The 144,179-nt window shown below is 18.8% G+C and overlaps 6 protein-coding genes across 8 annotated transcripts in view; 2 read left to right on the forward strand and 4 right to left on the reverse strand.

Annotated features, from left to right (window-relative positions):
* Window positions 1-1,643: 1,643 nt before the first annotated feature.
* Window positions 1,644-62,945, reverse strand: LOC122719231 (serine/threonine-protein kinase minibrain). Of its 2 annotated transcripts, XR_006347549.1 has the most exons (9): window positions 62,771-62,945; window positions 20,912-21,177; window positions 14,098-14,266; window positions 12,663-12,830; window positions 10,167-10,453; window positions 9,953-10,099; window positions 8,891-9,323; window positions 4,469-5,009; window positions 1,644-3,946 (listed from the first exon to the last, which is right to left on the reverse strand). XR_006347549.1 is itself a non-coding variant. In XM_043944882.1 (8 exons), the coding sequence occupies exons 1-8, from the start codon at window positions 62,928-62,930 to the stop codon at window positions 4,552-4,554; spliced, it is 2,088 nt and encodes a 695-aa protein (XP_043800817.1). In that variant the 5' UTR covers window positions 62,931-62,945; the 3' UTR covers window positions 4,175-4,551. The 2 variants fall into 2 exon arrangements, 1 of the variants encoding a protein (XP_043800817.1); XM_043944882.1 differs by lacking the exon at window positions 1,644-3,946 and having other exon boundaries at window positions 4,175-5,009.
* Window positions 62,946-62,977: 32 nt separating this feature from the next.
* Window positions 62,978-82,873, reverse strand: LOC122719232. The gene is made up of 4 exons (XM_043944883.1): window positions 82,537-82,873; window positions 81,689-82,462; window positions 79,866-80,957; window positions 62,978-63,922 (listed from the first exon to the last, which is right to left on the reverse strand). The coding sequence occupies exons 2-3, from the start codon at window positions 82,264-82,266 to the stop codon at window positions 80,903-80,905; spliced, it is 633 nt and encodes a 210-aa protein (XP_043800818.1). The 5' UTR covers window positions 82,267-82,462; window positions 82,537-82,873; the 3' UTR covers window positions 62,978-63,922; window positions 79,866-80,902.
* An 11,329-nt stretch (window positions 82,874-94,202) lies between these two features.
* LOC122719269 (telomerase reverse transcriptase-like) lies at window positions 94,203-97,614 on the forward strand. The gene is made up of 10 exons (XM_043944935.1): window positions 94,203-94,436; window positions 94,509-94,699; window positions 94,868-95,454; window positions 95,522-95,853; window positions 95,920-96,107; window positions 96,186-96,430; window positions 96,530-96,723; window positions 96,802-97,029; window positions 97,125-97,375; window positions 97,481-97,614. Exons 1-10 carry the CDS (start codon window positions 94,378-94,380, stop codon window positions 97,612-97,614), a joined length of 2,409 nt encoding a protein of 802 aa, XP_043800870.1. The 5' UTR covers window positions 94,203-94,377.
* A 6,058-nt stretch (window positions 97,615-103,672) lies between these two features.
* Window positions 103,673-104,117, reverse strand: LOC122719266. Its single transcript, XM_043944932.1, has 2 exons — window positions 103,890-104,117; window positions 103,673-103,828 (listed from the first exon to the last, which is right to left on the reverse strand). The coding sequence occupies exons 1-2, from the start codon at window positions 104,115-104,117 to the stop codon at window positions 103,673-103,675; spliced, it is 384 nt and encodes a 127-aa protein (XP_043800867.1).
* A 30,699-nt stretch (window positions 104,118-134,816) lies between these two features.
* On the forward strand, window positions 134,817-137,445 carry LOC122719238 (speckle targeted PIP5K1A-regulated poly(A) polymerase-like). The gene is made up of 4 exons (XM_043944892.1): window positions 134,817-135,184; window positions 135,380-135,462; window positions 135,566-135,865; window positions 135,945-137,445. Exons 1-4 carry the CDS (start codon window positions 134,940-134,942, stop codon window positions 137,393-137,395), a joined length of 2,079 nt encoding a protein of 692 aa, XP_043800827.1. The 5' UTR covers window positions 134,817-134,939; the 3' UTR covers window positions 137,396-137,445.
* A 3,646-nt stretch (window positions 137,446-141,091) lies between these two features.
* Window positions 141,092-144,179, reverse strand: part of LOC122719243 — a 4,630-nt gene continuing 1,542 nt past the window's right edge. For both annotated transcript variants that reach the window (XM_043944900.1, XM_043944899.1), the window contains 5 exons: window positions 143,734-144,179; window positions 142,738-143,521; window positions 142,491-142,545; window positions 142,339-142,368; window positions 141,092-142,171 (listed from right to left, as the gene is read on the reverse strand). The exon at window positions 143,734-144,179 is cut by the window's right edge and continues 172 nt beyond it. In XM_043944900.1, coding sequence (XP_043800835.1) covers window positions 141,252-142,171; window positions 142,339-142,368; window positions 142,491-142,545; window positions 142,738-143,521; window positions 143,734-144,179 — 2,235 coding nt within the window. In that variant the 3' untranslated portion in view covers window positions 141,092-141,251. The remainder of the gene's footprint in view (window positions 142,172-142,338; window positions 142,369-142,490; window positions 142,546-142,737; window positions 143,522-143,733) is intronic.

A 144,179-nucleotide genomic window follows, 5' to 3' on the forward strand; every position in this document is an offset into this window, starting at 1 on the left:
AGGAATAGTAAAAATAGTAGTTGTAGAATAGTATTATTGGTAATTTAATAATAAAAAAGTCAAAGTAGTAGAAATAGTAGTGATGATGATAATAATAATAATATAATAATAATAATAATAATAATAATAATAATAGTAGGAATAGTGTTAGCAGTGGTAATAACAATAAGAGTAATGGTAATAATCATAATAAGGACAATAATTAAAATATTAATCATAATCATAATAGTAATAATAATAATAATAACAATAGAAGTAATAGCAGGATAAATAATAATAAAAATAATATTAGTAATAGTAATAATAATAGTAGTAGTAGTAGTAATAATAGCAATAATAATATAATATAATGTAATATAATATAATATAATATGAAAATGTTTACAGGATAAATACAACTTTTTCTTCATCTTGTATGGAGGCTTGTTAATTTTCATTTTAATAAATCGGTTTTTCTTAATTCAGTTTTTCTGTATTCATTCCTTATATTTTTATACCGGTTAGCATATACGATCATCAAACAAGAAATCGAAATGATTGATGTGTATTTATCATTTCTTCTCGATAGATATTCGCAATTTGCATAACGGGCATATATCAGTCGTATTATAGTATATTTTCTGAACACAATGTTTTTACACATGACGTTAGGAAACTTATGGTATTTTAATCCGGTCACAATGTGTTTCAAAGAATTTAATTTAAAAATTAAATGATTTTTAAAATGATTATTTTTATATAATATTTCTATATAATTTACATTTGAATAAAAAAATAACAAAAAGTAAGTTTTAAATTTTTGATGATTTTAATTTTTTTTAATATAAAAAAGTAAAATGATAAGTTTTTATTTCTTTTAAATAAATTTATGAAGATATATAATAATTAATAAAAGATATATAAAGACCTTTAATGATATATCAAAAACAAAGTTATATATTTCATTCATTATGATTGATATAAGAGAAATTATTTGAAACACAAATCTCGTGATCGGTTCTTATGCTATTTATGTATACAACTTTGTTGTTTGCTAATTGGCATAAATACTCTACATTTTGCGACAATTGTTGAGTGGACAAATTTCTCCAGGGTACAAAAACTATAAGAAACGTATACATTACGAATGGAAAAATATGAAAATATTTTGTAACGTATTCTCTGTGTAAAAAGTTTTTATATGAAAAATTAATTGGCGCGTTTAAAATCAATCTATTGCTATATAATATGAATTTCACTTTCTAACAAAAGATTTTTTAATTTTTTTTATTATTCGACATATATTTTTCTTTGATCAATTTCTTTTTTTTCCGAATAATCAACCACCACTCTTCCGAGTATTTTTAAGATTAATAATTAATAAAATTGTATTTAAAACATTTTCTCTTTCTTTTTTGAATGGATTTTAAATATAAATTTTATGTAATAATTATTTTGTTTGCAAGTAACTTCTAAATTTATTAATAAATGATACGATAGAATTAATCATTTTTCTATCAAAGTAACTAGAAATAATTTAAATCTTAATTTTTTATTAAAAATCAATAATTGTTAGATGAGAAAATGCTTCGATAATATATTCAAAAAAATCGTATTGTACTCAAAAGTCAATTTCTTTTTAAATTTTTCTTTGCTTCTTTTTAAAGAAAAAAAAAAAATTAAAAAAATAATGTGTTTTATAATACAATTTTTCATGCTATGATTTTATTAAAAATGAATTTTTTCTATATTAAAATATATAAATAAAAAAAAATAAAGAAGCAGGACTAATGAACACAATACGTAATATCGAAAATTCGGAAGAGGGCATGCGTGAGTTTATCACACATTTTGTCTATATTTATAGAGCGTACTGATTTTTGCCGTTCAACAAAATCATCCAAATGTCAGAATTTGTCATAAAAAATCATGATCAAATCTAACAAACAATGTTTTCTGTTTGAAAAATTATTCTCTCTTTTTTTTTTTATCTTTCATTCCCTCTCTCTCATACTCTTTTATTTTCTTTTTTCATTCTCTCTTTCTCACACTCTTTTTATAAAGTTATATAGTTATTTTATAAAGTTATGAGAAATATCATTACGGCAAATGTTTTTCATTAATAAAAATTTGAATAATTTCATGGTTGTTAGTAATTATAATTTTAGATCGAATTTACACAATTGCGTTTGTCATTTCTCATTTATTCTACTTAAAACAAAACTTCGTTATATTTTTTAAAATTAACATAACATAAGCAATGATCGTCATATATTAGGGCGAAGTAAAAATACTAATATATAAGTTTTTCATTACTCGAAAGTTTAGAAATCTATGAATTCGAACGAATGTTGTTTTGCGAGTCATTACATCTATTAGTAAATCTTCACATTGCAAATATTTAAAAAATGCAGAATTCTAAACAGCTTATCTAAAGCAATTCTCGTCAAACATTCTATTCTCATTCATAATTCGTATAATGAAAAATAAAGATAAATTAATACAAATTTGAAATTTTTTTTGAGGTACATAGCAAAACTTTTTCTCTAGAAAACAATGCGTAAAAATATTCTTAATGTTTTCACATTTTAATTGTTGAAGTCATGTAAATTATAATATTACAAATGAAAAAATTCCCCTTTTCCCCACAATAAGCGTTATTAAAAACAGAATATTAAAAATTTGATTAATCAATGCTAAAATTATGTCATCGTATGCTTCGAATAATCCAATAAAAAGCTGACATCATATTGCATACAATAAAATATTTATATTTATCATTGAATTTATATTTCATTTATATAAAATAATACAAAACGGTCAATAAAATATCATAAAATAATTTTAAAAATTAATCTGTTTTATGTATACGCACAACAAAGAATAGAAACATGCAAATTATCTCAAGAATTATTTGTTGCAATATATGTTATTAATAAGTATCGAAAATGTACATTATTCATCGTGTTTCATTCATATTATCTTACCATTATTGACACAATTTATTTATGTTTATTAATATTTCGCATTCTGGCATTGAGAAATTTATGTATTTAAGTTTTATACTCTAGAATCAAATATAAAAAAGATGCGAAAAATTTATTAGAAGAATTATTGATCGATATATAATTATCGAAACTTGAAAAAAAAAAATGCCAGAAAACGGTTATAAACTTATGCCGAAGATATATTAATATAATATAAATAACATTATAATTACCAAAGTGAAACGGCAAAAATCAATTACGACTGCCATTAGAAACATATGTATGAGTACGCGCGTATCATTTATTATAAAGTATCTAGGTTTTTGTATGATTATATCAATCTTGATCAATCTTACGTGTATACTGCCTTTTAACTTTCTTATTACTGTCTTCTGTATAAATATGTATTGTTGTTAAATCATGCAAACCTCGTTTGTTTAAAGTTCTTTATCAGTAACAAACTGACGTTTGCAACGTCCTCTTTTCTATTCATCAAAGTAAATAAAAGAGTCGAGTTTACAATGTCAGTGTCCTCCTCTTTCACACTTAAAAGCTAAATTCTAAAGCTGCACTCTTATCATTTATCTATATATATTGTACAAATAACTAGCATTTGACGCGACTGTTTGCTAGCAATTACTTGCTAAACTGTTTACATTCGTGACATTGTGTATAAAACTCTATTGGAGTATATGCTTACACTGGTAATTCTTATTTTTTCTTTTGTTAATGCATTTTTAATAATAGTAATTATCACTTTTTCGCTCTCTAGGCCACACAATTTGGGTGCCAAAATTTGTTAACGACGTTTGCACGCGACTAAAGCATTTGGAGTGTTTGCAGAATCGGGCAGGACCCGAGAGGCCAGCTGGGTTCATCCTCACTAGACCATGTTTGTCTGTCCGTGCTCATAAGCAAAATATCATAAGCTTCTGTGCCGGACGTAGTATATCCGTGCCCAATGTAAGACCAGTCGGCTTCTTAAGAGATACATAAATAAAAAAAAAACTAAGAAGGGAAAGAAAAAATAATGGAAAAAAAAAGAAGCTTCCCTTATGTTTTCCTTTGCATTCCTTCGTATATTTTTTAATTTAATTTGTTCATCTTTGTTCTTTTTTTCTTTCTTCTTTTAAAAGAGCCGCTCATATATAAAGCTTATTTTTTTTATAAACGAGCAGAGAAATTGTCAAACGACTAATTAACTTCTGTCTTTTAAATGTTTTTTTTTTTTTTTTTTTTTTTTAAGCTTTTAAATTGAAGCAATTCTTACTAATTATTATAGCATTTTTTCAACACGTTTATGCAATAATATTAATATAATTGTTTTTATTTCACAATGTTTTTTGTGGATAACAAAACGATGAAATGCAAAGCAATGCAACGGGGAAGGACTTTTCCTATTTCCCGTTCTCATTTCCCTCCTTTTTTTTTTCTTTTCATAAACAGTACAACAGGTTTTGTGGTATCATCATGAACTTTGTATATACAGTATATATAATCACCTAATATATATTTTTGACGGTACCGCTATCGTGACGACAATACGTATCGACCGTCGTCGCAGTTCTTTTTATTTCTTTTCGTTTCAGTGAATAGCAACTGGACTCTGCTGGACGCATACTCCAACCATAGGACTGTCTTCTCTTTCCGGATCTCTTTGTTTACCGGTTGAGACTGTCGACGGTTGTCTGACTATTCCGTGCGTATCAGTCGTTGAATAACTATAATTGTAAAAGTTCTGCTGCTGAATCATTGGTGAGGTCATCATCGCAGGCAGATGGGATATACCAGGGAGAATTAGGCTATTATACGATCCAAGAGAGCTTTGTATCAGGGAACTGTCTACAGATTGCATGGACATCGGCCCGGATGCAGACACCCCAGTGGCTGAAGTTGACGAATAATTTGTTGTTATGACACGTCGATTCCCTAAATGACGAGGCGATGAATCGCACTCCATAGGCTGATAGCCACCAGGGAGACTTGATATTTGCATCGGATTGCCACTGTTGTTACTTCCCTGTCCTGACATGGTTACCAGTCCTAGGACATTAAAAAAATATAATCTTAGATCGACAAACAATGTAAAATTATTTTCACACTAATGCAAAAATCATCCAATTTACTAGCTCTTACAATAGAACGTCACTATGAGAAAATTGAAATAAATAAAAAAGATTTCAAAATACTACGAAGATACATTCCAGGCACTGAATTTAATTTGATTTTATTATTATATATACTAGTTATTTATCGATATTAAAGCAATAATTAATTCTATATCTTTATCTTTGAATAATTGAAAAAATAAAAAATTTGAAATTGATTGCAATATTATTAATCTAATTATTAATATAATTATTAATAAAATATAAAATATATTTTATCAAAATTATAATTGATATAATTTAAATCGAAAGACGATTTCTAAGAGTTGTATTTTTTATGAATCTATAATATAAATCTATTATAATTTTAATTTATATAAATAAGAGTTATGTAAATATATGATAATTAGTTAAGAATAATCTTAATTAAAATTAAAAATATTATAAAATACTATATATCTATTAAAATAGACATAAAAATATGCTTTTTATATTTTAAAATAACCAATTATTGTAAAATAAATAATTGAAATAAGCAAATAACAAATAATTAATATAAATTTTAAGTAACATAATATACAAAATCTAATTATAAATTCTAAACCAGACTAACATACATATTCTGGTTTTAAAATATTATATAATAGTAAAAATAAATATAATACATAAAAATTTATTATAGTATTGTTTCAATATTTGTTTATAAATTTAAATTTCTTATGAATAAAAAATTTATTACAATTTTCGAAATTATATTTATAAATAATATAATTTATTTAATAAAGCTTAATTATATTTGAGTAAATATTTTATGATTATTAATATATGAATTATATTTTAAACATGATAAGTTTTCTTATTATTTTTTACTAATGTTATAAAATTTAAAGGATAATTTTAATAATAAATTGATAAAAACTTGTAAAATACATATATAAACATAAAATAAATCAAAAGTGATTAAATTTTGTATTTTGCATTCATTATTAAATGCGATCAATTAAAAAATAATTTTCTATATTACTCTTTAAAATCGTCTTATTCTACATTTTAAAATTCGTTTCCAAATGTTTATTTTCTTGTGCGTATAAAATTACAATTATAATTTATGATTTATCTTTCAATAAATATTCAGATATTCATCTTAAAAAAGGAATATGTAAGAGAAGAAGAAAAAATTTTAGATTAAAAAAACTAACTTTAGATTAAAAAAACTAAAACTTAAAGTGATGGATATGCAGATATGTAAATTAATGGAATATTTATAATCTTAGATTACTGAAACGATGAAATTTAATATTTCTCACATTATATAACGAAGATGCACTTCTGAACGTGCTATATGCAGGCAATTAAAGCATGCATAAAATAAATTCCAAGACAATAAAAAAATCTACAGAATAAAAACTTAAAACAGATATGCAATTCAATTACTTTTAATAGGAATATGTTCTTTGCAATGAAATAATTAATAAAAGTCATAAATTGAAATAAAATTTAATATATGTTATGCATATAATTATTATTTATTTTTGATTTCTTATAATTATGGATATAAATTATAAAGAATATATTCCCATGATACTATTTAATTTTCATTGTTTTTAAATTCTAATATATTTTATATTGACAAAGGCATTCTTAAGTAATTAGAATAATAATTTTACAATAAATATAATTTATAAGAATATACTGAATATATATCAAAATATTGAAACACGGGCCATCAATATGAATCCGTGTATCACTTAAAAGAAAAAAAATTAAAAGTACTAATTCTTTTGTTTAAGCAAGCAAGGCGTCGTATGTTACATCCGAGGTCAGGATATGATTATTAGGGACAATGTTAGTCTTTTAGCTTGTAGGATTGTTTGTTAGACAGAACTTACTTATGTTAGTAAGTAAGATTAGGGTTGGGGCCTAGGACAGGTCGTCGCCGCCCCGCGGATACGACAGTCATCGAGCCACGTATTGTCCCCCCATCATATCTACGGGCAACAACAAGTATTGTTTAGTTTGCGCAGAAAATAAAAAATATCAATCTTTTATTTATTTTATATATTATAAAATGATTTTTTCTATTATTATATAAGCTGATTAACTTGCTCTATTACAAAATAATCGTGTCATAAAATATTTTATTTTCTGCACAAATTAAAACCTGCCTAAATCTTCAATACAATGCCAAACAATTTCTTAAAAATTCACAACAAGAGTCATTGTATTTCTTTAATTCATTAATTTTTATATATAATGTTTCTAAATCATCATAAAAGCTTAAATTTGATTGAATATTAAATCATGAATTAAAAAATAAATATTTTGTTGCCTTAATTAGATTTTATATATTTTATATTAAAAAATAAAATTTAGCTGTATAAGAAAAATATTGCTATATCATCATATTATCATATAAGAAGCAAGTGAAAATAATTATTGATATTTCTGGAATTCATTTAGTTTTCTCAAATACAAGATTATAAAAAATTTCATGTATATTGAAATAATAAACCACAAAATTACAAATTTAAAAAAATAATTATGTGAGATTGCTAACTGTGTATTTATTAAAGTTGTGTACTTGTTAAGCGATACATAGCATAATTTTTGAAAATCTATCTTTTATACACACAGAGCGCTTATTTGCATAAATTTCATAATTATTATACATCTTAGATTATAAAGAATACGTGCGTTTCTTTGATAAATATTATTTTAGAAATAAAAAATATATAAGACTATTTAAAATTGATATAAAAAAAAATTAAATTATCTATCTAATATTTCTTGTGTGCTGTTAAATATATAATATATTTATATAATATAAACTGTTTTACCGAAATATTAAACCAATGTAGCACAACTTAATCAATGTTTAAAAATCTTATCTATGAAAATAAAATAATGTATTATACAGAGTGATTAAATTGAATATCTAAATTATTTCTATTACTATTAAAAATAAAAAACAATAAAAAAAAGAATTTAAATGATTTCAAGACATTTAATAAAAAATTTAATAAAAAAAAATTTATAAAGATATTTTATTTTTATCAATTATGGATAATGGATATAATATATGTATGACATACATACATATTTTAAAAGGCAAAATCATCGATTTTTTATTGAAATGAAAATGATGAAAAATTTAAAGAATTTCTATCTGAAATTTTACATTTTGGATGATATTTTAAAAATATTATCATATTATAAATAATACTATAAGAATATAAAATGTAATAAATATATATTAAATACAATATTAAATATATTTATTTAACAGATGGATAAAACTTGGTATAAATATTACTTGATCAGTTGGACAAAACCTGATTTATCACTGAATTAATAAATTATTTTTTATGGTTTAAAATCTATTAACTTCAAATAATGTTAAATAATATGAAAGAATGAATTTTATGAAATGCTATAAAAAATAAGATTGCAGAAATATATTAATGCGAAAAGCTAGTACTAGAAGAATATATTAATATAAAATTAATGTAATAATAAAAAAAAAATGTTGATGATTTTGAAAAAAATCTTCAATGTGAATTTCAGATGCACATTTTGAAATTATTTAAACTTTATTTTATAATTTTTTCTTTTAACAGTAACGGAAATAATTTAAATGTATAATTTAACGTTCGGTATAATAATACGTTCTATATATAAATTGTTCAAATTAAAATTAACAGTAATAGAAAAAATCCCAAATTAAAAAGGAGAATATTTTTATTTTGTCACGTGTGTAAAATGATCCATTAAGCAAAAAATGATGCTTTATATATTATGAAATCTTTAATAACTTACCATGATCTTGGCTCATCGATACTACTGCTGGGCTCGTGTTAGCACTATTGGCAGCAGCAATATTCGTGTTGGTCCCCTCATCGGCTGTTCGCTTAAAGAAATTGTGCTGAAGTGCATAATATGGCGTCACTCTTGTTTTCGGATCAAAATCCAGCATTCGCAGAATCAAGTCTTTAAATTTGAGGTAATCAGAAATTGAATGACCAGGTTCACCTATCCTTCTACCACCAGGGCCTCCGTTTTCGACACCTAAGATATCATGTAAGCGTCTCGTACCAGGAGGTTTGTACTTTTTACCATCCTTTGACTTTTTCAGCACATACGAGCCATCCGTGGGGACTTTGTCAAAGTATTTCCGCGCCTTGTGCGCTTGGTCCAATATATGTTTCGGTGGCATTCCTAATACTTCTACGATTTTATTCATTTGATCGACCTATAAAATAGAAAAATATATAAATAATATTTATTTTTTAATAACAACTATATAGCAATGTATTATTCAAAATGTTAATATATTCAAATCATTTTTAAAAAATTAATTCTAGAAAGCAAAACAACGATTAATATAAAAAGTCACTTAAAATTTAAATTAGTATTTATTATAATTAATTAATAATTTAAGTTTATATTAAATAAAGCGAGATGAGAACAAATATTAGATATAAAAGTTATTGTTTCTGTCTTGCTTTGCCTAACATAAACTTAATAATAATTTATAACTTAATAAATAAGCTTTAATCTTTTTACATTAACTTTGGTATTTCTTCTTTAAAATCGATTTTTTAAAAAGATTAAAAAATCCCAATATATTAATACTTTATATATATAATATAATATATATAACTTATATATATATATATATAATATATCATATTTTTTATATATATCATAAATTTGTAATTGAACATGATTTGATATATAATATTTAATTATATAATAAAATTTTGAATACATTAAATGGAATATATAATATATAAAATAAATTAATTAAAATATTAAATAATTTTATTATATTACATTATATAAAAATACAAATTTTTAATATAATTTAATATTTATTACCTCGTTGGCCCCACTGAATAAAGGTTCTCCTGTATGCATTTCAACTAAAATACATCCTAGACTCCACATGTCTATCGCAAGATCATAAGGTATTCCTAATAAGACTTCAGGAGATCGATAAAACCTGGATTGAATATACTGATATATCTGTAAATAAAATTAATAATTAGCTTCAAAATTATATTATCAATTATCAAACTATAATATTACTTACTCTTTGTCCAAGTTGACACGAACTACCAAAATCTACTATTTTTATCGCACTTCGTTTGGGATTGCACAAAAGTATGTTTTCAGGTTTCAGATCACAGTGAATGATGTTCAATTCCGGTGTAGACAGGAACAAAAGGGCAGTACACAGTTGCTGTGCAAACTTCCTTGTTAAATTCAATGACACTCCTCGAAAATTTGTATTTCTAAGTAGATCATACAGATTATATGATAACAGTTCGAATACCAGACATAAATGATTTCGCCACATAAAATGCCTTTTTAGTTTAACTGTAATTAAAAAGTTTAATTTAATTTAATACAATATTAATAATTTTACATAAATAGTATATTATATTCAAGATGATTCAAATAACTGCAATGGATTATAATTTTAAAAATTAAAAAAAATAGAAAAATGGAGAAAAATTTTATATTGTTTAGCAAGTTCCATTATCCTATTATGTAATTTTTTCAGATATATCAATATAATTAGAAGGTTTAATTATATGAATATTTTTAAATTGAATTTCATGATCTTTTAGGAATAAATATATATATGACTATATATGACTATATCAAATCATTTTTTTTATTAAATAGTTCCATTAAATAATTTTTCATTATCTATGTATTATGAAAAGATATAATAACAACATATAGTATTATTCATAAATTAATGTTTTTATTTAATATTTTTTTATTAGTTATTAATTATAATTTTTTATTAGTTTTTATTAATTATAGTTTTTATTAATTATAATTATTTCTATTATTTTCTAAACTTGATATAATTCTTTTTTTTTATTAACAAAAATCATTAAGAAGATATATTTAAGAATAAATCAATATATTTCTTGAAATTAAATGAATATTGACTGAAAATTATTTATATTATAAATATATGTAATGTAATTATGTATATAAGATCAAGAAATATAATTGTAATAAGAATATAATTGTATTAATAAATATGATAGTAATTTGATTTTCATTTCATAGTTATTTATTTAATTATCATTTTAATATTTATCTGGTTTTATAATATTCAATAGATATTTATAGATTTTAATATGCTGAAAATTTTAATATGAATTTTTAGTCTTGTTTTTTCCATAGTTTTTGAAAAAATCAATTTTAAAAGAATTTATTAGTGCTTTGTGCTTTTATAATAATATTTATTCAATTCCTGTTGATTCTGGAAATGATTCTGTAAATGATATAAATAGTTTAATTATAAATATTTAAATATGTTTAAATAATAATTAAATTTGAAAAAATACTCAAAACATCTATCTATCTATATCTATTTTTGCTAATTTTTAATATATTATAATTATTTCATAAATTAAGGATTTAGAAAAATTTCTAATCATATTACATGATAGAACTTTCTATTAAGAAAAATATCAAGACAAAACTATAAAATCATTTTTATTTCCTTTAATATAAAAGTAAAATAATTTGATAAAACATTCAATCAAACAATCAAACAATGTTACAATAATGATGATCATTTTGTCACATATGTATTGGAATCGTGATCATTATATTACTTATCATTATATATATACTATTATATACTATTATACATATATTATTATCACAACATTTTATCAAACTATTTTGCTTCTATATTGGAAACAAAAATGACTTTATAACTTTCCTTAATGTTTTTCTTAGCAGAAAATTCTCTTTTATTACATAATATAATTAAATATTTTAAAATTAGTTTACGAAATATATGAACTTATAATATGAACTTAAAATACCAGCAGAAATGAATTTGTTTTTGATATTCTTTTAACTTGATCATTTTTTAAATATATTCAGATTTTTTAAATTTATTTATTTATTCAAAAAGATCTATAAAATTATATTCTTTGTATCAAGAATAATAACTATTATTGTAAAGTATAAAAATATAAAACTTGTTAAAAATTGTTTTCAAAAACTATAGATTTTGAAAGAAAATAGTTTTTATATTAAGAACATTAAAATCTATAAGAAATGTCTATTGAAGGTTACAAAATAAGAAAAAAATAAAATTTGTTACAATGTTACTATTATTGAATATAATATATTAAAAAAATATATAATATATACTAAAAATATACTAACAAATATATAAAATAGTAACGAAATAACGTTTAAATATATATTGTAAATTTTCAAAAAATGCAAAATACTTTTAGAAATATTGAATATTCAATAATTTTAATTCATATTTCTTATATATAAAAACTAACTTATTCAAAAAAGATCTTAAACTTCTATTTAAAAAGAAATATAATTACACTTCATATTGTATTATACAATAGAATAATAAAATTTGTTAAACATTGCAAAAATTTTTTTTATACACTTTATTTTATCTTTATTTGAAATTAAGTTATAATCTATTTCAGTTATTAAATATTCATTTTATATGTACAAAAAATATTATAATGTATAATGTATTTGGTATAATAATAAAATATAATAATAATAAATAACCAACCTATATAATATTTGTTGTCGGTATCCGCCCTGTTCATCATTTCTAATAGCCTCACTTCGATTTGCGCTTGATTTAGAAAAGGTTTTTTGTTCTTGATAATTTTTATTGCCACTTGCGTTTGTTCTTCATGATCAAACGCTTTTACTACTTGGCCAAAACTACCTTTACCTATAAATATAAATACTTAATGTTTTAAATTGTGATCATTGTATCTATATTATTATTTATAAAGATATTATGTATATATATTAAAAAAATTATATTTAAGTTTTTTAATTAAATTGAATAATTAAAACTTAAATATTCATATTAAGTATATTTAAGAAGAATATTTTTATTAAAAATAATACTGGAAATAAAATAGAAGAAAACGTACCTTATTAATATAATATAAAAACAGATATTTAATAAGATAAATATTTAAAAAATGGTTAAAATCATTAATATTTAAAATTTATAATGTTATTTATTTCTATATTACAATAAAATAATTATGTAAATATTAGTTTATGTAAATAAACTTTTCCTTTTCTTTCGTCTTTTCTAAGAAGATTTTTATTTCTAAATAAATCTATACAATTTCTATATATTATTATTCTATACATATTTCTTTGAAAAAATTTTTTTCTGAATTTATCATTAAAGAGAACTGTTACATTTATAATATAAACATCAAAAGATATAATTGAATAAGAGAATCAAAAATAATCGCTTTAAAACTAACATCTTTTATTGAATTTATTTGATAATTCATAATTATTTAATATTTGATAAATTAGATAGAAGTTATAGAAAAAAAAATTGTATTACAAGTTAGAAGATAGTTACAAAATTTGAATTATTTATAACTATTTATTTTTACATTTCGAAATTTATTCAGACTTATCTTTTTTTTTATATAAATTAATTAAATACTTTCTCAATTTTAAATAAATAAATAATATTTTTTTTATTATTTTTTAAAAATTTATTATTTACTTTTTGATATATATTAAATCACTAAATATATAATATATCAAATAATATTATAGAAGATAATATTATAGAAGATTGTAATATAATATAATATGATATAATATAATATAATATAATATAATATAATATAATAATAATAATATAAAAATATTCAAAATTACATTTGTATTAATTTTGGATTACAAATATTTTTAAAATAATTTTTAAGTATTAAAAAAAAATAATAAAAATATACAATAAATATAAAAAAAAAGATAAGTCTATTTTTTCTTATATTTATCATAAATCAATTTATGGTTTATTATCAATATATGGTAATTTATATATTTATATAATTATATATTTATATAATATTTATCAATCAATAAATTAATAAAATATACGATATTTTATAAATTTAAAGAATAATTCAACAAAAATAAATAATATATAATATTTTTATTATATATAGCTTTTTTACCTATTAGCGAATCGATCTCATAACGATCGAGGAACTTTTCCCCATTTTTGATAATATAATCATGATTATCGTCATCCCAACCATCGTTGTACAATTTTCTTTCTTTTTTATGGGAACCATCTTCTCCTTGCATCTGTTGCGCCCTCCTTTTTTTCTTAGCATAATAAACCTATGAAAAAAAGAATAAATTAATAAAGCAAAAAATTACTGAAAAATACTGAAGTTTATAAGATATTGTATTACACTAAATTTTTAAGAAATTTCAAAAATATAAAAGAATTATTCTATGAAAATTTGATTATGAACAGAATCAAAACGTATTACATGTATTATTTTCATACGAATTTAAACAGTATCACATATTTAATAATGTTCAATGTATTTAAACATTATAACATAATATATGTTATAATATAATTATAACATATTTTATACATGTATTTATTTTATTCTTTAATTATATTTTATATAATATTTATTACATTAATTATATTATATAATATTTATTACATTAATATTTATTACATTATTACATTTTTCAATTTTTTCATTTAATATTACTTAATATTCAATTTTTTTAAAGATAAAATGAATATTATTATTAAAATTATATAAAATATAAAAAACTATATAAAACTATATATAATAAAATAAATATTTAATAAATTTAGAAGATAAAAATCTAATATGAGAATATAAAAATTGAAACATAATTTCAAATAAAAATAACATAAGTTATTAAAAAAATTAATTCAAAAATTAAATTCATTTTTTATTACGATTTTTATTTATTGATTTAATAGATTACGTTTAATATTTCATATTATATTGATATATATTTATGAATAGCATAAAATTTACGTTATATCATCATTATATTCAATTATATTCTATGTAAAATAAAAAGAATAATAATTATGAAATATTTTATAAAAAAAATAATATTTGGTAAATGAATTAACAAATAAATATATTAAATAAATAAATATAATAAATAAATAAATAAATATATTTAATTTATAATAAATTAAATATTATAGTATATATATATAGAAGTATATATAACATTATTATTATATAGTATACCATAATTCGAAATTTATGATATAAATGAAGTCAAGAAAATTCTATAATTCAAAATAAAATGAAAATTAACAATAATGAAATTGTATGTATATTTCATTTTCGAATAAATCAAATTTGAAAAATTTTCAAATACAAATAAAATTATGTAATTCTTAATTGAATATGAACTATTAATAGATGATTATTCTACATTTGTACAATATATTCTACATTATTTTATAAAAATAAAAAATACAGAATAAAATTTTATCTAATAAATAAAATCGTTTAAGTTTTTGTTTTTTGAGAAAATCAAAATTAATGAGTTTTTTTTAAATTCAATTTCTTTCAATTCAATTTCTTTAAAAACTAATTTTTAAATAAAAAAATATATTTTTTGTTTATTTTCATATATTATTTAAAATAACTTTCTATCTAATAATTCATTCATATCTTAGAAAGAATTAGCTAACTTTATTTGTATTTTGAAAAATTTTTACTCTTGATTTATTCGAAAATGGACTTTCTCGTTATTCTTCTTGATTTTCGTTTTATTTCGAATCATAAATTATGGATTAATCTATATAATATAACTATATTTAACAGCAATTGATTATTTAGTTTTAAATTAAATTATTATTATTTAACAGCAATTGATTATTTAGTTTTATATATAATGAAAAAAAAAGAAACAATGTACACTAATTAATTTACAATAATTTGGAATGTCTGTATATTTTTTATAATAGTATAAAATAAATTAAAAAAAAAATTTGACTCAAAAATATAATAATCTTTAATATAAAAAATGTATATTTCATAAATTTAAATTTGATTGGAAATATTTATTATTATATATTATTAATAAATTCTTATAATTTTATTATAATATACTGTAATATATTATTAATAATAAGATTCTTATAATTTTTAGAGAATTGATTCTAAATAATTTAAGTTTGCGTTAAATAAAATAAAACGCAAGTATAGTATAACAGAGACAAATCATTTTAACTGTTTCATTTTGTCTAACGTAAACTTCAATTATTTGTTTATAAATAAATAAACTTAATAAATAAACAATAATAAACTTAATAAATAAACGATATTTTTATATATTAATTTTTATATTTGTTTTGATTTTTATTTGATTTTCTAAAAATATTCTATAAATATATAAATATATTATAAAATTATATATAGGATATTACATTTAGACATAAATGATGAATTATCTCGTAAAGGAACAAAAAATATTTTTCAAAAAAATATTTCTACAAAAGTTATTTAATTAAATATTTTTCCATTCATAATATTTTTCTATTATATTAAAATGGCTTATTATATCATATCATAAAATAATCGAAATTGAGTATATTGATATATGTCAGGTATGATTGAATGTTTCGTCGTTTAAAATAGTGTAACTGTATTATTTTCTTGTGTCAGACTGATTTGAATTTATAATTTAAATTTATAATAAAAAACGTATTTAAAAAATATCGACCATATCATATGATTAGCTTCAACCTATTAATTGATAAATTGTATATTTAATCTCTAAATTTTTGAAGATTTTATATATTTTTGGAATTCCAAAAATATATAAAGTCTTCCAAAATTTGGAGATTGAAGTTAGTCAAATACAACGTGATCATTTTTTTAAATTGTTTTAATATAAAATATCAATGAGATAATAATATGAAATTATATATGAATGCTACAAGGAATATATATTTGTATAAAACATTAAATATATATATACTCATAAAATAATTTATTACGAACATAAAACTCAATTTTTATTATGTAATATAAAAGTAACATAAATATTTCATAGAATAATATATATATATATATAATAATGCAAATATAACATTGTAAATATATGCATGAATCTCATATAAAAAATTAATTCAATTGTACATTACAAACTTTAATTTCAAGATGTTTCATACTTAATATGTAATGTGATTTCTTTTATTTTATTTTACTGCTTGGAAATTTTGCTGCTTATATTTATGCTTATGAATAAAATAATGTTTCAATTCATGAAATTTTTGAATGATCACATATATAATAGTCATTTTGATAATTATATATACTGTGTGTAAAAAGTAATTATACAATAATTAATTTCAAAAACATTGTAGAATTTTATTTATTAATATAATTAAAAAAAAAAATAATTATGTATTCTTTAGTAATCTACAAAATAATTTATAAAAAGAAATTATGATATTTATATTTATTGTTAAAACAAGCATAAAATAAAGCAATATTTTAAAAATGATAAAAATATGTGCGTAATAAATATTCATATAGTTATATTTTATTAAATATATAATATTATAGTTTGAAGATTTAAAAAAGGCAAAAATTTATTCAAAATATTATAAAAAGAAGATACGAAAATACATGGGATTATTTATGAATTATGAAAATATTCCCGAGTAATAATAGTATAAAAAAAATATAAAAAATTAGTTATTTTGTGTGTTATTGAATGTAGTTATTTTACTATTTCTTCATTAGAAACTTGTAAAAAAGAACTTTAAAAATAATTGCAATAAAAATTGTTAAAATATTTAAAAATAATTTTTTCATTAAAAAATTCACTATATTATAAGTTATTTTCTTATAAGATCAAATATATCGTAGTAAAATAATTTACAAAAAATATTATATACTATACTATTATAGTATAATATTATATAGTAAATAGTACAAATAAATCAATTTAATAAAAATTGTCAATATTTACGTCGGTGAATTGCAAGATAGATTTTCTTCGAATTTTTCTTTAGAATCTATCATTATGTCAATGATGTTTAATTTTTTTTTCTATTTTTTTATTTTATTTGATATATATTTTTAATTTTTCTGTTTTTTGAATATATATCAAATTGTAACATTATTTTTATTTATAATTTATATGATTTCATAATTTATCTTGATTATAATGAAAAATATTTCTATTTTTAATGCGATTTTTTTTCTAAATATATTCAAGATATATAAATCATGAAACAATATTATAAAGTTTAATTAAAATTATTAAAAATTAAAAATTTAATTAAAAATCCTTGAAGTTTTTTATAAATGTCATTACATGTTTATTTTTCATTACTTATTTTATTTTATAAAATATTGTTTTTTTTCATATCTATAGAAACAGTAATGAAAATGGATTATTAATATATTTGTTTTAAGAATTATAAAAAAATAATATAAAATAAAATTAATAGATGATTTTCACTATTAACTATATACTGAATTCAAATGCTTTTCTTAAAATTTAAAACTTTGAATTTGAACGTAACAAAATAGAAATTGTTTATATTGTTAACTTATATATATATGAAATATATTATATATATATATATATAATATCAAATAAATTATAGCATGAATTATAATTTTAATTTCAATTACTATTTTTCATTGAAAATTATTTATTTATTTATATAAATATTAAATAAAAATTTTATATTTTAATTATAATATTATTTCATATAATATTTGAAGCAAATTTAATAAATATTTTGATAAATAATATTTATCAAAATATTTATTATTTTTAGTCTCTGAAATGTTAATAAAAATTTTCAATATTATACATAGCTATATATTATTAAATATATTAATTGCTATTATATATATTATTATTTTATTATATATATATATATATATTATTAATATATTAATTGCTGATGTAAATGTTATTAATGCAACAGTTCACACAGTAGTCGTCAATGAGTATCGAATAATGGATAATATCTAGTTATATCAATCTCATATCTAGATTGTTTCATAATCCATTTCTACAATTAAAAAGTTCTGATCAGTCATTTTCAAGAAATTAAATATATTTAAGTTATCAAATACTAAATATAACATTAAATATGAGCGAGAAGAAAAAATCAATTTGTAAATAAAAACAAATGGCGTGCAATAGTAAAAATTAATAAATGTTTTGGTAATACTTCGAATAGAAACAATTGTATTGAATAGAATTAGATTAGAATTTAAAGACGGTCCCAGTAAAGGGATCATTAATATTTACAATTTTTCATGGAAACAGCTGAAGATTTTATATATATATTTTATTATATATTTAGGAATAGCTTAAATTGAGATCGACACTACAAAACGATTATATTGGTTATGTTTTTATAGAAAAAATTTAATGTATAATATTGAAAGTTTATTATTAATATCTTAAAAAATAATAAATTATTTTTATTTCATTAAATTCATTTTTTAAATACTTTTATTTCTATATTTATTTTCTCGCTATTTATTAAATGAAATTTATTTATAGCTATATAAATATAATTATAAATATAATAAATATAAATATAATTTTTTAGAAATTATATATTCAATCATTTATATAATCAATATTCAATCATTTATATTTATATATATAATAATATATATATTTATTTATATTATATATATATTATATTTATATATATTTATATATATTTTATATATATATATTCAATCATTTATATTTTAATATTCAATTCAATATATCAACTTAATATATTATGAATAAATATAAATAAAAATTTAAGAAGAGAAAAGATAAATTAATAATTCTATAAAGAGAATAGTAATGAATATATAATTATTTTTATAAAATAAAAATGGTAATAATTTAAAATAGGAAGCTTCTTATTGATTTTAATAATTTTTTGGATTTTATGTAGAAGTTATTTTAAATAATTTCTTTGCATATAACTACCATTCAACTTTACTTTTTAATTATATTTATAAAAAAAATTGCTAGCATTATATAGAATTTTTTTTATATATCCGTAACTGCATATGTATAAGCATATAATTGCGAGTATCGAATTTATTTTTTATTAGTTTCTATTAGTTCTAAATACATAATAGTAGTAACTAAAACCTACAAAGAGTAAGCTTTGTCCATGGATTTATAATGGATTTAAAATGTTTCAAATCCAATTTCAAACTTAGATTAGATTTGATTAAGTAAATTTCACGAATCTTTAAAATAAAATATAAAACAATCTTTGGGCAAAATTATAAAGATTGAAATTATAATAATGATTAAATTAAAAATGATAAAGTTATAAACATCAAAAATGATTTTGATATTTGATGGCGTGTATATTGATATTTATAACTTTGATCATTGTAATTTTACTTTTATATAATTTTTTTATTTTACATTGTTTTATTATTTTATTTTTGCATTCTGCGGATTCGGCATTGGATTTCTGACATTTTAAATCCAACATAATTTATCAATAAATAAATTTTTGATGCTCTTTGATGATCCATTATACATTTTGCCTGCTGTATTTTTATAAAAATTTTATAAAAATAATAGATACATGATAAACAGTTATGGATTACATATGTATATGTGTATATACATTTTATATATATATATATATGTATAAAAAAATTTTTATGAATAATAATAATCTTTTTTTGCATCTCAAAAATTAAAACCGAGCGGTGATAACATGGAATAAAAAAAATTATTAAAAATTTCCTTTACCATATATTCAAAACAAAATCATTGAAAATCCCCTTATTCTGAATAATTATCAAATAAGTACACCAGAATTCAATTTATTTGAACATATTAAAAGATAAATAGTTCAAATTTGTAAAAAAAATTAAATTAAAATTTTGTTTCAATAAATGGAGTTCTATTGTATAATCAAAATAATAGATAATTTATAAAATAAAAAGAATCTTTCACCTCGTTGATGTGCTTGTAAGTTTTGATGAGATCTACACTAAGTTTCCTAAGAGGTGCTGTGGCTGGATCACGAAACCTATGGGGTATCCTGGCTTGCATGGCGTGTATATCCGCGGGGGTTTCTTGTGGGACCCCACCGGTACCGCCACCAGTACCGGTACCCCCACATACTGTGGGAGGTAATGGCTCCTCAGCTACTAGACGACCGTAAAGAGGCGCACCACCGCCTCCACCACCACCTCCACCTGCACCCGTTCTTCCGCTTACTGAAAATCAAACATTATCAAATTAAAAGAAATTATTATTATACCTGTTAATAAAAGATTTCACTTATTTGCTTTTTCAATGTATATATATATATTATTTATTCTAGATTTGATCACATTGCTTTAGTTAACAGAAAATATTTTAATCGTTTAATTTATTAATTAATTAAATAATTTTGCAAATCGTTCATTAAATGATAAATTCCAATATTTATGAATTAAATTATAATTGTATAAAAAAAAAGAATATGAAACTGATTATTGATGATTATGATTCGGATATATAAATGAAGAAAAAATATAATTATATTTTTGTTAAAAAATAGGATTAAATTTTTATAGATATATTCATTATTAATTATCTGAGTATCTCTTTCTCTTAGGATTAAATTTTGAAATTTAATTAAAATTATTAAATTTAATCTTTTAATAATTATATAATAAAAAGAGATAGAAGTTCACATATAAGTAATTTAATCACGGTATACACAATACGTATATTTAAGACGCTACGGTGCATATGATTGAGAATCCAACGAGGTCATGAAGACTGACACAGGTCGTCACGATAACCAGCACGCATTCCGTTTCATTCATGTTTCTTGATATAGACTTTCATCCATATAACATTCTCTAAAATTGTCCTAGAGAATATTTGTAAATATGCACATTCTAATCTTATTGAAGCAACTACTATTAATCCGAATTTAAAGTTATTTTTTAAAATTATATCTATTATATATAAATTATATCTTCGATTATATTATAATTTTCTTAAATTATTTTATAAAATATTTATCTAATATTAAATATAAAAAAATATAAAAATCATTAAATACAAAAAAAAATATTATTGTCAAAAATTTAATTAGTTTAATTTATATTAATTTAATAAAAATAATAAAATAATAATAATTTACATAAATATAAGAAAAATGTACAAAAACTTTAAATAATAATATTGATCAATATTTTACAATAGGGAAGATAAATATATTTTAATTCAATAATTATAATTTATGCTTATGATTTATTTAAATTTTATTATTTTAATATTTGTTTAATTTATTTATAATATTATAATTATTTTATTACAGATATCTATTTGTCAATATATTATTAAAATTTTAATTATACTTTTTTGTTTCATCTATTCAACAAATTTTAAATTATTTAATTCGATTTATATGGTATTAGTATAGTAATTTATTATATTAATAGATACAAATTTTTTAAATATATAAATAAAAATAATATTGACTTATAAAAATAATATTGAATATTTATAAACATATACATATAAATATTTTTATTGCATGTTCTATTTGCTATTTTATTGTAAAAAATTTAAAATTTTTATTGATTTTTAATTTTTTATTTTAAATTTCGCATGAAATTTTAAATAATGATTAAATTTTTTTAATCATTAACACTATGTTTACGAATATTCCTTATATATCTCAAATTAATACATATGTGTAGAAGTATATATATTACTTAGAAATTTTCGAAATTAGAAGAAAATAAATTCGGATATATATTTGTCTTGTCAATTGAGTAAAAGTCAATATAAGTATAAAAGAGAAATGTAAATTGTGAGTTTCTATAATTTTCCTTATAAAATTTGAAATACGTCAAAATGATATATCCTCTAAATTTAATGTTAAATGTGAAAAATGAATTAACTATTACGTGAATATTCGAAAAAATTTTTTTAAGAATATGAAAATAATACGAGAATATGAAAAAAAACATGATTTTATATGAAAAAAAATTTAAGAAAATACAAAATTTTTAAGCAAGGATTTTATTCTTAAAAAATGAATTTTAAAAATATGATACATATTTTGTCAGTTTTTTAATTAGATAATATATATATATATATATATATTTAATATATATTCAAAATTACATACTTAAAAATCATTCAAAGAAATATAAAAAATATAAGAAATATATTATATTTAAATATAATATTTAAAAAAGAAGAATATATCATTGTATTTTAAATTTAAAAAATTATTTAAATAAATGATTTCTTAGATAGCAATAAATATGAAAATATTATTACATAAATATTTAAGAAAAATATATATATAATAAAGAAAATAATTTATGTACATTTATATAAATAATATTTCAATATATCGTAAATATCTGCTCTTTTCTTAAAATCGTTTAAAAAATAATAATGATGATGATAATAATAATAATAATAATAATTACATTGAAAATGTTTGTATAAATAAATGTATTCAATTTAAATGTTTCTATTTAAATATTTCAAAAAATATAAAAAATATGAAAAAGTAATTCAATAGAAGATATATGTAATATATTCTATATTTTCTATTCTAATATTTATATGCTAATATTTATTAAATCTTAAGTTGATTTTGAAAAGCTATATCAAAACTAAAATATTTAATGAAATTTTATATTGTTATATATTTTTATATATCGATATTTTTTCACACATTACGCATACATTTTTTATCGAACTCCAAAATTGTTATGTAGCTGGTATTAATATGAGAATATTATAAAAACTTCGATCAAATTGTATTATATTTCAGGAATTTGTACTAAGGAAATTATACAAGGGCAAAAAAAGTTTGCTTGCTTCTTTCTCGAAAAAATAAATTATATATAAAAATTATAATCGCATGTAGAATAATTGCAATAGCAATGTTTAAAAAAAAATATTAAAAATATATATTATAATACTATATAATACTATATAAATATATAGTATAATATTAAAAATATATTTTTGAGAATGGAACAATACATTTTTTTCAATAAGTTATATGTTATATATTATTGTTTGCATTTTTTTCAATAGTTTTCATAATGAGGAGAAACGATATTTAAAAAGTCGTTTAGAATATATCCTGCTATGAAATGAAAATGTCTCATAGTAGATTGTTTTACACATATATACAATTGACTCTTTCTAGAATAACTATAATGTACAAAGTCCGATCAAGCAACCTCTTCGATATATATCGTATGTGGTATATATCGAGTAATGTCGGTAGTATGTCAACTTTAACCTTTTACACTTTGATTCATGCTAAATACATGTGTAGCTAATATTTTGAAAACAACTAGTATTTTCTATATTAGTATAATAAGAATATGCAATAAAAAATATATAGATACATTTAAAAATTCGAGTATTATTTTTACAAAGTTTTTCAGTTTCATCTTAAAATCAAATAAATATTAATAATAATTAATGATATTAAAATATCAATAATAGCAAATATTAACAGAACATGTGCCACCTAATAGTATAATTATCATTTGAATCATTTTTTTATATCTTTCATATTTTTCGGGATATTTAAATATATTTAAATCGAACACATTATAAGTAAAATAATAATAATAGAGTAATAAATAAAATTTGTTTTATTATTAAATATTAAAAATATATATTTTTATTTTACATATTTTTGCATCTTTTCAATTTTTTATATATTTCGTATATATTCAATCTTTATCGCGTTCATCATCGTTTTATTTTTGGCAGAATTTAGTGATTTAATGATTATTAATAAAAAAAAATTTAATTTAAAAATTTAAAAATATGCTGCATTTATAATATATACATATCGTATACGATATACGTATCGATATGTATACGATATGTATATATTATAAACGCATTGAACATAAATTTATAAATAAGACTAAAACTAATAAAATATAGTATTACGAAAATTTATTATAAAAAAAATTTTGAAGAATCAGCATGTTGAAGGATTATTTAAAAATTGCACACATTATTGAAATTATATATATATATATATATATATATATATCTAAAAAATCATATGATGTGAAAAGCATTTTTCTTAGTATATTTTTCTAGTATATAAATTAATTTTATCAAAAATATCAATTATAACCAATAACATAATAGTAACTTAAATTATAATAAGTAATATTAATTACAAATTATAATAAGTGATTGTGCACAATATATATTTCTTATTCATATATTTTATTTATTTCGACAAATTATATTTAAAGTAATACCTGTCATGATTTGTCAAATTAAAACATTGAATATATATATATATATATATATATATATATATATATATATATATTTCTTATATATTTTTAACTTATAGAATATTTTATAATTTCATATATATTTTTTCAAATGATTTTAATAAAAACTTTAGATATTTCATAACATATTTTTTTATTTCATTAATTTATATGTTCATATATTCATATGTTTTTATCAATTTATTTTTGAAATAGATAAAAATTGCTAAAATGACAAATCAAATATTTACATAATATCTGCGATTACATTTCGATGCATCTCATTTCCTACTCCTTGCTATTTTTATTTTTATCTTAAATTTTATATAAATATTTTTAAATTTTTCATTTACTAAAATTTTTTTTTATTTATTACTTATTATATTTAAACATATTTTTATTAAATATATATATGTATATTTTACACATATATACATATATATCTACATAAATAATGAAACATATTGCTTTTATTGCATTTAATGTCATTCAAATTTTTGACCTATCTTTGTTTTTCATTATTATAAAATATAAATAAGTTTATAATGATAATAAGAAAAATATAAATCTAATATTTATATATTTAATTTCTTCACTTTTACTAAAATATTTCTAAAAATTTGTATTATAAATATTTCTTTGTCAAAATGAAAATAATATTGAAATATAATTTTTATTTTAATTATAACAAATACAAGATAAAAAACATAAGCTTATTTCATATTTGATATTTATTTTTTATTTTTTATTTAAAATTTTTTATTATTTCATTAATATTTAAATTTTATTGTAATTATTATTGTTTTTAATAACAAATAAATAGATAATAAATGCTTATATATTATAAATTTTTCTTTTAAATATAGTCATTTTAATAAATCATTGATAATTAAGTAGATTATTATGTTAAATTAAAACAAAAAAGAAATAATAAAAAAAAAGAAATAAATATAAAGATAAATATAAACAATATAAATCATTATACAGTATACAAATTACAATGTAAATATATAAAATATAATGTGCAAAAAATCAATTTTTTTTACTTTTGCTGTTGATTTTCTTTTTGCTATTAATAATAAAATTAAAAAATATAATAAAATTAAAAATTAACTTCTTCAATAAATCTATATTTCATAAAATTCTTTTCTTTTTGTTTTATTATCTTTCAAATTTTTATTTTATAAAATTCATTTTAAAATGTGATTTCAACGTTTTTTATATTTGTTCAATTAAATAATGAAATAGTATATTATTTTCAATATTTAAATGACAAATAAATATAAAAAAAATATAAATAAAAATATAAAAAAAATATAATCTTTATAAAATATGATACTCATATGTGTTCATTGTTTAAGACAGATCTAATATTGTTACTCGCATTAGAAAAGATTATTCCAAAATTTGTCATTTTATTCTTAAAAAAGTTAGTTTAACATTCGTCAATATAAATTAATGCATAATATTACAAAAAAAGATATTTAAAAAAATTGAAGTGAATTTGAAATGCTATTAAAATTTCTCAAAGCAGCGTAATATAAAGTAAAAAAGTCTCAATACATAATTATCACTTCAATTACTTCGTAATTTTAGTAAAAAATATAGCAAATAAAAATTGAATGTTAATATTAATAAGGGAAACATGAGTAAATAATTATAGTTTTATAAGTGAATATATAGAAAATAATAAAAATCAAATTTGTTTTTTATTTAATCATTCATATATTTTATTGCATTAATCGATATGCTGATAATTTTCTATAAAAAAATATTATTACTTATATATAATTATATATAAGTAAATAAATAAGTTTTTATAAAAAATTTCCAAAGAGATCGATTAAAATAATAAAAATTCCATTGAAATAAACGAAATAAAAAATTCAATTTTTGTTCTTTATATGTTTTCCTATACATCTTATAAAAAAATTATTTATACCTGTCTACTTTTATCTAAAATATTTTTTTGATAAAAATTTAAAAAACTAAGATTATTTATGAATTATGAAATGATTTCAATTACTTCTTTATATACAAATTGTTGAAAAATAAAAAAATAAAAATTCACAGAAATAATTAAAATAATCAAAATATTTGCTAATATGTTTGAATATATATTACATATATATACACACATATACCTACAAAAAATATTTAAATGCAAATTTGAATGCAAAATTTAAATCTACAACTTAAGATATACTATTAATATATATACAATATATATATCATATATATACAAATAAATAATTTTCATATAAAATTTATTTCTGTATCATAAACGTTATATATTTTTATATAATGTTTTTATAGAAGAAAATTATTATAAATTATTTAAAAAATTTTTATCAAAATTTGATAATTTTTTATTTGTGTATCATATCAATATCATGTATAATATAAAAACATATTAATTCAGATAGTCAGATAACTTAAATATACAATAAACTTATTATAAAATAAAACAATAAATCTATCCATAAAATATTAATATATAATGAATTTTTTAGAAACTTCAATTTAAAATGATTTAAACAATGTTTTTGATTGATTTTATTAGATGCTCGATTATTTATTACAATTCTAAATGTTAAAAATCTCTACACAAGAATCAAATTAAATTCTGTTATGTGATTAATTAATTAATTAATTAAATAATTAATTACAAATGTTAAGGGAACAAGTTACTAAGTTGATCGTAAACTTTTGATAATCCTTTCAAAATATTAAAATTATTGTAGGCAGCTTATTGGCTCCATTGATTTATTTCTTCGAACGTGCTCAAATATAAAAATTATACGTTCGAAATATATATATATATATTATTGAATCAATCAGATCTAGTGATAATAAATAAATTTTTATATATGTTTTGTAATTTTAATTATTATTTATAATTCGGTTAAAAAATTTAAACAAATAACAATATTTTAACAAATAATTTTTCTACATTATATTTTCTTAAATCTATTCTTTGCATAGTCAATTATTTAAATTATTATTATTATATACCTCGTTGTCTTTTCAATTTATATTATATTTAAAGCAAAACTTAACTTTTTAATATAATTACTTAAGTAAACTTAAATTTTTTAATATAATTTTTAATGTGATTATAGATAATATATTTAATAAAATATATATTTATAAAATATATTTATAAAATATATTTTAACATAATATATTTATAGATATTATGTAGATAATATATTTATAGATAATATATTTATAAAATAACTACTGCATTTGCTGTACGTGCAAACTATTCAGTATTACGTACACATTATTATTATTAAAACTACATGAGCAAATCTATATAAATCTATATATATCTTTGATTAGTATATTTTCATAAATATAATATGCACTTAAATATTAAGCATTGCGTTGCTCTCTATTATTTATAATTCTAAAATAAATGATAATTTTTTGTAAAGGCTGAGATATATAATAAAATATGTATGAATATACATAATATATATTTAATAAAAATTAAAAGATAAATGCAAGATAATTACAATTACAAACTACATAAGAGATGAGATTTAAAAATCGAATATCGTTATCTGATTAATTATCATTTCTTATAAAATCTTGAAAAATTTCTCAACTTTTTCTCTTCCGTTGATTTTATTGATTGACACATTGACATAATTTATATTAAGTTATTTAATTTTATAATATTTCATTCTAATTTTCTAAGTTTATATTATGTATTTTAAGTGAACTGTATCAATTAAATACAGAAATAAATTAAAATTAAATAATATTAAATTAACAATATTAATAATATAACATTAATTAGTCTAATTCAAATTTAATTTAAATTATCATATTTATAATATTATAATATTATAATATATATAATGTACATACATATATAATATACATAATAACGATTAGTGTTAAGAAATTAAATATATATATATTGAAACAATTTTAAAAGCATAATTTTAACTGTATTAATATTTGAATAAATATACATTTTTTTTGTACAGTAATTTACTAAGATTTTAAATTATTATATTATAAATTATGCAGAAAATCTAGAAGTATAAAGTACATACTGATGAAAAAAAATTGTTATCCAATTTATTTTTTTAATCGATTTTACACACATTATATATACAAAGAATTAAGCAAGAATTATTATTAATATATAATATAAATAATATAATTATTATAATTATAATAATAATAATATATATAATATAATTATAATTTTAATGATAGCCAACATTAAAGCGATAATTTTAGATTTTCTTTAGAATAGTTAGTTTTTAAAGCTAAATATCCATTAAATTTATTTTAAGAATTATATTGTATAGTTATTCATCAGAGAAGATAAATAATGTATGTGTCAAAATTTACATGTACAAATTGATCGATATTTTTTTTCTATCATATCAAATAAATCCTATAATATGATTAAATAAATATAAATATATAATATATATAATGTGACTAAAGCTTTTTGAATAGAGAACATTTCATTATCTATTTACTTATTTATATGACTATATCTGAAGTGTATTTATACTTATATTATGTATATATATATATATATATATATATATTATGTTATGTTATTACTTATACATATTCTTATGTTATGTTATATTATATTATTATATATATTATATATCATATATTATTATTTATATTATATTATATCATTTATATTAAGTATCACTAATAATGCAATACGATTTAATAATTTATAACTTTATTCTATATCATTATACTTATGTATTTTTATAATTTTGATATAACAATGTGAATGATAGATCGATTTCGTTACATATTTTTGAATCATATTTTGATAAACAACATATCACGATGAAACATTTCTGGTCCATATTGATACTCAACGGTATAAAACACGAAAATATATAATACATGTAGCTACAGCTTAATAAGATTTTAATTATTGTAAATCGAAAATTTAATTTTCTTTTGTTTTTTTTTTATTCATGGGAATAAAGTTTTGTTACTTTGTATCTAATATTTACGACAATGATTTTAAAAAAAATAAATAAATAAAATTTCCTGAAATTGTAAATCAGATGTAAAATATTATGAAATCATTTAAAAGAGAAAAAATTTTTAAAAATTTATTTCGTGAACTTTTAATATTCCCAATGCAAATGATAATATTTATATAATATTGATGTAATTGATATATGAGCAATCATTAATTATATTATTATTATATATTATTATATATTATTATATATATTATTATTATATATACTAATTAAATTATATTATTAAATTGTATTATTAAATTGTAATATTATAAATCTCAATAGTTAATTCTGTTATAATACTACTGGAAGAAATAAATAAATTTGCTTTATAAATATATTGCAGAAACAGTATTGCATAGATAATTGCATCGTTAACGCATCGTTTAATGATAGATAATCTTCGATAATATACATAATATATATATTTATAGATCTATATGTCTCTTGACAAATCCATAATTATTAAATATTACATAAAATTTAAATAAATGATTTTTGACTGAAGACTTACATTTAAAAAATAAACAAAATATATAAAATTATATTTGTTTATATAAATATATCATGTAAAAAATATATATAAAATTAAAATATATATGTTATACAAATATATATTAAAATTAGTTTCATTTCATGAAATCATTTCATAAAATATTTCAATGTTTACATTTTTGCGGACAAATAAATAAATCTTTTGATTTAAATCTTATTTTTAATTTTAATAAAAGGTATCTTTTATTCTAATAAAATAAAAAATAAATAAACAATATGATACAATAATTTAAAATAGCAATAAAAAATTATAAAATCGTAAACTTATTTTATATTTAAAGTTTGATATATGAAATAGTTACAATTATTTAAAAAAAATTATAAAAAATGATATAAATTTATATACAAATTTAAATATATAGTAATTTCATATTTTAGAGAGAAAAATCTTTCCAATTTTAATTTTTTACATGTAATATATATTTTAAAAATATACTTTACTCTCAAAATATATATGTTTCATTCATATACTCTACAAAGCTATACAAATTATAAAAAAATATATTTATCGACTAAATATAAACTATAAAATATAAAATATTCCCACCATCATTACCACTGAACGTGAATTTATTTTTCTGTCTTTTAAAACACGGCGCTTCTAATGTATCAAAATAAGATTATCGCGCCTAAAAATAAAAGTTAATAAAAAAAAATAAGAAAAAAGATTGAAATAGAAAAAAAAATGTGAAATTAAAAAAAACATAAAGCAAAATATTAAATCTGTCAGAAGCGGAATAATTTCACAAAAATTATAATTTGAAAAAAAATATGTAATTATAAAAACAAAAATTATTAAAAAATAAACCTTTTAAAAATATGTAGTTGGAAAACAGATTGAAAAAAATAAAAAAAAATTAAATAAAACAAAAAGAAGAAAAAAGAAAAAATAATTTTGAAATCATTTAGCAAGGAATGAGGAAAAAGAATAACGCGCAGAACGAGACGACGCAGGATTTCTATCCTGTAGGATGACAATGTATGGAAAGAGCTCGGCCGGAGAAAGAAGATGGAAGAGTAGAGAAAACAGAGAGGATAAGAGCAGCCAGCATAGCAACAGAAAGACAGCTTCAAAACGAACAGTTGAGCGCTTCTGATGCTGTTGCCGATGGTGTTGCTCGCTCTTGCTGTTACCGTTACTGACTACGGAGCTCTGCCTATACGACGTGCAAAGAGGAAAGGAGTGGGGAAGAGGGAAACGAGAAAGTTAGTGCACGCGCGCGCGCGAATGCGCGCGAGCGCATGTGTCTCCGTCTATGTATGAATGAGATAGGGGGTGAGCACGATAGCAAAAGAGGAGAGTCGCGTATTGATCGTGTCGCACGAGGGTGGAGCAACCGCCAACCTTGCCGGTCTGTCTTCTATACCGGCGCGAGTTGTGTTGAGAGAATGAGATAGAGAATGTGAAAGGAGAGAGTAGCCCTTCGAGAACAGGGCCTCCGTCTGTATATCACACCATAGGCTATAATAGAAAGTATCAAGGACGATTGGAAAAAAGATGCTTCGTCGCCTTGAAATCAGGTGACCGCGACTTATGCTTATTCATTCTTCTTCAATGATGCTGTTTTTCAATTTGCATTTTTATATAAAAAAACGATAGACAAATAATTATTTCCCATCTGTTATTACACATCTATTACCAAAAGATTATCCTTTTTTCTTAATCTTTTTTCGAACAAATAAATTAATTGAATAATCTAGTTCTAATATTTCTTGATTTAAAAAAAACAAACTAAAATGGTGCGTGAATATATTTTGATATTTAATTTTCATTTAATTTTCAAATATAAACAATATTTGAAAATTACAATTGTATAGATTTCAAATTTTTACCTAACTTTTATACATTATAGAAGCTATGGTTTCTTACATATAGCCTATCCATCATGCAGATTTCATATAGTGTAATGTTTTGCTTATTTCGTTTCTTACATATACATATCATACATATTAGGAAACTAAATTATAAGAATATATAAAAATTAGTAGCGTTTAAAAAAATTACAATATACATAATATATGAAATCGTTTTTTGAACTAGTTTTGAAATTTTGGACATACATAAAAAATTTTGGATTCATTCAAAAAATCAATTTCAATCGATAAAATAAGAAATTGTCTAATGTTTACCAGAAAAATTAATCTTGTGTTTTATTTATGTCCATTACTCGTACATTTAAAAATTTTGATGTTGATATTTAGAAATAATTTATAGCATTTAATATTCTTAATATTTTTAAATTAATTATTTATTCAATTTATTATTTTTTAATTTTTATGTATATACTTATAATATAAATAATTGTATTTTTAAATTAAATCACAATAATTTTTCAATTTTAATTAATCATTTTTTTATATATTCATATAAAAATATATTATTCATAAAAATATATTAAATAAAAGTTTGAAAAATAATATTTTCATTAATATTCTAAAATATTAGTAAAATATAACTTAAAATGTTGCTTTTTATTTATATAATTTTTCTTTAAAATAAAAAGTATATATATTTTTTATATAAAAAATGCATGACAACAATATAATATAAAAAAATATAATTTTATATATATAGCAAACATGTATTTAAAAATGAATTTATATCGAATATAGTGTAAAGACAACATTGTTCAAATATTCAATTAAAAATTTTTTCTTTTTTATTTTATTTTATTTTCTTTTATTTTATGTTATTATTTTTATTGTGTATATATATATTATAATATCCATATTAATATTTTTTTTTATATATTTTTTATATATTTAAATATGTAAATGTTTATATTAAGTAAATTATCTAACACTTGATACTAATGTCATTTGATAATTTCATTTGATATTCATTGAAGACAAAAATTTTTAATAATCACTTAACAGAGAATTAAATTTTAAATAATTTTAATTTAAATGACATTTAATAGTTAATATCTTAATAAGATTTATTAATTTTAGACTATAAAATATTATTACATAAATTATAGTTTTTATAATTTTACGAATTATAAATTAAATCTTATTAATACAATTTAATATATTTTATAATATTATTAGTACATTTTATAAATATCTATAACAATTGATTAGTAAATAATAACTGATATCGTACGAAGCTTTCGATGTTTGTTCTTTTAGAACTAGAGGAATTTCTTCCCTTTTCTATCGATATGCGGTGCTATGATTTTAGTTATTTATAAAATATTTTTGTGCAATATGCATATCTATTCGTATATTTTTATAATGTTTATTAAAAATAACTAATCAAATATGTATTTCTTTTGAATGCAAATTCTTAAACTCTGCAAATAATATTTTAAGTATTTATTATATACAATGATATAAAAATGCATGTTATCGTAATAACATATATTATTTATGTTATAAATAAATTTTTACAACTTTACAACTATATCATTGCAATCATTGTAGAATAAATATTTGTAAAATATATTAATAATATTTGTAATATTTGTATTTTTAATTTATATTATTGTAAGAATTTATACACCAAAACTTTACAAATTACAGTTTTTCTTGTCTTTCGCGTAAATTAATAAGAAAATTTAAAATATTATTAATATTAATAACTAAATTAAAGATTTATATCAATAATTTTAAAAAAAGGATTAATTATAAAATATTAAGTTCAATTCTTTATAATTATTATTTCAGACAAATTTGTAAAATTTTATTTATTACAATTAAAAATTAATATTATTGTACAAAAAATTTATTAAAAATAATAACTTTATAAAATTTTGCTGATAGTAATAGAAAATAAGATTAAAATTTTCAATGAAAAATGCAGAAAATGATTGATAATTTCTTCTTTTATATTATTATTATTGCAATTTTTATGCTTAATATTAATAACTTTATTTAACATAATTAATATTCATAGTTGATTCTATGTTTTTTATAAACTTATATTTGATATAATATATTACAAAAAATATTTTTAATATATAACAATATACGAAATATTACCTAAATTTTTACAATAGTTTTTTCTTAAATAATTTATCGGCTGAATTTTGTAAAACTTAACATTACTTAAAGTTTGATTAATACAAGATATATAAGTATTATATAGATTAAAAACAGAAATTATGCATAACTTGTTTGCTTTTATAAATTGAAAAAAAAGTATAATAAAAAGCATTAAAGAAATATTAAGCATAAAATAAATATTAAGAAGATATAAAGAAGATATAAAAAATTTCATTTTTTTAAATGAAATTTAATATATATTTATAATTTAATATATTTCTTTTTTCTAATTTATTTTTTTAATATTTTAATATTTTATTATTTTTTTAATATTTTATTTGAAAAAAAATATTTTATGACATGTATTGCATTTGAAAATCATTAAAATCGATCATTAGGAAATAAATTATTTTAAAGAACTAATTGATAACATTTTCATTTTCTCTGGTTATTGTTAAATTGCTCTTTTAATTGATTTATACAAATTGTAAAATGTAAATATTAATTAAATATATATTTCAAGTGTGTAACCCCATAATAAAATAAAATATATTTATATTCCAAAGTCATATATAGTTATAAAGAATTCGATCACGTTCAATATTCAATGCATTTTATATAAAGGTATGTATCATATATAAAAAAAAAAAGTTTAAGTCAAAACTTATTTTTAATAAATTTTTTTCTATCTATACTTTTTTTTTACGTGATATTGTAACGAGTATTCGCTATGCATTGTATAACAAAATAATGCAGAATTTCATTGAAAAACAGGAATGCAAAATATTCATGCGAACGAATACTTTTACAATAATTATAATTTGTCAAAGAACATCATTTTTTTTAACTTTCTTTAATTTTTACCATATTTACCATATTTAATAGATTATATAATATATAATATACAAATAACAAATATATTTATACAATATATTTTATTATATATTGTTATGTATTATTATATAGTCCATTCAAATTAAATGATCAATAACACGAATATGAATGTATGAATATATGAATTATAAAATAACAGAACATCAAAATAAAAAGAATTTTTCTACAAAAACATGTTCTTAAATATTTCGTTCAAAAAAATATTATTTTCTAAAATTTTACGATTATAAAAATAAATACAAACATTAAAATAATCTAGGTTTATTTTTTTCATTGTTTTGTTTCACAAAAATCAAAACGCATTTAATCAATATTCTGTTCAAAATAATGATGTGTTAAGAATTGCACTTATCAAAAAACAAATGATTGATTATCTGCTATAATTTCTTTGTTTCAAAGATTCTCATATAAAAAGTCCAATAGCTTTAAATTATTAAATGTAATGCGTCGTTTTTTTTATTAATTGCTAATGCGCTTTTCGATAATATACAAATCTAGTCATATTTTTTTCTAACACAAAACTGCCAAGATATTTAATGATGCTTTTAGATGCCTCACTGTATTAAAAATGTTAAAGCAATTACATTTACATTTCTTAGTTAAGAAATTTAATTGTAATGAAATTATATATATGAATTTCTAAATATAATAATGATTTAATTATGATAAGTTGATATAGTTTTTAATTAAATAAAAAATTATAAAAAAAAGATGAATTATGAAATGTAAATGAATTAAATATTATGAATTATGAATTGTAAATGAAAGATGATACAAAGAATGAAAATCAATGAAATTTAATCTAACTTAATCTAATTTTATATCTTTTAATCTTATATATTTATTATATAATTTTTCTCTTTTATTATTTAGATTAAGCTATATAAGAATACAATCGCCATTAAGCGATTATACTAAAATAAAGTATATATTATATTCATAATTAAACTTTAAGATACATAATTCACGCCAAGATGAATTGTGAAAAATGCAATAAATCAATGAAATCTAATTTATAAATTATTGATTTTTCACTTTTATTATTCACATTAGATTAATAAAATATATAAGAATGAGATCACTACTAAGCTATAGATATATTAATATACTATATTATATTAATATACTATATATTAATATATATATATAGTAATATACTAATTATATATTAATATACTAATATACTTATATATTAATATACTATATTAATAAACTACATAAGAATGATATACTTAATGCAGCAATAAGTTTTATTAAAATTTTTAAAAGTATCTCGGGAGATAAAAAACAAACGGTAATATTTAGGAAAAAGTTATTTAGAATAATGATCTTAATATATTTCAAAATCAATTGAAATCAGTGAACTTTCAAATAATTATTGAATATATCTAGACTATTTTGATATTATATATAATTAAAAAAAAAAAATTTAAATTAATATCTTTTAAACAAAACGAAAGAATATGTTTGCAAACATATTTCTCGATAAAACTTTTTTAATTTTGAAATCTTAAATTCATATTTTAAATTTGATTATTTAATTCTGTATAGCATAATTTTATGTTTAACTATATCTAAATAAAACTATACAGTTTTATTAATGTGAGAAACAAAATACCGTTTTCTTCTTCAAAATTTTTGCAATATTGAATTTTCAAAAATATATTATTCAAAATTGAAGAAAATAAATATACATTTTACTCATATTAAATACATCAAAATATGTATTGCGTTCATGTTAAGATTTTTCAATCGAATCGGATTCAATATCGATGTAATGTTATGCGATAATTACATTAGCAATGAATAGTTATAAGTAATAGTTATAAGTAACTATTTGATTGATTTTTTTTGAAGTAATTTATTTTTCATTATATATAATTGAATAATCTTTAACTATATCATTTGTATTCATTTTGAAACATTCTAATATTAATAAAATTTCATTTATACATTTACGTAGCATGCGACCGCCACTTATCTTTTGTTAATATAAATATAGCAAGTAACTAATAGATATAACTAAAATAGAATAAATTAAAAAAGCTATTTCTTCAAAAAATGCTAATAAACTTATAATATCTTAATCTTTTAAATATTTCGCAGAAATCATCATATTTTTATTAATTATAAAAAGCTTCAAAAAATGGAAATAAATATAAAATAAATTAAGATTACAATATAAAATAGTTTAAAATTACAATAATTGAATTGAAATTATAATAATAGTGATATCAGCCTTAGAATTTAATATTTTTTATTATTATTTTTTATTATTGGCATTCATCATCATCCTAATTAGTCATCTAATTTAGTCATCTAAAAATTGTTTTATAATTCTGCATTTCGTTAATCCGAAGGATACATATAGAATGCTCAAATTATATAAATACATATAAATATAAATAAATATTAATTAAATAGATATTAATGTGATGATTTTTATGAATTTTTAAGAATTTGTATAAATATATATATATATATATATATATATATATATATATATATATTTAATTCTAACAATCTAATACTTACTTACTTTGTAAATTATTAATATATTAATATAATTATTAATATATATAATTATTAATATATAATATAATTTTTATAAATTATTAAATTATTTTAATATTGTAAATTATAGAAAAAACTATTTTTTGCATTGGAAAAATATTCGGATACTTTAAAAATTTATAATTAAAAATTATATATTAATTATAAATTATAATATATTAATATAAATATACATAAATTTATAATTAAAAATAATTAAAATAACAATTTTTTTTATAAATATTAAGTTTTGATCTTCTTGATTCTGTAACATATTTTAAGCAATATTTTTTATTAACATTTTTATTAACATTTATATTTTTTATTAACATATTTTTTATACTCTACATTTTATTTTTATTTTAAATAAATTTAATCATTTTTATATTTAATATTGTATTATTGTTTTTCTCATTTACTTATTCGATAATTCAATTTTTTGAATGAAGATATTCATGTAACTACATAAAATTCATTAATTTAATTTCGTAACTTAAATTTACAATATATTTGATTATACATGTGAGTTAACATATATATTTTCCAGTACAATATGGTATAATTCCAGTATGGTACAATTTATAATTTTATCTTATATTATTACTATATATTTTTATTAAAATAAAGAATCGTGAACATACAAAAAATATTTCTTTTGCAATAGAAATAAGCAAGCAATATGATAACGTAATACTTTCTATTAAAAAATAACTTTATATATTTTATAAAAATTATCAAAAAATTAATAATAAATTTAAAAATTCAAAATATATTGAATAAAAATTAATTTATTAATCCTTAAATTTTTTTAAATGAGTAAATATTTCATTGAAAAATATGTAATTTAAAAAATATTGTGCTATTTAATTCTTAAGATCTTTTAAAAAATATGTTTTCAATTTTCATTTTTGATTTCAAAAATATTTGATAAATAATTAAAAAATAAATAACTAATAATAACTAATAAATAAATACATATTATATATTTTTTTAAAAATTATCTTTCTCATATCAAAATTGGCATGTACAATTTCAATATATTAAATATTTAAAAAAATCCATTAATTTATGTATTCGAATCTATATTATATATCTTGAATTATATTTTTATTTACATGATTTTTTATTTTATTTGAAATAATTTGAGATAAAAATTTTCATTTGACAGAATAATACTCCCCTCTAGTATCAATAGTATAAAAATAAATAACATATATTTATAAAAAAATAATAATTCATAAAAAAATTTTAATATATTGAACTTTTTCTAATAATTATTAACATTAATGTATAAAAGAATGAAAAAATATATTATCCGAAATTTCATAAAAAATAAAAGAATTATAAATAAAAAATAATAGAATTTTTCAGATTATTCGAAATTATATAAATTATTAAATCTTAATTAATAAATTTAAATAATTTTATGTTAATATATAGATAATTTTATAGATTTATAAAAAATTTAGAAATTAATACTTTAAAATAAAAATATATAAAAAATATATTTATTATAATTTTTTTTTACGTATTTATCTAATATCAAATATCTAATATCAAATATCAATATAAAATGATTATACAAAACTGTTTTATTCAATTTAATGAATTTCCAATATTTCTATAAGTAATCTATAAATAATTCTATAAATAATATCATTAAATGTATTTAAATATTCTTTTTATCAAAATAATTTCTATATAGTTATGTATATTTATTACCTAAAGTAATCTAAAATAATAAAAATTATTTTACATTCCTTCACAAAATTAAATCATTAATTTTTTGAAAATTCAATAATTTGTAATTTGTAAATTTGCTGTAAGTCTAGAAAAAAATATTACGCAAATCCATCTGGATTCATTTTAAAGGATAAAATTTCTATTTTTATAAATCTGTATTAAATTCTTCCAATAGTTTTGTTATATTAGAAAATGAAATGAAAAAGTGAAATAAAATATTTTTTCTAAAATATTTTAGAAATTCGAATGATTTTAAAAATCTTTTCAAATAAAATTTTTTCAAATTTATTAAGATTTTTAGAGTCATTTGAATTTCTAAAAGTTTCAAAGAGAAAGTTTAAAATCATTGCCTTTACAATGACTCTCTAAAAAGTTTACATAATTTTTTATTATCTATTTATTGCATTTTAAATAAAATATGAGCCATCAGTTTATAATGATTTAAGACATACAATTCAAAATCATATAGGTAAACTTTTACTTATAAGTGTGTCTATATACAATTATACTATGTTAATAATACTCGTTTCAAATACACTAAACATAAATTAAATACAAACTAAATACAGACTAAGCATACATTAAACACTAATTATACACTAAACATACATTAAACACTAATTATACACTAAGCATACATTGTACACAAATACATACGACAAGTTTAACCTACTGGTGATGCACTTTAGATTATTCTAATTCTGGTGGTTTACTTTTCGTTTAAAATATGATAAAACAATAATAAAAACTCGTATAACAAGTTTTAAAAAATCATTATAAAGGATTTTTTCAAATTTGTTGTTTCAAAAAGAAATTACAAAAAATCAAAATTCGCAAAGTTATTTTAAAAAAAACCATTTTCAATTTTATATTTTATAATATAACTAAAATATATTTTTGAAAAAATCAAAGCACGCGAAAATAAAAACACTTGATCTTTAAAAATGAATCGAGATTATTATATAATATTTTTTCAAAATTACAGCAATTCTAAATTTAACAACTTTTTGTTTAAAATAATGATCTTTTAATTTTATAGAAAAAAATATATATTCCTTATTAAAATTTTCTAAAAATATATAAAAATTCTTATAAGTTGTAATTTATATTTTTTCAAGTGAAATATATATTAACGAATGTAATTATATTATTATATAACGACAATCGATAATCGACTCTTTTATAATACTTCAAAATAAATTACAAAGATTACAAATATTATTAACAAAGATGTTACTTTTGAAATAATTATTAAATGTTTTACGTTACAAAATTAAAAATTTGAAAAAGATTCATTGAGTTGTTATTTTATATGAAACAATTTTTATAAAGTGAAAATCATAGATAAATCATAAAGATTATTTTTTAATTCTTAAGCAAGGAACATAATTTTTTAGACTAACAATGAGCTGAATTGCAACACAATTAATTTTTTTTTTAATTTCACATATAATTATTTAATATAATTTAAGTAATTATTTTTAAATGATTCATTACGGTCTGTTGCATAATAAAATAGTGGAATTATTTTATAAGCTAGATATTAATTGAGTAAAATAAATGTCATCTTAAAAGACTTTAGTAAAAAGAATAAGTGTTAATATATTCATGGATAATATCTTTAGAAAATCCATTCTAAAAACTAATATGAAAAAAAAATTATATATAAAAATATTATCATTACAAACTTTATTTATTAAGTTATAAACAAATTTGAAGTTTACATTAGACGAAACGAAATAAATAAAATGAAATTTTTTTTTTTTTTTTTTCGTTACATAGTCATTGCAATATATACAGATAAAAGAATCTTAATTTATTACATAAGATAATTTATACACTTATATATTTTTATTTCCAATGCACTAAAATGCTAATATTTATATAGCTATCTTTCCCTTAAATACTTAAAATCATTAATGAATTAAAAAAAATATTAATATATTAATATTAATATATATATATATATAATAATAATAATAATAATAATAAAATATATGTGTAACTCTTACTACTATTCTTTAATTGCAAAAATTACGAAAAAAAACATTATATCTGCTTTAATTTAATTAGAAATTATTGATATTTTAACTTCAAATACATAAAAACTTTTTTAAGACTCTTTTTTTATCTTTAAATATATTGTAAGTTTTTAGAAGATTCAATAATTTTTTCAATGATTTTTTATATTTTTTTTTTATATTTTTAAATACATATATAATATATATAATAGTTTTTCTTTCAATAAATTCAACATTTGCCAATATCAGTTCTTAATAAGCAGAATATAAAATGAAGTTAGAAATTGAAGAAAACAAAAAACAAAGAGATGATGATAAAGGAATAGAGTGCCAAGTCGAAAATATACATCAGTCAGTAGCCAGACGGACAGTCTAGTTTAAAGTCTTTGAATTTTTCGAGAGTCGTTGATCAGGCATCAATCCAAAAATGGATCCCACTATATATATTATCAGCCCATTATATATATTCACTACATATAAATTCGATTTTCTCTTCTCTTGATCATTATATATTATTTTTTTGTTTTAATATTTATTTAATATTTATTAATTACTTTGTTGTAGATTTTTTGTGTCAATATTTTAATTTAACAAAATAACGAAATATTATGATATAATAAATATTTTTGCGAAGCAAACTATCATAATTTGTTATTGTATTAAACCGATAGCTCCGATTTTAATAAATCTTGAAATATGTTTTAAAGGATATTATTTTGAACAATTTTTTCTTTTATATATAACTAACAATCAATCAGTTTTCAAATTATTTACAAGAAATTTTCCATACATTGAATTATATTTATATATTCTTAATAGCATGTTCGGCAGTATATGATTTTACTATTTTTTAATTATTTATATAAATACAGTATAACAGATAAAATAATATAATTATATTTATATTCATAGCTCATAGGGGCGATTTCTTTGAAATCGAAAAATGTGAAAATAAAATATAAAATAACCCTTAAACGATTCTAATTAATTTCTCTATTCTACACACACATACGCACGCATACACATGCACGCGCGCGCGCACACACATACACACACATTATAAAGCAAATCTTATAAAAGATCGTTAAAAAATCTACAAAGTAGAATATTGTCTACAAGCTCATCTGTTATAAATAAATATATACATATAATATAAACAATTGATAAATAATAATTGCATATTGATGATATATACTATTATGAGCTCGTATAAATAGAATTCAATAATTTAATATCAACAATTTTTTATCTAATTATATAAATATATCATATAGTAAAGGAAAAAATTATTTAAAATGATACTTTTAATTAGCTTATATTCTAGCTAATTAAAAATAAGATTAATATAATTAATAATAATAAACTAATCGACTTATTTGTTTTTTATTTCCTATAATATTTATAGAAATAAGAATTATAATAAAAACTTAATTTATTTCTATGTTTTTGCCTAAATATTGTAATAAATAATAAAATTGCTGCAAAATATATAGTTTATTAATTTAAAGATAAAAGCTGACATGAAAAAAAATTATTTCAAAATAAAATTTTATATTTTTGATTAAGTAATTTTTATTAATGTTAACAATGATATAATCACTTTAAATAACTGATAAATTATTTATTATATTTGTAAAAAAAAAGTTTCATCTTCTTTATAAAAATTATATATGGTATAATTTGATGTTATTAATTTTTTTGTAAATGAACATAGGAAATTCATAAAACTTTATTTAACTTTATTTTTTTTAATTAAAAATGGAATTGCATATTTTTTAGTATATCTAAAATCTATAATATCTAAAATCTTATATTATATCTAAAATCTCTATATACTAATCATTACAAATTATTATTTTCACTAAAAACTTATTAAATCATTTAAAAATTATTAATTTAAAAGATATTTAAAGTTCTTTGTTTTATCATGGTAGACTTTTCCTTCATTGTTCTTCCTTGAACGATTTTCTATAATAGAAAGAATGTTATATTACATTATAACATATAAAAATTTGTTTTTTATTCTTTTAAAAAATTATATAATTATATAATATAGACTTTTTTTTATATTGTTAAAATTTTTCAGTAAATATTTACAAAAAGATACTATCCTTCGATCTCAATGATTTTTTATATTATTAAGATTATGAATAAAATTTGAGTGAAAGTTTTATTTGACGGTCGTTTATTAAAAAGTTATCTAATCTAATCCAAAATCAATATAACCATAAATTTTTATTTAATATTTTTATTAATTTAATTAATTTATGTTAATCTAAATGTTAATCTAAATTTAATATCAAACTCATTTAACTAAAAACATAAATTAAAAACTCATTTAATTGATAATCTTTATTACCAAAACATTAAGTTTGGACTAGTTTTCTTAATCTAATCATGAATTGTTTATAAAAATAAACTTCATTAAAACTAAAAAACCTAAATTAATTTAATCTAAATTGTTTCGAAGAAATGTTTTTATTAACTTTTTAACGAACTTTTTAACGAACAATCGTCAAATAAAATCTTTATAACATATATGTCTTATAACATCAAAATGATCTACATGTTATATATTATAATAAACAACATGAAATATGAAAAAATTAAAAAATTGAAAAATAATATTTTTTTATAAATGATAAATAATAATAAATAATAATAATAAATATTAATTTTTCGAATAAAGTATTATATTAAATTTTATATAAAATTGAGAAGAATTATAATTAAATTGTGTAACTTTAGTTTAATAAAATTAATGATAATTCTCAAAATAGACAATCAGAAATAACTTCAAATTTTGAATTAGTTATAATAATGATATAAATTAGAATTCTTATTATGTGAATATTTGTTAGTATTTTGAATATTTGTTATAATTCGAATTTCAATGAGTATCCAAATATTCAAATATTCAAATTCGAGTACTATTAGATTCAAATAGTAAGAATTTTAATATTAATATATAATTAATTATAAAATGAATTTTCAATATCCACTGTGAATTTTTTTTACTTACTTATTATTAAAGAATCCATAATGTAAAATCAAATCTCAAATCTAAACTCAAGCTCAGATGGCAATAATAAAACTCGATGATATATTGCATAATAATATCATTTGACATAATAAATATTTTTGCCTAAAAAATTTATTTTCTTAATTCTTCTATTTTGATTTCAAATAATATTAATTTTTTCCGTAAAATTAATTGATTTTCAAAAATCAATTTTTTTAAATGTATATAGTCAATATTTAAATTGATTCCTACTTTGCAAAAAATAAAATTGAAAATATTATTTTATAATTCTAATATTGTTTCTTGATCGTCTGTACATTCTATATTATTTAAATTATATTAAATTGTAAACTATGGCTCAGTACCAATGAATATGGAAGCGAAAGTATTATATTCAAATAATAGTAAATTTGAGACATTGTCTTTTGAATTTGTTCAATCGGAAATTAAATTGACGTAAACAAATTCTTATCTTTTAAATTGAAGTTTATAATTAAACATATTTTTTTCATAATTTATATACCTTATAACTATATTTCATATTTCATATTTATAATACCTTATAAATATATTTCATAATTTATCTGTACATTTATAGAATATTTTTCATTATTAATGATAATTATTAATGATACTATATTGAAAAAACGAAAATTGTGATAGAGAAATTATTAGTTTATAGAGAAAGGATGAAAAAAAAAAAAAATAAAGTTTGGAATATCAAAAAAAAAAACAGTAAATTTTCAAAATGATTCAAAATATTGGAAAGTCTTAAAATTATTAGAATAGAAATTATATCGAATAGACAGAAAAAAAAAATTTATTACATAGAATTGAACATTGTTATTTTAGTGAAACAAGAATCTGTGATAAACAAATAAAAAAAGAATTAAAATTGGCAATAGGAATTATTGGTAATGAAATAAAATAATATTTATTTAAAACTGGATTATATATGACAAAATATCTAAAAAGAAAGAAATTCAGAAAGAAATTCTTAAAAATATTTAAATTTTAACAAAGATACAATAAACCGGGATTATAATTGAATTAAATCATATTCTGGAAATACATATTTTTTTTTAGAGCAACGAATCTAAATTCGAATTACAAATATTGAACAAATAGAAACAATATGTATAAAAAAAAAAAAGCATTTAAACAAAAAATTTTTTGTTATTATTCTAACCGAACATGGTTCTATCATGGACTGTTTTAATAATAAAGAAGTTGAAGAATTATTAATTATGATTAATTATTGTGATATATTAACGTTAATAAAATACATAATAATATTATAAAAAAATTTATTCCTATAATTGAATTGAAAAATTCTAAAATAATAAGAGATATATTATTTTAACATGATAACGAAACATATTACAAAAATTATTAAAAAATTTATTAAGGAAAATAAAAAATCTCAAATAAGAAAATAAAAAATTGAAATTAATAGCAAAAGAGATATGAAATTTTTTTTAAAAAGAGATATGAAATGAAATTATATAAAAAACATTAAAAAAAATTAATATTAAATATATCATAAGAAATCATCGAAGCTAAACGTTATCAAATTTCGTATTAAATATCTTAATTGCTATAATTTAATTAACAATAATTAACAACATTATAATTTTATTTATAGATAATATCCTTTTCTAATTTCTAAGAAATGTTAATTATAAAATGTTTGTTAATTATATTATTAATTTAATATAAAATAAAATTTTTTATTATAATATTACTTTGATACATATGAAAATATTTTTATAATTTTGTTCTTTTATTTATTTTAATTGTATTTTTTTTTATCAATTTTTTATTAACATGATGAATATCAACTTAAATACTTAAATGCGATTGTATATAACATTCAAAGAAATTCCTTTCAAGTAAATTAATTCAAAAAATTAATATAATTAAATTAGAAAAATCGAAATTTTTTGAGCAATTATGTAAATCTTATAAATATGTTGATTTCTAAGAAAGTTATTTTGATAAAATCTTTTTTCTTACTAATAATGCAATACTAATAAATCAATATATTACATTTTTATTAGTTTTATTTTCTTACTATAATGTATATATTAATTTAATCTTAAAACTCTTAGAAAAAATTTACAAATCGAAAAATCTTAAATTTTAATTTTAAATTTTAATTTAAAATTAAAATTATTTTTATTCTGTAAAAACTTTTTACAAAATTATTCATATTCACATATTTATTTAGTACAATGTGTACAAATTAATTACAAAAATATCATACAAAAGAAAAAAAATTTATATATCTTTAATATTAGAAACTATAAAAATATAAATATATGTTAAAATAAAAGATATATATGAAAGATATATATGAAATATTTATCATATTAATATAAAAAATGTATATATGAAATATAATAAATATAATATAATAAGTTTGTTGAAATTAAATCCAAATGTTGTTATAAAAACAAAAATTATATTTACAACAAATATACAGTTTTTCATCATTAAAAAATCACAAAAATCAAATTCAAGTCTCATATTATATATATATATAATATATATTTTATAATATAGTTTAATTTTATAAATACATAATATTGAATGGAAAAATATATATTCCCGTTTTCTTTATAAAGTATAAATACATCCAAAAAAAAAAAAAAAAAAAAAAAAAAAAAAAAAGAAAGAAAAAAAATTTTTTCAGGATAAATTTATATATATATTCATATCACTATTGAATTGTTGAAATATGATATATTTAACCATTATATGAAATAAAAAGCTTGTTGTTATTACATATTTTTTGTAATTAACTTTTTAATAAAATAATTATTATCCTATATAATAATTACTATCTTATTTTTATTTTTTCAATATGTTAACGTTATAATAAAAAAAAAATCATAAAAAAAAACTATATATTCATATCATAATTTAAGATATTTAATAATTTTATTATAATTATCTCTTAATGATTGTTATAAATATATAATGTATATAATATATATATTAAATATAATTTATATAATATATATATGATTGTTATAAATATATAATGTAGTATAATCAAAGTTTTATTAATGTTTATATAATATATATATTTAAAAAGCATCGAATTCATTGAAATGTTTTTTATTTTCAACAATTATCAAGTTTTAATTCACTTGGCAATATATTTTTGTTTTTGATCATAAATTTTATAATAAGATACGAAAAAAATATTAGGATTTTTTTTTATTATATATTAAATAATTAATATTTAATATAAATTTAAAAAATTATTATAAGATAATTATTATCATAATTAAAAAAATTAAATTAAATTATCATAAATTAAAAAAATTATACATATGGAATTTTAATATATATGTATGCATATTCTGTTGTTTTGAACTTATCTTTTTATATATATATATATATAATATCATATATATAATAAATTTTCTATATTAATTAGTAAGCCAAAATTTTTGAATTCAAGTCATATATATAAAAGATATATTATAGTAAGTCATTGAATTTATTTTGGTATCAGCTACAAGCTTACCAAGTCTAAAATACATATAACGTTATTTGCAGAAATTAAAGTATTCTTTATTTTTAATTGAAAAAACAAATTTTTTAAAATTTTATTATAGTTTATAAATTTTATTTAGTTTTTTAGTTTGTAATTAAGACTAATAGAGATTTTTAACTTTTGTTTCAAACATTTTTTGTGACATTAGAAATGTCACAAGAATGGAGGATACTTTTAAGCTAGATATCCATTTGTTGCATACTTATATATCATATCATATTTTGATATTAATGTAGATGAATAAGTGTTATATGTATAGTGCATAATAAATGTGATACGAAAATACGTGAATACGAAAAGTGCGAGTCCACTTGTTGCGTATCTTTATATTATATCAATGTTATGATACTAATAAAAAAATGTTATATTATTATCTAAAAACACAAAATAGACCGAATTATCATTTTTTATTGGTTTTTTGGTTTTTTCTTTGATCGTTATATCAAAGAACGACGCGATTTTCTACTATATATTGATAATAAAGAAATTGTTGAAAAAGATTCGATTTTATTTATATTATTCATATACGATTAGGACACAGCAATTCTGAATTTATAAGTTTATGAATTTAAACTTTTTATATATATTTTTTTATGCGTACAACTTTCCAAATTTCAGAAATTTATTTTTTTTTAAATAATTTCTTTTCATTTAAATATTTATGAACTAATATATATTGATTCAAAGTATTTAAATATTGTTTTTAAAAAAATTCTGATTTTAATAAAAGTTTATATTAATATAGAATATAAGATATTATGCATGGAGTAATTGAGTAATTTTTTTATTAATGGAAAATCTTTTTAAGGAGATAATAATCAATTCCCAAGTTTTAGTATTTTTTCATGTTTTGAATTTAATTTTATAAATTTTTTTGTGATAGAATGATAATATTTTATAAATTTTATAAATTTAAAATATTATAAAATTTTATAAATTTTTTTGTGATAGAATGATAATAGATAAAATTCTGAAAATTTTGTAATTAAAAATTTTTTTTATTTTATTTCGTATAAAATTATTACAAAATTCATTACAATAACAAGATTATAATTGTTGCAATCGTACTTATAATAATTGCAAAAAGAAAGAAATTTTCAATATTACGAAATTGTATTTAAAAAACTATTCTGTTTAAAACAAAAATGCAATACATTAATACATTATATTAATAAAACTTTAATTATTGATTTCACTTTCTTAAAATAATATCAATAAAAAAATATTACTTTATATAATGGAAAATCTTTTTAAGGAGATAATAATAAAATATATATATAATTCATTATGTTTCATATTTAAAAAGTTTTATTAAAAATAAGAAATTAAAAATAAAGAAACTGTTTATTAAAATTTTATTAAAAGAATAAAATAGTATTCAAATATTTTTATGAGCCATTTAATGCTTTTATGAGAATTTAATGCTTTTAGTATTTTATTTCATAGAGATAGAACATATACTAAAATATACGCCGTGAAAATTTGAAATTTTTTTTTTAAATTTTTCTCTAGATGAAAAAAATAATACTACATAATTTAGTTAAGCTTATAAAATGTAAATTAGCATATTTTCTTTTTTTTTTGTTTCATTTAAACAAAACATCAAGTTTTAAAGTTATATGTATAAAAATGAAAATAAAAAATTATTGAAATTTTTTTCGTGTATCAATCAATATTAAAATAATAAATTATTGATGATATGAATGAGTTAAAGATCATCGTTATTATTGATTTTTATAAAAGTATGCTTCACAAAGAAAGAACAATTAATTTAATGTTATCAATTTTAATAGCTAATTAAATATAGTAATAAGTAATATAGAGGTCATATGAAACTTAATCTATATAAATATCTTTTTTTAAATGAAATCATATAATTCTTAATATATTAAATATAATATATTATTTAAAAAAAATATATATTAATCTAATTTCAATAAAAATTTATTTATTCAAAAGATATTTTAACGAATTTAAATTTATAAGAGATACGAAAGATGAGAGACGAAAAAAATCATCAGTCAAATATTACTTTCAAAAGAGTACTTTTCGTAGTTATAAAAAGAACTAAGATTCTATTTCTTACGACATATGTCGTATCTTCCACTTATATCCGTAAACAACGTTGATACGTAATGTATCGCGTAACGGTGATACGATATGCAGATACGCAACAAGTGGATAGCAATCTTAAGTCATGTTCCATTGCGTCGATAACCGACAAAATTGCTTGCATAGATATTACGAAAAAATTTAGCCAATCAATTTTAATTTGCTAATATGGATCTATAATATGATCTAATCATCATAATGAAGTGAAATTTTGAGAGGCTGAAGAAAGGATCTCAAATTTAATAAAATTTTAGTTTTAGATATTTATTAATTTTCAATATTAATAAAAATCTTTTGGAATTATACATTCAATGTTATATGTATATATTGTGACAATGTGTGTTAATATATAATCGCTACTTATCTTATGTTTTTCTAAACATATTGTAGTAATGACCGATAAAATAATATTATCAAATTTAAATAAATATAAACTTAATATAAAATATATATTTATAGAAAGCTTAAATATTCCTTTATTTATGGAAAATAACATGGGAAATACAATAACTGAAATTATAATAAATATAGTTGGATCATCATATTTTATCATAATATATATATTTTCATTAGCATTAGTGAACAACAACTCATCAATATGAAATGTTCAATAAAAATTTTCAATAACAATGAAATCATAATTGCTGCAATCGCACTTATAATAATTGCAAAAAGAAAGAAAGCAATTAAAAATAACGATTTCGGATATATTCCAGTTTACGAATCAAAAAAATCTATAATACAATTATTTTATAAAAATTTGATTTTAGATGTCAACATAACTCAATTTTGAATATAAATGCAATGATAAAATTTTTATAGCATGTAACATTATATGAATTTAATATTGAGTTTGAGTATTTATTAAATTTAATCAGATCAAAAATTATTAAAAATAATATAAATTTTGAAAAAACAATCTATCATAAAAACTATTAATTATAAAATATCGTTTTAATTCACATTAAATGATTTAACATTGACAATTGAAATATATAATCTGATTATTATAAATAATAAATTTCTGCTAGTTTCGGCACAATTTTTTTTTTATATTTACCAACATCAATCAGTAAATCAATACTATACTGATTAGCATTTTAAGCCATACGGCAAATTACACACGTTTATTTATTTAGCATTATCTGCAGCTTTGCCGATGTAATAAAAATAACTTTATTCTGTATAACATGTATATTCAAGATATTAATAAAGAATCTTTGATTCTAGAGGCCAAAACCAATGAAAAGTTAATATACAAAAATATCGGTCATGGATTATTTATTAAATTATAAGCAATTTAAATTCGTGTTAGATGAACAAGACAGGAATAGAGTGCAAATATTTTTGCTCTATTTCTGTATATATGAAAAATTTTCAAACAATTTATGTGTTTAATTTATTTAAAAACAAAAAAATGTTTTGTTATTTTTATATATAGAGTTTTTATATTTACATCCGATAGCTTGTAATTTGATTTCAAAGACATTCTATAAATAATATATTCATTTTAAATAATCAAAAATAAGAAAAAAATAAAAATTGTTTCAAATGAAAGTTATTATTGAATAATATAATTATAATGATAATTGTTTGATTTTAAGATAATATTGAAAAAATTCATTCTTAAATCGTGAATTCCTAATTCATTTTTATGTATTTGTTCTAATCGCAATATTAGAGCGCTATCAATTAAAAAAAAAAAAAGAAGTATAAAGAGATTATAAAAAAAAATGTAGAAAAAATATTATAGAATACGAATATATTTTTTTATATATTATATTTATATTTTATATAAATTTTATTTAGAGGTTAAATTTGTAAAATAAAAATCTCTTTAATTCATATGAAATGATTTTACAAATAAAAAATAATTTTACGAATAAAATAAAAAATTTATAAAAAATCTTTTACGGATAAAATAAAAAAAATATAAAAAAATTATTTTTATGTTTATATGTTAGTTACGAAAATAAAAATTTTATCATAATTTTTGTAAAAATGAATAATCATTACCAAATTTATAAGTCTGTATTTTTTAAATAAATTTGAAATCAAAAAAATAATGAATTAAATCTCTCCTATTTTCGTATATAATTCAATTTCAATACGATTTCAGATATCGATAAAAAAAATTGATGGTATAGGATAATATGGACAATCCAACGAAGTTTATTTAAAATAGATAGATTATAGATTCTTTAATAGTTTATTATTATATTAATTTAAAAAACTTTATTTTAAAAAAAAACTTATTTTGTATTTAAAACGTCAAAAAATATGATGAATTTTTTTTTAAATTTTTAGTCTTCTAACTTTCAAGGAAAAAATTGCAAAATAAAAACTTGATAATTTTAATTTATGATTTATGATATAGTTTATGATTTTACAACATTATAAAATTAATATTTTTAATAAGAATTTATTTAAACAAATTAATCTAAATTAAAACTAAAAGAAATAATTAGATCCAATAAAATGTTTGTAAAATTAAATTTAAAAAATAAAAATAATTATCATGGAATGATTCTTGTTGATTTTATTCACTTTTTGAATTTAATGGAGACAAAAATGAAAAACATAGAATATAATTAAAATAGAATTAATAATTTGACATTTGACAGTTTCTTTATATATATATAATCCATCCAGAAATATAACATAAAATTAATTTAATGAAAATGCTAAATGCTGTGACATCGAAAATTTTATTTACAACCTATATCTGTAACTAAAATATATTAACAATAAAATAACCATATTTATAAATTTGAAATAATTTATGAAAGAATTTAAATATTTAAATCATATATCAAATATATATATATATACCGATTACCGAAAAATTTGATCCATAATATGTATAAAATGTATAATACTAATGTTTATTTAATTTTAACGATATGTATTTTTATTATCTTAATTATAGAAAAAATGAATTTAAACTTGTTTCTTTCAAAAACATTTATACTTTATAAATATGAGCAACTTATTTAACTAATTAAATATAGTAAAATAATATTAAAAATTAAATGAAATTTGATTATTTCTTCCATGACAAAAATACTTGAATATTTAAAAAATTTATAGTAAAATAATTAAAATAACAATTTTTCATAAAAATTAAATTGGTTTTGATGTCTTTTTAATTCTATAAACATTCTATTTGAGCAATTTAAAATATTAAAAATTATAGATATTAAAAATAGATATATATAAAGATTATAAAAATATTTTTTATTAACAATATATTTTATATTTATATTTATATTTGTTTATGTTTGTTTTTGTATTTGTTTTTTTTTAGAATGAATTTATTTTTTATTAATATCTATTGTTTTTTTTATTTATTCGATCTAATTGTTTGCATGATAACCATAATGTTCATTAATTTAATAATTTAAATTTGTAATACAAACTTATCTATATAATATAGTATATACATATTTCAAAATTAAAAATCTATTTTTTTCATAAATTATAATGACATATCTCAGCTTTATAGCGAACTTGATACAATTACATGATTATTTATTCAATACAAATTGATTCAATATTGGAATAAAAATATTTTACTAAAAAAATATTATTGTTAGCAATAATTAAGCAGTGCTAACATAACAATAATTATGGCAGTCAGAAAAAAAATCTATTCTAACTTCGGTAATTTCTATCTAATGGAGATTTAGAAATGAAGATATTTTTTCTGATTTGCGAAATACAGAAAATAATAAAATTAAAATATAAAACAAAATATAAAACATATAAAACAATTTTTGAACGATTGAAACATAATTTTACAATGAAAAATATTACAATTATAGATAATAAATACGTTGATATTGTTAATGTCCAAGCTTGGATTTGAAACATTTTAAATCCATTATCTATTAAATTTTTTAATTGGTTCATTCCTTATACATTTTGGATACTGTCCGCTATAATACAATTACAGAAACAGATAATGCCATGCTTACATAATTATAGACATATAATTATATCCGTATAAACGAAATTCCATGTAATAATAGCAATCTTTTTTTGCAAATATTTCAAAAACTAAAACTGAACGATGATAACATGCAAAAAATAATTTAAACTTATTGCAGTATATCCGAAAATTATGAAAATTGGCGAGAAAACTCCATTTCTAATTTATTATTTTCATTTTAAAAATATATTAATTCATTTTCTATAAATTATAATTTGAAATATATATATTTATATTTAATTTATATTTATATTTATACATTTATATTTAATAAAAAAAATATTATATTTATAATAAATATTTATATTTAATAAGAAATTTATAAAAAAATATATTTTTGATAATTATTATATGTAAGTAAATTATTATATTAAGTAATTTTTCTATTGAAAATTTTTAATTTTGTTCAAATATTTAAATATTTCATTATTTGTTCATAAATTATAAATAGAATTTTCTCATAAGTTATAAATTCTTATTTCATCTGCATATAACCTCACATCACGAAAATTCTTTGATGTGTAAAAATTGATTATATATGATTTTTGTGAAATACCATATTCGGCTTTTTTCATATTTTGATTTCTTTATATTTAATAAAAATTAATTTTAATTTCGTCAAAAAAAATGACATTTTTTTAAAACTTTTCGGATTTATATATTATTTAACAAGTTGCTTTAATCTATTTATTTTAGAAATATTAGGGTTTTTATTAAGACTTTTTGATTTTTGAAATTTTAATTCAGTCTTAAAAAAATATTTACTCACAATTTTGATATCAATATTATGATTAATTTTAATTTTTACATTTAACATAATTTTAACATTGCTATTACTACGTATTATTCATCATACTCAAAAAAAATTTTTTTTTTTCGATTGCTTCTATTTATATATCTTGATATATAAATTTATCATTTTATATATTATAAAATGAATTCTATCAACTATATTGCTGATTTCCTAAAAAGATTTTTCTTTACATTATAAATTTATAATAATTTGTCGAAAAGAGATATTATATATTTTCTTTTCTTTCTGAAGTCATTGTTGAAATTGAACGCAAAATAATAAATGAAAATTAAAATAATGCATATTATGTATCTTATAACATCGCCCTAATATATAATAATAATTCCTCTATAATAAAATCGAAAAACAAATACATAATAATATTCATTTTTAAAAAATTCTTATTCTGTACACTCAATTTTGCGTTGATAAAATTATTTCATATTTTTGGAAACATTATTGAAAAATGAAACTGACTTATTTTTTTTATTATTCTTATTATTTTTTTTTTAAATAATCGAATTTAAAGAATAGTACAATAAAAATAAATATTTATATAAATTTAATTTAATTATTGCAATTTTTGCTATATATTATGAAACATGAATTTAATGCGAATTTAATAAATTATATAATTTTACGACTAGCTGTATATAACATATCTTTTTATGATCACAATCTCAATAAAATCAAAAATAAATATTATGTAATTGTTATATATATTTTTCGTTTTATTACAATGAAATATTGAGAAATATAAATTTTGTCATACTACGATCTTTTTTATATAGTAATACAAGTATATAAATCATATTTGTAATGGATACTGGACATATATATGTACAAACATATAAATTTAACTATTCAAACGATTATCTGAAAACTTCTATTGAATTTATATATAATAAAAATTATTATTGCATAATCAATATTATATATTGTATATGATTAGAGTCCGTTATAAGAGAAATTATCTAACAAATTAATTAACAATATGATATTTGTTCTTGTTTCTTAAAAGTTTGCACAAAATTAAAACTTCGTAAACAATTCGTAAACTATCTGCATGTTTATTATTAAGAGATTTTCAAATGTTGAAATAAAAACATTCTTAAAAACAACAATACAATCAAGCATTATACAGTTAACCGAAAATAAGCGATAATATTATCTTGATTTCTTGTTTATTTTATCGCATATCATTAAATGAAATGGATTTGTTATAACCAATCTTAAGCTTATCTCAATATGTTATTATATTATGTATAAAAAAGTATATTTCATTTTTAAAAAAATTAGCATGATCCTAAAATTTCCTACTTTTTCATTAATAAAAATATACATATTTGTATTATATTATCTCTCTCTTTCATACCAATCAATTTTTATCTATACATTTTTCTTTATATCCTTAATTCTTTTTTAAATATTCGATCACATTCAAATAAAAAAAATGTTACTCTGTACAATTTAAATATTAAATAACACTGGAAAATCTTCAGTGAATTTAATTACAATAAATTGATAATTATAAAATAAAAGATTATTAACAAAAGGTTATAAAACAAAAATTCTGTATTTTTATTTTTGATTTATTAATACCATTTCAAAGTAAAATATTTATTATATCAAAGCAGAAATTATAGAAATTATAGAAATAATTTTATGACAGATAATAAGACAAAACATGTGATATATAGCGAGATTATTATATAGATTATTATATAGACTATTATATAGCGAGATATTATTATAATAAAAAATATAATTGAATCAACTGGCATATAAATTCTTTTTTTTAATTCATATTAATTTAAATAATATTCTAAAGAATGTTTTTCTATTTATTTATGAGAAAAAATATTTTTTGATTCAATTTTACATAATATTTTAAATAATAAGATTTATAACATTAGCAATTTAGTAACTAATAATTGATTAAGATTGATATCATATAACATATTGATACTATCAATATTAATTTATAGATTTCAATCTATAAATTAATATTAATTTTAATAACATTAATATTAATGATAAATGAAAATATTCTTACAAATATCAATATTTGTTTAATGACATGAAATTATTAATATACCTATTTTATTCATTTTTAGAGAAAAAATTTTTTTATGACATTTCTTTAAATTTAACTTTGTTTTATTTTATAAATATAAAAATAATTTTATTGTGCATAAAAATAATATTGATTATGCAATAATAATTTTTAAGCATGTATAACGTATAATAAAATAATCTAAATTATATATACATTGATATTAATCATTTTTTATATCATTTTTTTATATTTATTATCAAATAAATAATTTTATATAATTTCAAATACATATCTTTGATTTCACAATATAATTTGATATATTTGATTTCATAAGATATTGCATAGATATTAATATATACATTTTTGTAAAATATTAAATAAGTTTTGATTCGATATATTGACTTGCTATTATTTTGAAAAGTATCGATATTGTAAATTAATACCAAATATCTAAAATTTTGATATAAAATTTTCACCAATGTCTTTTATTGTATATTCTGCTATTGAATTATTGGAATATCATTAGTACTATCGATATCAATCATTTATATAGTAAGTTAAAAATCATAATTTTTAGAATCTTTAGAATCTTCTAGTGTCTTGTCTAATTTTAATATTTTAATATTAATATTAATAATTTAATATTTTGATATAATTTATAATAATAAAATATCAACAGATTTCATTTTATTATTACCTCGATAATCGATTATAAAGATTCATAAGAATGTATATTCATTTCTTTTTATAAATTTACAAATTCTCAATAAACAATATATAGTGTTTGTATCATTGCTAGACAATAATTTTTTTGTAAATGATATGAAAGTGAAAAATTTGTATTCTTTAGTAATTTTGATAAATATTTACATTGAGGGAGCTATTCCGATAACCTTGATATTGACATATATCAAGGATATTCGTTTAACATTCTTTAAAAAGTTATAAATTATTAAAAATCAGATATTTTCCACGAATTTTCAAGATATTTATATGTATCTATATATTAGGAAAAAGAATATTTGTATTTATGTTGATAATATTTATATTATCCTATGATCTTAGGCAGATTATAAATCCAGATTATCGTATCAATTTACAATTAGAAATGATGAAACAGTACAGAAGACTGAAATACATCCACAGATTATCGTATTATTATAAATATATCATCATGTTGTTTTATGAATTTCTCTAAATCTAAACTAACGAATCTTATCTCAGTTAACCAATACTAAGATATTCACTTGAAAAATGTTCTTTTTTTAATGATTAATAATTTTTTAGAAAATAAACGGCTAAAAATCTCTTAAAAATTATTCAATAAAATATCCTTGACATATGTTAAGATCATCAGAGCAGTTTTTTCTTTTTTTATATTCTTATATTTTTTAATGTCTTCTTATATCTTTAATTTTTTAATTTGAATGTTAAAATTTTTTGTAAAATATATATGAAATTAAAAGTACTATATTCTATATAATAAGAAATAATTTTTAAAATAATATTATTTGTAAATATAATTTCTATAATTGTATCATTTTATATATCATTTTATATATAAATATAAATATTATATAACATAATATAATATTTATATGACTTAATATAATTTATAATATGATTAATATATTGTTATTAATATAAAATGGATTTAATTCTTATTTCCTATACAAAGAATTATTTTTTATTTCATGAATTTTTTATTGATATTCTCGTATAATAAATTTATAATAAATATCTTATAAAAAAAATTTTCGATTTGGAACATTTTTTTTATTTTTTTTTATAATTTAATAATTATTAATAAATATAGATAAAATATAACGATTTTTTAATAACTAAATTCATTTATTTGAAATAATTGATTTATATTAAATACGTTCTTTAGTAATTTAGTTAATTTTGGAGTATTATGTAACTAACTCGATATTAAGATTTTTTTCTTTAGCTTATATGTGCCATATTGTTAATACATAATTAAATATGTCTCATGAATTGGAGACAAATCTTTAAAGTGTAAATTTCTATCGATGATACGAATATTATCGGTAAATTTATATATAATATTATATGATAACAACAAATTTTACGTATATACAAGATATTGTAAAATTAAATTCTTAAATTTTAAACATTCAATTTAACCTTATTTTTAAAACATAAAGAAAACATCAATAACTAATTAATATTGCATATTTATACAATAGATCAACTTAAGAATTTTTTCATATTATTTTTTTTTAACTTAAAGTCATTTTTTTTTATTTCAATATATATAAGTTAAATCATAAAATATAATTATTTTTTATAAAACAAACTTCTATTTTACTTTTTCGAAAAATTTTTTCTGTTGATTTTTTTAACAAAATAAGTTTTATCTAAATAATTTTTTAAAATCTTTTGCACTTACTATTTATAAACACTTAATGAAAACGATATGAACAAAAAATCACTCTTTTTGGTATTTTCTTTAAAGTAAAGAAATAAATAAAATAAAAAAAAAATTTTAGTTTACAATTAGTCCAATTGTAAGAACTATTAAGCAGAATTTCATTTCATTTCTTAAAAATTAATTTATGTTCTTTATCATTTTATTTTAAATTCATTTTGTTTTCATTGTAACTCAATGAATATTTTTTCAATAAAAATATATAGATAAATAAAAAAATATTTTTTTTACATGAATTTTAATTACAACAAAAATTAATTACAACAAAACGAGTTTGATATATTTATTTTTTGCATATCAATGAGAATAAAAAGATTTATATAATAATAATAAATATAAAATCATTAATTTTTTATTTAATTTATAAATTATAAATTACGAAGAAATAAATATATGTCCATAGAAACTATATAACAATGCAAGGAAAAGATGATAAGGAAACATTACTGTTTTGAAAGAGACATTGTAAATTTCTTGATGAAAAATCTATTCAGAACGATCATTTTTTTTATTTCGTAGCAATATTCGTGCATATGCATTCATATTCAACTTAAGTCATTATTCTATCACAGTTATCTAAATATAGTATGATTGAATTCTTTCAATATTAAAAATATTAAATTTTTGTTAATTTTTCAAAATAGTTTTGAGAAATATTGTTATTACATTATAACTATTTCTTTCTTACTATATTTAAATAGGTATTTATTTAAAAACAATAATATGAATCATCCGCTATTTTTCATTTAATATTAAATTAACCATTAATTAAATTTTCCATTTATTTGTCAAGTTTATATTTTATTTATAAAAAAAATAAAAAAAATAAAAAATAACGAATAATTATTTAAAAATTATTAAAAAGGACATTATTTTCATTTTTATTTCCATAATTATTCTTTCCAAAATAATTCCAATTCTGAATATGCATTTATTATATGTTAAAAAATTCTTTTTTTGAATATTTTTTTTCATATTTTTCATTCAAAAATGCCACATAAAAAATCGTGTTGCAAATAAATATTAGTATAAATAAAATATAAAAAACAATAAACAAAATTTTATAAACAAAATAATACAAAAGAAAAATTTAATAAAATCAATTATAAATTTTTTTAATGTACCTAAATTATACTTAATTTTAACCAATTAGGCTTATAAATTACTTTGTTTATGAATCAAATATTAATAATAGAATTTATTTATTTTAAATGAAGAATGTTATCTTTCATATTATTTAAAAAATTTCAAAATATACTGTGAATTAACTATTATATATAGATTAGAAATTACAGAATTGACATATCATATGCTTTTATTTTTAAAAAAGTAGTAAAAAGATAAAAAAAAAACTAATTTGGACTCAAGAATTTATTAAAAAAAAAGAATATTACATTGATAATGATTTATATTGAGTATTTATATTGAGGATTAAAATAAATCGACAATATTAAATCTAAAGAAATAAAAATTAATGAAATAATATTAATATTTTTCTTTTTTATTATATCTTATTTTATTTCTTATTATTATTATATTATATATTATTATATTTTTTTTAATACAATTAATTTATGAAAGAGATAAAATACATTTTTTTAAAAAATGAAAAAAAAATATGTAAATATAAAATGAGATTAATGATATTACATATATTTATATATATAATATATGTAATAAAGGTCAACTATTTATATAGTTAAATAGTTGACCTTTATAATATTATTAATTAGAAGTAGAATAATTTTTTAGTTTTTTTATATCTAAACAAAAATATCCCTTTTATATCATATCTCCCATATTATGTTATATAAATGTTATGTATATGTTATATGTTATTATTATCATAAATTAAGTCATATTATACAAATTTATGTTATGTATTAAAAAAACTTGTATTGTATAAGAATCTATAGTATACATATATAAATATATAAAAAACAAAATAAGTTAATTAAGTTAGTATAAAAAAAAACTACTTAATTATTCTAATTCAGAAACTATTGTATTTTTATTTTATTTATTTTAAATACTATACTATAATATGTATAGTAGATATATATATATATATATATATATATATATATATAGAGTATATAATTTTATATGATAATATCTTCTTAAAAAAATATTTGACTAAAATAAAATATTAAGACTAAATATAATATTACTATTACTATCTTTTTAAACAAATATATTGATACTATTAAATATCAAAATATAAATCTATAAATATAAATTTATATAAATGTATAAATAATAAAATATAAATATTAAAATATAAAGTAAAATTTAAGTAAATTTAATTTCAAATGTTTATCTATATAATATATAAAATAAAATAATATATAATATAAAAATGTAAATCAAATTAATATTCCTAATAAAACTTATAAATTTTTTTATATTTATTTTTATTGCAAAATTTGAATAAATTTTAATGAAATATTTAAAAGAAATTTCAATATATAATTTAATTAAGTTAGTAATTAAATTTAGAATAATATGGAATAGAAGTTTTATTATTAAAAAATATTTATTAAAAAAAAATTAATTAATTATGATAATCTAAAAAGACATTAAAAAAATCTTTATTTTAATAAATATAGAAATGAAGTTTTTTTAAGAGAATCATATTCAATATATTTGATTATTATCCATATGATAATCATTAAATTGATATTTGTCCCAGGAAAATTCATAGATTTCGATAATAAAAAAAATAAAAAATTTTTAGTCTATACTTACGTTGTTGCTTATGCCTGGATTCCATAAGGATCATTTGTTCGTGTTTGTGCCATGCAGCATCAGTAGTGTCTGTTCCCGCCATACCCCTCGCACCTGCAGAGGGTGGTTGGACACCCCCACGGCCCCCACCGCCTCCACCCCCGCCGCTTCCATACTCCATACCAGCGGCACCCTTACTCTTCCCTCCCTCCCACCCTTTCACTTCTGCCCCCGGCAGTCTTCAGATGCTCACAACATGGGGCACGCCAGCCCTCTCAATACCGCTTCACAGCGCGCGCACTCTTTTCTTCTCTCTTTCTCTTATTCTCCGTACTTCTATTTTTCTCTTCTTTCTTCTCTTCAGCCTTTCTTTTCCAGGTGTTTTTTTTCACGATCTCTTTCTTTTTTCTTTTTTCTCTCAATCACTACACTCTCGTTTTTTCAGCTATTTTTGTCGATTCTTCTCTCTCTCTCTCTCTCTCTCTCTCTCTCTCTCTCTCTCTCTCTCTCTCTCTCTTACTTCTTTGCTTGTAAAAATTTTTATCAGTCTTTTTAAATCTAAATTAATCACTTTCTGTGAATGATATTCTTCTAGAATTGGAAGAAACACGATCGATTTTGAATGAAAGTTATAGAAAAAAAGCTCAATAATAATTCTGACACTGTATCTATTTCACTTTCATTCGCTTTTTTCCTGTTCTTTGTCAATGTTTTATCACTTTCTTCGTATATCCTTCTAAGAGAGAGAGAGAGAGAGAGAGAGAGAAAGTCCTCCGAACCTTGTTTAGTTCAAGGACTTCTAAAGGTCTTCTCACTCGTTTCTCCTCGTTTTGATGTAGATGTATCTTCTTTTCCCTCATACGAAAAATAACTCTTATTTACAGACACTGAGCTTTTTTCTTTTTCACTCTCTCTCTCTCCCTTTTTATTACACAATCTACAAATGTGTACACCTGCTTTTCAATACCCTTTTCAATTGTTTTCGTTCTTAAATTCTTTTCTGTCCTTTTAATTAACTTTATCAATTTTCAATAACAATATGTATAGTTCTCTTTTTCCGTATTCTACTGTACTGCTACTTCACTTGTTTTTTCACACAGCAAATTTCACTTTTCATTAAAATCAATCCTCATTCGATTCCACTATTAACTCCCATAATTATGATGTGAATGTCTGAAAGCAAACAATAAGCGATTACATTATTATTTAATATTTACTATTGATATTATATTATATTTAATATTTATTAATCAATTTTAAATTTATTTATTTTTTAAAAAAAGAAAAATAATCATAAATTCTTGCAATGTAATATCAAAAAACTCTTGAAACTTAAATTTTTAAGAACAAAAATTAAGATCAGTTATATTATTATTATATAATTCACATTGTGTTTTGTAAATATTTATAGTTATTTATAAATATTTATCAATGCAATATAAAATCATAATTGATTAATAGTTTTATTTTGTAATTTATTTTTTTAAAAATATTCATATCATACTATCTTTGAATGATTGATTCTAGAAATCAAACCAAACTCAAAAGTTGATATAAATTGATGCTTATTTAAGTTATAAACAACTTAAATTCGTATTAGATGACGCAAGATGAAAACAGAATGCGTAACGGAACTGCGCAGTCTCACTCTATTTCTATATTACTTGGTAAAAAATATTCAAACATCTTTAAAATGTAATAATTATTTCAAAATTGAATCAAACCATTTGAGTTTTCTTGAGAATTTAGAAGAATTAGTTTATTAGATGTAAAAAGTATGAAAAAAAATTTTAAATTTTAAAAAAATTTTAAATCTAAAAAAAATGTTTGAAAAAAGATAACGAATATTTAATATAATATAATATAATAATATTATATTATATTAATATAATATTATATCAATTTAACAATATAATTAATATTATATTATTATAATATAATGATATAATAATTTTAATATAATAATTAAATATAAAAATAATAATTTTTATATATATATATATTTTTGTTTTAAAAAAACATTAAAAATATGATCTGAAATTGATATATAGATAATAAATAAACAATAATAAAAAAATATATCAAAAAACTTTAAAAAATCATAAACAATTGCAGATATTAAAATACACTCTATATTATTTAAAATTTTATTTCTTATATAATTTATTTTTTATCAATATACATCAATACACAAATTTTTTAGTTAATAAGAATTTTATAGTTAATAAGAATTTTTAAAAGTTAATAAGATTTAAACTTATATATTTATTATATGTATTTATTATGTATTAATAAATATTATCGATTAATTATTTAATTCGTTCAATTTTCATTTAGAAGTATTATAATTTCTAAACATACTTTTTATGGCGAATATATATACTATGAATATATATATATTGTAATTGTATATAATAATATTTTCTTTTTAATATAATAATAAATAAATAATTTTTTAAAACAATATGATCATTTACAACAAAATAATTCTTTATATAAAATTTAAATTGATAAGAAGAACAGGATAAAACTATTATTAATATTATTAGATTTTGATACAATTATTACTACAATATTCCTTTCTATATTATATAATATTTCATCTAATGAAATATTCTCATATGAATATCCTTATATGACCAAAAAATAAAAAATGAATGTCATTTCTTTCGAAAATAAAATATTTTCATCAATATTCTTTTTAAATATTTTTAATATTTATATATAATGAATAAATTTTCAAAAGAATTTAAGAAATACGCTTAAACGAAATATAACAATTTTCTTCTAAAATATTCGATCAATTAAAATATGCTTTATAATGTTAATCCTCTTACTTTCAAAATATGTCATAAGTAAGTTACCGAATAAGTGTCGACGGTAAATATGTCACCTATTATTAGACATGTTGTTTCCGCATATGCGCACATAAGATATGTTATGTACAGGCTTTTAATGAAAAGAAAAATACTATAATTTAACTATGTAATATTAACTTTTCGTTAGTTTCAAAGTAAGTTTAATCTTATTCGAAATTTACAGTATTCTTTTTATATTTTATATGATTATATAGATGTAATATAATATATTATATATTATATATAATATATAATATATATAAATGTTAATATTTATATTATTATTCATTAATATTTATTATAAAAAGATTATTGATTATATTATTAAGTAATTGAAATTTTAACAATAATATTTATGCTATAGAATGTTAATTAATAATTAATTTAACTTTACTAAATAATTATACTTATAGTTTGAGATATTCGTTTAAAATATAAATATTCGTTATATATATTTGAATTGGTCCTGAAATCGCTTACAAAAATACATATTACCATTTAAAAAAATCAAAATAACTTTGAATTTTTACATTGAAATAAAACTTTTTTTTAAATTTTTAATGTAGTTAAATTATTATAATTAAATTATAATAATTATAATTTAATTATAATAAATTTAATTTTTTATAAATTATTATAATAAATTTATATATAATTATTAATATATGTATAATTATATATAATTATATATATGTATCATTATAATTTATGTATAATTAAATTGTTAATGTAGTTTGTGACCTATTCAAAAAATTTTTTATAAGAATATTGGAAGTATACCTCAAAAATCGTGAAGATAAATCTAAATTTTAAATTATTATATTGTATATATTATATATTATATTTATATATATATTATATTATATTATATATATATATTGTATATATATCTTATATATATTATATATATTATATATTATCTAGAATATAAAAAAATTATAATTCTAATTGAAGCGGCTAATCATTGAAATGAATTTTAAAAAATGTCATGAGTAGATGAATATAGAATTTATTAAATTTAATTTTTCAATTTCGAACATTTATTAGTTTCTAAAATATTAATTTTTATTATTATTATAAAAACTTTCAATATCAAACATAAAATCTGTCTATATCTGTTTGTATCTATAAGATAGTCAATGTTGCTTAACGGAAAAAAGAATTGTTTACGTTAAGCTAGATTTTTTCAAGATGAAGATCACTTATATATTTAAGCATATTTTTAGCGTAAAAACATATATCAATCACATATTTTTTGTTTCTAATTCTTATTATAATAATTCTTATATAAAAAGTTTTATAATCATAATAATATAATAATAATATAAAAGACAAAATTCAATTTATCGCTTAGCATTAAAAATAACACAATTTAAAAATATAAATTTTAAAAAAAAGACTTTTTGAAATTGACATTTTTGAAAATATTAAATAGAGATATTATTATTATATATAATTATTAATTAGTTATTATGTTTTTTTATATAATAAAAATATAATAAAAAATAAAAATATAAATAGATCTTGAATTCAATAAAAGTAAATTTCAAATTTTTTAATAATATAGTATATCAATGGCAAGTAGTAATATAATATTAAAATTTTTTTTTTAACATTTCAGAATAAATATTTAAAATTAAAATTTTATATTTTGGGTCCATTCCTATTTTTTCAGCTCGTTTATTTATTTATTAATTATTATTTATTTTTTAATTATTCAATACTTTATGCAAATTACTATTTATTTACTATTGATTTATTCATTTTATAAAAGCAAACAAATTATTTTCTCCCCAATTTCAATAATTTTTAAATATATTAGAAAACAATTTTAAACTTTTTCATATGTTTATATTTTTATTATAATTAGAAATCGGCCGTTATATTATATTAATTATATATATATATATATATATATATATATATATATCAAAATGCAACTACCATTTATTAATTATTTATATTGTATAAACACGTCATAAAGAATAATATTCAAAATATATAATGGCTCAGCTAGATATCATTAATATCTATCTATAGAAAGTTTATCTTTCTTTGAATCCGCAGAATTTGAAAAAAAATATAAAACAATTCTTAAGTGATCGAAATTACAATAACTGATATTACAATAAGATACTAATTACAAAACTGATTATGATTGTAATTTTAATCATTGTAATTTTAATCGTTTTATATATCATTTTTAATAAAATATTGTTTTACATTTTATTTTTGTATTTCACAAATTCATGGAATGCCCATTTATAAGTAAATATTAATAATATTTGTAATAATAAAATATGATAAATTTTAAAAACAAAATGTCCATGTATGGTATCCATTGAAATCAAAATATTTGAAATCAATCACAATTGATAAGAAAATAATTTCTCACTTATTATATGTAAAATTAATTATGTTTTTTGGTCTACTTGTTATACGTATTAGTTGTCTGCTATCATGATATATTTATATTAACAAAAGATAAATGGCAGTCGCCTGCTTACGCGCGCTTACATACGTTTCCACAGATATTGCACTAAATGAAGTTCTAATAATAATTCTATAAATAATTATATTTCTTTTTTTGAAAATATTTTAAAAACTAAGATTGATACCGATTATATATAAAAAAAAGTTGTTCAGAATATCTTTATTTATAATATATTTAAAAATCATCAATAAATAAAAAATTAGATAGACAAGCAGTTTAAATTATAAAAAATAATTCAAAAATTAATATATCAAAATTGATTAATGAAATAGAAAAGTATATAAAAACAAAAAAAGTAAGTGATTCCATTATCATAAGGATTATTAAATATATCACTATCAAAGGATTATCATAGATGAATTGCATGAAATAAACTCTATATATATATATATATATCAGTAAATAAAAAAATATATAATAGAAAAAAACAAAGAAAATTCGTAAGAAAGTATTTAAAAAAAATTTTTGACATTTAAACTATTATATTTATTTATAACTATTTTTTAGTTATTTTCATAAATGAATCAAAAATTTAATATTTGCATTATATAGAAAAATAAAATATGTTAAAAATCTAACGAAGATACAAAATCAAAAATGAAATTTGAAGGAAGATATTACATAGTTTGCATATCAATTTTTGATGTAAATCATCTATTTATAAATGAAAAGATGATTTAGATAGAGATATTTATATATATAATATATAATATATATAGAACGTTTCTATATATATATTCTATATATATTAAATATATTAAATGTTTAAATATATTAAAAAATAATGTAAAATACGGAAAAAATAAATCTTTTAAATAATTTTAAATTTTATGCAATGCTTTGAAAATATATATTATAAACAGTTATTTAGAATTATTTAAAAATAATATAAACTTATCGCCACAATCATTTTTTCATTTATTGTACATGTATTATGAATTGGAAAAAAAATTAAATTCTATTGTATTTCTAACACAAAACAATTGAAGACTACAAAAATGAAGACTGTAAAAATGGGAAAATATTTCAGAGAAATTAATGCAATCAATCTCATATTAAGAACAGTCGAAAATAATCGTAAATATTTTACACATTAAAATATATTTTTTTTATTAATAATAATAATATTTTTTATTTTTCATATATGATTGACATTTTTTATATATTTTTAAATATAATTTAAAAATTTTTAAATTTAATTTTTTTATTATAAATAAAATTTTTTATTTACAATCAATAAATATATGATATATATATACAAATATATACAAATACAATATAAAATATATATAATTTTGAGTGATTTAGTATATGTATTTGAAATCCAAAATACAAACACTTAAAATAAAAATATATTAATATACTTATTTTTAAAAAAAATTTTCATTTTAAATTCATTTAACAATAATTTTTTTGATAAACATTACGGTTTTGAGTGATATTTACTGTATTTGGAATCTAAAATATTATATCAAAATCTTTTATTATTTTTGCATATATTAATTATATATAATTATATAATATAATTATATTTTCAAAAAACTCCATTGACGAATTGACAACACGTGAAGGAATCATAAAGAAAAAAAGATAAACAATTTAACATTTTTAAATTTAAAATTTTAATTTTGAATAATAATTTATTAATTTTTGAGATATTAATAAAAAAACTTTCAATGCTATACATTGAAAGCTATGTATACAGATTATTAAATACTTTGAATATTGCTTTTACATCTAAATGTTATTAATACAATAACTTCACTATTGTATTAGTATTAATTGTATAAAACATGTTGTCATTAAGTATCGAATAGCCAATAATGTTTAGCTACCAGCCTTATATCTATGTAGATATCCTATTTATCAAAAATCTCAAGAAATTAAATATATTTTACCAAGAATAACATTAAATATGAATGAAAATAGAAAAAAACTTATGTGCAGATAAAAGTATTTAGTATGCAAATATAGCAATTATTATTATTTTAGGCACGCTTCGAAACAATCCCATAATATATTGGATTAAGTTACAATAGATAAAAATAAAAGCAACTTCCTTGAAGGAATTATCAATATTTATGATTTTTCATAATAGCTAAAGAATTTATATACAATATTCTATATATATATATATAAATAGAAGGTCGAGTTAGACACTTGATGATGACGACTTTTATAGATGATTGTATTAATTATGTTTGTATAGATAGAATTCAATGTATAGTACTGAAAGTTTTTCGTTAATATTTTAGAAAATAATAAATATCTCAAAATAAAATTTTATTTTTGGGGTTCATTTTCATTTTTTATTAATATAATATATAAATAGCAAATAATTAATGATTTTAAAATATTTTTTTACATCAAAATACTACATATATAAAACTTATAAACGAAAAAATAGTTAACCCATTATCTTTTTTCAATTAATTTTATTTTATAAATCATCATACATAAAAACTCTATTAATTCAATCAAAATATATATTAAGATATATATCCTAGAGAATATTTTAGAATATTTTATTTATACTACAATTAAAAAAGATGTGATTCCATGTAATATAATAACTCAAAAATGTAAAATAAAGATTTTTTATTTAAAATTCTATTTCTGAAATAAGATTTCAGAATTTAATGTGATTTTAGTAAATATTCAAGATATGAATATTTAATAATAACAAATGAACAATATAAAAATAACAATATAAAAATATAAAACGTAAAAAAAATTTTCTTATTTAAATCTTTGTTTCAGAAAATTGAATTTAAATATTAATCAAAAATTAATATATTTGATGAATTTTTAAATTCACTGAAAATATATTTAGAAATGAAAAAGATTTATTCTACATTATCAAGTTATTTATAGAATCATTCATATAAAATTACTTTTTTCTTTATCATATTATAAATATTGAACTCTACATAATAATAGATTATATTTATTAATCTTATTATTATTATTTAAAACATATAAAAGAATTATTTTTGAATGTATTATTATTAATATTTTGATAGTAATAACCAAAACTAAATAAATATATAAAATTTTAATTTAAAACAATTTATTATTTATTTCATATTTATGTAGAATAAAAAACGTTTTGTAATAGTAAAAAATAAAAATATAGTGCTATGTACAATATTTTATTTTTTCAAAAACTATAAAACTATTAATTATTATTTTGCCTGATACAAATTTCGTTTATAAAATCAGTTTTATACTGATTCATTACTCTCAATAAATATTTAAGTTTTTTTCGATTCTAATATTTATTTTATGAGATTTTAATATTAATAAAGATTTGAACATACTTTTGAATATTTAAAATTATATTTACTATTTTAGTAAAATTTAATTACTGTTCCTGCAGTATTAATCAATTAATGATAATGAAAGAGTGTTATACTTATTATTGAATTTTATTTTTGATACTCATTCTTTATTGAATATAAACAAAGAGTTTCAGCATATTATTCTAGAATTTTGAATCTAAATTTTTATATTTATGTTTTTATATTTTTATATTATTGATCTAAATTTTTATATTTTGTATAATGTATTAAAATCATCATTATTTAAAATCACAATATGACATTATTTTTTAATATATATTTTTTTAATATATATTTTATCATTTCTCACAAATTTTGTTCTAGAATTTAAAAATGACTTTGTAGATGTATTAATATAGATGTATTAAGTAGATGTATTAATAATTATATTTAATTTAATCGATATTATATAATGAAACAGATTAATTTTTTTTATGTAATATCAGAAATAATTATCTAATAAAATGCAATTAATTATACGTATACATATCTGACAAAATTATCTTTTTCTATTGATTAATGGAATTTATATATTTTTATAAAAAATACAATTTAAAAAGTTTGTTTTAAATGATGCAAAAATTAATTTTTATATTATTTAAGTTGACTATTTAATAATTATCATTATAATTTGTGTCTTAATAAGAAAGTGTTTCTCGCAACCAATAATGCAATTTATGAAATAATATATTCTGTCTTATAAGATAAAAATTTTGAATAGCTTCTTCAAAATTTAGAGAATGATTGTAATATTAATTTTGTATTTTTTGTACCATTGCTAATATCAAATTTCTTCAATTTATTACATTAAATACTTTATAATAATAAAATATTTCTCTTTAGGATATTTTTTTTAACAGTAGTATAATGTTTTTTATTAAATAAAATATAATGAATTAATTTTTTGTACGATTCTGATCATTAAAATCCACAAAAATTTCTATTTATAATTTTTAATTATTAATCCTAATTTTGAAAATATTAGTATGATAAAACTAAAACTAACTATATAAAAGAAATTTATATTAACCAAAATAATAATGATAACATAATTCATCAATGATTTTTGAAAATATATAAAACACTTTATATTTTTATATTCTGTATATAAATATGAAATAAATAATATTTGAAAAATTCTATAGTTGTATTCAGTTTTGTTTATATATATATATATATATATATATATATATATATATAATATGTAAATATTACTAAATTATCACAATAGGAAAAAAAAAATATTAAAAAATTATTTATATATTTTTGAATAATTGAATTTATTAAAATAGTTTGAATTATTTTTTAAAGTTATATGTAGTATTATAATGAAAATTTTATTAATTTATAAATAATTAAATTATTACGTATAATGTAAATGGTAGATTTAAAATAAATTTTTTTAAATTCATTAATTTGAAAATAATATATATAAAAATTTATATAAAAATGTATAAGAATTAAAATAATGAAGTTACAAAAAATGATATTCTATAAATACAATAAAAAATTCTGAATTAAATTATTGTAATTTTTAAATATATATGGATATATATTCTATTTAAACAAAGATTAAAACAATGTAAGTAATAAATTTGTATTTATTTTAAACTTTAGAAAGCACATTTATAAAAATAAAAAAAAATAATTATGAATCTTAACTAAAAATATTTAATGAATATTTATATTATAAAATTCTATTAGTAAAAAGAAAAAAAATAGTTTATAAGATAATATTATATTACTTAATTCTGATGAAGTAAGATAAATATTTAGTTTATCTAAGAATAATTAATATTTTATAAAATTGTAAATAAATATTTCTTTGTAAATTTTTTTAATTTAACAAAATATAACAACTATTTTTAACTCAATTTTTCGAATCATATAATCATTTCATTTTAAATAGCAAATATATATATATATATATATACATATATATATACATATATAAAATTGACATATATAAAAAAATATACCTATAATAATAAATTTTATAAAATAATATAATTAAATATATTAGATAAAATTTTTATGATTATTATTGCTAAATAGAATAAATTTATTTTTACACACCATCAATTAATATCAACAATTTATATTAATTTATTATTGTAACAAAATATTATTAAAGTAACAAAATATAATAAACTTTTTAAATTGAAACATTATATTTTTATATTTTATATTTAATATCTTTATCAGAATGTTAAAATATTTTATAATATAAAAGCATGTACATATTTTGATATATATTATTGTTAATATTTATTCTTTTGAAATTATTTAATTATAAAATTTTAAGTAAATTTATTTTGATTTTTCAACATTTATATATAATATAAATAATAAGAATATAATATAAATAATAAAGAAAAAACAAAAGAATTATGTTTTCAATTTATATTTATTTTCTAACTTGAAATAAAAATTATATAATTTATTTATTTTACTAAAATTATTATTTCTCTTTAATAGAAATAATATTTTAAAAGAAGCATACTTTTATATGAATGAAACATATTTTTATGAAACATATTTAACTATGCTTCTAGAAGTATAGTTATACAATTTTTTTAATGAAATAAATATTTAGAAAAAAATGCATGAATTTTCTATCTAATCATAATCTATTTAATAATTCTATCTAATAATATATCTAATATATGCATATATAAAATATCTAAATTTGTACATTAATCATAATATATATAATATTATACATAAATCTCTTTAATTATTAATCAATTTTATTTAATTTTAATTATTAATTTATTAATTAATATCTAATTTATCATCTAATTATAAAATAAATAAAACAACAACTCTAAAAAATGATAACAATATTAAATTATTATATTTTTAAATAAGTAATATTTTCTACAATATTTCATATAATTTATTATGAAAATATTTTAATATAAAGACATAATTATATATACTATGTATATAGTATAATAAATTAAATCAATTATGACAAGTATAAAAAATTATTTGCTATACATATGTTTCTTAATTGTATCATAATTTGCACTCTTCATTATGAAAAAAAAAGATATCATAATTTTACGATATACGAAGAAAAATATATTAATATATGTTTGAAAATAATAAAATAATATATATATATATATATATATATATATATAATAAATAAAATGGACAAAAAATATAATATTGTAAAAATTAATAACATAATCTTATCAAAAATTAATTTCTAAGTTTCAAAATGAAATATATACTTTTTTAAATTATTAGTATTGTCATAATTTTAACCTTTTATAATACTTAAACATTATAAATAATGTGCTTATGAGCTTATAATTAATAACAAAACATAATAACAATAATTTTTATTTAATTACATAATTATTATGAAAACAGATTTGATTTGCAAATAATTTTAATAATAGAATAAATAAATTCTTTTAATTATTTTTATAATTATAATTTAACAAATTTATTAAAATTTAATACTTTTTTAAAAACTAATTTAATTTATTGTTAAAAAAAATTTAACAGTAATTTAAAAAACTAAATTTTTTTCTAATAATTAATAATTAAATAAAAAAATTAATAATTAAATTAAATTATATATATTTATTAAATCATAAAAAATAATCATAATATCTAATTATAAATTATAATTATAATTATAAATCAGTATTATAATTTAAAATGAAAGTATAATGTAATATAATGTGTTTTAATATTAAAATAAAAATGTTGAAACATTAAAATAATAAATGTAAAATATTTTAATATTAATACTATAGTAAATAATTTTGCTTTTAATGATACATTTTTATTTTTTTTAATAATTTAAAAAAAAATTTTCTCCATTAATATTTTCTTTCAAATCAATTAAATAATTATTTTATTAGAATCTGTATTATTGCTTTCATATATGTTTTAAAATTACATTATATAAAAATATATAAATTTATATAAATTTTATATTATATATCATGTAAAATATAAATATACATATTTTTTTGTTTTATATAAAATATATTTTATATAAATATATATATAAATTAATTCAATGTTTTTTTATTATATCATTTATTAATTTTAATAAGACGAGAAAAAAAAAGTACAATTTATTCTAATCTCCAGAATACAAATATTACATATATATATATATATATATATATATATATATATATCAATTAATTTATAAGAGTAATGAACTTGAGAAAAGATGTTTATTGATAGAATGCAGCAAATTTTTCAATAATATTTTGCAAAAAAAAAAAAAAAATCACTTTTGAATTAAAAAATCTCACATGCAATTCATTTGTCTATTTGATTTTGTTTGATTATTTTCATCTTTATTTTTTATTATTATTTTTATTATTTAATTTAAAATTACTATTATAATTACTTTATAATTATTATTTTAATATAATTTAACAGATATACATTTTCAAACATTGAAAACATTGGAACAGTTTAAAAAGATCAAAAATTTCACTACATTAAAATCGTTCCATCTTCCATTTATTTTTTTTTTATCAAAGAATTCAAAAATTACTTGAAAAATGAGATCAAAAAAATCATTAAAAAGTAATTTCAAAAAATTTCAAAGAATAAATGTTGTATGATTTCTTAATAAATAAATTAATTTAAAAAGACTATTCTTAGTTATTAAAGATTTAATTCAAAATATTAAAAAAAAAGAGATTAATATTTAAATGTATAAAATGATAAAATATTATACAAGATATTATGTGAATTTATATTATATTATATTAATTATATTAATAATATATTATATTATATAAAATATATAATACAAATTTATAATTTTATTGATTAGTAATTAATTTATTAGTTAGTAAATAATTTCATAGATTAGTTTTAATGCATAACAATCATAAAAATAACATAATATTTTAACAATAATTAATCATTATATTAAAAGATTTTTATAATATACAAAATGACTTCATACATTCATATCGCAATATTCAATACCATTATCTGTTAAAATTTTTTGTTGTACTATATAATTTCATCCTTTACAATAAATATATTTAATTTATTATATAATATTTATTATATAATATATTATAATATATTTATTATATAATATATTTAATATTTTACTTATTAATAATATAAATAGATTACTTATATTAATAAACATATATATTCTGAATATAAATCATTATATTATATTATTATCAATTATATTATTAAATAATCTATTTGTGTTATATTTTAATTATTAATATTAGCTACAATTAGATATTATAATTAGATTTAATATTATAATGATTTAATATTATAATGATTTTATTAATATTATATTATTAATATTATAATGAAATATTAAAACGATTTGAATAATAAAACTTTACTACTAACTCAACTATTAATTATTTTTATTTATGATTTAAATAGGAGTAATTTTAAATTACATTATAAATATAAATTTATAATGTAAAAAAATATGTAAAATATAAGAAAAAGAATTACATTAATTATAAATATAATAATGTTCTAATTTGTATGTATATATATATATATATATATACAAGTATATATATTAATTTATTATACATGTATATATTAATCAATTTATTAATTAATTGTTTAAAAAAAAATAATAATTTTAATGAATGAAATATAATATTTCTTCATAGCTTAGATTATTAATGTATTTTATTTTTCTAACAATTCTATTAATATAAATATATATATATAATATATAATATATAAATATATATAAAGATTAAATTTAATTATACACATATATGCTTAATAAACATAATGCTTAACAAAAAAAAATAAATTATATTAATGATTATGAAAATATTATTATATATCATTTTTTTTGGATTAAAACATATTAAAAATATATTGAAAATATTTAAGAAAAAAAAATTTAATTGATAAAACTACTTATATATGTGCATTATTTATTTAAAGTTTAGATTGATATATCTTTTAATTCAATTACATAGAATTTGAATGTATTATATATATCGAAAAAATATATTAAAAAATATATATTATAATAATAATATATAATTTACATATAATAGAATTATAATTAGTACATCAAAATTTTATAAATTGTTTTTGATATATGTAATATATTATAAAAAAAATTAATAATTATATATTATTGAATATTATACAACATTTTTTTGTTCCTGAAAAAACTTTTTAGGCTAATATTGTAATTACAATTTCTTATTTAATAACTAATTTATTAATTAAAAATAAAATTATAATGATGACTAATAAATTATAACTATCATAAAAACACATTTTATAATTCTAGAATTTATAAAAAACATTAATATTACTAAATAGAAACTGATATTTAATAAATTTTGTAATTAAGATATAAATATAGCAATATATTATATTATATATATTATAATTACATATATAAAATATATAATATTATATATATTATAATTGTATAATTATTAATGTAAAAATAAAGAAAATAAATATAAAAATATAAATATAAAATTTTTAAGAATTAATATCAATTATCAAATTAATTTCAATCATAATTTACATCAATCACAAGTGATAATAAATGTTGCATTATTCATTGCATTAAACATTAAATTATTTGCATTAAACAATTCAAATATTATAGATTATACATCACATAAAAAATGAAAAGATGAAATATAATTATATAATAATTCTATATGCCATCACTAATAATAGATTTCATTACTAATAGATTTATTTAAAAATACAAAATGAGAAAACACAATATTAAATATTATATAATATAAATATAGCAATATTGTTCTCATTATAATATTTTTTTATAAGTTACAATCATATTGATTAATACTATTATTTTTACACAATTGTAAATAATATAAATTCATATTCCAAAATATTTAAAACATAAAAATATTTATTCATATTATAATAATATAATAATTGTAAAATAACAATTGAAATTAAAAAAAATATATATCACTTTTATGTCAGATCTTAATAATTTTTATTTCATAATTTCTTTTAATTTTTGAAATTTTAATTTCAAATTCATCTTACTAATTATTTTTATTTTATTTCTCTTTTTTACTAATTTAAAATTTATAAAAATTATTATATATTGTTTTTGTATTATATTTAAAAAAATATGTATGTATTATATTTTGTATTTAAAAAAATAATAATTTAAAAAATTTAAAAAAATTATTTAATATTTGTTATTTTAAAATATGATTTTTATTTAAATAAATATTTAAATTAAAAATATTAAAAATATATAAAAATTAATATTATCTTCAATATTAATATATATCTTCAATTATATAATATCTTCATATTAATATTTAAAAAGTTAAATACTTTTCTTGATAACTATTATTTTATACATTAATAATATTTACATTAAATATTATAATATAATTATTATTTTTAAATTAAATCATATTTAATACATTTCAAATATTAATATGTATAACAATATATTTGAAGCAATACATGATTTTATTTATACATATATTTCTTTATATAATATATCTAATTAAAGAATAAAATATTCTTTATTATATTTATTTGATTTCATATTTCGATTTTTAAATTTCATACAAAATTCGTTAATAATTTAAAACATTTAAATTTTATAATAATTAGATTAGATTTATTTATAAATAATAAATAATATAATAAACACAGTTTCGAATTTCAAAGCATTGATTTACAATTATATATGTATAAATGCAAATAAATATAATGTATTCATATTTTTTTCCCTTATTAACATATGTTGATAATAAAAATAATAAATATAAATTATAATTAAGAAAAAAAGACAAGATAATTAACAATGTTTGAGGTTAAGTTGTAACAATCAGTAACCTAACCTAGAATTTCATTTATTTCCTATATTTTCATATATTTTATTATGAATTATGATTATAAAATTATAAAATGATTATAAAAATTTTTAATCAAGAAAAAATAAAAAAAGAAAAAATGAATTTAAAAAAAGAATTAATAAAGATCATTATACATAAATATAAATATATTAAAAATAATGAAAGCTATTAGTCATTATTTTCAGTTCATTTATTTTCTTATGTACGATTTTCGCAATATGTAATATAATAACATTTTTATATTTTGAAAATAAAATAATAAAGTAAAAACAAAATAAATAAATTTTTTCATTTATAATTCTTTTAAACTGTTGTAGTGTAACATTAAAACAAAATATATTTCACTTCAATTACTATTTTTTCGTTTTACATTCTGTTTTCTTTTCACTTTTTTTTATCTCTAATTGGTTAAAATATATACATTGCAAGAACAAATAATTATATGTACATACATATGCGCGGGCGCGTGCGTACACATGAATGCATACACATATGCATGCACCGACACTTTTTTTAATATAAATATTATAAATTAAAATTTTGACTCACCAGGTATTTTTCATTATTAGACACTTGATTAAATACTGTCAAACACTTCACTAAATGTACAAAACACGGATATTTTTTAATAACTGTTAACTTGTCAGTATATACACTGTTTTCTAGAAATTTTAATTCCTTTTTTTCTATAACTTAACAAAATCACAATTTTTAGCACTTATTTTTTTTCAAGATTCTTGAATCGCCGTAAAAAAACGTGCTTGACACTTTTTTCTTTGGTAATCAACAAAGTGTACAATAATGAAAAAATAAACAGATCGTGATCATAAAATTAAATATTAACTATACTTATAATAAAATTCTTATTAGAGAAGACATTAAAAAATTTTCTTGGAATAAGTTCAACGTATGATTTTCACGCCCTTCAAGTGCCGACCATATTTCACACGTGGACACTTGTATCTTTTCGTGAATACGAGCGGTTAAAATGTCGGACTCCCACGCCACCACCTTCAGACAATTATACGTAACGGTTGACACTATAAAAACACCGTATTAATGACACTATATGCACAGTACACAGTATAGCACAATTATTTCAAATTATCACCGTTATAAAAGAACATCGAAAGAACGAGAAATAGCATGCGTATCACAATCACTCCGTTCATTCCTTTAACTAGTCACCTGTTACAAATAGACAGATTGACCCTTTTCCTAATTAAATTTTTATTTTTTTTTTTTTATTAGATAAATATTGTTATTGAAGTATAATACACTTCTGATACACTTCTACTGAATATTCGCATCTTTATTGCAAAAAGCATATTCTTTATAGCACAGAACACTAAAGAATAATGAACGTAAGCACGAGGAAAGATGAAAAAAGTCAATGGCTACCGTTTGTTTTCTTTCATTCGTTCGTTTGCTTGTTCGTTCAACTACGAATACGTTGAATCGGGCTTAATCGGGTCAAATCGGCTCAATTCAGGTTATGGCCATCGAGGACTCGGGCATGCTTTGCATGACGCGGCCCGACGACAGGTATATCACGTGGTTCGTCGCGTCCTTTCTCAGTCGCAACGTCACCGATATAGTTCTGTGGCGATCCTCCTACACTTGCCACCAGAGGGATTTACACTAAAAACAAAATTCTCGCAAACATTCGTTTAACTATCCTTTCTTAAAAATATATCTTCTGAATTGTCTACAAATTCTTACATCTAAGGTACGAGCATGTCCTTTTAATAGGTATTGTCAAATTTAATAGTAATCTTAGGATGGAAAACTGTATCATTTTTTTTTATTTTTCTATATTTTTAATTTTTTTTTTGTTTTGTTTTGTTTTTCTAATATTACAGTATTACAAACTCGTAATTTTAAATGAATAAGAGAATTGTGTTTTTTGCGAATCCCTCTAGTGGCAAGTGTAAAAAGAGGATCACCACAGTTTTTTTCAGTTGACTCGCTCGATACACACTAAGTCAGTGTTCAGAGCTTATCGATGACAATGAATTAAGCGCTCCAACGTGTCTCTGGATTATTGGTATGATTGAAACATACACTATAGGGTAATTCTCTTGCTACTTGTTTCAAAGACAATGCCACCGATCACATTACAGCGATAACGCAACGTTTCGATATATATAATTTGTTGGACTGATCTTTGCTGTGATATCAAAGAATGATATCGAGATAGCTCTGTGTGTGTGGGGAGGGGGGGTGGTGTGTGGGTATATATCATATATATATATATATATATATATATATATATACACATAAAAATAAAAATAAGAGTGTAATCAGCCTCACAATCTTTGAGTTAACTAGCGGGAGAATCACCCTGTAGTTAGACGTGCTGCTGCATATACCACGTCGTGTTCTGGCGCCGTCGGCGCTGCTGCTGCGGACGGAGAAGGTCGGAGTAATAAAACTGGCTGACACCCCCGCGAAAGTGCTGCAATGAACTCGTCCGGTTTGTAGGGTCAAAAGCACCGTGGCAAAATAATAACAGAACGCAGTCGCCACCACCGTCGACGTCGTATGGGTTGGAGAGACACCAGCAATCGTAATTGCCGTCACAATCGATCTTTTTTAAATAAGTTGTTGTTGTCGCTATCTTATTGCTGTTGTCGTTTCTACCGTTGCCGCCGCCGCCGCGAGAAAAACGGCGCGACGCCCCGAAGCGGCGGAAAGTTGTCAAAACAGCACAACGTCGCGTGCTACCACTGCTTCTGCTGCTGCTGCTACCACTACTACTACTACTACTGCTAATGCTGTTCCACCTTCTCCTTCTCCTTCTTCTCCTCCTCCTTCTTTTTCTTCTACTACTGTTGTTATTGCTATTGTTGCTGCTCTTGCTGGTGGTTGTTCGCGGCCGCGGGTTTTGGCGGGTTTCCACGAGCGACGAGCGCGCACACCACTGGCACACACCGCGGCCGCCGTGCATTCACCTCGTCCTCACACTTTGCGCCACTGCTGCCGTTACCGTCACTATCGCTGCTGCCACTACCACTTTTAATATTATTATTTTCGCCTTTCTTCTTAATATTGTTTTTTCTGTTTTTATTTTCGATATGTTTTTTCGACAAAACTTTATTATTTTGTGATGTCGCGATCGGTTTTTATAAGGATTTCCTCGTGCACTGAAACGAGACCAAAAATCGTTTCGCCACGCTACTTTTTGACACGTATTAAGATTACACACCCTTAAACTAACCTTATCACCTTTGAAACAAACAATTGCAAATATCGACTCACAAAATAACGTATACAAAATGTTCAACGTCCTTACACTGAACACGAAATTTGTATCCCCTAATCGCGGAGATACCGCATCACTTTCACGGGCGAACATGGAGCTCGATCCATGCCGAGTGTTTTGTAAAATGTCCGTTTGTGGCGCTTCTGATCTGTCGTCTTCTGTCTCTTAATACTTTCACCTTTTCCATGTGGTTTTTACTTGCTATTCAGGTTTACCAATATAACGTTTCTATATAACGTTCTTATATAATATTAAAATAAATATCTTAGATATATATGTATTATTTCATTTTATATCATTTTTATTAATATTAATTATATTACTAAAATTATAAAAATTCAAATTAATGTTTACTTAGTTTTATATAAATTATTGTGTAAAGTGTTATTCATAATTCATATAGTATTATAGACTAGGTTATTTTAATCTTATAATATTAGATCAATAAAAAATTTTAATTCAAATATTCTTGTCCATAAATAAATTTTAAATATATATATAAATATATAAATATATATATATTATATATATGTTTAAGTTTTAATAAATTTTTAATGTTTAAATTTTTTCTAATAAAGATTATTAATTTAAAAACATTTTAAATTAAGATTATATGAATATTATTAATATTACAATATAATATAACAAGTATTATTTATAACATTTAATATTTATGATTTATGCATATACTTATTAATAATATATAATAATAAAATCAAATTTTAGATCGATTTTTAAAAATAATTCATTATCAAATAAAAAATTTATAAAATATGAAGTCAATTCACACAAACAAGTTTTTATTTATCATATTATATATATGTAATAAAATAAAAAAATAATTGATCGATCATATAAAAAAATAAAATTATCGTATTAATAAAAAAATTTACTTTAATTGTGAATTATGAAATTTATATTAAAAATTTCTTAATATTAAAATTAAGAATTTATTGATTTATTTATTTCTTTCATATTAATATTTTTTAAATTTAAAAAAATAATTTTTTTTAAATTAATATATAATCAATATCAAATATAAATTTTTATATGTTAAATTTATTATTTTAAAATACAAATTTTTTATGATTTTAATAAATTATGCTTATAATCATATAATAAATTCTATAAATAATAGTTTATCATATTAAAAATAAATAAATATATAATAATTAATACTTAAAAATTACTTAAAAATTCATAATAATTTATATACATTTTATTTATACTGTATTTATATAAATAATGCTATATATCTAAAATATTCATCATATCAATTTTAATAAGCTAATATAAGAATTTAAGAAATGAATTTAATGATTTTTTTTAAAGAAATGTTTTATATTTATGTTTTATACCTTTAATATTATAATATATATAAAATCCTTAAACAATTTGTTATTAAATTGGCATTAAATCTCTATAATTTGAAATATGGCTACAAAATATCCATTTATGTATGTTGGCATTACGCATTTATTTTGATATCAAATCTAATATCAACTTTGCATACATCAAATTTTTATTAAATTTACATCAAAAATCTTGATATATAATCTTGATATACAACTTAATATTTTTTTAACGCCAAATACATATCTTGTCAAATCATAAATTAATGCTATATTTAACGGTAAATACAAAACAAATCTTATAATTGTAAATGGACGCCATTATAATCTTTCAATGATAAAATTAATATTATTTACTTTGATTTATAAATATTTTTTGAAATAAGTAAGATACATAAAATATTGTTTATAATTAATTATTTTTCCTATTAAAATATATAAATATAACTTCAACTTTATGTTTTTTTTCAAAATCTTTTTTTGAATAATCATTAAATTCAGAAAAAATTATGTATATTCATAGTCCAAATGATTTCCTGTTTCACATCCTTGTTGTAACTTGATGAACATGAAAAAGAAAATCAAACAAAATACATTAGTATTAATGACATATATAGTAATATAATAATATTAATTATTCAAAAAAGATATAATAATTTTTATATACCATAAATATAGAGTATGAAAATATTATTATATCAAATGCTTATGGTTAGAATATAATAAATTAGTTAGAATATAATAAATTACATTAAATAATGAATTTATTGTGCAAATAAAAAGCTTATTATTAACATATTGTACATATTATGTAACATATTCATAGATAATAATATGATAGTTATGATATAAATAAATATAATACTTATATTTTAATTTTGCTGGACATTTATTATTTTTATAATCTTATATACGTATAATCTATTATATGTTTATTTCATATATTAATATCTGTAACAATATAAATATGTAAGATTAATGTAAATATGATATTTTGAAATATATAAAAAAAATTAATGCATATAAATTCAATGTTATTAATGAAAAGCAATAACAATAATTGTATTTGTTTGAAATCAAAAAACAAAAATAGAAAAATTTTAATATCAAATCTTACATATTTTCACTATTTATTATAAGTATCTAAAAATTATTTAATGTTATATATATAACTTTAAATAGATAGATATGATATATATATATATATATATATATATATATATATAACGAAAATATTATGGAGTATATTATAAAATATATATACAGGATTTATCATTTTGTTTTATATCATTGCTATTATTGATAATAAAAAAATTTTCAGATAAAATGCATTAAAAAAAAATAAATTTTTGTTATTATTTTTTTTTGAAGTGAATGAATAGAAAATATGAAAATCATGAATTTTTTTTTTAAATAGATAAATAGATTATTTTTTATTGTATTAATTGATATCAATTTGATATTTTCTATAAAAATATTAATCCATTTATGTTCAAAAATTAATAGTTTAGGAAATATTTTAATTTGAAGTTAAAAATTAAAATTACAATTTAGTATATGAAAAACAAGGAATACATAAAGCAATATTCTATTTATGTTCTTTTTATTTTTAAAATACATTAAAATATTTTCTAAAATGCAAAAATACATGATCTTATATAAAAAAAACATTAATAAATTTTACATATTCTCTAAGCATCCATTTACAAAAAATTAAAACTCTTCCTGAAAATTAAATTCCATTTAATTAATTCCATGTGAACTTTTTGTTATGAATAATGATGAAAATTGAAATAAATATTTGATAAAAAATTTGATATATATTAATATCTCTCATATATTTTTTATAGAAAAAAAAAATTCTATAACACTTATTATAATTCTCATCTAAAAAAATAGAAGAAATATTGCACAATGCAATACAATAATACGCTTAAAGTGTATAAAATCCTATTCTGAGATATAAATTACCAATTTTAGAAAATTTGTTAATAAAAGTTAAATCTCTTATTTAAAATAATTATAATATTTTAAGTACAACAATTATCCCATTCATATATTTAATTATGTAAAATTAGACTGTTATTTATATAAAATTGGTCGTTCGCGAATCGCATGTAAGCGCACGATATTTTTATACCCTGAAACAATTTATACTTTCGCATATATTTTTCGATATAAAACAAATTTATTTTATCTCTTAATTTTTTTATTATAATTTGATATTTCTTTAAATAAAATGAAATGAAATTTAAAAATTGAAATAATTAATAACATAAATACGTATTGTGCAGTTCATTGAACTCTATTTGTTGGATAAATGATCCTTGATTGAAATAAGTTTGATATTGCCTAGCAATATGTTATATATTGAATTTCATGATTATCGAAAAGATAAAACAATTCTATTAAATTATTTTTTCTATTAAAATTTATTTCTGATATTATGTTGATGAAATGCTTATATTGAATTTACTTCTTACAATATTTCTAAATATCATTAATCATATACAAAAGATCATGCATATTAAAAGAACAGAAACTTTACTCATACAAGTTTTTGCCTTAATTATTTTTTGTCTTATTTAAAACAAAGAATAAACATTTCAAATTTGCAATTTATTATATTTGCAAAGTTTAAATATATAACAGATGGATACTGAGAAACTAATAAGTAAGTAAATATTTTAATAAAAGTTAAATTAAATAAAAATTAAATAAATATAAAAAATAAATTAAATAAATCAATATATAATTATATAAAGAAAAAAAAATTTATATATCAGTATGTATATCTAATATTAAAAATTCTCAAAATTCAATGTATTCTTGTATATAATTTTTTGTATATGGAATATTTTTAATATTCTTGCAGTTTTGAAAATTTAAATGGATAATTGTTTTTAATTATTTATTTTTGAAGAAATAAGAAATTTATCTAGAATAATTTAGAAGAATACAAGTATTTTTCATTTATTATTATATGCAAATAATAACTTCTAACAACTAAGTATAAAAATGAATATATTCAAAAGAAATTCGAAAAATTTTCCATTTTAATTTAATAATTAATTAATTATTAATTTAATAATTAATAATAATGAAATAATTTTCATCCAGAATATTAATATATTCATAAGAAATTTTTGAAAGATTAATTTTGAAGATTAAAAATTGGTCTAAATACAAAAATATCAGTTAAAGTTATGACCAATTATTATTATTTATATTAAATGAAATATTATTATTAAATGAAATTTATATTAAATGAAATAAAAGAGTGAAACTACTATATTGCATTTTGTTTCTGTTTTATTTTATTTAATTTAATTTTTATATTTTTATTATATAACTTAATAAATAAATTTTAATTGACATTTTTATATGTTAATTTTTATATATTTTGTATATTTTTTTTTTTTTTTTAGTTTTAAAATAAACTTTCCAAAAATATCCCACAAATATATTATTAATCTACATACATCTAATATCTATTATTATATATATAATTATCAGTTCTAAAACAATGATTTATATCATTAAAAAACAATCATTTACTTAAAAATTTTTATTAAAGATTTTATATTTTAAATAAAATATTAAAATATTAAGTAAAAAATCAAATGTTCCTGATAATTTAAATTAAATTTAATACATTAGCAATAAAACTTAATTTTATTGGTACTTTAGAAAAAATATCATTAAAAATATCATTAAAAAAAAAAAATCATTAAAATTGATATTTCTTTGATATTGGAGATAATTTCCAAATCAATAATAAAATTATAAAAGAAAATATTCTGATTATTAAATTTTGGAATCTAAATTTGCACTATTATTTATATTAAAATATAAATTTATAATATAAAATTATAATTGTAAAATTTATAATAGATTGACCCAAACCAAATATTAGCAAACTTATTTTAAATATATTCAAAATTTAATTATATCACCTTAATTGCAAATTTATAGATATTATGAATTTCAGCTTTAATACCAAAATGAATATATTCTTTTGATAATATATTAATTATAAGATATAGTATTATACTGAAAATATTTTAAATATCCTTTGACAAAAAAAATATTCTAAGAAAAGTAAAAAAGATATTGCTTTAAATATATATATAATAATAATATATATAAATTTATATATTATCATTATATATATTCATATATATTATATATATATTATCATTATAAAAAAAAAATTTATATGTTATTACTATCATTAATATTAAAAAAATATGCTTTATATAACCAAAGATTTTAAAATTTCTTAAAGAATTTTTTAAATTTAATTTTGTGAAAACTGTTATATTCTTTTTCTCAACATCAAAGGTTTAACAAATTTAACAATTTGAATTTATTTAGATCACACTTTTTTTGCTTTTCTTTTATATATTTTTTTTTATTCTTTTATATATTTTATTTTTTTTTTATATTTTATTTTTTTTTATATATCGTATTTGATATATTGATATATGCAAATGAAAAAAAAAAATATAGTAAACAACATGATATTTCCTTGTTTCATAAAACAAACAATCATCATAGTAATCGTTTGATAAGATGCTTTTATTTAATATATAGCTTTCATGCATTGGATTATGTATTTTTCTTGCATTTCAATCATTATAAAAAAGAATTGATACATTGTATAATAAAATTATTAATGACTACAAATATTTTTTTATATATATTTTTTCATAAGATATTTATCATTATTAATAATATAATTATAATTATATTATAATATTATAACTTATTAATAATAATATATTATATAATAATATTATAATATATTATTATTATTAATAAGTTATAATATTATAATTATATAATAATATATTATTATTATTATTATTAATAAGTTATAATATTATAATATAATTATAATTATTATAATATAATATATTATTATTATTAATAACAACATAATTAGGTTAATCTCTATGCATTTATCAGTGATATATGGATCAATAAAAAAAAAACTATATATTTAACAAAAGTATCCATATAAATATTTACTGTTACAGATTGTTTTTATAAAACAAATAAACGAATATATGTTTCAAAATATATATGAGTTCATTAATCATCATATAGCAATTCGTGATAAGAATATCTGAAAGAAAGCAAACATTAGATAGTTTTTTTTATATTTTAATATAATCAATATAATTATTATTTTAGATTAATAATAAAGAAAGCTTAAAAAAAGTTTTTTTGATTTTTGTTTTCACAAATTTGTGAAATAAAAAAATCAAAATTCTGAAATTTTCATGTGTGATGTATAATTCAATTTTCATTTCATATTCTTTTATTTCATTTTATTTTTTCAATAATTATTTTTTTCTTGATTTTAATATTGAAATTAATTCTTTTCTATTTATTGTTAAATTTTTAATAACAATATATGTTTATTAATAATAATAATGTTATGACAAATATTTTTATTTATAGTCATTATCTTTATTGAATAAGCTAAAACAAAAGATTATTAAACTTGTTCAATATAAAATAATATTATCATCGGTGCAAAGAAGAATGAACAAAAAAGTATATCTAAAAGAAATTAAAAATATTGTCGATTTTCAAGAAGTATAATGTGGAAAAGAAAAAGAAAAAGATCATATTTATGAAATAGAAATGTTTTAGAGAAGAATTAAAAGAATTAATAATGCAAATAAAACTACTAAAAATTACAATAATATATATTATTATTCATATATATATTTATATAATAATATAAATAATAAAACTACTAAATTCAACTAATGAGATTTCCTTTTTCAGAAATAGAAATTTCACTGAGATCAATAGAATTATTCTAAGGAATTGAATTCACCAATGAAATGATAAATATAAAAATCAAAGATTTATAAAGAATCAAAACAATAATTAAATACATATTGATTTTTTTTATCATATCATCATATCATCTATAACATCTTAATATTAAAAAGAATAATTTGCTAAATTAATATAATAAAATTTATAAGATTTATTGGAATATTATTGGAAACAATTAAAAGATTAAAAATTATAAAAAAATAACTTAAACTAAATGAAATTTGTACTTACATTATTTCAATTCTTTTACTTGCAGCAAAATGAATTTTTCTTTCAAAGAAATTTAAAAATAAATCAAAAAAAGACACGAACACAAAAGCCAAATTGCTCATTCATTAAATCATTGGTATTACTGCAACAAATAAAAATTTTAATTCTTCTTTAATATAATCTTGAATTCATTTTAAAAATTCATTTATTAATGATATTTTATTTAGATAATATTTTCAATATGTTGCTTTTAATTTAAATTTTTACTTGAAAAAAGCAATTCAAGATCCTGTGCGACAATTTGGGTTATATAAATAGTTTCTTTTATATAAAATAATAATTATAAGAGCAATATACAATATGAATCATTTTTTATATTCTTATATATTATTATTATTATTATTAAATTTACTGATAATGTTTTTGTATATTTCTTTTTGAAAAAAAACATGTTGAAAAAAATATGAATTATAATAAGCAGTTTTGAAAATAATATGGAATAACTTAAGAAAGTACAATTATTGGATCAAGAGAAAGAAAAAATTTTTGAAAAATATAAAAATTTAAAAATTAGCAATAATGAAAATATTTTTCTGAAAATATTTGTTTTTGACAATTATAAAAATAAAAAAAAATTAAAATTATAATGTCTCATATTGTTTTTGATTAAAATTTAAAAATTTATATTTCTTATTTTAAATTATAAAAAATTTAATATTTATTAATATCAGTTATTAATATTTCCAATTTGAAAAAAACATTTTTTCTATTTTTATAAAAAAATAATATCTTATAATATCAAATAATATCATTATATTGTAAAATCTGAAAATAACTTTTAATTTTGTTTCTTGATTGAAACTATCTAATAATAAACGCACAACAGAATTTTTCTAGCAATAAAAAATTACGAAAGATAGTTTCAATTTGTTTCAAAAACATAAATGTTTTTATTTTTGTATCAATTCAGTATTTTATTTTGTATCAACTCATTTGGAGTACTAAAAAATTTTAATTTTTTTATATCTTCTAATAGTTTTTGATAAATAAAATCAAAAAATGTTAATTTTAAATTTAAAAATCCACTGATTCAAAAATTATTTGTAGATAAAATTAGTGATTTGAAATTCATTTGGCAGGTTAGGACTAAGACACCATATTAGTTCGTCCAATGAACAGAATTATTATTTGCATATCGATGATAATTATATAGACACAATAAATCAAATTCAATTATATAAATTTGATATCATTATTAATAGAGATAATTAAAACAATTTATATTATTAAATAAATAATATCTTTGAATTACTGAGTTTATCATATAGTATAAATAGATTTCTTTCCTGAGATACAATAATTATTTCAATTATTTCAAGTTATTTTTTTTCAATACAATATAATCATATTGAATTGTTATATGTATATAATCCAAATTAATTATTATATATATGTATTCCATATCATAATCATTATATCATTATATATATTTTATTAATAAATCAGAAAAACACATATATTATAGTTTATATATCTGTTTAGTTAATTTTGATTTATCGCATCTAAATTGTTATTCTCATGTAATGACTTCTTTTATGGAATTAATTGATTACAAATCATCTAAGTAATCTGTCAAATACGCTTAAAATCACTAATTTTATATACGAATTTATTAACTAATTGGTTTAGTTTATTAACTAATTAATTATTAAGTAATTAGTTTATAACTAATCGATTTTTAAATTTAAAATTAATATTTTTGAATTTTATTCATCAAAAGATTAGAAGATACAAAAAAAAAAAATTAACAATTTTTGCTCTAAAATTAAAATTAATTTTTTTTCTTAAGATTAATCTAAAGAAAGATTGATTTGGAATTTTTATTTTAACATTTTGTAATAAAATTTGAGTTATGATCGATTTTATTTGAAATAATTAATAATCAAATTTTATTTTTTACATAATAATACAATAAAATTACGGTCAATTATTTAAGAAAATCGAATTGAAAAAAAAACGAAATGGCTGCAATTATTATTTATTTTATTTAATAATATTAAAATCGAAATTAAAATATGTGAATTTATTATACTTTATTTTATTATATTTTATTTTTTTAATTTTTTAATCCAATTCAATTTTATTGGTATGACTAAAAAATATAAATAAAAATAAAAACATAATTAAATAAAAGAATTTCTGAAAAGAGCAATATATGTTGATGCTAATCACATACCTTCGATCACATACCTATAAAAAATAATTAAACATATCTATATTTATAAATACTTATAAATGTAAAGTCAAATTGAAACAAAGTAACGGAGAAAATGTAATCAACTTGTAATTAAAATATAATTTAAAATGGTGCATGAGACATAGTACAAATAATTATTCATGACTAATAAAACATCCTCTGAATTAATTATTATATATATATGAAAAAAATATTTAATTGGTTGATTTTGATGAAAATTCTAATATCTATAAATGGATCAATACATTTATAAACATTAGAATTTCCAGATATCGACAATATATTTTTTCCTTCTAAATATATTCTACTAAATATATTCTATTTCTCTTCGATGAATTTTCGATGCTTAATTTTGATTTGGTAATTGTTGTATTACGTTACATGACATAAATCACAATATTGCCTCTATTAAAAAAGCAAACTCCTTAGAGAAATTGAGTCATTTTTAGTGATAAAACGCATAGCATGTTACGCGTGTCTGTGCGTAAACTTCTGTCTAATAATGAAAATAATGACAAAATAATCATTTATTTTCCTTTTGCGAAAATTTGCCGTAGGAGAATTGATTACAGTGATTGAAAAAATATTGTCGTCATCCAACAATTCTGAATTAAATATTAGATAAATATATATATTTCAAAGTGTCATATTTATATATACCATGTATTGCTGTATATAGAATATAATGAATAAAATCACATATACCATATATCGCTGAACAGAAGGATTGTCCTATTCCTCTATCCGCGAGATTTCTTATTAAGCACAAATTAATTATATTAATATAAAATTACAATATTAATATAAAATTATATATCTTTGAATAATTTTTGAATAATTATTATTTATATTTATATTATAATAATAATAATAATGGATATTGCAACATATTGTATGAAGAATTTCAAAAAACAACACGATATAATATTCTCCTGAATTGAAAAAATTGTATTTATTTTAAATTTTGATTCACTAAAAATATAAAATTATGTTGAAGATAATATTTTATTTTCGAAATTTGCATAAAAAATAAATATATCAAAATAATTTTATTTTTTGCATTTATTATATTTTAATAATTATGAATATATATTTTTTCTCTAAAATAAAAAAATAATTAAAAATTGAATATTATTAACATCTTAATTAAAATTTAATTTTTTTAAAATTATAATTTCTGAGATATATAAATATTTTAATATTTAGAATTATAAAAATAATGATTATATGATAATGATAAAAATAAATGAATAATTAACAAATAATAAAATAAAATATATATTTCAAACTTAATAATTAATTATTAAATTGCATTTTGTAAATAATTATACATTGTTTTAAAAATAAAAACTTCAATCATTATTTTATCATGTAACATAAGGTTTTATATTTCATATTTTATTTTTTCATCACAACAATTATTTGACCCTTGTTTATAAGTAATATATGAAGTATATTATAAGTAATATATTTTAAAAGAACAGATTTGGTGCAAGCTTTACTGCAAGATTTAATTTTTGGTGTAAGCGGTGGTATAAGTTTTTAGATTTTTAGTGGGAATTTGTTTAATTATTTTTTTGAATTTATTTGAATTAACAATATTAACAATATCAATCAAAATTTATATTAAATTTGATGACATTTTGATAATAAAATTTGCATCAAGAATTTCGAAAATCTGGCAAACATAGATTTGGTCATAGATAAGGTTCTAGATTTTTAAAATCAGATGTCACATTCTTATTTGGAGTACTAGAAAGGAAAAAATTTAAGGAGAAGATGCAATTGTTACGCTGCAAGACGCGTATGTAAGGTATGTTTTCATGCAATATGATTTTTATTATATGATATCATAATTGTGTATATATCATAATATCACATTCAATGTTATGACAAAAATTATAAGATTAATCATAAAAATTATAATTTACTATCATGTCAAAACGTATCTTATTTTATATATATATATCTCGATTGATAACATAACAGTTTCTAGTTAGCTTTTTTTTCTCTATTACTCAAATGAGAATATAACATCAGATTTTGAAAATTTAGATTCTCATCTAGCCAAAGCTGGAATTTGGCTTGTAAAAGTATTGTTTTAATCATAAAATATAAATGATGGATAATTTTACTTTGCGAAGTTTAAAAAAAGATTTTGGCACATATTTTCAACAGTTTGTATTTTTAAGTTTATTATCTTAATTATTTATATATCTTTAAATGCATTTAATTCTTTTTTTAATTAGGTATTGTTTACATCATAAAATATTAATTAAAAAAAATAAATGCAGTGCTTTTATAGTGTCTAACATTTATGATTTAAAAAAATGTATAGTTGCTGTTGATCATCTTAAATTCAATGTTAATAGAAAACTGAAGAAATTACAGACAGATGCATTATTTATAAATTCTTTAAATCCTATTTATTACATACCAAGTACAATATTTTCAAATCTTTTTTCATATTGTTTATAATATATTTAGAATATTATAAAATAAATTTTTATATTTTTATTATTTATATCAATAAATATATTAAAATATGTGTAAATTCATTATAATTATAAATTTTAAAATGTTATTAAATTTTAAATTATTATTTTAGAATTAGATGAACAATATAAGATTCAAGAAAAGACAAATAGAAATGATAAACAAGATGAACAATATAAGATAAAAAAGAAGAAAAACTTCTATAAAGAAATAACGTATCACAATATTTTTCTTAATAATTTAAACTTAAATATTTTTTTATGTAATACATCTCAAATATTACCATATTATACTAATTACAAAAGTTTTTCAATTTGTATTCTTAACATAGATAAAAAAGGACATGAAATATATGATTTTATTACAAAAGGAAATAGGAAAGATACTATTGCTATTAATTTTGAAGATTATTTTTTACTTATAGAGAAATTTCAGAATAGACATAAAAAATTTAATTATTACAGTGTTTTAAAGCATTTAATTTGTAAGCAAAAGAATAATGAAAAAACAAAATGCATATATGAAGTTAATAAAAAACAATTGAAAAATTTTTTTGATCTTATATTTGCTAAGGTAGTTCCTAAAAGATTATTTGGAAGCATAAAAAATTTAAAAAAAATAAAGAGAGCTACATTTCAATTATTGGATACACCTTGTTTTAAATATTTTAATCTAAAACCTATCATTGAAAAATTAGATGTATGTAATTGTTTTTTTAATATAATTAAGTTATATAATAAGATAAAAATACATTTATATATTTTAGATTATTAACATTATATGGTTACAAAATGTTACAAATGTAAAAACAAAATGGCTTGTTATAGCACAATTTGTAAAATGGTTTTTTACTGAATTTCTTTTCAATATATTATATACTTACTTTCATATAACAAAAGTTTCTGGAAACACTAATGAAAGATTATATATTACACGTTTTATTTGGAATAATATCCAAAAAAAGTTCATTAAAGAAGGAATACATTCAAATATATTACAACCAAATATTAAACGTAATACATGGAATCCATCAATAGGCATATATAAATTACTTTGTAAATATTCTGATGTGCGACCTATATTTAAACTTAAAAAGAAGTAAGTTATTTTATATTCTAAAAAATAATTAATTAAAAAGTTATTTTTTAATTTTTTATATATTAGATTTCGTGATGCTGGTTATTTATTTATAATATTTAAATTTTTGAAACAATTGTATGCCACAAATTATGAAGTTATTAATTTTCCGAAAAAATGGAAATCAATTGTTCAATATAAACTTAATTCAAAAACAGAAAAATTATATTTTGTATGTTGTGATGTAATAAATGCTTTTGGTTCTATCATACAGGGTATAAGTATTTTCAATTTTTAAAATTTATTATATTTATACATATATATTAAAATTTTAATTTTAAATTTTCATTTAGTTGAATTATATAACATTATACAATCACTTTGTAAGAATCTTCCAGAAAATTTAATACTTAAATATTATACAATTAAATCTGAAATATCAAAAAAAGATAATACTTATCATAAATATTTTTCTGATTTGCAACTACCTTTCCCATCTGATAAATTCTATGCAAATTCAGTTGATAATCAATGGTATCAGTTAATAAACAAAAACTGGTTATTAGAAAGTATCTCAAAATATATCTTTTATCAAAGAGTAAGAAATAAAATAAAAAAATTATTTTATGAATTATATAAATATTATTTAAAATTAATGGAACATAAAATTGATGAAACATAATATTTCAATTTATAGATAAAAATAAATAAAAATATTCATATCATAGGAAAAGGAATTGTTCAAGGTTCAATGTTATCACCTATTTTATCAGATATATATTATAATTATATATTAAATAAAGAAATGTCAACATATTTAAAAACAGGAGAAATTATAAAATATATGGATGATATTTTATATATAACTAAAAATAAAACTCTTGCAGAACAGTAAGATAATCACATGTAATTTTGTTATTAAATTCATAATGTATTGTACTTTATTAATCATTCTGTATCATGAAATAGATTTTTAGAATTAACAAAAAAAGGAATTCCTCAATACAATTGTTATTTTAAACAATCTAAAACTCAAAGTAATTTAATTTCTGACAGAAATAAAATTGTTAAAAAAAATATTATTTACATTGGTTATAAAATTAATTGTACCACATTAGAAATAGGACTTAAACGTTCAGATACAGCATTGTATCATTCAATATCATTTTTAAAACCAAGTAAATCATCTCTTCTGAAGTAAGTAATACATATTAATACTATCATAAAAAGAATATTATTATATTTATTTTTTATTTTATTTTATATAAATTTTAATTATAAATTTTTTTTAGACATCTCTCAATGCGATTAAGTAATATAGCGACTTTTAGATTATCAAAAGTTATGTTAGACCATACAATTAATTCTAAAAGGACTATAATGAGAATATTAAAAGAAGTATGTATATTACAAGCAAATCGTGCTTGTATTTTGATAAAAGATCTCTTTGATAATGTGCACAATCATATTCAAAATATACTTAAAATTATTAAAAGTACCAATGAAAAAATTACAAGATACATTATAAGAATGTTTTTGATATGTATGATATCTTAATTTTTATATAATTTTAATATATATGTAATGAATTATTGATTTATATATATATTAATATAAAATATAGTTGTAATATTAATATTTATTTCAGCACAACAAAAAACAAGTAAATTAAAAATTTACAAGTGGAATAATCAAATTCTACATATATTATGGACATCTTATAAAAAAGTTTTTATGAAAGACAACATTTTACGACAATATTTTATCACATTTTTTTCATAAAATAAATTAAATAAATAATATAAACATAATTTTTATAATTTATATCTATTTTTATACATTTTTTTAAATATTATCTTTAAATTAGGAAATACTTATTTTCATATTTATTTGAAAATTTACTTTCATATATTGAATATTATTAATACTTATTTGAAATTTTTCTTAAAAATTTTTTTTAATAATTAATTTTAATTTAAATTTATTAATTTATAATTTAAATTATAATTTAAATTAATTTTTTCTAAATCAATTATTATTTTTTCTAAATAATTCAACATAAAAAATTGAAACAAATTGTTAATACTCCAAAAAAAATATTTTATAAAATGGAAAGTGAAATATTGAAGATTGAAAATTTTATAATTTTAAATAAATAAAAGTTATTTAGTAATCATGTGATACATTGTAATCAAAAAAATTAATAAAAATTTTCTTTTTAATACAATTTTAAACTTCTGTTCATTCCTTATTATATTATAGGCTGTTGATCATGATTTTTGAGAACTTAAAATTTGTGATATAATGCTTACTGTCATTAAAATACATACATAAAATACAATAAAAAATAACAATTAAAAGATTTAAAAATAAATTTTTATTATTTAAATTTAATTCTGTATTATCTGAATGTTAGAATCTTAATGATGAAGTACTGTTTCTCAAAAATGGCAAATATTTTCAGCATGTTAATCTTTGTAATTATAAATTTAATATCTGTTGAATAAATTTATTTTATAATTAAATATTTGTTTTTTTGATTGCATTGTATTGCATTCACAATTAAAAAATGAAATGAAAATTGAATATATTTATACAGTTATAATATATATTTAAAAAATATCAGAAATATAAAAATATAATTTAATATAATTTAAATACTTAAAAATTACTTTTATTGTGATTTATAACTCTATATTATCCAATATAAATATTAGACTTAATTCTATCACTTATAATTTAATTTAAAAAGATAAAACAATTATAAATAACAATATTTATTTGTTATATATTTGTTATATAATTTTGAAATTGGTCTTTTTCTAGTCTAAAACTATGTAATCATATAAAAAATTAACAAATGGTAAAAAAAATCATGCTAAATAATGTTCAATTATTGGTAAATAAATTTTTTATTAAGAACTCATTGGAAATATTTTTAAAAAATAATTTTTAACATATGATCAGTCAAAATGAATTATAAATTAAATTATAATTTTTTACTTAATAAATCAAAATTAAATTAAAATAATAAATTAATTTATAATATATATGTTATAATCTATTGATTTCAATAAATTTACAATGTGAATTTTTTCATAAAAAATTTGATATTTACTTCTAATAGAATTCAAAATTCAAAATAGAATTTGAATTCAAAATAGAATTCAAATCCAAAAATTGAATTTAATTATAATATAATGGAAAGATAGATTTAAATTTAAAACTCTTATATAAAAAGAAAAGAATCTTAGAAATTTTTTCTTTCAAAATATATAATTACAAGAGTTTTAAAATCACAATTCAAAGTTAAAATTATATATATATTTAATTTTAAAATATAACAATGCAGATAAAAAATTGAAAAAAAATTAAATTCAATTTTTGTATAGATTTACTGGATTACAATATATTAAATGATTATTTAATATTAGTGTAGTATTAATGACTTCAATGTATGTATATTGTTTGGATTTATTAGGTTTAAGTTTATGTTCAATAATTTAAGTATTCGCTATAAATAATCAAACGAAAAAAAAAATCAAAATTTCACTTGAAAAATTTTTAATGTTAATTTATATGAATTGATATGAATTGTTTTTTAAGATATAAAAAATACTAAATCTCTTACGATATTCTGTTTTGTATCTTTATTCACGCATCTTAAGATTATAAATTTTCTTAAGATTTGTTCTATTTTTTTGATGTATTCTTTCCTTCACATATTTTTTCCTTTACATACTTTTTTTTCGTATATGTAAGTATTTATTAAGTATTTACATCGCATTATTAACGCGATGATTTTTTCTATCTCCATTCGCTTAAGATATTCAAAAGAGGAATCATTGATACACAGGATGAAATTTAGTTCATTATTGAATTTGGATGACTTCAAATTTCAAAAAAAAAAAAACGATGGAAACTTCGCAGATCGAAAAAAAATTTCTTTCGAAATTAGATTAATTATACATATATATTATATATATATATATATTATATATATATATATATATATATATATATATATATTATATATATATTATATACATTCGAGTTTTATTTTAAAGGAATCTATAATTTCTAATAAATGATTAACATTATCATTTAAAAATTATAACTTCATTTTGCCGTGCATTCTTACGAAACTTCTTACAAAATAATTTGAATCAACAGTACTAATGCACAATAGAAAACATAATAATCTTTTAAAATGTAGATATTTAGTATATTCGATTACATATATATATATTTATTAAAGAATGATTTCTTTAAATTCTTTAAAAAAATAAAACGAAAATTAAAAATTATGATTGTATTTTTCGTTTTGTTTTTTGATCATTGACAATTAAAAATTAATGAAAATATCCTTTATGTGCAAAAAAATATCTCTATATGAATAAATATATTTCAAATCTAATGACATATGAACACTAGTTTATCTCATATAAGTTATAGAAAAAAAGAAGAAAAAGAAAAAGAAAAAAATATTTAAGATTGTAAACGAATTGATATAAAATTTTTTAGAAAAAGTTATAAATTAAATATTAAATTTGTTGTTAAGGACAAAAAATCTGATTGAAGTAGCCAATTTCAATTTTTAATAACTTCAATTCAATATTTTAAGTTTCCAATTTTTTAACAATACAAGCAAATACAGTTCTCTAATTATTCCAGACTTCCAATAATAGTTATTTGAGAAATTAAAATAAAATAGTGATAGCATTTTATAAGCATTTAATAAAATTTATATATGCCAAATTTGTTGCAATTAACCATAGAAGCAATCGCATTCTATTTATAAATTAGTTTTCTTTCATCCCCTCTTAGTTACATTTTCGAAAAAAAATTATTGAAAAATGAAAAGATCTACAATAAAAATCAGAATTGAATCGCAATTAGAACTTACAGAAATTAATCAGATAATAATAGAAATTGCAAAAATCGATTAGAACTATACTTAATATTATAAAAATTTTACTTTCGCTGAAATGATTTTGATTACCTTTACAAGAATTATAAATTTTTTTTCTTAAATTAAACCATTTATTTAAAATTTTATGAATTTTTATACTATAATTTTCATATTAAGAGAATTTTTTTTTAAATAGAATAGTTTAGTTAAAAAACAGTAGTGTTGCAACGTAATAATGGAATCATAAAATCATCTAATAAATCTTGTGAATTATTTATGGATAGCAATTGCTTTCTATAACTGCAAGCAAAATAAATAATAATTTGTACAACATTTTTTTTTCTAAAGATTAATATGTTTTGAAATTTAGTCTATTTTATGACTTTACTTATGAATCGTTCATACGCAAATACATCGCGCAAAATTTCAGTTCGATCATTACTTGATGATTAATATGTAAAATCAATTTCTGCTATCCGTATATTTTTCATGATCAATTATCAATTTTCTTTCATCATTTCTTAACACGAGATTTAATAATTTATCAATTTGCATTATCTACAGTATACTCATTTTTTTATTTTCGCAAATCTTTCGTGGAATTTTGCAAGACAGAAACGAATTTTATCTGATAATAAAGCAATAGTAGATATAAAAGATATAATAAATATAAAGTTTTTACCTGTGGTAAACTCTATTTTGAATTTATATTTTTTACTAATGGTAAAATATATTTTGGTATATATTATGGTATATATTATGGTATATATTATGGTATATATATTTGGTATATATTATGGTAAATATATCTATATTTTGAATGAATTTTAATATTCATAAATTAATCAAATCGTAAATTGAAAGTCAAAATATGATGCAACAAGTAATATATTATTTCAATTTGTACTGTTCATATAATATAATATTAAATTTGCCATAAAATAGAAAATGGATATTTTCACATTTTCGATTTCTGTGATTTTTATATATATATATATACTACAAAAAAATATTTATACTATAAAAATCAATATTTTGAACAAATTTTTTTTAAATATATAATTATGATTCGACTCTTTTTTTTTATTTGTAAAAAATTATTGGTATCATACATTGAATTTTGTCTATAGCATATAAGTTTGCGTCTATAGCAGTGTACGCAGTTTGTTCACAATTCATATGCAAAATTGTAAAAAATATCTGAAATATTTTAAGAATTTCATGAATCCAGAGAATAAAATATAAAGCAATCCTTAGATTGAAATTAATACATTAACCGAATAATGATATATATTAAGCTATTGTAACTTTGATTCTCGAAAAATATTTATATTAGTTTTCGCATTATGGATTGGAAAAATTTCTGCATAATGTTTAAAATTATAATTCATAATATCCAAGCTTATATAGCTATATAATATATAATATCTAATATATAATATATATAATCTAATCATTGAACCGAAATTTTAAAAAAAGTAGAAATTGAGAAGAATTGTAAATATAAAATTTTAATTTATTAGTTATTATTCAATTTATATTTATTAGTTTCCAAAATTTTTTAATATATATTAATATTCAATATATTAATATAATATTGTAATGGTGATAGTGGACATAAGCTAATAGTTGTAGAATGAATGTTTGTAGAATGGTCTTCGATAGATAATAAATGGTATATTTTTTAAAGATAAATGGATTGTATTATGATTACATCTGCGATACGCGTGATTATAAGAGAGCAAAGTCTCTCACAATGTTACAGCAGGTAATTGTATCCGATGATCAAAGCATGTTTATAAATTATTTAATTATCGTATCCGGCAATCAGACTCTCTTTACCAGTGAAGTCTCGTATCCTTAGAAAATCTCTTTCTAGTTCAATAGAATTTCAGTTTTCCGATGGGGCACACTAATAACCAATAATATCGCAATCATTACCTGACTCGCGACACTCTCAAGTTCAAAGAAAACTCGAATTAGAATGATATTGGTTACCGTTGAATCAACCGTATCACTCTTGAAATCGGATTCCAGGCTGAAGTATATCAAAAATATACAATTATAAGTGTCGATTAAACTCTCAAAAACGACAGTCTTCTCAAATAACATCATCTCTTGTTTAAGTTTAATAAAAGCGTACGAGCGATAACAACAGAAAAGGACTTTTATGAAGAATTTCTTCAAACAAGTTGTTTATAAATTTCGCGAGCACTTATTGCTCGAGAACAATTAATGAAAATCTTTCGATATTGTATATTGAATACTATCTATATATATATAAATAATGTAAGCATCAATAATCACTTTTAATTTATTATTTCTAATAATAATAATAAATAAGAATAATTATATTATATATTAAGAATAAGAAAATAAGAATTTATTTTCGAATTATTTATAAAAAAAACTTATTATACATTGAGTTCTGTTTAGATACGCTCATAATAACAGTAATATGCGATTGTCATTTTTCAATAACAAATGATTGTATGATATTCCTATATATATGTCTATATATATATATCTTTTATTTTATTATTTCTAAACATGTATATAAAATTATAAATCTGTCTGTCAATAACCGATTATATTTAATAGATATATTATATCAGGATATAATAGATATATTATGTTCCATAAGTTTCTTTCTTTTTTTTGATACGAAATGAATATATGATATTTGTTGTTTAAAGTTTATTGCATTATATATGAATTGTTTCGCTCTATCACCTTCTTCCATCTCTCAGGAAGTTTCATTATTCTCTTTTTTCAAAATTATTGGGGTTTATTTGCAAAATATCGTATCTTTTTATTTCGCTTACGGATTGGAATCGTTTATCATAGAGAGAATTTTTTTAATAACAGGAACAAGTAATAATCGAATAGAGCAAGATTTTGGAAGTACAGAAGATGCTATAGAATGTGCTAATCAATCTGTAACAGTTTTTCTCTTATAGTCAATATAATATGCGGTTTTGCATTGTCGTGATGGCCTCGTCGGTTCGCTAATTTTGGCTGTTTTTCTGCTATGACGTCTTTTAATTTATCAAGCTGATCATTTTCCAAAATTGATGATTTCACCTTGAAAAAGGAGCTCATAGTAGACTATACTTTTCCAATCCCATCAGATGAATAAAAGAACTTTCTTCGGATGAAGTCCAGATTTCGCGACGAGTTGAAGGTCTGTTGTCCTTAAATCAAGTGCATTTTCGATGCACTTTTTGATATAAAATCCAAGTCTCATTTCAGTGATAAGTCTCTTTAAAAAAGGATCTCTTTCATGTCGCTGGAAAAAAAAACGTACGTTCATAAAGTCGATTTCCATCAATAGCTGTGGAACCCAAACTTCACATTGATTGACATATCCCATCTTGATCAGGTGATTATCTATCATTTTCTTGAAAATGTTAGTGACAACCACTATCTCTTGCACTATATCACGGATTTTCAGCGAACATGGCTTTGATAAAGTCCGTATTCATCGCTGCTGGGCGGCCGCTGTGATCTTCATCTTTAAAGTCAAAATCACCTCTAAATTTCTTAAACTAATTGTGGATGATCGTAATAGTTTACGGGATAGCACCACTCCCATAAACAGTACAAATCTTGTCTACAGTATCATTTGCACTATTACCTTTTTTAAAGCAATAAAGCATAATATGCTGCAAATGTTTTCTTTGGCTATTCATATTGAACGGTGTAGAAAAAAGTTTTAAAAGAGACTGTGTCAATGAAACATATTTTAAAAGAGCTCTGGGATGACTGAAACCGATGCCATAAACGGCTAATAGATAAATTTGCATGTTCGTATAAAAATAACCAATTAAAGTCATTCCTAGTGTAGTAAAAAAATTTATGGGACACCTAATATATAACATTATACTACTAATTAAAAGATTGTTATGATTTTTATGAATTTTAAAATTCACAAAATTTTATTAAGATATATATATATATATATATATTTATTAAGATATATATATATATATATTGATTGTAATTAAATTTGTGATATCATAAAGTATTAAAAAAAAAAATAGCATTAATGTGAAGTGAAATAAAGAAAAAAAAAATTATAACTGAAATTACAATATTTAATATATGATTCAGAAAAATATTAATTAAAAGTATTTTTGATATTTATGTGTTTTGATTAAGATTGAAAAATCTTATTCGTGCGATAGTAAATTTGTAGCGTTACTTTGGTTAAAGCTGAAAAATGATAGCAGAGTATGAAATTGGTTGGCTCGTATTTTCTAAGACAGTTTCAACTACAGGTATGAAAATATAATCTGACAAATTATCAGAGGAAGCAACGTTCAGCTGATACAGAAAAAGAAGAAGTAAATAGACGTGAATTAAAATACTTTTCAAGATTTGCTGAGAATAAATGAGAATGAATCAATAAATAAATTTCGGTGATAGTGATTTTAATGTGATATTATACTGGCTAGATTGTGTCTGAAATTAGATATGTCAATGACATTAATAAGACCGATTCAAACTGAGATCGTATTTACTATGATGTTTCCCTTATCGAAAAAAACTATACATATATAATTATTAATAATAATATAATACTATACATATATAATTGTGTAATAAATGAAAGATTGAAATTTAATCATGAAACCGATAAAGTCGATATAATCGACATATAATTAAAATGTTGATTTGATTCCAGAAACAGCTTCAATGAACGTAAATGTGAACATAACATTTAATTTTTGTCTGTTAGTAAGAAATTAGCAGAATTTTTCCTATTAGATTTTTTACTAAATATAGCGTTGAACAATCAACCTTATTGTAAATATTATTTGTGAAAATGTCGCAAAAGATTCTATGTTTTAAGCCATAATTAAATTTCTTCAATTTCATCATAGAAAAGATTCTGAAGCTCTTCGTTTAATGCTAAGAATGAAAAGGGAATTAGCTATAAAGATAATTTGTCATTGATGTATGTATATCAGTTTTCTATCCCTTTTGTAATTAAATGAAAGTCAGGACTAGGATTCTTAGATTTCTGAGACTAGTTAAGATTTTTGATCAATTAAAGAGTTGGAGCACATCATAGATTTTTGATGTTTATTGAATTTTAGATTCCCTTTTGCATACATTATCACGTTCAATGTCTTATTCCGATTTCGCGACAGGTTTTTGTTACTTTTTGTTGGCACGTGTCCATATTCGTACCATGATAGGATGAAAAAAATATTGTATTTTAACTTTCATAGACATCTTTGGATCGACAATTCGATTGACGATTTGTTGAAAAAAATTTCTGCAAAATTATCCTTGATCTTGAATTCCAAGGTCAAATTTTTTTATTATTGGATTGTATTCTATTGATTTAAATATGTAAACATTGAATTTAAAGATATAGAATATAATAGAGACACAACATTTTCTTCTACTCTATATTGTTCGTTCATAAAAAATGAAAAAAATATGAATATTGTCTCAACCTAATATGATATTTTTCATATCATATTTTTGTAATTAATCGAGACAATTATATCTACAAGTCGACAAAGAAAATAAATGAACATATCGAATGTGATTGAAATAGAGATTATTATTATTTCAATGCCTTATTCAATGCATATATTCATTTCATAATTATTGACAAAATAAAAATTTTATTAATTAGTTTTTTAATTTTTCTTATATGTTTAAAATATTATCATTAGTTTGATAATTAATTTTTTATTAAATCTTTTGAATGAATGAAAATAAATTCAAATACAATTTTGTACAAAATATTGAAATCATTTTATTTTGAAAAAATTAATTTATTTTATTTTGAAAGTAATTCGATTTAATTTAAAGTTTATTTAGTTATTTTCACCAAGATAATTAAAAAATATAATAGTTAAAAATATATTTAAAATAAATAATTTTAAAAGAGTTATATAATTTTTTTTTATATTATAAATGCTTCGAAGATTTATCAGAATTTGAGTTTTCATTCAGATTTAAATCTTCCAGCATTTTTTCTATCAATAATCTTTTTCACAATATTTTTTTTTCAATATTTTCAATTATTATTAAAAGAATTGAAAATTTAACAATATTTTTGCCATATTAGTAATGAAATTTTATTTATAGTTTGTCTTATATAATAATATTTTCTAATTCAATAAAAATTAATGCTACAATATTATTTAATTTTATTTTTATCTTGATTTTCATTAAGCTAATTCTATGCGATTTAATACACAGCGATAGCCTTAATACTTGAATACCGTGCAACTTCAAAATTTCATCAATTTTGTACATTTTTTCTTGATGCTTATTTGCCTCTATTAATTATATTAATTATTATCAGCGAAATATTATTTTTAATTAGCCAATTAATCATCACTGAAATACATATAATATAAATATTTTTTGAAATACATATAATATAAATTTATAATTAATTTATTAAGATGAAACGTTATTCATAATATTATTTTGTTAATAATAACGTTAATAATTTTATATATTTATTAATACTATTTTTATTAATATTATTGACATATAGTATTGGATATTAATTTTTTTTTTTATTCATTTTTCATTTCAAAATTCCCAAAATCTATTTAGCTGTGATAATTCCAATTTAAGTCTCTAACTTTAAAAATTAAATTTATATTTTCTATAAATTTGTTTTCTCTCGGTGTGATATTAAAAATTATTAATCATTATATGGGATGTCAAAAATATGAAAACACAATGGATTAAATTGAAGATTCTCGAAGTAATTTTAAGCAACATTTTCTTAAGTTATATTCTCTTTATTAACGAGTTATTAACAAAAAACATTGGCTAGTCACAAAGATCAATCGAATTGTAGCAGTAGTGTTGGCTATATACCGCCTAAGCATAAATTCAGACAATATGTCAAAAAAGTATATAAAAATATAAATGTAACAAATATTTTTGTATCGATACAAAAATTATATCGAATTATATTCAAGATCAATGAATAAATAAATTAATTGTTATTTATTAGGATAAATAAATAGAATAAATAAATTGAATTTATTCATCATTTAAAATGAATAATATTAAATTGTGATATAAAAAGATGAATATAAAACTTTTTTAACTTTTGAATTATAAATAATATATATTTAGAAAAAAATAAATAATACTATAATATTATATTAAATTAAAAAAACAATTTACTAAGTAAATAAATAAAATCATTCATCAAAAATAATTCATTCACCAAAAATTCAATTCGAATATTGAAATTCTTCCTTCTAAATATTATTCCTTAAGAATATTGACGATATTCTGATATTCTTTTTTAACACTAAATTGATTTTTAATAGATTTGCGTGTAATATTAAACTGATTATTAATAAAATATCACCAAAAGATAACACACAAAAGTAATGTATCGTCAAAATTTAGTTCTGCATAGTCATTAATATTAATCATTTTTGTAATCCAATAAGAGAATTGAATTTAATTTTTAAAATTTTTTTTTGCATCATGAAATATTCTATTTCTATTTTATTCTCATTATATTTTTTATTTATAAAATGATATTTTAATATTTTAATAAATATATCAATATATTTCTATAATTATTATTTATATTTATTATTTATTTATCAATTATTTATTAATAATTTTGCTTTTAGATTCTTATTCATTATGGTTTTTAATATATTTTTCAAATGAATTATCTTTTAACAGTATTTTGCAATTACTATATATTTATACTTTTTCATATATTAATATTTGCAAAACCAGAATCGCAGTATCTTATTAACTTTTCATTTCAAATTATTTTATTCTTCGAATAACTTATTCCTAGATCTTTGATATTCTGAAAATATTTTAGGATATTTTTAGCACATCATATAAATATTTATATTATATAAATTAATAATTAATAATATTATATAAATTAATTCGAAGAGTTTTCTAAAAATCCGTTTATATAATTAATATAATAATAATTATATAATAATAATAATAACAATAAAAATCTGAACATGTATTTTAGATATTATAATAAATTTTTTACCTAATTTCATGCCACTTAGATTTTATTTATATAGGTATTGGAATTTCCTTGAAATTTTCTATGTCATAAGTTTCAAAAAATTGTTTTTGAAATTTAAATTGTTTGTTTGTAAGTATAGCTTATTTAATTTAATCTTTACATTTTTTTTATTAATTTTTTTTTTGGTGGTGATAGCTAAAAAATTTTCAAAATTATTGTAAATTTTTACTTCAACTGTTAGTTGTTTTATCAATAATATCATAAAATTGTTTATAGCTTGTTTGATCTAATCTTTATATCTAATATCTTTTCTATAATTTTTTTTTATATTTTTTTTCTAAATATTTTTTTTTATGGTAATAGCTAAAAAACTTTTAAAATTATTTGTAAATTTATCTTGAATTTAACTATTAGTTATTTCATTGTATAATTTGTATCTTTGATACTTTCATTAATATATCTTATAATTCCTTTTCAGGAAGTTTATTGATATTTGTTAAGTTTGTAGATTGCCTTTTTTAATTTTTATTTTGCCCGAATTTTTAAAATCTTTTGACGATCTTATATATATATAGCTTGATTTTTTAAATATCTATTAAAGAATATAGTTTTTCGAATTTAATTCTTTTCTGCAATAATAGTTATTAATTTAAAACATTTAAACTCAGCATTAGCATTATTAAACTTAGCTATATAGCATTGAATTATATATATATATATATATATTTTTCACTTATAGTTTACTCTCTTTTTTACTCTCTTTTTGCTCTATTTATTTATTATTCTATTATAATATATAAATTCTATTATTTTTTATTTTCAAGATATATTTTGTATTTTATCTTTTTGTCTTTTGATTTATTTCTTTCCATTCTTTTATCATTTGTTATCAATAAGTTTTTTTTTTACTTTGCATTGTAGTTATTATATAAATTTTACCTTACTTATATAAATTTTACCTACTTATAATCTTTTTGTATATTAAATATACATAATCCTCTTCATATCTTATCATGTGATTATTTCGTGTTTTTTACAGTATTTTTTAATAGCATTTAGCATTTTGTATATTTCCATTACATTATCAGATAGTTTAGTTTGTTTTTTTCTTTTTTGTGATTATTTTTTCTTTTGTTTCTAAAGTAGTTTCTATTTTTTATATTTTTTATATTTTATATTTTGAAATGGTATTATTTGAATGGTTTCTTGATGTATTCTTAATATATATTGTTGTTATATGCTTCTACTTTTTTTAATTATATATTTATTTGATTTCTTTAGTTGGCAAAGGTATAAATATAAAATTATAAAAAAATGAGTTTACTGTGGAAATAACAATATTAATATATTTTTTCTTTAATATATATATTTTTTAATTAAATTAATTAAAATATATATTGGATATTAATTTTATATTGGATATTAATTTTTCTTTTATTCATTTTTCATTTCAAAATTCCCAAAATTAATTAATTTATAATTTATCAAATTAACATTTTCATTTATATTGACAAAAAATAAGAATCGAATTTATATCGTAAATAAATGATTATAATAATAGTAAAAATATTTGGAAAAATGATTCAAATCCACGTTTTGAAGTTACTTTATTATTTTACACAACATATGCTACTATATTATGCTACTATTGTATTCGACTGAAGAAAATTTGTATACAATAATGTATATCTTATTATATTTAATAAATAAAGATCATTCGTGTTTATGCTAACTTCTGTGTTTTAAAATTAGTATCTTATTCGTTTTTGTATCGGCATTATTAAATTATTCGTTTTGCAATGAATAATTTATAGAAATAATTTATATATTAACCTAGATATTATAGAAGTCGAAAAAAAGTAAAAAATAGTGATAGTTATATAGAATTATATAGATAATTATATAGAATTTATTAAAAAAAAATTTTTTAATTTGGAATCAAAATATATAAATATAATAATATAGTTTTTGAAAAAGTTCGAAAACAAAAATTGTGGGTACCGAAAAAATGTAGAAATATCATTGATGAAGAAATATGAAAAGAACATTTTTATAATTTCTAGAAAATAAAATTTTTTGTAGCACAAAATGCATATCTCTGTGGATATATACAAAATGTACTTATAAAAAATGATGATCATGAAATAAAAATAAATATGAAAAATAATAATAATTGTTTATCGAATTTCATTAATAATCCTTCATTTATCATTTGTAAAAAGTATTTTTTATAAATTTTTTATATATTTGAAGGATGCTTTAATAGAACTTTAATAAAAGATAAAAAAAGTGAATTTGTTGGAATAATATAAACTATTAAATCCATGAAAAATTTATTAGATGATATTAAAAACATTTGTAATTAATATGTACACAAAATTTTCCAATGATCCAAATCGGAAATATTTGAATAAAAATCTGAATATTCGGAAAATGTATATATCATAGAAAATTATTTACAATGAAAAAGCATATGTATCATTATATATTAAGTGTGCCTTTTAATCTTCATTAAAAAAAAAGGACATGCTAAATTTGTTAAAGTTTATATTTCCAATATTTTTTTTTCAAGCATTAAAGATCAATGAGAATGCAAAATAATAACGAATTTAACATGTCGCATGTAGTACGAATTTATTAATAATGAATGAATATTCTATAAATATTATGATATACTATATATACAATATAATATACATATATATTTTATTATCTAATCTAAATATTTATGATTATACATATAACTAAATTATATTATATTATAATTAATGAGATACTTAATAAAATAAAATGTTTACTAAAAAATGGATTTTTTCTCTTATAATCTTTTAAAAATGATATTTGTATAAAGTATTATTAATATTTATTGATATTAAAAAAAAATTATAAATTATAAATTATTGATATAATTGTCACATAATATTAATCATTTTTTCTGAAATATTATAATAAATAATATTATCATTCGATACAATAATGATATTTGATTTTATTAATTTATTTACATATATTATTCGTTATATTTTGTGTTATATTAGTGGTATTGAAAAAAATGTAATTTTTCTTATAAGTAATATTATTAATATTCTCTCATTTTTTATTCTTAGAAAATATATTCTATCTATAATTTTTTATAAAATACGATACGAAAGTTTGATTTTCACAAAAAAGAAGTTTATTAATTAATAAATTTTAAAAACGATGTTTTCTAGAAATAATGATTTTTCTTTTTTGTTTATAAAAATGATAATGTAGCCAATAAAGATATTTTTTATTTCTTTCTATATTTTTTATTTTCCAATTTCTTAATTTAGTATAGACTCAAATTAAAAAAAAAAGTCTATATTAAAAAATTTAGACTTCGCAACCAAAGATTTAAATATTGGATAGATTTTCAAGCCAGTTTTCTTCTAGAGTTTTAATGATGATCTCAATAGAAATCTCTGTTTAATGAATATTATAGCAATACGAATTATTTAATTCCATATGTTTTTGTTTAATTGAGAATCTATATCGTAAATCTATCCTGCTATTTTTATATTTCTGTTAAACCTTTTGGCTTTGCTATTAACTTGTCGCGTGAATCGAAATCTTTAATTTCAAGAAATCTAAAATTACTCAATTATTTCTACACTAAATATCTCTTTTGTTATCTGAGATTTGTTTGAAAACCTAGATTTTATTGTTTCATTGTTTTAAGTATGTTTTTAATATACATATTTATTTTTTACGGAAAATGTAGCCACAAAGCAGATAAAATTATCTAAAAATGTTATAAACTGCATTTCTTCTCATGTTTTCATTCTAATCATATATATTTAAATATAATATATCTAAATATTTTAATGATCAAGTTGTTTTTATTCTGTCTTCTTAATGATTTATCATTATAACATTTATATTTGATATTTTTTCGCTACTAAGTTTGGAATTTAGATTTATTTTTTACCTTAATCTGATTAATTTCTTCGTTAGCGAATCTCAAATATGTTAATTTTAAATGTCAGCATATTATATTGTCATTTCTTCTTAGCAGTATTTTCTGTTTACTTTGATTTTATTATATCCATTTGTGAATAGTCCATTTGCATATTTTCCAGAATCATTTTTCTATTTTTTTTATTTCAACTTTAATTTTGATATTTTACTTTAATTATTTTATATGATATTTACAAAAAATAGATTTTTTGCCAGTTTTAGAATCATAAAAAAAATATTTTTTAATATATAGTTTTTTATTTTAATCTTGAATTATCATTGTTACGGATCTATTTGCTATTGTGTTATTAATTTGTTTATATTATTATATAAACAATATATATTATATTTCATCTAGAAAATTGAAATCGATAACCAGATTTGACGCACTTGAATATATGACCCAATCTTTATTACAATTGTGTCTACTTCGTATTTATCTCTTGCACAATTTTTGTTTTTCCGAAAATAATAATCTTTTTTTGTATGATTTGTCTATTTATGAATTTTGTGTTTCATTTAAAAAAATTAATTTCATTTGAAAATTTGTTAATAAAAAAATATTTCCGCATTTTAGATTGTTTTTGATCGATATTGATCCCGTTTTATAATTTCATATTGTATGATTGGTTTCATTGCATTTTTTTTATAATTGATAATTTTTATAATTTTTTTATAATGAATTTAAACACTATATATTACTCTTAAGTATTAGTTGAATCTATATATTGCTGCAGATTTAATTTATTTTCTTTTAGCAACAATTTGGTAATTAAATTATTATTACAAATTACAGCTATTTTTTTTTATTTTTATATTAATTTCTATACATTTATAAAATGATTATATTAATTCGGCAAAGTTGATAATATTTTTATAGTTATCATCAATATTTTGATTCAATATTTTTAATGATAATGTCACTATCTTTTTCAAATATATAACAAAAAATTTCTACAACAGAGAATATTTATTTTATATTTTTGCTATTCTGTATCTATTTCCGTATTGTTAATCAATTATTAAATATTTAACTTCCAGTGATTTTTTTCATCATCTCTTCTTTAATGGTTTTATATTTTCGATTATATTGTTTCGTAGATATTCAGATATTATTTTAAAATTTAAATATTATCTTTATTTATTTGAAATTTTTATAATTAAATATTTGATTCATCTATTAGCTTTTTAATTTATATATTTTCAATATTCACGTCAGCCATTTTCTTTTACTTTTACGATTTTAGGAAATCTAATAAATCTTCTGATCTTTTGATAATAGATTTTATTTAAAAAACTTTTTTTATTTTTTTTTCTGATACTTATTTGAATTAACACATTAGGATTAATTTAGCATAGAAGTTTTATTTGTCATTTACAAAATTATTTATTTACAAAATAAAACGCTTTACTTTCAACAATGTACATATTTCTTATATTCGAATATTTCTGATTAATATATATGATTACTTAATTGAGATTACGCTATATCAAATTTATGATCCATATATTTTTATTGATTATACATGTGATATTATTCATTTAAAATTTTCATTAAGAAATTTTGCTTAAGGAATTTAATTTAATTTTATTTTATATACTATATTGTATGAATAATGAATTGTTATCATAAGTGATCATTTATTGTCTCTATCTTACTTAGATATTGATATATTTTTTTAATCGCAACTCATTATGTGTTTTCCAGATCAAAAATTGAAATTTTCTTTTGAGATAGCCTTAAATTCATGTTTTATTATCAGTAATAATCTTTTTCATTATTTTAGGATTACAAATTCCAAATTGTTTTCAGCGATCTCTATTCGATAATCTTTGTATTTTTGCATTAGTAGCCGCGTAACAAATTTTTCAACTACAATTTATTTTCAAATCTTGAATTAAAATCTCAGATACAATAATTTTTGGAATCTCAATATCATTTTCTATCTCACATGTTAAACGACAATTTTCAATTGATCAACTCTAATATATTTGACATTTTCTGACATTGCGAACGTATTAGATCGAAGATCACTTTCTATCGTAATCGTATATTCTTAAACTGTCTAAATCATTTTTTAAATTTATTATTCATAGAATCACATTATACACTTTACGAATCATTACGAATATTAATTGTTTCGGTGTAAGAATGACCAAGCTTTTAGCAAAATTTAATGCAAATTCTTTAGTTAACAATATACGATAATTATAAAATGCAACAGTCACAAAAATTGATATTTAAAAAATCACATATGGTTTCTAAATGAAGACAAAAATCTATCAAGTGATATTAGATCTGTTTATAAGATTGTATATATATTTTATATTAATATATACAAACATAATCTACAATAGTTCATTCAGGAATAAAGATATAAATAAAAATCGGATACTTTCTAAACATATTTCATATTGGTTAAGATAAATTTTTTAATTTGCGAGGTAGCTGGCAATGCTATTATTATTTCACGAAAATGTAAATTTCTTCGGTTAAAATTATAATTTAATTTAAAGTTATATCGGCGAAATAAAAATTCTGCTATATAACTAATATAGTATTATAATACTAATTAGTATTATAATTAATTAATAGTAATATAATATTAATATAGTATTGTTTCTGAATTTAGAAAACATTAGTGTATCTCTCGAAATATATTCTACATTCTGCATATAAGCATTATGATGAATTAACGAAATTCATTTTGTGATTAATTAAATGTTTGTTCTTCCGTATTTAATTATAGAATTTTCAAAAATGAGATATAATGTCATGCTTGGTTTTATCCATTTTTAATAATGGTAAGCAAAGTATTAGCAAACATGGATACTGATATTGATGCTTCGAGAATTGATATAATAAATTTTTGCTTATTTGATCATTGAATTCCTCCAAAAATCAATTACTCAGGACTGGACAATTTCTTTCTCATTTCACGAATCCCACTATCAGTATTCCTATGATTAACCATATTTCTGTACTGTGACTTGTTATGAATGCGAATATGAATATATAATAATATATTTCTTCCAATCTCCTTCCAGTTCGTAAGAGTGTGATGGAATCGCATACAGAGTTGTATATCAGCTGCCCAGATCCGGCCAAATTCGAAGATATTTTTCGTTAAATTTTTTTTCTTTTTTATCTTTGTTTCATTAATCTCAACAATTTCTTTAAAATAATTATTTTTGCATAGAATATTTTTTTATCTACAAGATATACAATTCATGAAAAAAATTTATCCATTGATAAATGTTTCTGAAGAAATGATTTATGAATTCTTGCTGAGAATCAGCATTATATGATAGCACAATTACAAAATAAGCATGGTATGTTATCTCCTTTTATCATTAAAAGTAATTCAATTCCTCTACAGAAAATTTCCATTGGAAGAGAATATGATGTTACATTATTTCCACTACCACTATTAGGCAAAGGCATATTATAATATGTTTTTACTAAAGTCAAGAGCCATCGTGTTATATGATGTCCTTTTACGGAAATTCGCTGCAGAGGAATTAAATCACTTTTAATGGTAGAAGAATGCCCGCGTTCATCTAACAACTAATAACAAAAATAATTTATATTGTAAGATGTATATTATGAAATCAGTTTTTATAAATACTGATTTTGTTTTTATATTGTTTTTATATTGTACATGATTTGTCAAATTTAAAAAGAAAGCCCATGTTCGAAAACAATGATCGAGTTCGAATCTGAATCTTGACAAAGAACTTTATGTTTTATTTTAAATTTTCTTTTTAACTTGATTTTAATTTGCAAAATTTCCACCTTCCACCAGGCGAAGGATTAAAAAAAGACTACTGAAAGTAGTTCGAGACAGTTTTCCGAAATATTATATATATCTTTAGAAAAACTATTCTATGATTCTCTATTTCAGAAAACTGTCTACCTTGAACTATTTTCAGCAGCCTTTTTTTAATCTCTTATCTATTAGATGGGAATTTTGCAAGTTAAAAATCTTCGAAAAGAAATTCTATTATATACTATTCTCAATTCGTTATTAGAATTTTATTATCTTTCTTATAATTTAAAATATCTTGCATATCTGTACTATCCCAGACATAACATTTATTTATTTAGGATTTATTGATTCTAGACCATATCATTTTTCTTCCTTTGATACGGTTAAACTACTATTAATTAAAATCTTAGCATATTTATTTAAAGATTACATTACATTTTTTTTTTACATATGAAAATACAATGATATATATAAGATATGATATAAAATTACGAGTATAATGTATAATATAAAATTTTTAATATAAAATAAGTATAATATAATTATAGTATAGTTTTATAAACATTTCTATCTTTGTTACATATTCGAATTGTCTCTTTTTTTTGCAGAATTTCTTTTATTTAAATGTTTTCCGTTGAATTTTGTTTTTTACATAATGTATTTATATAATAACAATAATTAAAGATATTATCAATATTGTAAATGATATAATAAATCTATATTAGTAATCTGAAGTTATCAAATCAGATATTTTTCTATTTTCAGATCATTCGCATTTGTATTAAACTTTTACTAATAATTTCTATGAATTTTTTATAATTTTTTGTAATTTTTTTAAAGTGTTCTATATTTTTTAATTATGATAAGCTTAAATTTTTAAGTAAATCTGATTAAATTGTATATAGTAAAAATAATCTAATTTTTATTCTAACTTATATTGTATATGATTTCTATTATAAATTTCGCTGTTTAAAAAATATTTATATATTTTGTTTTAATCAAAATTATTTCAAAATCTTTGCGTTGTATGTATCACAAATTAATCCGTCAAATCCGATTAATTATTTTATTTATGTGCTGGACTGCTGTAATTAATATACTATCTGTTAGTATGAGTTACACTTTTTTGGATTTTGAACTAATTTAATGTATAATTGAATTTCGCATTATCCATTTTGGATTGTTTTATAAATCAGATGAAGAAATTTACAAATGAATGTATGTAAAAGAGATAAATGAGTAAATAGTTATTATTTTATTACAAGAGAATAAATCTTTCTTTTTCCTCTTCTTTTTTTTTTATATTTAATTATGGGAAATATATCCCCAAGAATGAAAGTCACGTTTTATAAATTTTTTATTTATGCAAAAAATAAGGATGACAATTCGAGGAATTTCTATAGAACACAATTGGATGAAAAAAATTTTTGAAAAAATTTTTGATCTATGTGATTTTTTTGATAGGTCAACCTTTTTTGGTTTTTTTCCAGTTTAATATAAATATTACTATTTTTATATTACATATTTTTATATATTATATTTTTTCTTTTTTTCCTATAGAAATCAAATCACGATAAAGGATATATTAATAAAATATTATATTATCTACATTTTTTTTATTATTATTAAAATGTTAACTTTTATTAAAGTATTTTTTATTTTTCAACAAAATATTTTAAATGATTTGCATGAATATATAAAATGTATTCATCATGTATGTATTGTGTAATTCATCATTTTCTTTGTATTGTGTAATTTTCTTTATCATGTATTTATGTTATTATATATGGTTTTCTCCATGCAAGTGATAATTTTTTTGATCTTCTGCGTCTTTTAAAAGACGACATATTTAAATGTTCGTATTGTTATTAATTTTATCGTGTTTTAATAAATTTCGGATTATAGTATTCGTTAATTTCTTGACTTTTTTACTCTCTTTCTATATATATCTTATTCATGAAATACATACGAAGTACAAATTTTCAGTATTCATCTAATATTGAATGTGAAAAACTGTTTCTCAGATCGTTAATAATATCTGCTTATTCGAATATGAAAATAACAAATATAACATTTAATGTATGATTTTGCCGATATTATTTTTTTTTGTTTATATTTATAAAATAATCTCTGTTAATGTTTGAAATAATTTTATATTAATAAGCTAATATTCTTTTAAATCAAGTCGTTCTTTAGATTCAACTAAGAAATTCATTCACGATATCAAATTCATAAATGATAAAAATTGATTTTACAAAATGATTAACTGAATAAAAATCTGTGATTAAACATTTTTTGCTTCTTTTACTGAATATTATAAGTATTATAAGTTTTTTAACACTCTTAAATCAATAATTATAATTTCATGCAAAAAGATATATTTTAGAACAAATTATTAATATTTTTATTCATAATGTTTTTCAATATCATCCTTTTAAAGTAAATTTAGATAGTACAAAAAATTTATAGTATATATGTTTTCTTCATGTCTCTAAAGTTTCATAATTTTTTTAATGTTAAGAAATTTTCTTGTTAAGAAAATTTTTTTGTCAAAAAAAGAATTCAGATTGATCAATATCAAATATAATCAAATCAGAAAGAACTTTTAAAAGAAAAATTAAAAATTTGAAAAATTATGCTAAATTTTCAAAAGATTAAATTAGAAAAAAAAGTTAGAATTTTCTTATTATACTATTATTATTGAAATTTGTGTTCCAGAGTCATATAAAAATACTATAAAATCGTCAGAAGATAATAAATAGAAAAAAATCATGAATGGAAAAATTTCTTTATTAAATGAGAGCTGATAGAATGAATTGATTAAATACCCAATAAATATAACATTTATAAATAATCCATGGATATTCGAAGACAAAACAAGATCAAAATAGATCAGCTAATTGTTATGAAATTAGAGTGTTAGCAAGAAGAATTCGATTATCGATTATTAGAAAACTTTTAGTTCAATAGCTCCATTCAATATTATTAGAGCAATGATAAATATGGCTTCGGAAAAACTGAAATTAATACAATTCGACATTAAAACATATCAATATAGAAAATTAATAAGAGGAAATGTATATATAGAAGATAACTAAAAGAGTGTAGCAAACTAATAAAGCATGCAGATTGAAAAATAATCTTTATAATTGAAGCAGAGATGCGGTAATGTTTTAAAAGATTCATATAGATAAAAAGAATGACATGTAATGTGAATAACAGTGTAAATATAATCGATTCTTTCTTATTTCTAATTCTTAGAAATAAGAAAAAGAAATAAGAAATTAGAAATAAGAAAAAATTTTTTTATTATGAATATGTGGATAATAAATTAATATCAGATGAAATGACTAAATTCCTGAAATTATAAAAATGAATTTAAAATTACTATCAGATTACTGAATAATTACCCGAGTATTAAAATTATGTATTTAAACATTGAATAAATTTTTATTTATCAATTAGCATATATTTAAAAAGTTTTATAAAAATTTAATATATGAGAGTATAATAATATTATTATATTGCCTTGTAAAAATTGAAACATTATAATAAAAAATATAATATTATAATAATATAATAAAAAATAAAAAATATAAGGATAAAAATATTAAGAACTATCATAAAATTATAGGAAGCATATATATTCATTAATATATGATAATTAAATATTTGATATATAATGTCAAAATAGATAGCTTCAAATTGATATGTAGTGAAAAAAATAATGAGATCATTTCATCTTATCTTGGAATATCTTTACATAAGTTCAGAAAATTGAAAAGATTTAGCAATGTTGTTATGGAGAAGATGTAATGATTAAATGTTCAAAAATATTTGTAAATATGCTGAAGATGTAATTATATGGAATAGTAAAAAAATTATATCGTTTGATCAATAATTGAGACTGAATATATCGCAAAATCGTAATGCAATCAAAGTAATATATAGTTAAAGAAATTTGATAAAATTGAAATAATTAAGAAAATTCTTGAGACATAATACAAATACAATTAAAAAATAAAATTTATAAAGAAATTAAAGTTTCAAAAGTGAAAAAAATTGAATACACATTGAAACTCATTTTTATTTTATAAAAAAAAACTACGAAGAAAAAAAATACATATTCAATACATATCGAGAATGTAAAGCAAGAAACAGCTATTTTTTATTAAATGCTTACTTCGTATATAATTATCTAAGATATAAGAAAAAAATTGAAATAGTTAAAAGAGAATTAATTTTGTTATTTAATGACTGGTGGTAAATGTTCAAAAAGACAGCCATCTCCGATTTTGATAACTTCGAATTATATATTATTATTATCATTTTAAAAAGATTTTTCTTATATATATAATCTTTCAAAATACGTTAATTGAAGATTCCTGACGACTTTGTTAATAAATTATTAATAAAAAGATTGACCAATGACAGAGCGCATAAACTAATCAAATCGCGACAGTAATATATATTGTCAGCCAATCACGAACAAATCCAAACAATATATGTAAAAGAAATTATATTGAATATAACAAATATTTTTTTATTAACAAACAATTATATTATATCTTAAAATTACATCTTATTCAAAATAATAATTAAAATAATTAATTATTATATATATAAAAATAAATCGAATTGTAATCATTTATAATGTAGTAGAAGAATTAAATTTAATTTTTCTTCCCAATTGTTATACTTCTATTTAATCTTTGTATTAGTGATCGCAAACTTGGATAAATAATAGAACATCCATAGTAGATAAGCTGAAAATTTCGAAGTTAATAGTGAAAAAATGGGATGTTTCGCATTTTGATGATTAACAGTAAATTATATTAATAAACACAATACGCATAATTATACGAGATTGCTATCTCTCACAATGACTCACAATATGTGATCCTGTCTAATATGATGATCAAAACGAAATCATAACAAACTTTAAATTCATATTAAAGTGCAAAAAAATAAATGTCTATAAAAAAACTTTTCCATAATAAATTTGGAAAATCCATGAGATACATTATTGTCAATGATACTACAGATCAATTTCTTGATAAAATTGTGATAAAATTCTCAAATCTAAAGAAAGTTCCTCTATTAAGACTAGACTTGAAATGAATGTTGCATAAAGACAAATATTCAATTGTTATAAATCTCATCAATAAATCTCATCAAGAATGTTGATATTAATAATCTAAAATATGTTATAATATATATAAAATATGATGTTAATAAGCTAAAATATATCATCAGACCCACGTTGCACTCTGCCAGATTGAATGTTTTAAAAAATATTTAATTCCAAATATTATCCTCAAAAGCAAAATACGTAATCAAGCAATATCATCTTAAATCTTTTAAGAAAAGCTAATGCTTGAAACATGCAAAAAAATCTATTTAGAATAGACAAATTATAAATCTCAATTTTCAACTCAACAATTAATTTTGAATTTATTAAAAAAATATAAAAATAATCTTAACTTTTTATTCAATAAAAAATTTAAATTTAATTTTTATTTATGAAATAAAAAATTCTAATTTAATTTAATTTAATTTGCACTGATTCTATTTAAATGTATATATTCAAAATTATATTTTTATCTTTGATAAATTATTGAACAATAATTCAATATGAAAATAAGATATGAATTGAATATGTTCAATTTTTATTTCATTTTTTGAGCAAAAAGATCGGATCTGATAAAAACTATGAACATACGAAATAATTATCCATTCGTATTCTGATCCTTCAAATTAACCATGCTCTTCTCGATTTATTTATTCAAAATCTGATACATTAGAAAGTCAGATTGGATACTATATTAGTGTCCAAATATTTCTGTTAGATAAGAAATAGAAAGAATTTCGTCGTTGTTATATATATGATCGAGTAGTTTGCCATATGACCCAGAGCAGAAATGAGTAACTGTGTAGTGGAAAAAAATCACTTTGTCGTAATCAAAATATATGCGCCGCCGTATTAGAGCTTTGCATCTTTCGAGCAATATAAAAAATTATGAGATATGATTTCTCATCATTCTGTCCGTTCAATATTGCTCATATATTATATATATGATTCGTAATAGAGAATCTCGATCTCTAAGTTTCCGAAATAATTATTCTCACATAAGCTTTCTTCGAGCTTGAAAACCAACGGACTAATTCGCCAAGATGAAATTAGTCAAGATATCAAATGTGTCGTGACTTGCAATAGCCTTCCAATCTTAATAATATCCCCGTGTTTGGATTTTGATTTTACATGTCCTCGGAATAAAATTATATTAATTGTTTGATTCAGATTCAAAATTTCTAGTCTATAAAAAAAGAAGTGATGATGATTCTTCTAAAGAAAAAACGAAAAAGAAAAAAAAAAGAAGGCTTACAGATGAGATATTTTCTTATCGATTCATTTGCTTGTTATATGAAAACATTTTGAACGAATCATCATTTCCCGCTTCTTCAATTATTTGTTCCGACAGGATCTTGATCTGACAAAAAAAGATTCTTTATTTGAAAATTCAAAAAATTATGAAACTTTGGGGATATGTAGTGCTTATGTAGGTATGTATTATGCATTTATTTTACTGTCCAAAATTACTTTAAGGAAATGAAATTAATTCTTGAAAATTTATTTTTTGACTTATTAATTTGCAAACTATAAAAAATATAAAAAAATTTTCAGATAAAAGTTGTTTTTTTTTATAAGAACTATCATTTAATAAAACATTTATTAATTGTTTACACAATTAAAAAAAGTTATAAACAAAAAAATTAATAATTTTTTAAAATTTGTTTTTCATTAAATTTTTCATAAAATTTTAATCAGTAATTTTAATCAGTAAATTTTAATCAATAAATATGCGATGGTATAAAGAAATAGAATAAGTACTTTTTGTTTTTAATAAATATAACTTTTTTGTGTTGCTATTTCGTTGAAATTTTCAAAAATAGAAAAATTCATATTATATATTTCTGTTTTTTATTAAATATTAGATCAATATATTAAATGAGAAAAAAAAAACTTATATTTATAACTATTGTATAAAATCTTTTTATTTTTAATGCCATCAAATTTCTTTATTTTTTTATTTTTTTCTCTTTATCAAATAATAAAGAGACGAATAAATGACGAAAATTGATTATAAATAAGAGACTATAATTTAATGATATTATTTCATGTAGATTAATGTCATAATTATATAATACATTATATAATAAGATTGGAAAATTTCCAATCTTTGTTGAATAAAGTTTTTCCATATACAGAAACTATACATATCAAGCACATCGTATATCATTCCTTTTCTCGATATTGCAACTATTTCTATATTCTATATTAGATGGTATACTATTCAATATCTAGCTGAATCAATCAAATAATAAATCATCCCGTATTCAGTAGATAAACATTTGTTAACTCATTAAACAATTCTAGTTAACTTTTCAAATGAACGTCACTACATAAATGTTCCATACTCAAAATAAAAATTGTTCTACACATAAATCAAAATAAAAATAAAGTTTGTTTTTCTTTAGAACAATAAAAAGAAGAAATTTGCAGGAAGCTAATATTATAAGTATAAGTAATATTGAAAATATAGTATGTATATAATTATGTATAGTAGCTACAAATTATATTATTATTGTAACACTATTTATTCTTTTGATAATATATGATACAAAAAAAATAAAGAAGTTTGATAATATTGAAAGAATTTGATTGACTATATTAAAAATAAAAAAATCTTATAAAATAATTATATGTTATAATATATAATAATAATAATTATAAATTTCTTTTTTTTTCTCTATTCTCATCTGGGATCTTGATTCAGTGTTTAATAAAAGATAGAAAACTATTTTTGAAAATTTAACAATAAAAGTCAGCAATACAACAATAAAATTATATTTATTAAAAATAAAAAGTATTTTTTTATATTATCGTATATAGTTATTTAGCTTGCTACTAAAATATCAAAATTAAAATGTTAAAAAATAAATTTTAAAAAATTATTAAATTTTTTGTTTATAACTTTTTTAATTGTATAAATAATTAATAAACATTTCAATAAATGATCATTCTTATGAAAAAAAATAACTTTTATCTGAAATTTTTTTTATATTTTTTATAATTTGCAAGTTATAACGTAAAATCAAGAAATAACCGAATTTTCAAGAGTTGATTTCATCTTCTTAAAGTGATTTTGAAAAAAAAATTGCATAATATATATCTACATAAGCATCTACATGTTCAAAGTTTCATAATTTTTTGAATTTTCAAGGATCTTTCCTTGTAAGTACAATTCCCGCTTCGCGAATGACGCGATCAACATCAGAACTCTCTCATTTCACAGAATAACGTTATTTTAGTCAGAGATACTGTTAATATTTTTAATTCTCTATCCTGCAAGGAAATAGAGGATACACTATCATACTGTAAATTGCTTCGCTATATGAGACAAGATTAGCTTCGGAAGAGGTTTAAAAGTATAGAGTATTAATAATATAGACAATATATGAGAAAGATTCAAGTATAGAATATTAATATATAGACAATATGAGTTGATATCACTAATCTAGAAACTAATCTAATCTAGAGACTAATCTTAAACTTTTTATAGGACATAATGTATGATGCGGCATCCTGGTATTAAATTTATTATATTGATGACACGTTGGCCAATGATAGGAAACAGGGATGGATTATCCACTTTACAGAAATTGATGTGGCTTCCATGTTCTCCATTGTCCAACTGAAAATAATATTCCTAAGACTGAAACTCTATAATTTTATTCCAAAAGATTTCAATTAACATGCTCATTCCTGATTACGGATCAGTAATGTACATCTAGAGATATAATGAAATACTTCAGTTTCTTTCTAAACAGTTTCTGACATTTCAATATCTACTTTGATTGTTTCCTAATTAAAAAACACGATAGTATTCAATCGTCATTCAATCGTCTGCTGTTCATGAGAAAGTTCGCTGTCTATACATAGAAATCCCGCAAAGTATAGTTCTATACGGAGCTCTCATATGAATTAATAATGGTAGAAATATTAATAAAAAATTTTTACAATATATTGAATTTTGTTTATACATGCATAATCATTATGCATCAGTTTAGATCCGCGAAATGCGAAAATAAAAATACAACAATTCTTGAGCGAATACGATTACAACGATCAAAATTATAACGATAGATATTAAATTAATGTTAATTTATTTATTACAATTATTGTTATATTATTACAATTAATGTTCGTTGTAACTTCGATCACTCAAGATTTTTTAATTCTTTTAGATATACGGAATACGTAATCTTGATATTAGATTTGAATCCATTATAGTCTATAAGAAAATAATTTTTTGATCACTCTAGTCATTATATACTTGGATGCTGCCTATTATGTGTTTATAAAAACAATAAAAGATTGTATCTAATCTATATGCATCCTGATGCATATATTGCATATAATTTAATATATTGTACCAAAAAAATTTTTTATATTATAATATCTCGAGAAAACTCGAAGCTAAAATTTTATATTCAACTTTTTCCTCTTTCTTTTTTTCTTTTCAAAATTTTAATTTCAGTTTGATTAAGAGATGCATACCATGTTTTATTTAAATTTTGTAATCTCTTCTATATCTATAATTTCTATATTTATCATTTCTTAATTTTTTTTGGATCATATATGGATTCATAAACTGGAACATTTTGCTATTTTAAATGTACTTTTGAAATGTATTTTTGAAATTCTTTATCATAATTAAATTATCTTTTTTATATTTTTTCAATTTATATCTTTTTTTATCGATATATCTCTTATTGTATTCCTGTGTTTTTATAATGTGATCCGATATTTTCTCATAACAATTTGAAATCGTAATTATATTTCATAATTATAATTATAATTTATCTTCTAATTATATATTCTTAAGATATTCATTAACATTCCCTTTTTTTTCAAATGATATACTTGGTATTTGACTCATAGATTTATTTTATTTACAGTATTATTATAACTTTAATATCATAATTGTATCAATATTTACTTTTTTGTTACTCAATTTTACAATTAGTATCGGAACGATTTATTCTTTTTATTTTTGGTTGAAAGTTTATACTATGGAGATTTCGTTACAATTTTAATGTTTTACATATTATAATTTTAAAAATTTTTAAAATTCATTTAACATAAAATGCACTCCTTGATCAGATACCAATATGTCTGATTTATAAATGTATCAATCGTCTTATTTGAATAAAACTTGAATGCAGGATATATGAAAAATTTAATATGATTAATTTAATTTATAAAAATTTAAAAATTTGATCGTAATATCAGCTCGAGTTATATATTTTGCAAAAATAGAACATTATTAAAATTCGAAAACAAATTTTAATAGTTAGATACAATAATTGAAATAATAAAATTATTTATTATAAATTTAAATGATTTCGATAACACTTCAAAATTAAATAATTTCAATTGTCAAATTTCAATATATCAATTTTGAAAAAAATATTAATTACATAAACTTCTTTTGTATTATATTTTTATTTATCCTATTATTTATATTGATAATTTTATATTATAATGAATTATTAAAATTATTAAAAAAAATTAGTCTTTGATTTCGTATTGTATAGAAGTTTGAGATCTATAAGTCGATCTGCCCAACACATACATAGATTACGTGTATATTTATTGACTTGTTTCGTTGGACCGAGTGTAGATTCAATTTCAAATTCAAGTATTATCAAATTATCAAAATAAAAATTAAATTACATAAAATTATATAAAAATTTAAATTAATCCCTAAAATAAAATGTTTATTATACAAAAATTATATTCGAGTTTATATGAATATACAGAATATGATTATGTAAGCTATATATATAATCTTATATAAGACTATATAAGATTACAAAATTACACATTTGTAAACTGCAAGAATAACAACATATTATTCTACGGACGATCATCAATGTATATCAGAAATAATAAAAGGAAAAAGCTGAAAATGTTAATCATAATTGAAAAAATTATAAAAACGCGACATAATATAAAGAAAAAATTGAAAATCATTTTAATCAAACAATATTTAATATAAATAATATATATACTGCAAAAATTCCAACAAAACTCAAAAACAGAAAATATTTCTATCTCTCATCTTTATGTTTTACATATAGATCTCAAACATCTAATACAACATCTTATAAATACAGTAAATATACGAAGTAATTTTCATAGAATTATTTGTCCTGATAACATAAACAAAAATTATTAAATCAAATTAAATCAAAAAATTAATATATCTAAAATGTCTTTAATAAATCTAAATAACAAGTCTATAAATTAATAAAAAAAATAATTATTAGTCTCTATATTTATTTCTAATTATTAATTATTGTATATGATATTCATAATTATTTTTTAATTATAATTTTTTAAATTATTTATATATAATATTATATATATAAATAATATTATATTTATTTTATTAATGTAATGTGCAATATTTAATCTTTTTTTTAATGGTTAAATTAAATATAAATCAAGAATTGGAATATTTTTACCAATAATAATGAAAAAATAATCCATCTTAATTTCAACAATTCTATATTGAAATAGAGTAAGAAGGTACATCAATAATATTTTGTTCTAAATTTCTCATAATAAAAATAATAAAAATAATAAAATAATAAAATAATAAAATAATAAAATAATAAAATATTCCAAGATTAGCATAAAGAATTTTTTTAATATCCAATGAAGAAAGAAAATCAATCAAATGAATAATTTTCTAATGATTTACTATTTTAAAATTTGAGGCAAAATCAAACTTCATTATATATAGTGATTCTTCTGCAAATGCATCGAAAGAAAACAAAATAACTTTAGAGATATCGAATATTTTATCATACGATAAGTAAACTAAAATATAAACTATAATAACCGAAATCTGTATAAATATTTAAAAATTTTCGCGTATTTCTTAATAGACTAGAATATTATTACAATTGTTACAACTGTGAAATATAAATTGTTCTGATCTTTATTTTTGACGTCACATTTTTTTGAAAACACTTGCAAGATTAAGTTGCTAAAAACGCTTATAATATATTGTGTGAATACAAAATTTACTTGTGAATACAAAATGCTGTATTTTTTTTATGTGAAAATAATTATAAAGATAAATAAAAGATAAGTATTCATATTATTATTCTGCATATAAAAATTACTAATATAATATGCAATTAGTAAGTAAAAAAAAAAAGTGAAAACGAAAAAGTCACAATTGCAATTTTTAAAAAAAGAAGTAAATTTAATAAAAATATTGCGATAAAAATAAATTGTTTGAACCATACAATGCAAAATTTTTTAAAATTTAATAGAAAGTAAATACGAAGAAATATGCTATAAAGAAAATATGAAGATAATAAAATGAAAAGAACAAAAAACCGAAATTAAATGCAATCAAATCGTGACGAAATTGCAACTTCCAATAATTATAAACACAGTAAATATACGAAGTAATTTTCATAGAATTATTTGTCCTGATAACATAAACAAAAATTATTAAATCGATGTGTAACAAATTTTATATAATAATCTTAATGTTGTTTATAAAAAATTGCAAAAAGTTGCAAAAATTAATGCTAAAAACACAAAGTTATGTTAAAAATACAAAGAAACACACAAAATTATTCGATTGAAATTTGCAAAAATTATATACATTGAACTGAAAAATGAAAAAAAAAATTTTTTTCATATGAAAAAAAGTTTAATTCAAATAATCTTAGATATAGATAAATAGATTCACTTTATATTGACATAATTTACGCAAAAGAAAGATATTAAATTCAGAAAAGTTTACAGTGAAAATAGAATGCTTTAGGAAAACATTTTGGTCAAAAATGAGAAATGAAACTTGGTTTATTTCAAATAAAACGAACAATATGTAAACATGTCAGTATTAGTTCAATTCTTAAAAGATATAGTTGTGAATAAATTAATTTTCCAGAAAGCAGTGCACATTTCTAAATATTTTCGCAAATGATTTAAATTATATGATTATTTCTGTAATGAAATAATTTGTATATAGTTTTAATATAAACTCTATGAAAAACTTGTGGAATATAATATTAGAAATATATAAAGTGTTCATAAAAATACGAGATACATTCAAAGGATAGATTCTAGACATAAAACAATAGAAAAAATTGATATATATATATATATATCCATTGGGCTTAATTAATGAGTTACAAGAAATATTATATAAGTTTGCATTAAATAAAGTGAAATAGCAGAGAACGTTCAGATCGCAATATCATATTGCAATATTGTTTATATGGCGGAGCCCCTTAATAAAAATACATTGATATTTTTACACAAATGATTATTTTTGAATATATTTCAATGTATTTAATATAAAATATATATATTATAAAACTTCTTAATTAATAAAAACTTATTTCGAATAAATTTTAATACATTTCAGAATACGATAATGACTATTTAATTTTTTTACTATCACTTTATTTAAATAATAGATAAGTTATTGTTATAATAGATAAGTTATTGTAACATTTTAAGTAAGTTATTGTAAACATTTTAAATCCATATATATAAATCGTTGTATGACATGTTGTATGTTAAAAATAAAAATGAGATTTGATTTAAAAATAAAGCGACTATTGATTTTTTGAATTTTATTTTCAATAATTTCAGTACTTTCGATAGTTTAATTTATTAGTAATTTAACGCTGCGTAGTAGTAGTATGATTCCCTCGTTTTCAAATGATTTTCTTCATCCTCCTTCCCTTCATTCTTTTACCGAAGATAATTATTGAAGAAAGAATCAAAGTCTGTAACAGTTTTCCAAAATCATAGTTAGAATTGAAATTAGATAGAGTTCAGATCAGGTAGACAGTTAAAAGTCAAATAAAATTCAAATCAAATCATAATTAGAATCAAGATAGAATTCAGATCAGATTGTTAGAAATCAGATAAGTTAAAAACAAATAAAATTCAGTTAGAATCAAGAGTTTAAATCATTAACGCCAGAGATCAGATTATCAGAGTGTTAAGGACTTATGAAGCAATTGGGTAACCTGGTTTTTATTTTCAATAATTCGAGAACCGTTGGCTTGACAATTATTTATGAGCGGGCATAGTTTTCCTAATGTTTTTTAAATCTTTAATTTAAATAAAGATATTATAGCAATGATCACAAGCCATTGCACGCCATGCGATGGACCACCGTGAGAGCGAGCGCGAAGGTTTTGATCCCCACGGCTGCGAGAGTCCATTCTTCAAGACCGCTTTCCAGCGCGACCATTGATTCCTCCAATCTCTTCTCTGTGTGCATTTTTCCCGAAAAACAAAGATTGAAGGAAAAACAAAGGATCGCGACAGTCTTGCAAAGTCTTGAGTTGATATAGAAATAGAAACGGGCAGATAGAATTCGATAACGATACAGTGTACATCAAAATTCAGTTAGAATTATTACAGTTAGCCGCAAAGAATCAAAGTACCATCATTCGTTTACTCAGAATTCATAATATAAACGAATATACAGTTCTACGATAGTAGGATCCTTCGAGCAGTAATATCAGTTTACCTCATTTGTGTAATATTCAAAATCATTCACCATTTTCGACTTTGCACAAAATGTCAATCAAGACTCACAATACAAATAACTATATAATCCTAATTGTAGATGGCCCTTCGAGTGATAATATTTAGTTCAAACATCTCTTTTTATGCAATGTCAAAGTCATATTTAATTGGATTAATTGCAATTATTTATTTATCGAAATCCATAAGAGCAAATCAAAACACATTCTCAAGATAGAGAAGATTTTAAGAATTAAAAAAGTTGAATATGTTTTTGATAAACTTGTTTATCTTTATATGTATAAGAAAGTCATTCATAATATTTAAATCAATTTGAATTTTACAGATTACATTACATTAGTTGAAAAACCTTTATTTATATCTCAGTCGATTTTTCGAAACAAAAATTAAATATCTTGATCAAAAAATTAAAGAAAAGAGGAACAAATTTAGTTTATTGACAAAATTGAAACAGTTTTGTATATAGAATTTCTTCATTCTGCAGATTCTTAAAACTGATTATTTCAGGAAATTTATCAAAAATTAAACAAGTATAATTAAATCATTACAAGATTATTATAAAAAGAGTATGCATGAAAGAGCAAGATATTATTAGCATTTTTTATAAATTAAAAAAAAAATTTATGAATCAATTCTAATGATATTTGATTCAGATATACTGAACTTCATACAGATATTAATTTTTTGGGAATTAATGCAGCTTTATTACAACAAGACAACAGCAATATTATGGTCGCTTACACAGCTAAAACAAAAAATAATATTGACAGTAATATTTCCTTTGTTATTTTAGAGTTTATTTTTATTAATATTATTTTTCATAATCTGATGTTTAAAATCATAACTGATTAATGCATTATGGTGCTACTAAAAGCTATTAAAAAAAATTTATTATCGCAAATTAAAAAATAACTAGAAATTCAAAAATTCACATTCGAGATTGAATATAGATCATCATAAATTAAAGATAAAAGAAAAGTATTAAATCATAATTATTTGCAGATAATATTAAATATAAGCTCATAGATGTTACAGAGATTGATTATTATGTATAAAGATTGATTGAATCATTATGGCACAGCTATAAAATGAACAGTTATTATGAATTCGGAAGATACTTTTAGATAAAAGTCTAGCTAAGAAAACATATTTAGCTAACCAAACATATTTTCGAGAAATATAAATTTTTTTATTATATCATAATGACACTAAGTATTTAAACATTTTAAGCGAGAAAATACTAAGATGAATTGCCAAAAATTAATTCAGTAAGGTTTCTTATTAGTCAAAATAAGAAGATTTGTAATAAAATATGTTAAGACTTGTTTGAATTATATAAATACTAGCAGCATTCTAATGCGAAAAATAAAACAAATTATAATATTAATTCCTTTTCATATCAATTCCACTTCATAATGTAAATGATCATGTTGTAGATCATAGTGATCATTCTTAAACAAATTATAAACAAAATAAGTTTTCGTTATAATAGATGCAATTGAGCCGTTAAAAAATTAAAAGTTACAATTTTCCATTAAAACATTGCTCATTATTTATTCCCATAAGAATTATTAATAATCAAAGTACAGTCTTTATATTAAAAATATTTCACAATTTATACTAACAAAAATATGTATATATTGTATATAATAAAAATATATATACAAATACGAATTTAAAATAGAAAATCTAAATATAAATGCTAAATATATATGCATATTTTTTTTCTAAGAAATATCTAAAAAATATATTTTACAAAATAAAATTTTAACAAATTTCGATTTGTGAAACTTCTTAAAAAAATTATCAAATAATTTGCTACATTCGAATAATGAGTAGATATGAATAAACTGAAGAGTAGAGAGTAAGGTTTTCCATTTCATATTAAATGAAATGCTTCTGTACTGTTATGTGATTTATATTTATACTGTTTATATATATGAAGTGATTACTGTTAATATTAATCAAATTTTAGTAATATTAGTAAAAATAACATTGGCAATCTTGAGTTAATAGTTTTGAATCAATAAGTTTACATTCAACAAAGAAATTTATTTTATCGAATTAATTATTTTAATCGAATGTTAATGATAAATATCGATTTTATATCAAAAAGATATCTCTCTCCCTTTTTCACCTTCCTCTCTTTCTCTCTCTCTCTCTAAAAACATTCATATTGCATATGAATAGTTACATATTTGTACCCAAATAATTTTTTAATAATTATTAATAATGGTATAAACATATTGTATGAAAAATTGTAAAAAACAAAAGCATAATCCTAAACTAAAAAACTTAATTTAAATTTTTATTGAACAAAAACATATAATTATATTAAAGATATATTTCATAATATCTTACTTTATCCTCCAAATAATTTTTCTCTAATATTTTTTTCTTATTATTTTTTTAAATTAAAATAAGTTAAGAAAATAATTATAAAATAAATATTAACATTTTAAATAGAATTTTTTCGAAATTGTAATTTTCTAAAAATATGTTATAATAAACAATATACAATTATAAAAAAATAAAAATTGACAGATAAAATAAAATATATATTTTAGATAATTGTTCACTTAACAATGATTAAATTGCATTTGAACATATTTATATATTGTTTTGAAAGTATTTCGATTATTTTATCCAAGTGTGATGCACAAGGTGATTTTATCTTTGTGTCAAGGTAATTATCTGAAGCTGTATCTATATACATATATATAGTCTAAGGTTAAACAGCCATGTAATATCGTACAATTCACAAGATGGTGGATCTTTTTTGTGAGGAAGTAAGAAAGTGATATTTATGTGCATTTTATTCTAATCTTTCTGAAATCATTATTTGATCAGTGTTAAAATCAATATGTAATAACTTATAAAAAAACTAAACTAGCAATTTCATTACTCATATTATGAGTTCAAATATACAATATTTACTACGAGTGGAAAATATTTTTATTTTTTTTTCCTGTTATAAAAAAAATAAATATTACATAATATATTACATTAATATTTAACATAATATATTATATAAATTAAAATTTCAAAATACATCCATAAAAACTTTAAGAAAATAAACAATGCAGTTCACTAACAATTAAAACAGATAAAACTATGAACAATATTACGTTTATATACTATTACATATTTGAAAATGAAAGTGAAGAAAAAAGAAATAATTTATTTTTAAATAAGAAGTGAGCATTTTGTGAAAAAACTATTTTATGAAAAACTAAATATCTTTTAATGAAATTTCATTAATTTCATAATTTATATTCTAAAATATATATATGTAGGATAATTAATATTTATTAACTGTTTTATAATAAAATATAAATATTATTAATTATTGTACATAAATATTTGATTAGATATGAGTTAGTGATATATATTTTATGAAACTCTTTATAAAATTTTATTAATTTAATTTGTATAATTAATCTAATTTATTATTTCTCAACAATAATTAATTTTTTCAATTTTGGAAAAAATTTTTTTAGTTATTTATACTAAATATTTATTTGTTCATAGGAAATATGAAAATTTTGTATTAAGAATATATATATTTACATAAATATAATTTTTATAAAAATAAAATAATATCAATTAATTATATATCTAAAAAGTACTTTAATACATAATAACAATATTTTTTTAAGTTAATTGTTTTATACATATATAATATAAAAGTTATGTATAATATTAATAAAAGAACAAAACAAACAAAATTTTAATAAAAGTGAAAAATATTATATGAATTTGAACATATAATCAATAATGTCGAAATATTGTGATACGTGTTCATTATATTTTCAAGATGAACATACCTTGCAAAGTCATCTTGCAGGTAAAAGACATTTAAAAGGACTTCAACAATCTAAAGTCATGGAGAGATCAATTGTTGTTTCTCCATTACCAAAATTTATTCCTGCTCGTAAACTTATTAACTTTTTTCAACAATATGGTGCAATTAAATGGTATCAATTTCGTCAAAATTATCTCACAGTTGAATTTTATGACAGGTAAAGAATATTTAATATTGTTATTGCTATATTTTAGTTTATATTAATTTGCAGCAATAAAAAAAATAGAGTAAAAAAATGTGTTTATAATTAGAATATATTAATTTATAAATTTATAATTGTAATTATTATTATATATATATATAATATATAATTATTATAATTATAATTTTAACTAATCTTTTAATATTATAGAACTTCTACAGAAATTTTATTAAATAAACCAATTTGGATAAATAATGTAAAATTGAATATACAAAAAAGAAAACCACATATCAGTAAGTATTTCTATTTATTATTTTAAAAAATGTAAGATAATAATTATAATAATAAAATAAAATAATAATAAAATATTTGTTAATTATAAAATTTTATTTCAAGATCTGAAAAGATCAAAATCAGAGAAAAAAAATAATATCATGGAAAACAAAGGTTCTATAAGTTATGATAATATAAAATATATATTTGACGAAGGAACTACATTTGATAATCAGTTAATGATGTTTTTGAATGCAATACAACTTAATGACATTGAAATAGAAACAAAATATGAATCTGTTTGTACACAATTAAATGAAATATTTAAAGTGATATTTCCAAAATGTAAAACATATAGATTTGGTTCAAGTCAAACAGGATTAGGTTTTAAAGAATGTGATTTAGATATATATATGGATATTGGTATGAATATAATATATATGTATATTATTTATTTAATTTTATTATTTTATAATAATATTATATATTATTTCTATTCAAGGTGAACCAATAAATGAAAGTAAAAATACATCAACAGATTCATGGACTATGAACAAGATTTTTAAAAGTGTGAAAAAAATTATGTACAAAATGAATGATGTTTTTTCAAACATAATAGGAATTCCAAAAGCAAAAACTCCTATTATAAAATTTTATTATAACAAAACAAATGTTTCTTGTGATATTTCATTTAAAAATATTTTAGGTATATATAAAAGTTATTTAATAAAATATTGTTTATCTCTTGATAACAGATTAAAACCGTTAATGATGATTATCAAATATTGGGCACGACATTTTAAAATATCAAATGGACAAAAAATATCCAATTATGCTTTAGTTTTATTAATTATCTTTTATTTACAACAACCATCTGTTAATATTATTCCACCTTTGATGGTACTTCAAAATACATGTCAACCACAAATTATAAATGGTTGGCAAGCTAATTTTGATAAAAATACAGTATTACCACCAATTACAAATAAGAATAGTATTCCACAACTTCTTCATGGTTTTTTTTTCTTTTATGCAACTTTTGAATATAAATCACAAATAATATGTCCAATAGATGGAATGATACATACAGAATCAGAGTTTAAAGAAATAGAAAATTTACCATTATGTATGAACAGATATAAAACATATATAAAAGAAGATGATAATCTTAAATTCATTGTTAATAAACCAATGTGTGTACAAGATCCTATAGAATTAAGTCATAATGTTACAGCGAATACAAAGTTTTCTACATTAAATTCTCTCATAAAATATTGTGCAATTGGTGCAGAAATTTGTGCAATGACTAGTAAAAATGATTATAAAAATCTAATAAAAACTTTATTTACTACAGTTATAAAAAAAAAAAGTAATCTTAAATTTAATATTACTATTTCTGCAAATCAATTTCAATGTGAAACAAATAATATGGAAACATATATAGATATAGAAAAAAAAAAATTTTCCAGAAAAGATTGGTATTCTAATGTTTTTAATATAGTAAAAGATACTTTTGAAAAAGTTTTCAAATTACAACTTGAAATATTTCCAGTTGAAACAGGAATAAAACAGCAAAAGATTGATATATTATCAGATATTCATATAGAAGAACTGCAAAATATTATATTTCATTGTACTGGATCTCATTGTGTATGGCGTAATAGACGAATTAACAATATTATTTTAGATCCCAGTTTAAGTTGTCTTCAAAAGGAAGCTTTTATATCAGAACAAGTAGTAGAAAATTACAATAAAGAAAAAGGGACAAATAAAATAAGTTTAGATTTTATATGTATGTTTAAAAAGAAAAATCCTTTAAAAATTATTTTAACTTTAAATAATAAAAATTGTGATGATCATATTTTTCAAGAATTTGCATGTTTTGCTAGAGATAAGTTAGTTGAAATAATAAAACAAACATTAATACATATACAACAATTTAATAAATGTTAATATCACATCTGTATATTATGCACATATTAAACTTAATTTTGGACCAAAAATGTGTAATTTTGAAATTTATATTTGTAAAGACGTTTTGTATCTTATAATATTTATTTTTCTAATTATATTACTTTTAATAATATTATTGAATCAAAGTTAAATTTAAATAAATCTGAAGTATTTATTTAATTTTCTTTTTATTAATAAGTACAATTTTTATATTGTGTAAATTTTCAATTTAATAATTATTAAATTATTATTTAATTATTAATTATTAAATACATAATAAAACAAAATAGTAATATATAATTATAAAAAAATAATATAAATTGTATAATATAATTTTAAATGAAATGAAAAAAATTTGCAATGTTAATAATATAATATTGTAATATTTTTGCATTTACTGTTTTAAAGAAAATTTTTTATTATAAAAAATGATTATATTTCTAATTATATTATTTATTACATTATATATTAATTATAAATCTTATAGTTTCGAAAGGCCTCGATTAAAAATTTAAAGAAATGATTTCTTAAAATTATTACTTTATTTATTAATTTCTAAAATATTAAAATATTAAATATTAAAGAAAAACTTTCATTACTATTCATATTACTATACATTGAAAACTGTGTATATAGATGTTTTTAAATATATCGAACGCTATTTATCCAGATGTTATTAATAATATAATAATCTTGTAGTGAGAATTGCTGTAGTGAGAATTGTCAAATATCAATGATATAATAACGATATTGGCCAAAATATATATAAAGTACTATTACTATTACTCATCTACCTATCTACAATCTTATTCTCAAGACATTAAACATCATTAAAAACAAATTCTTAGGCAACAGATTTAATAATTATGATAGATTCTAATAAATATAATATAATATATTTGATATATCAAATTTGATATATATGATAATTATTTAGAAAAAAGGCTTCTTCATCGATTTTGATGATTTATATATATATACATATATATAATTTTATAGAAATCATTATTCTGAACAATTTTTTTCTATATTTTTTTCTATAATTGCAGCTTGGTCTTAGTTTTCAAGATATTTACAAAAAAAATTGTTAATATTATGTAAAATTTCTTCTATATACATCTGTGTAAATGTGTTATCATTTATCCTCTGTAATGTAAATAACAATATTAAAAACACTATATAATGTGTGAACTAATAAAAAATTTGTTCTTCATAAATTGTGATGGACTTGAAATATCATAATTTATATCGAATTTGAATATGATATAATTAGTAAAATATATAATTATTATTTATATTATTATTGTATTAATTATTATTTATATTATTATTATATTATTATTGATATATAATTAGTAAAATAATAATCGTTAGCATTATCAGTATGGTGACTAAAAAAAAATCTGTCTTAATTAACTCATTAGCTTTAGATATTATTAGGTATTGGAAGATATTATTTAATGATTTCTTTTGAATTTATGGAATGTCTAAACTCAATATGATTGAATTTAAAATATTTTATAATAATATTTTATAAACCTATTATGATCTATAAACTTTTCAATCAATCTATTATATATTTTGGACATCTGTGATATGTTTATAAAAATAGATTGAATTTATAGAATTTTATAGAATTTATAAAAATAGTAATCGTATATGTATAACTGCAAATATATAAAGAACAAATTCTATTAAAAAAATAATAATAGCAATATTTTTTTTACAAATATTTCGAAAACTAAGATGGAATACCAATTATATGTATAGCAAAAAAGTTGTTTAAAATTTTTTTCCTATATTTAAAAATCATCAAAATCAATGAGAAAACTTTTTTTCTAAATAATTACTAAAAATTTTTATTATTATATCGGAAATTAGTAAATATCGGTAACTAATATTTTATATTTATGTTTGAAATCTTATCTTTTATTTTTTTAATTCAATAGGATGGTTGTATCATATTACAGCTTAAAAATTATTAATCAATTTATTCTCTTATTACAATTTTTATATTATTTATATTACATGTACCGATTTGCGTTACGAAAAATAATATATAATTTGTTACTTAAGGAAAAAAAATATTTTTTGACTAATTTTAAATACCTAGTAGTGTTACAACAGAATTTCCTCTTGAAGAAATGACATTAAGAGATTACTTTCATTGTCATTTTTACTTTACATCTACATAATATATTCCTATTTATTTACAGTATGCTGTAGAATCATGCCGTCGAAAATTCACTAATTATATTATTTTTTCTTTTAATTTTTTCGTTTTTTCATTCTGGTAATGTTGTCTATGAGCCACAATAAAAATAAGTGCAGCAAATGTTTCTATTCGACGTTTCAATAAAAAAATCTATAATCAATCAATTACTAGAATTACTAGAAATTGCTAATAATAATTAATAATAACCTTCTATTTTCATAAGATGTTTGTTTTTAGCAATATATATTGCTATAATAAATTATATAAATAATTTAGCAGTGAAATAATATATTATAAATAGTTACATTTGATTAAACTTGAGAATTATTTTGAGAAAAAATTAATTTTTTTTGTACTATTTAATATTTTTTGATGGAATCTAAAAATGTTAATTTTAAATTTAGGAATTGACTGTTCAAAAATTATTCGTATTTAAAGTTGTAGTAATTTTATGCGTATTTTACAGGTTACTAGAACATATTGATTATTTCATATTTATTCACAATTTATCTAATGAATAGATACTGATATATTTGTATATATACAATATATTGTTATTATAATTAAAATATAAGAAGTACATATAAATAAAATTTATATTATTTCATTCCTTTCCTTTAAAAAATATAATTTTTTTTTATATAATAAATTATTACTGTTAAAGTAATAATGTAGATATATTCATGTTGAAATATTTTAAAAAAATTTTGTAACCTTAAAATATTTTTTGTTTTATGATGTGTTTATAATTGATATCTTATTTAAAAAATATAATTTAATAAAAAATGATATATTTCACTAACATTTTTTATTATTTAATTTTTTTTATATATACAAATATGCATAAAATCCTAAATAACAGAATCATTTACTTTTTTTTTTATACAGAAACTATTTTATTTTGAGAAAAGTTGAAAGATTTAATATACATATATAATTATATATGCAAAAATGAAACTAAGTTATTTAAAAATATTACATTTCATATTTTCAAAAATACTTTTTTTTGTATAATATATAATCATTTTATCATAATTAAAAGACTTTATGTATATTATTTTATTTCTATTATGATTTTTAATATAATTAATATCTTAATGAAATAATTTAGTTACATGTATGAAAATGACTAATAATATTTATAAAATAAGTTAATGTAATATGTAAAATTTATAATATATATATTTTGCTTTCAATTTTAATTATTTAATGTTACTAATAAACAATGACTTTTTTTTACTCTTTTCATATTGTCAGATGGTTTGTTTATTTATTAAATATTATAAATTTTATAATGTACAATTTCACAAATATAATATTTGTGCATGAATGTTTATATGAATATATATTTAATTTATTATATAATGTTCAATTTTATTATATAATGTTCAAATTCAATTTGTATTTAAAATATTTTTTAATAATAATTTTTAAGCATAAAACTTTAGCATAAATTATTTAATAATTTTAAAAATTTTAATATATCTTTTAAATTTAATACATAATGCAAAACTTTAATATTTTAAAAAAGTCATAAATTCATTTCAAATTTTTGCAAGAATAGATTACAATTTTTTTGAAATATTGATATATTTGATTACATAATTCTACATTTAAGATTTGTGTTTTACACAATCAATTTTAGAATTTTCCACGAAAACTTCCACGCCCACGATAAGATCTTCCTGAATGCTTTCTTCTGTACACATGTTTCATTAATGGACTTGATCTACCTCTTGATAATTTTCCTCTTCCATGCCAATCACTTCCTCTTTGGAATGTGTGTTCCAATTCTAATTCCTCTGCAGAATCTTCTAATATCATTGGACTTTCACCACGACTATGATCACTTCTATTTTCATGAAATTCATCATGTTCTTCTAAAGAATGTCTATAATTAGGCGAATATTTTTCACGACCATAATGATCTTGTAAAGATCCTTTATGACTGGAGAAATTATCTCGGTTTCTTATTGGAGATCCTAATTTCATATTTCTTGAGCCATGATCTAAAGATACAGAATCTATATGATGTTCACGATCATCAATCCTTCTAGAAGGAGATATTGTTTTATTCCATGTCCTTTTTTGAGAAGAATTACTTAAACTCCATCTCAAGTCATCAGCTTCTCGAAATTTAGGTGTATAATCAAACATTTCACGCACATTCCAATCTAGACGATCCATAATAGGCCTTTTTTCTTCTTTAATAGCATACTGTAAATCTTGAGGATATACTTGTACTTCAAAATCTACCATAGTAACACTTGCTTGAACAAATTTCGTATTTGTTTCTATTTCATCAGTTTGACAAATTTTTTGATGCATTTGTATATTCTGTTTTATAGAAGTTAGATGTTGACTTTCTTCTTCTTCCCAATATATTTTATTTTTATTTTTTTGCAAAAGTAAAGAGTTTGATGAATATATGTTTTGATCACTTCGTATGTTTTCTTTCTTTGGATCATAAAAAAATCGTCCTTTCATTTTTAAACGAAGATCTTCCACAGGAAGTTCGCGCAGAGCATGTTCACAGTGTTTTAATATTTCTGGTTTGAATCCTATTATGAAACAGAAATAGAATTATGTAAAATTAATTTGCATTAATGTTTCTATTATTTAAAAATAAAATTTTGTTGAAAATTTGTTTAATGATATTATTTTATTTAAAGATAAAAATGAAAAAAAGCAAAAAATTTAAGTTAGCAAATGATTAAAATATTTTTACCTGGATATAAGACAGGTAGGCTAGTTGAATCTAAAAAGTATAAAAAATGAGATATAAACTATACATTTAAAAATATAATAAATATAATATATATAACTTCAAATAGTAATTAAATAAAAATATCTTCATTATAAATCAGATAAAAATATCACCTTTCGCGGAAACAGACGCTTCCAATAAACTGGATAAACTTGTTTTTTCAAATTGCTGTAAAATTAATTCATAAGACAAATATTAATGTTTTCATATAATATTCAAAAATTAAACTGCACACTATATGAAAAGGTATATAAAAATATTATTGCTTATTAATTTCAAAATGATATTTGTGGTTTTAATAATACAGAATAAAATGGCTATATAAAAAAAACGTTTTATTATAATATATAATAAAATTACTTTTGTATCTGAGATGACTGGTGGTTCAGGTGTCTTTAATCGTTCTTCTTGTGAAGCATGATATCCATTATAAGAGTCTGTAAATCTGCGTTCTCTATAGTTTTGAGAAATTGTATCCTTAGATTTATTTGAAAATTCAAAAGTTTGAATTGGAGATTGACAAGTAGAAGGAATGCCATGAGATGAATTATATGTTTGTACATGTTCTACTGTAGATACAGTTGATTCATGTTGTGGTGACGAAATTGGTGCTGGAAGAAGTGCTGGTCGATGTGTTGGTTGAATTGAACTAGTATTTGGTTGATTATACATTACTGGACCAGAAACATATTCGGTTTGAGGTAACGGATGTAACGAAACTGAATCAAAATTCATTGGTTGAGATGAATTTTCATAATTTATAAATGCTGAGCCACTATTTGTTATACTTGATGATATTGATGGTGCCAATACAGTTTGATGTATATAAGATGGCATTGACATTGATGTTCTAGGCTCTGTTTCTTGTTGATATACATTATTTATTAACGGTGATATGCCATCCATAGGTGAAGGATGTACATATCCTGTATTCATATGTGATGTCATTATAGCTTCATTTCTTAATTGTCTTGTAAGTTCGTTAATAAAGGGAGATCGCTTTCTTCGACGTTCTAACGATCTACTTCGAGTTCGACTTCGACGACGTGGACTGTATCGTCTACTAATTGGTGAGCGACTGATTTTTCTTCTAAGACGTTCCATACTGCGACTTCGTTGTCGATCACGAGATCGACTTCTTCGGCTTGACAATTTAAAGTTTATATTAAAATTTTTTATTAACTTAGAAAGTTAATAACTTTTTAATATTACAATTTAATAAAAATATAAAAATTTCTCAATTAAATTTAGATTTTATATAAATTTTTTTTACAAAGAAGATTTATATATAAGAAATATTTTTATTTCGATAATAAATTTTAAACAGTTACATGTTTAAAAATATTATCTTCTCACCGTTCATGTATATTTATACGTCTCCTGTGTCGTTCGGCACTCCATCTTCTATCTGTACTTGTTTTTCGTTCCCAACTAAGTCGTCTAATTGGACTTCTTCGGCGTTCTGGACTAAATCCAAAAGGACTTCTACGAGTACAATTAAATCTTGGACTTCTTCTTTTATCAGGACTAAATCTCAATGGACTTCGATGTCTTTCATTACTCATTTTGAGAGTACTTCTACAACGTTCTGGACTTAATAATAATGGAGATTTTCGCCGAGGAGAATTTATCCTAATTCTATCTGGAGTTCTACGTCGTAATGAACTTCCTCTTTGACGTTCTAAACTTCTACGTCGTTCTCGGCTTCTACGAATATGCATTTCTGTAATACTTTGAATGGCTTCTGTTTCTGTACCTGGAGGTACAACATTGTCAGAATCTAACAAATGTTTAATAGCTTT

This window comes from Apis laboriosa, unplaced genomic scaffold (assembly GCF_014066325.1).
Source record: "Apis laboriosa isolate Shangri-la unplaced genomic scaffold, ASM1406632v1 scaffold71_cov137, whole genome shotgun sequence".
NCBI classification, from domain to species: Eukaryota; Metazoa; Arthropoda; class Insecta; order Hymenoptera; family Apidae; genus Apis; species Apis laboriosa.

What these genes read in the sequence shown, in the direction of transcription:
- LOC122719231 (XM_043944882.1), bottom strand. Translation starts at nt 62,930, where the DNA reads ATGGAGTATGGAAGCGGCGGGGGTGGAGGCGGTGGGGGCCGTGGGGGT. An exon ending in TGAGATCGATTCGCTAATAG is followed by an intron (nt 12,831 to 14,097) that starts GTAAAAAAGCTA and finishes TTATATTTATAG; the next exon opens with GTAAAGGTAGTTTTGGCCAA. An exon ending in CGACAACAAATATTATATAG is followed by an intron (nt 10,454 to 12,662) that starts GTTGGTTATTTA and finishes TTTTAATTACAG; the next exon opens with TTAAACTAAAAAGGCATTTT.
- LOC122719269 (XM_043944935.1), top strand. Translation starts at nt 94,378, where the DNA reads ATGATGGATAATTTTACTTTGCGAAGTTTAAAAAAAGATTTTGGCACA. An exon ending in AATAAAACTCTTGCAGAACA is followed by an intron (nt 96,724 to 96,801) that starts GTAAGATAATCA and finishes ATCATGAAATAG; the next exon opens with ATTTTTAGAATTAACAAAAA. An exon ending in AGTAAATCATCTCTTCTGAA is followed by an intron (nt 97,030 to 97,124) that starts GTAAGTAATACA and finishes AATTTTTTTTAG; the next exon opens with ACATCTCTCAATGCGATTAA.
- LOC122719266 (XM_043944932.1), bottom strand. Translation starts at nt 104,117, where the DNA reads ATGGGATATGTCAATCAATGTGAAGTTTGGGTTCCACAGCTATTGATG. An exon ending in CTGGACTTCATCCGAAGAAA is followed by an intron (nt 103,829 to 103,889) that starts GTTCTTTTATTC and finishes TCCTTTTTCAAG; the next exon opens with GTGAAATCATCAATTTTGGA.
- LOC122719232 (XM_043944883.1), bottom strand. Translation starts at nt 82,266, where the DNA reads ATGCACGGCGGCCGCGGTGTGTGCCAGTGGTGTGCGCGCTCGTCGCTC. An exon ending in CGGCGCCAGAACACGACGTG is followed by an intron (nt 80,958 to 81,688) that starts GTATATGCAGCA and finishes TTTTGTTTTTAG; the next exon opens with TGTAAATCCCTCTGGTGGCA.
- LOC122719238 (XM_043944892.1), top strand. Translation starts at nt 134,940, where the DNA reads ATGTCGAAATATTGTGATACGTGTTCATTATATTTTCAAGATGAACAT. An exon ending in AAAAAGAAAACCACATATCA is followed by an intron (nt 135,463 to 135,565) that starts GTAAGTATTTCT and finishes TTTTATTTCAAG; the next exon opens with ATCTGAAAAGATCAAAATCA. An exon ending in AGATATATATATGGATATTG is followed by an intron (nt 135,866 to 135,944) that starts GTATGAATATAA and finishes TTTCTATTCAAG; the next exon opens with GTGAACCAATAAATGAAAGT.